The sequence below is a fragment of the Saccopteryx leptura genome, chromosome 9 (assembly GCF_036850995.1).
Source record: "Saccopteryx leptura isolate mSacLep1 chromosome 9, mSacLep1_pri_phased_curated, whole genome shotgun sequence".
Classification (NCBI taxonomy): domain Eukaryota; kingdom Metazoa; phylum Chordata; class Mammalia; order Chiroptera; family Emballonuridae; genus Saccopteryx; species Saccopteryx leptura.
In genome coordinates, this window is record NC_089511.1 from 59,756,394 (window position 1) to 59,867,422 (window position 111,029).

The 111,029-nt window shown below is 40.8% G+C and overlaps 1 protein-coding gene across 2 annotated transcripts; it reads right to left on the minus strand.

The window, feature by feature from the left end:
* Positions 1–33,136: 33,136 nt before the first annotated feature.
* On the minus strand, positions 33,137–107,605 carry SLC16A9 (solute carrier family 16 member 9). Of its 2 annotated transcripts, none has more exons than XM_066349140.1 (7): positions 107,243–107,605; positions 73,719–73,818; positions 73,195–73,426; positions 60,351–60,494; positions 44,184–44,279; positions 35,573–36,490; positions 33,137–35,173 (listed from the first exon to the last, which is right to left on the minus strand). In XM_066349140.1, exons 3-7 carry the CDS (start codon positions 73,388–73,390, stop codon positions 34,995–34,997), a joined length of 1,533 nt encoding a protein of 510 aa, XP_066205237.1. In that variant the 5' UTR covers positions 73,391–73,426; positions 73,719–73,818; positions 107,243–107,605; the 3' UTR covers positions 33,137–34,994. The 2 variants fall into 2 exon arrangements, with proteins under 2 accessions (XP_066205237.1, XP_066205238.1); XM_066349141.1 differs by lacking the exon at positions 107,243–107,605 and adding an exon at positions 106,898–106,921.
* Between the last annotated feature and the right edge of the window lie 3,424 nt (positions 107,606–111,029).

Sequence of the window (111,029 nt, forward strand, 5' to 3'; positions counted from 1 at the left end):
CTTGTTATTGTGTGGAAATGTGATGCCTGGAGTTATGACAACAATTTTGCTGCCATAGATGATAATATTTTTGAGGACAAAAGCCAACATCTGATGATGACAGAGCAAAAGGATAAACAGAACTGACTACCTGGCGAATCAATGAAATTACCAGTCTAGGAACTACCCAGGATCTCAACCTTTTGTTACATTAGATAGTAAATATCAAAAAACAAATTCTAATTAATACACCTAGGAGAATAAAGATTAAGAGTTTGAACCCTACTCATTGTATCTCCTGTGAAGACAAGACTTTCAACTCTCTATTTCTTCTGCTTTGTTTCTAGACCCTAGAATTCAAAGGCAACTCAGAGAACCCTGCCAAGTTCTACCTAGCTCCCTGCAAACATGTGGCCTGTCGACTCCCAGCCCTTCGCATATCTAAGGTCTTGCATTCTAATGGGTTGGTCTGTAACTTACTGGTGGATAGTGGCTCTAAGTCTTCCTCTCCATCAAGGTTTGAACATGCCCTTAGGACCCAGCTACAAGCACTAACCATTCTCTTTGTACTTGCAAGGGCCAACAGAAGAGCCCAGTGGCTCCCTGGCAGCCCAAGCTAAATAAATATGGACAAATAGTCTGTCTTCAGAACATGCAGCTTGTGCAGCAGTGCTTTCTTCTTGTAGACTCCTCATCTGTCCTACACCTATATTCTATCTATCTACTCTAAGTCACATATACATGGGGTCTGTGCCTGGGTGTGGGTGTGTGTGTATGTGTAATCATGCACAGGAATGTTCCTACCCTCTGAAGTATTGTACTTTGACGTTTTACTTCCGGGTATATACTACTTACCTCCATCAAAATTCACCTTGCACAAAATCCACGTAATACGTACTTTTATACTAAGATGAAAGTGGCAGGTAAAAACTTTAATTGCTTCCTCAACAGATCTGTACTTTTGAGGACTTCCAATGCTTTAACCCAAAGGAGAGATCCACGTAGAAACTACACGTACTGAGCTCACCTGGTAGAAAGAAATGTTCAATTCTGAGTTGTTATTTTTCTGTGCCACTTAGTCCCTTCCACAGACACAGATGTGACTGGTGTGGCAACCCAAGAGCCTAAGCAAAAGTTTGAACAGTGAGGCCAGAGCAGGCAGGACCCCACAGCGTCCTGCAGTGCAGGAGCTGTCTTTACTTAGTACTTGGAACTGCAGGTGCTTTGTGTCCCTGCTGGAGAGGGGGAACAACACGGAAAGGGATTAATTCGGGGGGCTGGGTGGAGAGGGCATAAATTGCTTTACCCAATTAATTTCTACCATTGTCCCTTGCCCCTGTTGGAAGGTGTCGTTAGAATCTTGTAAGCAGATGTGCATTTCGGGACACGGAAAGATCTCTGCTCAGAGTCATGGATCCCCAGTTCACTCGTCAGCCATGAAGGGGTCAGCAAAGCCATGCTCAGCCAAAAGCCATAAATCAGGCAAGCTTATGTCCAGGACTCTGCAATCACCCCTTTCCTGCTCACCCTCTCTCCTCTTCATTCCAAGCCTGTCTACCTACACAAGTCTCTTGCACTCTGTGTTTCTCTTCAGTAATCCTTATTAAAACATGCTGTCAGCTAACCCTCCCTCCACACTCTCTGCCATGACAAGATACAATGAGAAGACAGCTAATCACAAACCAGAGGGTCCTCACTGGACCCCAACCATTTTGGCACCCTGATCTCAGACTTCCAGCCCCCAGAGCATGAGGGGAGAAATTCTGTTGTTTATAAGCCACCCAGTCTATGGTACTTTGTTACCAGCCCAAACTGACTAAGGCAAACACCATGCAAGTGCTAGCTTCATCATCATCATCATCATCATCATCGGGGCCAGGACTAGAATGAAGCCAGTGAGGCACTCGCTTTCAGAGTCGTTTTGCACCCTCACTTAGTCCCAGCCCTGATTACCATCATCAGTGAACCCATAGCAGTTGGTAGGCCCTGTCTAAGGCCTTTACATGTATTTTTTTTTATTTATTTTTTTAAAGACTTTATTTATTCATTTTAGAGAGGAGAGAAGGAGGAGAGAGAGAGAGAGAGAGAGAGAGAGAAGAGGGGAGGAGCAGGAAGCATCAACTCCCATATGTGCCTTGACCAGGTAATCCCAGGGTTTTGAACCGGCGACCTCAGCATTCCAGGTCGACGCTTTATCCACTGCGCCACCACAGGTTAGGCTCTTTACATGTATTAATTCATTAACTCAAAAGAGGAAACAGAGGCACAGAAATGCTACCAATATGCATTCTGCCCAAGCTACACAGTTAATGAAGGGTAGAACTTAGATTTAAACTGGTGGCAATTATTAAACAGGTACTCTAAGGTCCTTTCCCCCAACTTAACTGAGATATAATTGACAAATAGAAACTATATATATTTAAGATCTAAAATGTGATGATTTGATATGTATATGCTTTATAATATAACTCCCACAATCAAGTTAAAGTTCTGATGTTGGGATCCTGGCAGCCTCGGGATATTGATTCTATTTATAGCTCTTAGCACAAGCATATCTCTGCAAAATTCTGACTGAAGTTTTAATAGGAAATTTGTGTGATGAAGCAATTGTTAAGAATGATAAGTTAGCCAGTAAGGTTCTACCAGTGACTAACAGTGTAACCACAGGCAAATCAACCAGCTTCTTTGGACCAGTAGGGAAACTGAGAGCTCATCCAACATTCCGGCAGAAGTAAAGGATAAAAGGATTATGGAGTATGATGCAATAGGAAATATATGAGGTTATGGATATCGGTAAAGGTTCTTCTCCATCTATCCATTTTCTAACGCTATTTATTGTCAGCCTATGCTGACCAAACCAACACGTTTGTTGGTGAAACTCAGCTGCAGGCTGGGTTGCAGAGCCATGAAGTGAATGCAGTTTCCAGGGTGCATCACAGATAGCCAGGAGCTGATTCCTAACTTGGAGCCGCTGAAAACATTAGCTCAACATTTTACAGTAACAGCAGACATTGTTGCCAAGCTCTCTGGCTGAGCCAAGTCATCTGTGAAATGTGGATACAATGCAATTTAAATGATAGAACAGTAGCCGCCTGGGAGTGTGTCTTTGCAGGACTCCCTGCTTAGTTCAAACTGGACTCACTACAACGCCCGACTTCTCAGCAGGCAGTTTAGCTTGTACGAGACATTCCATCTTCAGTAATAAATCTCATTTCCTCTCAGACTGAAACAGACAGCAAAAGACAGATGGCCCTTCAAGGCTGTTAACTAGGCTCAGTGATCTCAAGATAGATACAGCCTACTTCTGGGTTTTTCCTCGTAAACCACAAGGTGGTGCTAAAGCACAGAAAATACTTGCTAAGCTTGAAGGTGCCAACCGCTGCGAGGAGGAAAAGGGGCTGGCAAAGAACCGTTTATGTCAGGTGACAGACCACAAAAACGACAACCCAGGCCGCGAAAGGGCCTAGCAAGGCAGGCCTCAGCACACAGTGAATTCCCGCGTATCCTAGTCAACTCACAGGTGCCTGAGTTTCAGGAGTTCTGAGGATACAGGTAAATTGGATCTGAAAATTCAAAGGAGCTTAAAGAGCAATTAAGTCAGCCTTTGGCTTGGAAATAAGGCCAGCTTTGAGCAACGGGCCAGGTAATTAATGTAATTGAGCTCAGAGCTCAACAAGCCACCAGGTCTTTTTTGTAAATTCTACATCTGTTAAGGGCTGTGTGTGTTTACAGGTAGGTTAAGCAGGGAAGGAAATCCCAGGAAGATCCTGCAGGAAGTTCTAGGCAATTGAAAGGCCACCTCCCCCAAAAGCCAGAGACCAGAGAGAGAGAAAGAGGAAGCCTCTCATGATCTTTCTAGACCTGCACTATCCAATAGAGTATTCACAAGTGACTGCTGTGTACTTTCTGAATTGACATAGGATATAAATTTAAAATATACACTGGATTTCAAAAAATATAATCTATCTCATTAATTACATGTATATCAATTACATGTTGAAATGATAACAACTCAGATATATTGGGTAACATAAAATATTAAAGTTAATTTCCTGTTTCTTTTTGCTTTTTTTCCCTAGTATTATTATTAAGTGAGAAGCAGGGAGGTGGAGACAGACTCCCGCATGCGCTCCAGATCCACCCAGCAAGCCCACTAGGGGGCAATGCTCTGCCCATCTGGGGCTGCTGCTCCATTGCTTGTCAACTAAGCTATTTTAGAGCCTGAGGCAAGGCCACAGAGCCATCCTCAGCATTTGGGGCCAACTTGCTTAAACTGAACCATGGCTGTAGGAGGAGAGGAGAGAGAGAGATAAGTGAGAGGGGGAAGGGGGAAGAAGCAGATGGTCGCTTCTCCTGTGTACGCTGACTGGGAATCAAACCCAGGACTTCCACACGCCAAGCCAATGCTCTACCACTAGGCCAACTGGCCAGGGCCTCTTTTTGCCCTTTTTTTTTTTTTTTTTTTTTTTAGCGAGAGAAAAACAGATGGTAAGGAAGACAGATGAGAAGCATCAAATCCTAGTTATGGAACTTTAGTTGTTCATTGATTACTTTCTCATACATACCTTAACCAGGGGACTCCAATAGAGCCAGCCACCCCTTGCTCAAGCCATCGACCATGAGGTCAGACCTCTGATCCCACACTCAAGCCAGCAACCCCATATTCAAGCTAAATGAGCCCATGCTCAAGCCAGTGACCTCGGGGTTTCAACCAAGCATCCCAGGCCAATGCTTTGTCCACTGTGCCAGCACCTGTTCAGGCTGGTTCCTGTAAGAGCAGGGCACAAGATAGTTTGTAAAATATTGAAATACTTTGTTGGGCAAATAAGTTTGTAAAATTTGTGTTATTTGACTTTGCTCACTTTTATTGTTAAAAATGGCATTGGGCAACCACATGTGTGCTTGCCCTCAGAGCAGGGCAGTTGATTGTGGATTGCATTCCTGCTTGGGAAGGGCCATTGTTATTCTAATGTGTGCTGGAGGAGGGGTCTTTGTGGGCCCAGGAAGATTTTTAGAAGGAGGAAGAAGGAGAAGAAGAAGAAGAAAAAGCCCAGATGGGAGGGAAGGAGAGAGAAGCCAGTTTTGCAGAGTAAGAAGCCATGTTGGCAGATGGGGAACCAGAGTTGAGGGGTAAGGGACTTTTGTGAGCTCTACTGAGACTGGTGGGTGCTTTTGATTCTAGGAAAAACCGATGAGTCAGTGGCTTTGGGAGCCCTGAATGGAAAGGGAAGTGTTTTCCCGCTGTGTGTTTACTCGCCAGCCAGTTGCAAGGCTAGCATAAAGGAATGGCCCACCATTTTTTGGCTCCACTGTTTCTTTTTTTTTTTAAACATTTTTTTTTTAAGATTTTATTTATTTATTTTAGAGAAGAGGGGAGAGAGGGAGGGGAGGAGCAGGAAGCCTCAACTCCCACATGTGCCTTGACTGGGCAAGCCCAGGGTTCCGAACCTGGGGCCTCAGCGTTCCAGGTCGACACTTTATCCACTGCGCCACCACAGGTCAGGCCAGCTCCACTGTTTCTTTACTATCTGCCCAAATCTAATGGGACCCTGCACCTGCCTGGCGGCCATGATGGCCACAACTACTGGCCATACATATTTCAATACCAGTGGGATGATAACCGCACCCTAGTCCCCCAACTCCTCCTTGTGTCCCATGGCCTTGGCTGCTCTGTCCCTCAGCCCTAATTTGCCTGTCACCCAGCCAGCTCATGGTAAGCCCCTAACGTGTCCACCCTACCACTTCCAGAATGGGCCTGAACCCACAGGAGAGTTGGCATTTTGGCCTCAGTGCTGGCCCCCTGAAAATGACCTGTACCCGTCTGGCATCCAGTTAGTCACCAGGCCGTGGTTGTTGGTGACAAATGCAGCCTTTGCAGTGACTACCAGTGGTTCAATATTTTGCATCTCTCCCACTCCTATGAAGCTTGCACTTATCTCTGTCACAACATGTATCAAGTTGTGCTCTAACAATGTATGTCAGTTTTCCTAAGTAGACTATGAGCTCATGGGTAGCAGACAAATCTTTACCAGCCCTCTACTCCCTGCTCCTATTACTTTGAGCATATGAACAAGTACATGTTGCCCATATGTCCTTTGTATATATGATGGTTAAAGGTGAGAAATGGAAAGAACTCTTGGGCAGTGTGAAGAGGCCACTCAGGGACCCTGCTGGTCTGCCTCTCACATCAGAAAGGAGGCCAACTTCTCCCAAAGAGATTCTGAGGTCACTTTCCCCAGTGAATTAAGCTACTTGGGAAGAACAAAGAGTAGGAAATCTCCAAAGCATTTACACAGTGTAGAAAGTTAGAATCTAAAGTTTATCTATTTTTGCAGAAATCCCCATGGCATAAAGTGAAGAAGTCATTTCACTCTGTGCTTCATGGTCTCAATCTGATTTGGTTCTTCAAACTCCCATAAATTCCGTTTCTCATTTATAGATGTCCATGCCTCTTCAAGCTCTCATTTCAGTCAAAAATTCCAGGATACAGGATAACTAGGCTTTCTCCTTTTGGATTATAGCTCTTACATAATATTTGCAACAACAGGCCTTGAAAATAAAGCTATTTTTATTTAGATGACTGGAAAAAGAGATGCTATTGCAGCCCCGGCTCACCAGTGATGAGTCACTTACCAGCTTGAAAGAACAGGCATTGGATTACTTTGTACCCTGGGGAAGAGCTAAACAGATCTAAAAGAATCACACCTGTGGCTCAACACCTGTGCAACCACAGCCAGGCTTTCACTGATGTGAAAGAAAAGGGCTATCAGCTCCAGGGCTTTTTCTCAAGTCTCTAATCACAACTGAATGGAGCTGACAGATGCTGAAAGAATGACTTTCCCATCTGAATGCGTGGAGCTTCACGAGATTTCCCAGAGTCCCCGGTCCTTCCACTAAAAGAGGAGGAGGTTTCTACTTACAGGCATGGGCCAGACGAGTTGGGGGGGAAGAAAAAAGTATTGATTTGTGGCCAACTATATTCAGACACTGTACTAAATATAGCTCAGTGTATAAAGCAGACATCATCCCTACCAATTCTCAGCAAGGACCTGTCAGGAAAGCCACTCACCTAGACTTCTCCTTTTTCTTACCTTCTCACTGATGATGCATTAAGCAGCCTATTCAGTCAGACTCCTAAATCTCTCTATCGTCCTCTCCCCACCACAACTCAAGTGTCTAGCATCTTCACCTGGACTTTGAAAGGGACTTTTAGAGCCTCCCTGCCTCCAGTCTTGTCCCTGCCTTTGCCATCTCCTTGATATTGCTACCAGAGGGATACTTCTAAAATGCAAATTTGACCGCATCTCTTCTCTCCACGCAGCAATTCTGCCTCTAGGTATTTCTCTCCAAAGAAATAAAAGTGCATAGTCAAAAAAGACTTGTACAAGAATATTCATAGCAGCTTCATTTGTAATAATAAGAAACTACCTAAATATCCATTAAAGGGAGAAAAAAATTATCAAATTGTGGTACACTCATAAAATACTACTCAGCATGTTTTTGAATGGACTATTCAAAATGCAACAATATAGATTAGGCTTACCAGATTATCAAATAAAAATACAAACATTTCATGGAACATATGTTTACTAAAAATTATTTGCTATTTATCTGAAGTTCAAATTTAACTGAGCATACTATATTTTACCTGGCAAACTTAACATGGCTAAATCTCAAAAATATGATGTTCAGCAAATGAAGTCAGACACAAAGGAGTACATCCTAAATGATTTCATTTATATGAAGTCCATGAGCAGGCAAAATTAATATTTGATGATAGAAATTAGAACAGTGATTCACCCTGGGGAGTGTGGGTTGAGTGGAAGGAAGCCTAAGGAACATTTCTAAGGTGATGGAACTGTTGTTGGTCGGGATGGTAATTGCATAGGTACATATACATTTACCAAAACTCAGCAACTTCACACGTAATCTTACCTCTATTATAAAACCAAAAACTGTGGTGCATGGGTTCACAATACTTACATTCTTGATTATAGCATCCAAGTCCTTCCTTCTCTTGCCATTATGTATTCATTGTTCTCCCTTTGTCCTTAATGAGTCCTGCTGGCCAACTGAGATGAAACTGACTCATTTCAGTATCAGCTTTGGCTCTCTCCTATAAGTTGGAGACTTGCTAAGAGAGATTTAGACCCACTTTCCTCTCTCGTCCATTGTGGCTTGCAGTCCACCTCCGTTTATAGCACTGTCCCCATTGCATTATTGTCATCATCTGCACCACCCTAAACTGTAAGTTCCTGGAGAGGAAGGATCTTTTCTCTTTGTATTCATGTAACAGAATGCAAGCCGCCTAATAACTATCATAAATGAGGGAACTCATCATTCACTCCAACCTCTCTTCTTAATTCCCTACCTATAAGCTCAATACTTTCATTTTAACATTTTTCAAATATAATTTTTATTTTATTTTTTATTTTTTTATGTATTTTTCTGAAGCTGGAAATGGGGAGAGACAGTCAGACAGACTCCCGCATGCGCCCGACCAGGATCCACTCGGCACGCCCACCAGGGGGGCGACGCTCTGCCCACAAGGGGGCGATGCTCTGCCCCTCCGGGGCGTCGCTTCGTTGCTGACCAGAGCCACTCTAGCGCCTGGGGCAGAGGCCGAGGAGCCATCCCCAGCACCCGGGCCATCTTTGCTCCAGTGGAGCCTTGGCTGCAGGAGGGGAAGAGAGAGACAGAGAGGAAGGAGAGGGGGAGGGGTGGAGAAGCAGATGGGCGCCTCTCCTGTGTGCCCTGGCCGGGAATTGAACCCGGGACTTCTGCACGCCAGGCCGACGTTCTACCACTGAGCCAACCGGCCAAGGCCCAAATATAATTATTAAACACATGTGCACACATATAAAAGATATTGAAATAGAAGAAAATGAATGAAGGGCAAGTATCCTTCATTCTCTAGTTCCACAGGGCCCTAATCAGAAGCAACCATGTATTTAACTCTGCATCATTCCAGAAATGCTCTACGCATATTTTATGTGTGCTATGTGTATATATTTATATATTCTTCCTCTTCATGTAAGTGGAAGATACTGTATTTTACCTATTCTCCATTTTCCACTCTCATTCCCAATCCATTTTATACACTGTTCTTTGCTCCCAAGAAGTGGCCCCTGCATACTTCATTACCCAGATTTCCTTGCGGGCTACTTTCCAATTGGTTTGTCCAGCAAGAGACAATGGAAAGGGGTTGGAGAGTGGGAGGAGACAGAAGTATGGCTATCTCTTCTTGCTCTGCTCTGGCCTCATGTTCCTGGTGGCAGCTGCATCCCTGCACACCTATAGCTCCTGCATGCGGCCACTACTCCAGGCTTCGTCCTCTTCAGCCCCTGCAGTCCCAGGAATGTACTTTAGACTAGTCTACTTGGAAACAGACTGAGATGGAGTGGTACATGCAGATGGCTTATTGAGGAATGCTCTTGGAAGACACACCCATAAGGAAAGGAGCAAAACAGAATTGGCCAGAAGGAGAAGCTAACATGAAATACAGTTCAGTAAGGCCCAGCTGATGCTCCAGGGACCTTAAGTTAAGAAAAGGGGCTCAGCTTTTGTGTCCCTGCATCAGAGAGTCACTGGCCATGGCCATGGCCATGCCCGGGATGGAGTATAACCTGAATGAAGCTGTCATTGCTGAGGGCAACCCATGGAAATGCCAGTTGTGAGCCAACAACACGATATTTCCAGCCCCAGGGAATAGGTGCATCAGCCCTGAAAAGGAGACCTGATGGAGAACGAGTTTTCATTTCAGGACAGTAGTGGCTTCCCACTAGTGCTGGTGTCCCCGTGCCTCTGCTCCCGCTCTGCTCAGAGCCTATTCATTACAGTCTCAACATTTGAATCATCTGGGGCAAATTCTGTTACTGATGGGATTCTGACCACTACACATACAATACCTACAATATACAATACCTACATAGCACATACACACACACATTTTCACTTACTATGTCTTTCTTTTTTTTAATTAGTTTATTTATTTATTCATTTTAGAGAGGAGAGGGAGAGACAGAGGAGAGAGAGAGAGAGAGGAGAGACAGAGAGAGAGAAGGGGGGAGGAGCTGGAAGCATCAACTCCCATATGTGCCTTGACCAGGCAAGCCCAGGGTTTCGAACCGGCGACCTCAGCATTTCCAGGTCGATGTTTTATCCCACTGCGCCACCACAGGTCAGGCTACTTACTATGTCTTGAAACACATTTCATATCAGTGCACCTCAGCCTATCATTGTCTTCGATGGCTGCACAGTAATTCCCTATATCAATATAATATAATGCATTTATCAAGTCCCCTTCTTAGACATTGAAGTCATTTTCAGCTTTGTTCATACAAACAATGCTGTAATGGGCATTATGTACACCTTTATACACATCTACAAGACTACATGAGTTCTTAACACTGAAGTTGCTGGATCAAAGGCTATGTGCATTTCAATTTTCATAGATATTGCCAAATTGCCTATAAATAGTTTATTCCAATATCTGTCATCACGAGCACATGAGAATGGCTGTGTCAGCACTTCTTCATCAAATGTGTTCACTTCTATTAAGGAGCCCCAGGCTCCCAGGGGCATGAGGTTCTTGTAACCCTCTCTTCCAACCCCCTCTTTGCTTACATACATATTGTTATACTGCAAGAAAACCACTTAGTTTTTCCCATAGTACTTTTACCTTTCCTTCATTTAAACTGTCTTATGATACTTGGCTTTCAGGGCTATAATGCTAGGTATAGAAAGAATTTCCATCTGGGCTTTCTCCCTCCTGAGTTCAGGATGTCCTTAGTGATTCCACTAAGGGCTATAATGCTAGGTATAGAAAGAATTTCCATCTGGGCTTTCTCCCTCCTGAGTTCAGGATGTCCTTAGTGATTCCACTAAGGGCTATAATGCTAGGTATAGAAAGAATTTCCATCTGGGCTTTCTCCCTCCTGAGTTCAGGATGTCCTTAGTGATTCCACTAAGGGTCTAGAGCTGGAAAACTGGAAGTTAACCTGGAATAATGAAACCTGTCATATACAAATATACCCTCCTGTGTAATCAATAATCAGACCAGTGCCTTATATTCTGCGAACTCTCAGACACTCAATATGCATTTGTTTCTTGAGGATCCTAGTGGTTTCACCTTGAAGCCATTTTCTAGGCATTATCACATCTTTAAGGAGGGATAATCAGCTTTCAGAAAGAAATCAGCTTCATCAATCCCACCACCTCATTTCCAAATTTTCCCTTTCACGCCCTCCCATCCAAGCATTAACATATAGATGTATTTCATTGTTTTGACTAGGAATATCATTATGTTAATTACAAGCTACAAAAATAGTTCTGGAACATTCTTGGAAATATAAGTGAAGTTGTCAGAAATACAAAATGAAGGACTACCTGCTATTTCATTTAAGATGTGGTTTGATCTGATGCTTTAATCTCTTGGTTTTAAAAGGAGCTACATTTGATTTTAATAGAAGTGGATGTCATCCCGTACAACCAGATAGGCTTGTCCCCTCCCATCAAACTTTGAGACACAACCTGTGACAAACAATCTGAAAAGTCTCAAGTGATGAGAGCAGAGCGCAGGCCAGAGCAGATGACATTCAGACATGAAGGCGGAGCAGAGCAGTCTCAGGCTATTAAAGTACCACGGTAAGGGCTAACCTCTGTCCTTCCTCTCCTTCCTGTTAACCAGGAAGACATTAGCCAGGGAAGCAGATCTCGGTTGCTGCTCACTTGAGTGAAGCTCAGTGGGACTGAGTTAGCCAGTAGAATCTGACTAAATCCAAGGTGCTCATCCCAGCTCTGTGCCCTGCAGCAATTCCTCAGCCACTGGCATCCTCAGTTCCCTCCTCTGTTCAGTAGAGACCATCATTGTCCAGGCCTATATCACATGGTTATTATGAGGATCAGATGAGATACTGGAGAAGAAAGCTCTTTGTAAAGCAGATAGCGCTGCAGCATCAAAGGAGGGTATTACTTTCCACCTCATTCAGAGCACCTGCCAACCCAGCAGGCCCAACCAGAATGGCTTGTATTGGTTTATTTAACACAGTAGAGATAGCTGCCATAGAAAAGAAGCCTAGGGATCATCATCCATTAGCCAGACAAACGTTTTGAATTGTTTCCTGAGACTATGGATGAATTTGTAATGATCTGTCCACACTCCCTCAGGACACCCCCAGAGGTGATTAACACAGATGATCAAAGTCAGGAATTTGTTTTTGACCATGAGGCAAAGCAAAACTAACTGGCCCTGTATTTAAAACTCTAATAGGTATAGATAGAATAATTTGGGGCTAAATAATACCAGGTCTAAGTCTGATCAGCAGAGTTAACAACACTTTCCTCATACATAAGGATAAAACTCTTCAGGAGCTGTCTATGTTCACAGTCTCCCTTGAGTGCTGACTGCCCCTCCAAACTACTCATCAGGGTCACCAAATGATCCCCACACTGCTGAAGCCAGCTGTGCCAGCTGTGCGTGTGCAGTCCCCACCTGGCTTGATGCATTAGCATCACTTAACAGTGGATCACTCCCTTCTTTTTGAATGACTTTCTTCACTAGGCTTCAGGGACACTCTCTCTTTCATCTTGTCTTATTAACTTACTGCTTTTCAGCCTACTTTGTTGGTTCCACAATTTCTTCCACATTTCTAAGTGACAAAATGCCCAGAGCCAGTGCTTGCTCCTCTCCTCCCTTCCCTGCCCCTCCCCTCCCTTTTCCTCTCCTCTTCTCATCTATACTCACTCCCAAGTGATTTCATCCAGACTCGTAGCTTTAAATACTTCCTATTGTCAACATAAAAAACAAACCCAACAACTTCCAAACCTGTAAGAATTTTTATGAGTTTATTTGAGCCAAACTGTCGACAATTGCCGGGAAAAGCAAAGTCTCAACGGACTGAGAAAATGATCCGGCAAATGGCGGTTTCGCCACTTATTTCATACATTAGAATCAAAGGGAAAGACATAAGGGGGTTACATGAAATTGATTGGTGACAGATTAGGGAGGCGGGAGAAAGCAGAGCAGGGAAATCTCTGGGATTGGGGAAAAGTGAAAATGTATATGTTGTTGCAATGTTGACCTAGGCAGGAACAGAATGGGTTAACAGTTAATGGTTCACATAACAATAACAGTGAGGGGTCTATTGGCTTCTGCTCTGGTGGGATGTCTAGCCTGATGGAGAAGGAAGACCACCCTTACATTCCAAAGGCATGTAAACAGGGACATTATCATAGATGCAAAAGACAGCAGACAGGCTTGAGTGAAAGCAAGCATTGACTTGTGTTTAGAGAAAGTTCTTCCCTAGGACATGACTACCCACCATAAATTGCATTTAGTTAGAAATGTTTGATTTAGACTATGTTTGATTTAGACTATCCTGTGTTTACCTTAGTTCCCTGAATTCGCAAGGCCATTGTGAAGCCTTTCCCTGAGCTTGTCAGGTTCAGTTTGTGGCCACATCTTGATTTGGTAAAAAAAAAAAAAATTTTTTGTCCACACTATGTAACTTAAAACTCCCAAATGCATGAACAAAAACCCTGAACTTTATGCCTGTACATCCAGTGGCCTACTAAACATCTCTACTTGGGTGTAGACTAGGTATCTTAAGCTTAACACGTCCATAGCAGAACTCCTATTTTACAAGGTGCAAAATGTCTCTCATCTCAGCAAAGGACAACTCTACTTTCTGTTGCTAAAGCCATGAGCCCTGGAATCATCCTTGCCTCTCTCTCTCTCATACCCCATATCAAACCCATCAAAAGAACTTCTTGGCCTTACCTTCAAAGTATATCCAAAAGCTGGTTACTTCTCACTACCTCTAATTTGTTCCAAGTTTAGAAACTATCCCTACACAGCCCCTTAGAGGAATGGCTAATTCCAGATCTGAGGGTGAAAATGTAAGACGTGAGCCTAAAACAAATATCTTGTCATCTCAGGAAGTAAAGAAACAAACTTGTGTAGTTTAGGACCCAGGAATCAACCTGATGAGAAAATCTGAGCATCAAAAAAGAAACAAATGCAATTGCTGGAACCCCACCCCCACCATTCTACCCCTGTTGATCAAATAAGTTTGTAAAATATGATTTTTATGTTTACTCACTTATAGTTTGCTTTGGAGGTTGGACAGCACCAGGTTATGTGCTCTGTGAAATTGCAAATTACCTTTCTGCTTGGGAAGGACTATGGTTTTGCTAATGTTTGCACGCCAGAAAGTTTTGAAAAGAGAGAGCAGAAGGAGAAGAGAGATTCTGCCCCCGCCACTGAGAGGTGGGGTAGCATTTCTTTTTTCCTCCCTGATCCCTTGCCTTTCATGGGAAAAGCAGGTTTCTGCTTTACCCTTGGCTTTCTTATGGCTTGCCTGTCTTGGTAAGACACCAATAAACAGAATGGCCCACCATCCTCTGGCTCTGCTGTTTCTTTGCTGTCTGCCCGAATTCAATGAGAACCTGCATGTGAATGGCCGTGACAGCAGCGGCCCCTGGCCCTACACCTGGCGTAGTTTGCAGCAGGCTTCAGATCAGATTGGTATGGAGCCATCACCACCCTTGAGGGGTGGGGTAGAGGACTGGTTGCTGTTATGGTTCCCCATGGCTGTCCTTTTAGGGGCTGTGGGCTGGGTGTTTTTTACTCAAGAGGAAACCGGGAGTTCTGTGCGATTAGCTGCTTGAGGTCAAGGTTGAAAGCTGCAGGATGAATTCCAAACCAAGCAACAGAAACAACTTGAATTGGAGCGAGCACTGGAAAAGGAAGCTGACCCGGTTCAAGAGTTTCACCTGGAAATGGAGCAGTCTCTGGAAAAGGAATTACGGGTTCATGAGTTGCAGTTTGCCCTGGAAGCTGAACGTTGGCACCAGCAGTTGTTGGAGAAACAACTGTGGGTTTAAGAGCTCGAGTCTCAGCTTCTGGCCAGAGGCCAGCAGCCACAGGAGCCTAAATGGTCGCAAAAGGAGCAGCAGCATTCATGCCGGTGGACTGGCTTTGAGTCAGCGGGAACAGGCACTTCCAACTCCTCTTCTGAGGATGAGAAGGCTCAGGCTGTAGCTCCATACGCACACTCAGAGCCCAACTAGAGGTCACCAAGAAGGTAAAAACCCAGCAGCAAAAAGTCCCTCAGGGGCAGCCACAGCCTCTTCCCCAGGAAAGGAACACTCTGCGGTTTGGCCCAATACCCAGGCAGAGCTGATGGACTTGGGGGCACAATTTAGGCAGAAACCTACTGAGCCCCTGATAGTCTGATTGCTATGATTATGGAACATAGGGGTGGATGGCATCATGCCCTCCAGAACAGAAATGTAGAATTTGACTGCCATTACCACACATTTCTCCTTGAGGTGTTAAGCCTAATCCGGAGGGACCCGAAACATTGAAGACACAAAGAAAGTCCGTTGATTACACATCAAAGCTTTATTGTCTAGCTTGGCCACAAGGCAGCAACTCCGACAAAGGTCTGAGGGAGAGCGTGCGTTGGCCCTTTGTTCTACTTAGTTTTTATAGTTTTGTTTAGTGGGAAGTACAGAAGCAATAATTGTAATTAGGAGCCCCTTACCACTATTGGTTATAGTCATATGTCCTTTAACATGATAGGACCACGTTCAATTTGCAAGCCATACATTATTTTGGAGAAAACAAAATTTATAAGTCAACACAATGGCAGAAAGATATCTTTTTACATATTAAAAGGCATTCCCATATTATCTAGTGTTCATCTGCTATCTCTCTGTCCAGAGTCACATGTGTTAACCACACGCATTTACATAGGAGAGGTAGTTTCCATGGGGACAAATACCCGCAAATGGTTCATTGCTATAAGAAAAGGTTTATTTTGGCTTTTCTCTTCCTGCACCTGGCTAGCCATTCACCCCTTTCCCCACAGGTGTGGTGGAATGTCAGGGAATCTATGCTTTCCTTCCCTTTGCATTTAGAATACAATGCCAGGGGCCATCCTGGTTATGCCAATCACACAGTACAGAGACTATTCTCACAATTTCTCTGCACACCTTAACCCAAATTAATAAAATGTTCTCCAAGCCTCTTAAAATATTAATATTAATTCTGTAGTTTTTGGTACCTTACAACACCTGCGGGTGAGGTGGCTCAGTGGCTCCTCAGAGGCAGCATCTTCAGAACTGCCATGACAACCCAGGAAACCATACCCTATTAGAATGGGTGATGGCCGCCATTCAAATGGTCTGGCAGAATGCTGGAGAACTGCCAGGGGCAGTGAGTTGGTGGCAGTGCTACAGTGAGTTAGTCAAGGTCCTTTGGGAACTAGGTATGAAGAATGCTGTTTTCAACCCAGGGTCCCGTGGGCCAGACAAGGAAGTATTTACAGCAAAAATGAGGGTCTTTATCCTTGGTAGTGCCCCATCAGCCCTTTTTGGGTCACCAGTGGCTTCTTGGGACCCTATGTGGGGCAGCCCATCAGTGTGGTTACACAGATGGTAGCAGATTTGGGAGAGCTGGAGGCCGCTCAGGATCATAAAGCAGTGAGGGCTGCTGCCTATGTCCCCCCCCCCCCCCAACTAACAAGGGAAACAGGCCTGTAAATGTTACTCAAACACAGATGTGGGTAGATTTGATTGTGGTTGAAGCAAATAAGAAGAAATTAGATAGCCAATCTAATAAAGTTCTTTTAGAGCTTTGGCTGCAGCTTAAACCAGAAAAGAAGTTCCAGCCACTGAGACGAAAGGCCCCAGCAGCTACCAATAAAACATTTGGTGCGTGGGCAGCTGCTCCTATTCAGTGGTAGCTACGCACCAAGGACATTTACTCAAGCCAGGTTTTGGGTAGCCAGGCAACATGATCCTGCCTGCCTCAATAGTCCTCCTTAAAGGCCCACGGCGTCAATGGACATGGCCCTGGACTGTATAGGCCCCCCACCTGTGATGGGTGGCCTGGTTGACACCACGGGGAAAGAGGCTAGAAGTAGACCTCCAGTTAATTTCCTGGGCAACCAGTACCTGGCCACCTAAGGTAGAAGTGTATTATCCTTTGAGTGCTCAGGGGGACAGCATTATGAAGGGCACCTTTGTAATTTCTTTATGGCCAATAATGAGTTCTCCTATTTTACTACACATAGAACCAGCAGACCCTGGTGTATTGGCCAATAAGGTGTTGTATGCCCGCTCAGGGCGGCCTCTGGTAACTGTGCTGTCTGGCCTGTATTCTGCCAGAGGAAAAAGATTTGCTTCTCTTGGTGCCACTGACAACTCTCTCGTTTCATCCATAGCTTATGCTTTGGTAATTCTATTGCTGTAGTTTGTACTGTTTCTGTTTATGCAAGGGACCATCATGGAAGATACCTGTGGTGTAGATTGTAAAGCAAACAAAAGGGGTGGAAAGTTGGTCAAATAAGTTTGTAAAATATGTTTTTTATGTTTACTCACTTATAGTGTGCTTTGGGGGCTGGGCAGCGCTGGGTTATGTGGTCTGTGAAATTGCAAATTACCTTCCTGCTTGGGAAGGACTATTGTTTTGCTAATGTTTGCTGGAGGAGAGGTTTTCACGCCAGAAAGTTTTGAAAAGAGAGAGCAGAAGGAGAAGAGAGATTCTGCCCCCGCCACTGAGAGGTGGGGTAGCATTTCTTTTTTCCTCCCTGATCCCTTGTCCTCCATGGGAAAAGCAGGTTTCTGCTTTTAGCTTGGCTTTCTTGTGGCTTGCCTGTCTTGGTGAGACACCAATAAACAGAATGGCTCACCATCCTCTGGCTCTGCCATTTCTTTACTGTCTGCTCAAATTCAATGAGAATCTGCACTTGAATGGCCATGAGGCGGCAGCCCCTGGCCCCCAACTTAAAAGTCCATGAATTCATTTATAACGATGTCTTTCCCTGAGGGTGGGGGGCAGAACTCACTGGTGTAATTTGGAGGATACCAGGAAACCTGCTTATTTTCCTGAAACTGATAAAGAATCAAATATACATCTTGCTTTTCTTATATCCACTATTCCTTGAGGAAATTGAGAGTTGACAAAGGGAATCTTCTCTTTATAGAAGGATGTCAGCTAATAAATGGAAGAAAGATAAAATTAGAATTTTACCATTTTGTAACTTCTAATCATGGGCTTAGGCAATGCTCATAATGTTGTAAGGTACCAAAAAGCTACAGAATTAATATTAATATTTTAGAAAGCTTAAAGAACATTTTATTAATTTGGGCTCTGCATGCAGAGAGATTTTGTAGATGTGACTTCTATGCTTGTGTGATTGGCATCAAACCAGGATGGCCGATAGCATTGTATTGTAAATGCAGAGGGAAAGGAGATTTGGATTCTCTAACACTCCCCCCCCCCCCCCACACACACACACCTATAAGGAAGCCAGTGCATAGCTAGCCAGGTGCAGGGAGAGAAAAAGTAAATTAAACCTTTTCTTATATTAATGGGCCATTTACAGGCATTTGTCCCCATGGAAACTACCTTTTCGCTCCTGAAAGCATGTGGTTAATGTATGTATCTCTAGACAAAGGAATAGCAACTGAATACTAGAAAACATAGGAATGTTTTTTAATAATGTAAAGTGACATTTTTACCATTGTGTTGCCTTGTAAGTTTTAACGTGTAGAAGCATCTTTTATGAATCCTATAGACAGATGTTATAAACTTGCTAATGAATTGTGTCCCATCCCCCCCTTCATCCTTTTCCCAAACCTGTATAGGTGAAAACAAAGGTTATAAGCTTATGCCATGATGTCAGGTTTTTTTCCCCGCCCATGTATAATTAAGGGTATATAACCAGCCCCTAGAATATTATAGACGCACATGATTTGGGACTGCTGCCCCGTGTAAGCTATATATGGCCAGCATATTTAATAAATTTCCTCCTTTAATAAAGCTCTTCAAAATTCATCTGGACTTGGTGTTTCTACAAAAACTCGTGGAATTGTGGATTGGGTATTTTACAACATTTGGCACCCAATGCGTGGCTATGGTGTTTCACATCACCCGGTAGAGACACCCTGAATCAGCTGGTCTCTCCGGGAAGCTGCCCGGTCCCACTTGAATTTCAAGGAGAGGTCCCACCTGACATGTTTTCAGGGCTCCTGGTTTTCCTGTGGGGTCCGGACAGTTCTCTAGTAGATGCCTCCCGGTTCCCAAATTCAACAATTTGGATAATTCGGCAGAGAAATTGAGGAGGTAGGTAAAAGCAACTCTGTTTGCTTTACTGACTTTTTTGGCTTTCCTTTGAATTCTTTCTTTCGCTTTTCTGCTTGGGACTGGTACTGGTCAAATTTCTTTGGGACTAGAATGTAGGTAGGGTAGATTTAGGGGCTTAGCTGAGTTGTGACTCCAGAGACATGGAACTCCGGTGATGTCGGTAGGGCCTTCAGAGCTGCTTTGCTGAGCTGAAACTCCGAAATTTATAGGTGAGGTAGATCTTTTGTTTTGCTGAGTTATAACTCTGGAATTTTGTAGGTAAAGCAAATCTGTCACTTTTACTGAGTTGTAACTCCAGAGGTGTGTAGGTAAAACAGATCGTCTGCATCGCTGAGTTGAAACTTCGGAGGTATGTAGGTAGAGCCAGCTTTCCGGTATTACTGAGTTGAAACTAGTCTCACTGTGAATTCTCTAAAGACCAAGACGTAGGTAGGAGGTCTGTTAGTCCTGATTAGGATTCTCTGGGATGCACTTAGTTGTACTCTGGAAAGACAATTAGTAGGAGCTGAAGTGACCAGGTCCATCAGCTTCTATCGCGGTTTTGTGTTTGCACATTTAGTCGTACTCTGAAAAGACAATTGGGAGGAGCTGAAGTGACCAAGTCCATCAGTTCTGTCTCGAGTTTTCAGAGATGTCTGTTTGTGTTTGCACATTTGTACATTTCCCTAGAAAGATAATTAAAGGGGACTGAGTAGAGACCTCGATCTTCCAGAGGCAGCTAGTTGTATTATGCTCTCAAAAAAAAAACACAAACCTGAGTAGGGACACCTTTGTATTTGTTGAGATCTCATTCTTTGTTTTCCTTACTTTTGTCTAAACTTTCTGGGTTTAAGTCTAAAGTTCTTGCTGGAACGCAGCCTGCATACACCTGAGAGGCCATGAGGGGGAGCCCTTCCCTCGTCTATGAGAGTGAGCATTGTCTGTGTGTATAAGACTTTGTTTAATGTCTAAATGTGTTTGTTTTAAGGCCTGGCGTGAGTCTCTTGTGTCAAAATTGGAAGCTTCTGACTACAAAGCAATCTTAAGTGGCTTTCTTTGTTCTCAAATTCTAGCTTCAGGGCACCCTGTTAGGTTTCTCCTCTAAAGGAAGTTATTCTCTTCTGTTGGCTCCTTCACCTTGTCTTGTGTAATAATTAATACCTCTATAGTCAAACACCCTTTATTCTGGGTGCTGGTTAATTATTCGTCTTATCTTTCTTGCTTTTATTGGTGCACTAATTTCTGGATTTTCCTGAAGTAGTTTTAATTTTGTAATTAGTAACCTTAGCTTTTCAATATGCAAGGAGGGGCCAGTTCACAGAAGACCCCTTTAGGTTGTCTTCTAAAGCACTTTCAAGAAGCTTATGAAGATGGCCATGATTATGGAATTAAATGATCCAAGAAAAGGCTACGCTATCTCTGTGAATAAGAATGGCCTCTTTTCGGAATAGGACGACCGGCAATGGAAACCTTTAATCTTCAGCTAGTAAAGGAAGTCTGAAATATTGTAACTGAGGATCCAGGCTACCCTGATCAGTTTCCATACATTGATCAATGGCTAAATTTAACATTAGATCCGCCACAATGGCTAAAAGCTTGTTCAATACAGAAAGGGTGCTACGTCTTCCTAGTCTGGCCAGACTTATATCTAAGACAGAAAAGGGATTCAAGAGAAAGAATTAAAACTCAGGAAGAAACAATGTGTATATTGCAATAGGAAATATGCCCGGGAATGTGTTTCTCCAGCCTCTAGGGCAGGGGTCCCCAAACTTTTTACACAGGGGGCCAGTTCACTGTTCCTCAGACCGTTGGAGGGCCGGACTATAAAAAAACTATGCACAAATCCCTATGCACACTGCACATATCTTATTTTAAAGTAAAAAAACAAAATGGGAACAAATACAATATTTAAAATAAAGAACAAGTAAATTTAAATCAACAAACTGACCAGTATAGTATTTCAATGGGAACTATGCTCCTCTCACTGACCACCAATGAAAGAGGTGCCCCTTCCGGAAGTGCAGCGGGGCTGGATAAATGGCCTCAGGGGGCCGCATGTGGCCTGCGGGCCGTAGTTTGGGGACCCCTGCTCTAGGGGAAAGGGCTGGCAAGTAAACAATTTAGGTGAGAGAAGAAAGAAAAGCTGAGCCAGGATGCGTGGTGTGTGGAACAATGGAATGGGGGCACGAAGAGGTGAACATAGACATGCCCCTCCCCCCACTAGCTGCGCTCCTGCCCTCGCCACCACAGTGCACCCAAGCAGAAGGTCGAGCGCCAAGAGGCGAGCCCCACCACCGCCTCCAGACACACGGTTAGGCTCGAGTTCAGCCTGCTATCTGCGGAGCAACGGAGAAAGAGTAATAGAGAAAGGGTGGGGTGACTAAAATATAGAATAGAAACGAATTTCAAATATCCGCCTACTGACCAAAAGAAGTTTTGTCCATTTAGAAAATACAGGGTAGAAATATTATATTATTAGAAAAATCTTAGAGAAATGAAAAGAATTTAGAAATGAACAAACCTCAGAGGTGGACCTTGCTAGTTATCAGTTCCTTGAAATAAATTCCAGCTCCAGAAGGAGTAACAGAACCATAAGTAACAAAATTAAAAGAAAATAGAATTATCAGGGATAGGCCCTTTATGGAGTAGGGTGGGGGCTGGTAGCCCTCTACTAGTGTAAAAATTAGAGAAAAATTCCAACACTCTCCCGAGGGACCAAGGGGATGTTGGAGTCTCTCCAAGTCTCTCAGTTATGTAGGAGGTGTGAGGTTCGTAAGGGAGACCCACTGCTTTAGCCATAATAGTAAAAACTGTAAAAAAACTTTTCAGGGAATTGCAGGAAAATTGGAAACCTCATATACCCTAAAACAGCCCACTGTTAGGAAGGTAAATTTGTAAAAATTGTGTTTTTTTTGTTTGTTTGTTTGTTTTTTTGTATTTTTCTGAAGCTGGAAACGGGGAGAGACAGTCAGACAGACTCCCGCATGCGCCCGACCGGATCCACCCGGCACGCCCACCAGGGGCGATGCTCTGCCCACCAGGGGGCGATGCTCTGCCCCTCCCGGGGCGTCGCTCTGCCGGGACCCGAGCCACTCTAGCGCCTGGGGCAGAGGCCAAGGAGCCATCCCCAGCGCCCAGGCCATCTTTGCTCCAATGGAGCCTTGGCTGCGGGAGGGGAAGAGAGAGACAGAGAGGAAGGAGGGGGGGTGGAGAAGCAAATGGGTGCTTCTCCTATGTGCCCTGGCCGGGAATCGAACCCGGGTCCCCCGCACGCCAGGCCGACGCTCTACCGCTGAGCCAACTGGCCAGGGCCAAAATTGTGTTTTTATTTGCTGCTTTTATTATAAGAAATAAAGCTAAACAGCTGCCGGTGGAGGAAATGAAAGTTGGCTTGGTTTTTAGAAATGCTAGGTCCAAACACCCGCCCGGCCGCATCACCTCTCCAATGGCAACCATGTCCCTAATCCAGTGGTGAAGGAGAAGGGAATGGGAACCCTGAGAAGGATGAGTGCCACTTTGGGACTGAGCCTGAAGCCTCGTCGCTGCTGCCATCCTGCGCTTGGCCGGGCTCGGGTTCAGTCAGCCCTCGGGTTGTGCAAAGAGGCACAGGCACGGTGGATGCCTCTTCCTTTTCCCCCTTTTCCTAAGAACTCTGGTCAGCAAACTACCATTCGCAAACAGCTCACGGGCCACATAGGCCTTTTTGCCTTCTTAGGTATAGCTCTCCAACAAAGTGCCAAGTGTGGGCGCTGCCTCAACAAGGAAGGTGCCTACATATATAGTTTAAATTTAAAATTTGGCTCTTAAAGAAATTTCAGTTATTGTACTGTTAATAATTGTCTCTATTAACTAATAGGTTTTCCGACCACTGGGTTAGAAGTGGTGACTTATTGTTCCCCCACTGTTGTGTAAAAAAGTATTTTCCATGTTAGAAATATATATGTTATTTCAAAGGCCTTTTGTTAATTCTTTATTTGCTGTTTTATAGCTCTGTGATATTGAAATCTTAGTTTAAATATTAGGAATTGTTAATAATGTCTTTTATATAAGGTTTAGTTTATTATCATTTTGCAACAATATTGTTCAATGCTAGGTAATATACATTTTTAAATAAAATATGTATTTCCAATGGCTTTAAGCGACCCCTGTGTTTTGGTCATTCGACCCCCCGCCGGGGTCGCGACCCACAGGTTGAGAACCGCTGCCTTAAAGGCTCCAATGCCTCAAAGGGGCTTCATAGGATTCCATCAGGGCCCTGCTTCAAGAGTGGAAAGAAAGGTCATTGAGCTGAGGCCTGCCAGGCTTCTCAGCCCCAACCAGGGGACATGCCTTTGCTGTGGGAAAGAGAGACATGAGAAGGTAAGCTGCCCCCTTGCTCCGGGAAAGAGGGTTCAGTCTCTTCCAACCCTTTCCAGTACCTGTGACTTTACTTTGCCTGCCTGCTGGGACTTGCCACTGAAAAATTAAAGGTGCCCAAGGCCATTGGCCCCATCTCACGACACCATTTATGAGCCTAGGGAATTTCTTCCAAGTAACAGGTAAATTGATCTTATTTCTTATAATCATGAGGGCAATTTACTATGCCTTGCCTGAATATTTAAGTTTTATTTATTCCTCAAAGGTCTCTACTGTGGGTATTAACAGTCTAATTTCTGTAACTTTTTTTAATGTATAGTATCTCCTTTATTCCTCTTGTCTCAATGCCCCTATGCCTATTATAGGCTAGGACCTGCTCCTCATTCCAATTAAAAGCAAGTATCATTAGGACTTAGACTCTAGCTGCAAAGTGTAGAAATGTGACCACAGTTCCAGTGCCTCGTAGACTTTTCCTGAATATGTATGACTCATGCTCTTTAGGACATTTCTCAGACTGAAATAGAAATTGGGTTACATTTGTAAATAATATAAAGCAACAATAGTGTCAACATAGACTTAGTGAAATTATGTTAACATGTTAAGAACATTTGTGACTATAAGAATTTTATTTTGGATCCTGTTATATTAGTTAGAACTTTGTTTCATTTAATAATCTAATAGACTTTAGTCATTTTATTGTATTAAGATGCTTGTTATAGTATTTGTTAACATTAGCTATTTAAATTTTATTGTTTATTTTATATTTTCCAGTCTGCATCAAAATCAGGACATAGGAATTCAAATAGATAGAAAGATGCCACCCCAAACCAGTGGGGGTTTGGGACCCTTATTGCCAAAGGTTTATTCAAAACCAATTAGAAAAAGATTTTACCAACAAAAAAGAATTTTCCCAGGTAAACATTTAGAAATAGACTTTAATAAATTAATTGACAATTGTTAGGAAATTGCTATATATGGTTCTTTCCAGGTTTAGCTTGCCCATTCTAGTATTGGACCTGGATTTGTGTCCACAGTCTCAAAGCTAGTAGGAAAGGAACCCAATATTAATTAGAAACTAATTTGAAGTTACATTGTGCCCACAGGCCCCAAAGGTTCAGGGCAAGTAAAATGCATAAATCAAATAATAATGAAGATAAAATCACTCCTTTCTTAGTAAGTACGTGCAGAATTTACAGGTTACACAGCAAACTGTTCAAAAGACTATCCAAGAGACGCTTCCAACATTACTAGGAGATCCAGTGCATCACCCAGAAACTGGCTCCCACATGGACGGGTCCACACACTGTGATTCTGACTCCCACTGCTACCAAAATAGAAAGACGGCGTGCCTTACTCCAACTACAAACCAGAAGCTGGTTGGTCTATGTACAGAGAATGTATGAAGAAGCTCACTAAGGACTCCCTTTTTACTCAGACTTTAGGAAAAGGGAAGCTAGGGTAAAAAAAAAAATTCAACTTAATTGTCATTAAAGGTTAAAGATTTTAAAATTAAGAGTTCTGACTAAAAGTAAATTGTTATAAAAGCCAGTTAATTTTATGTAAGTTGCAAAAGGTTTGTGCAGTTTATGGGAAATTAATCAGTAATATTTGTTTCTTTAGTGAACTATATTGCTATTAACGCTGTTTGTTAAATATCTATTACATGTTATAAGTTAATATTTTCTACACAACAGCTTGATGCTCTCCAATAAACTAAGTCAAGGATTTGACTTTGGAAATAAAATTAGTGGGGATTGTTGTAAGGTACCAAAAAGCTACAGAATTAATATTAATATTTTAGAAAGCTTAAAAAACATTTTATTAATTTGGGCTAGGTGTGCAGAGAGACTTTGTAGATGTGACTTCTATGCTTGTGTGATTGGCATCAAATCAGGATGGCCAATAGCATTGTATTGTAAATGAAGAGGGGAAGGAGATTTGGATTCTCTGACCTCCTCCCCCTCCCCTGGAAGCTATAAGGAAATAGGTGAATAGTTAGCTAGGAGTGGGAAGAGAAAGATTAAAATAAACCTTTTCTTATATTGATGGGCCATTTACAGGCATTTGTCCCCATGGAAACTACCTCTCCCCTCCTGAAAGCGTGTAGTTAATGTATGTATCTCTAAACAAAGGAATAGCAAATGAACACTAGAAAATATAGGAATATCTTTTAATATGTAAAGCGACATTTTTACCATTGTGTTACCTTGTACGTTTTAATGTGTTTGAAACGTTGTTTATAAATCCTATAGACAAATGTTATAAACTTGCTAATGAATTGTGTCCCATTCCCCCCTTCATCCTTTTCCCAAACCTGTATAGGTGAAAACAAAGGTTATAAACTTATGCCATGATGTCAGGCTTTTCCCCGCCCATGTATAATTAAGGGTATATAACCAGCCCCTAGAATATTATAGACACACACGATTTGGGACTGCTGCCCTGTGTAAGCTATATGCAGCTGGCATATTTAATAAATTTCCTCCTTTAATAAAACTCTTCATAATTCATCTGGACTTGGTGTCTCTACGAAAACTCGCGGAATTGTGGATTGGGTACTTTACAACAATAAAGAGACACAAAAGTCATTAGGCAAAGGAAATATTATAATATTATAAGAAAACATATAGTGAACGATCATACTGGACCCACCATGCAATCTTAACACCAAAAATAACTAGATACTGATATTTAGTGCATAAGGATAGAAGTACACACCCACCAATGAATTTTCCTTACCGAAATAATCAAACCTGAATGTGATCAAACCTCTAGACAACTACCAGTTTTCCGGTAATACAAGCTACAGAGGAATATATTAAATAACATGGAGGACAAGGGGTACAAGCAGCAAAATTCAGAATGTGGGAAAATCTACAGGATAAATCTGATTTCTTGAACTAATAAATCAATGGGAAATCTTTAAAATAAATTTAAGATTTCTAGCAACCAAATATAATAAGTGGTAAGCATTTTTAAATATGATTCTAGGTGGCAATATCTAGAACAGTGGTGCCCAATAAGTACATAATAGGAGCCATATGTATAATATTACATTTTCTCATAGCTACATTAAAAAAGTAAAAAAATGATATTTCAATAATTTTAACCTAATATATTCAACATATTATCATCTAGTCATAAAATACTCATTAGACATATAATCAATATTTAAATTAATAGGTATTTACTTTTTTTGTATGAAGTATTTGAAATCCACTGTATATTTTATACCTACAACATTCTCAATTTAGAAAAGTCACATTTTAAATGCTCGATAACCACATTAGTGGCTACTACCTGTATACTGGATAACGCAAAAGGTCTTTGCTAATATTAAAGTTCTGATTACATAGCCTGACCAGGTGGTGATGCAGTGGATAGAGCATAAGACTGGGATGCGGAGGACCCAGGTTTGAAACCTGAGGTTGCCTTCTTGAGCGCAGGCACATCCGGCTTGAGCACGGGGTCACTGGCTTGAGCAAGGGGTCACTCAGTCTGCTGTAGTCTCCCGGTCAAGGCACAGATGAGAAAGCAATCAATGAACAACTAAGGTGTCGCAACAAAGAATTGATGCTTATCTCTCTCCCTTCCTGTCTGTCTGTCCCTATCTATCCCTCTCTCTGACTCTCTCTGTCTCTGTCAAAAAAAAACAAACAAAAACCATCTACTTGTTTTGAAAGGGCAGAGTGGTGTTTTAAATTTCTAGGCATGAGTACTGAGGCAGGAGGGTTATTTTCTGGACACTGCTTCTGGCCCACAGTGTTACCTTCTGTGAGGTCATGGGGTTGGATCAGATCATTTCTATATTCACATTCACCTCTCAATCTCCATAAATAGACAAGATCTGGGCCTGGGCCTGAGACACTAGAGGGTATAATCTGGAGCATACTACTTGACTCATTTGATTCCTCAGTTTCCTCATCTGCCCCATGATGATAGTAGCTCCCTCAGCAAAAGTTAGAAACAGCCCAAGTAGATTGCCTTCTGAGCAATATAACAAAATCAAGCATATTTTCCCCAAGCACACATATATACAGTGGCTCTGACCAGTAACACTTGGCTGTGACTTGATTAAAAATATCAACATATCGGGGAAGAAAACATGGGTTGGTCAGCCATAGTACATTTATATTAGGATTGCCATGCAGGCAAATATTGTCTGTGCCCAACTACACAATGTCCAGAGGTGGTTCTTTAGAGTGGCAAAGGTTGAACCAGGCTGTCTTCTCATGATGCTCTTAAACACATCACTCAGTGAGCCACCATGGTCCTGATCCAGTACCTCCAACAAGTTTTGATTACTATTTGGCTTCTTGTTGGCTTTATACAGAAAAAGGGAAACTACCAAGCAAACTCAAAGGTCCAGTCCTCCAGGCCATTTTTACTCAACCAAATGAACAAATTGGCATTTTGGTCCCTAATCTGCTCTTCCGAGGATCTTAACTCAATTGAGACAATTCACAAGGGCCTTCCCAGCTGCAGAGCTTCTCATAAGAGCTGAGGCTTCTGGGTAGCTAGCTCCGGGACCCTGACAAGGTCAAAGGAAACAGGAGCTTGTCTATCTTGTTCACAGCTACACCTATGTACCTGGAAGAGTGCCTGACACATGTGAGGGGTCAGTTAACATGTGTTGAATGAATGAGAAATGAAGGACCTGAACCTGTCACAAGAGAACCAAACTGTAAATATACCAAGAGAAAAGGCATCTCTGATATCTTGACAGTCAAGCAGCCAGGCCTGCCTAACAACACCCAGTCTTTGCCAAAGCCTTTGCAACTTCAGCAGGGTAAGATATGGTTGTGAAGTAGCTGGAATGATACTTGGCACATAAAAGCCCTCAAGAAAGATGTCTCCCATTCCTCTCTGCCCTGATGACCCTGTGTGCAGGTGTTATCCCACAGTATTGAGATTATAGGCATCTTTAGTCAAGTTTCCTGGTGAAAAACAGACTGCAACAAAGTTTGCATGCAGGACGATTATTGGGGAGTGCTTTCCAGAAGAAAAAAAAACACCTGTAAGGGAATGGGGGGATACAGAATTGGATAGAGAGAAAAGTTGAGCTGTGATGCAATTGCAACAGAGTCCTCAGTTGCTACAGGAAGCTCTAGAGCTGGGCTGGCAATTCAGAGTTGTCCCAATTGAGTCAAGGAGGCCATTCATCAGTCACTGAGGCCAGGGTTATTGAGTTCTGGCTTTTTCTGGGAAATGTAGTCTCTTTAGCTGAAGTCTGTTCCCAGAGCCAAGGCTCAAGTGAGCCTCAACAGCCAATCCCAGCTCCTGGAGGAATCTGGGTGGCACACCATGACATCCACTACAACCATAAATAGATTTATATATATAATTTCTCCCCCAGGACAATCTCAGAAAAAAAATTGACCTTAAAGTACAAATACTAATTATAGGACCACAGGATTCTACTTTTTGATTTAAGAAATCATTGTGAACACAAGGACCACATCTGTCTTGCTCATCATCATTACCTCAGTGCTCACATACCTACCACATGGTGAATGCTAAACAAAAATTTGTTGAATGACTATATAAATTAACAAGGGAAATTTTTTAAGTGGTTTCTGTATTTTATACTTAATTGGGTATCAGTTGCTCCTACTGAACCATGACTCCTCAGGGCAAAAGCCTTTCTTATTTATTCTTATTTCTAGCATCTAGGACATCCCCTGGGAACAATACATTGTCCTCTATCATTACTACCACATAATTTTCAGGTCTTTCTGGAAAGACTGGGATCCTCAGGTCCTGAAACAAGGTCTTCCTGGGATGTTCCATAGCTCTTGACTTTGTGGGTTGTGGCTGAGGTAATAAAGACCTCTCTTTCTCTCATACACTCTCTCTCTCATACACATACTCTCTCTCTCTCTCTTCCAGTTTCTTGGAGAGATCTATTCCCAGTTCCACCAGAGCTAGCTTCTAGGGTTCCTGGATGCTTCTGTTGTTACCTTTTCTTCATTCATACTACTTCCCAGAGCTTTGAGAACTAAGCAGAGACACAGAGCTCTTATCTAGTCTCCTGCCTCTCAGCCACTGACTGCTAAAATGCCCCTTGGCAGTTATAGGTGTTTCCAGTCTTGAGCAGAGGAAGGTCCCATATATTATCAATTTCAATCAGATAAACCAATACTTTCCAGTTCTATCCAGGTACTTGAGTTCATCCTGACTGTGTAGTATGGCACTCTCATTCGCCTCAAATGATTCTTCCACCCAGCCCTTTACACTTGACCTTCAAGCAGATACAGTTCCTTCAGGGGGGCATCCTGCTCAGATGGTCTCAAAATGTTGCCCTCCCAGCAGCCTTAAAGACTATGTGCAAATGGGTGCTGATCCCGGCCCATCATCTTTTAGGGGTTGATATAACCTATGCAACCTGGTCTTCTTTATTATTAAGGTCCTAGAGTCATTTGAGCTACTCTTAAAAAACGCCTTATAGCCCTGGCCGGTTGGCTCAGCGGTAGAGCGTCGGCCTGGCGTGCGGGGGACCGGGGTTCGATTCCCGGCCAGGGCATATAGGAGAAGCGCCCATTTGCTTCTCCACCCCCCCCTTCCTCTCTGTCTCTCTCTTCCCCTCCCGCAGCCGAGGCTCCATTGGAGCAAAGATGGCCCGGGCGCTGGGGATGGCTCCTTGGCCTCTGCCCCAGGCGCAGCAGAGCGACGCCCCGGAGGGGCAGAGCATCGCCCCCTGGTGGGCGTGCCGGGTGGATCCCGGTAGGGTGCATGCGGGAGTCTGACTGTCTCTCCCCGTTTCCAGCTTCAGAAAAATACAAAACAAAAAAAACCACAATAAAACAAAAAACAAACAAAAAAAGAACGCCTCATAAAAGCTGTAGATATTTAAGAGTTTACAGATCTCAGCTGGAGAAATAAGGACTTGCCTTATCACATTAGGAGCTTCTCCTGAAAAAACAAAACAAAAACCAGGCATATCTCTATGGCTATGTAGTTTCAAGGTGACCAACAGCAGGAAAGCACCTTAATCATGCTTAGTAGTTCATTATTGAAAACAGCTGTTTACGAAAGGTTTTAAGCCCATCACTCAGAAAAAAAGCTGATTAAACTTTTAAAAATATATAATTTTTTTTTTATTTTGCAAGGAGGCAGAATAAAAGTAAATGACTCTTTAGGACTATGAATGTATGTAGGAAAAAGCAACTAATGTTATTGAGACCTGCTAGGAATAGAATCCCAGAAGACCTGGTGAGGGATTATACTCCTTCAAGAGTAAATCCCAAAGGCATGCTGGGAAGACAGTGAAGTGAGGGCCCAGAGCTGAAACCAATTAGTGCTCAATATATTAGTGCCAACTGGAAGCATTTTGTTTTCTGCCCAACTTCAGGCCTGCCTTCCACATAGTTTGGATGATGAGTTCCTAAGGAAAATAATAAAAGTTCAAATTCTCATAGCAATTTAATTTACAAAGTGGATTCTATTTGGTTTGTAGAAGAACAGCATGTGTTTTGTTTTGTGTCAGAATTTCTGAATGGCAATTCCATTAAAAATGTGCTGAGTCATGAATCCCTAAGAATAAAAGATTTTGACAAGAACATGGTTGGGGAGGGCAAGAACTGTGACTGTTATACAGGTTAGGGATAACAGAGGCTCATTATTCTTCTTCTAAATGAGGCCCTTCAATGCAAACATTTACCCCACACCTGTTCCCAGAACACTTGATACCTCCCTCAGGTATTAAGGAGCCACACACTAAAGAATAATAACACCTATTTACTGAGTGTGAGTTAGGCATATATATGCGTTATCTTACTTAATTCTCACAGTGTTCCTATGATAGGTTTGACAAATGAGGACGTTGAGGCTTTGACAAGCTAAACAATTTACTCATAATCAGCCACTGGGCTACAGTTGAAACCCAGGAATCACAGCCTTAATGAGTATGTATACTGCATCTCTAAATATTATCCTTGTATTAATAGAGTTCTGGTCATTTTATCCAGTTGTGGTTAAATTCTTTATTTAAAGAGACAACTTAATTGGTATCCTTGAGTCACAAATGACTGTAGAGCAAAATGCCCCAAGATTGCTATTTATGAAAGAGAAATTATTTGGCACTGTTCTGTTATGTACAGTGTGTTCAATATACTAGGCCTTCTAAGTAAAGAAAAAAATGAAACATTATTTCCTTAACATTAGAGCTCTCATTCATTTTCTGGAATGTCCTGGGTTAAGATAATCCTATATTGATTGTTAGAAGTTGAGGCTCTCTGAGCTCATGGGACTTTCCAGCCAGTAAAACAGGACTGACATACTATTCGGTCATGACCTCCCAACTCTGGAACTCCTAGTTCTTAGGAATTGTTCCTCATGGGGCCTTTAAAAGTTGGTGGCTGAACCTTTCCCCCTGATGACATGGTCACCCTAGAGCAGCGGTTCTTAACCTGTGGGTCGCAACCCCGACGGGGTTGCCTAAAGCCATCGGAAAATACATAATGCATATCAGGTATTTACATTCCGAATCATAACTGTAGCAAAATTACAGTTATGAAGTAGCCACCAAAATTATTTTTTGGTTTGGGGTCACCGCAACATGAGGAACTGTATTGCGGGGTCACGGCATTAGAAAGGTTGAGAACCACTGCCCTAGAGAAAATTAGATCACTAACTGAGTCCTAGGAGAGGAGAGAGAGAGAAAGAAAAAGAAAGAGAGAGAGAGAGAGAGAAAGGGAGAGACTGAAAAAAGTGCGAAAGTATTAAAGTTAGGGGAAAGGGTCCCTTACAAACTTTTTAGTTCACACCTTTCCCCAGTCAGCCCCAGGTTCTTAGAATATCAAGGAATACCTTCTCAGTCACAAAAGAGTGTATCAATATAACTTTATTATTAAGTATGTTATTTTAAAGGCTAATTCTTAAGAAATTGGCAAATGATAATTATCTCACAAACATGGCATAGACTAAAATGGCATCTCTATACACTAAAACAGAGGTCTCAAACTCACAGCCCGTGGGCCGCATGCGGCCCGCCGAACAATTTTTTGCGGCCCGCAGACTAATCCACGAACTACAGTTTCTGGTCGTTTTGTGACACTGAAAAGTGTTGCGTAACAGTTGCCTTTTGTAGACCTAGTGCGGCCCGCCAAACGGCTGTGATCTTGCTCTGCGGCTCACATGCTGAGTTGAGTTTGAGACCCCTGCTAAAAGCTTTGCTTTAGTAGCAACCCTCCCAGCTAGGCCCCACTCCCTAGCCATGTTAGGAATCAAACCTTTCTCATCTTGCTTTTGGAAATGACTTATATTGTATATGTTGTCCATATCATATGTATGTTTTGAACTATACAATGAGGATCATAATCCCTTCTCATAGGATTGTTAGTAGGGATAAATAACATACTGGTAATGTGCTTAGAATTTAAAAATCCATTATTAAGACTGATGAGGTCATCATTAAGAATCTTGAAGAAGAGTCTGTCCCCTTTTCCTCAAAAGGGTTCTGCAGGACTGACGTATTTGCTTTTTGGAAGGCAATGGTCAAAATAATTTAGCAAGCTGAATTTTGCATATCCTGATATTCAAACATCAAATTCTGGAGACTCAAGTAGACATCAGGTAATTTATGTTTTTATATGCAAGTGAAGTGTCACTGTGTGTAATTTGGGGTTGAGGAGAAGGATTGACTAAGAAGAGAAAAAGCAACCAAACTGATGCAAAACAAACAAAAAGTATTTTATTGTATCTTAAAATTCATTCCCTAGACAATGGATAATGCACACATTGGATGACAATAGTAGACACAGTAAAGATGTATTTGGACAATTATCAACATTGATGAATGTGGGACATCATAAAAGTTAAACTTTATCAGGTTATTGGATTTCCTGAATATTGGCAAAAAGGAATCTTCAATGCAAAAACATTTAGTTTTTTTAAAATGTCACTCATTTTATTTACTAACCTTGACAGTGACTAAAAAATGAGGTACAGAAAACTTTCCGCAAGTCTGAGTATGGAGAAGGCCAAGGCACTTCGGAGCCCTATTGTTTCCTTATTGAGTAGGATTAACTCAGTTATGAAATTCCCCATACTCCAAGTGTACCGCATAGAAAGCACTATTCACCCACCTCCATGAGGTGTTGTGGGGATGCATGTTTATAAAGTGCTTCGGGTGCCTTAGAAGAAAGGCAACAGAGAAGTATGAAATAATCGTACATATTTCTAGAGAAATGAAAAAACAATTTTGGCACAATGGGAAGAGTGCCCCCTATTTAACGAATCACATCTGGCTATTTATACAAAAGCCATTACCTCATGGTTTCTCATATTTTGTTTTCGTGAAGAGAATGTTTATGTGTTGCCAGTTTTTTTAACAGTCATTGTCAACCCAGGCTGTGTTTCCAGAATCACTTGAAGAGTGAACCTTGACTCACAGTCTAGACCTACAGAATTAGTCTCTAAGAGTGATACATTTTTTAAAGGATCTATAGAGGATTCTGATGCATATGAAAAAATTTTAAATACTCTTTGGAAAAATGTCAAATTGATTAAACCTGTTTTTCTTCCTAAAACATTTTTCTTAAGAATGAATGAAGTTGGATGAGGATCAAATTCTTACTGCCTTTCCCCCTTCCCATGCCCCACACAGACTCAGAACATCACACACACACACACACACACACACACACACACACACTTTTATTTCTGCCCTTGAATTAAAATGTCATAGTGGTAAACACCTGATAGTAGCAAATAAATCTAGAAGGTATGCAAGGACTTGCTCTTGTCCCCACTCTCCCCACAGCAAATGGATGTTTCCCATTTGCCAGAATGGAATGGTTTAAATATGCATTTCCAATTTGGAAATAGGTAAAATCAGCACTTCCTGGGAAACTTCAGCTAAATTAATGCAAACAGACAAAAGTGAGGGAGGTTATAGCAGCCAACCATGAAGAAAGGCTGCGGTGACTACACCTCTGTTTTGGGACTGCCTGCATCTCAGCAAACACCTTATGCTCAATGGGCACCAAGCACATGGGTGCTTAATCAAGGTAAATAAAATAGAATAATGAAAACTGGTGACTGTAATTTAAATTATCCTTTCTTTTTAATAATCAGCTTGCTCCACTGCAATTCTTAATGCTATCTTAGTAACCACTTTCATTTCTTGACTGGCTCAAAGTCTTCTATTTACTAGCTAGTCAAACAGAAAGAAGAGAGTGTTTAGTCCCTAGCAGCCATTACACATATCGCATCATGCCACCTGAAGTTTTAAAAACAGAAAAATTTCCTCTGGGTGCTTTGCAATGGAACTAATGGAGGCTGCAGAGAAATTATTTCTTTACACACCAGAAGTCTCTGAAGCTGGCCAAAATTTTTACAATGTCAAGAACTCATGAATTACAGCAACACAGCATAGTTCCACTTGTTGGGGAAAGAAAAAAAGAGGAAAAATATTATAGGAGTTAGAGGCTATATAAAGAATAAGATATGTTTTTTAAAAAAATTCATTGCCACAGTGAAATTTTGTTATGAAAAAAGTCCTGTAGTGCCTCCCAATATTCCTCTAAACATGAGAGGCAACTTTGTACAGAAAGGTTGCTGGAGCCGGCTTGGGGAGCTGCTTGTTGCACATTTCCCAGGGCGGCAAGGATGCTAGCAGCAGAATGAAACCTCCCAGCAGGACGCAGAAGCCACTAAAATAAAATGCAATGTCATAGGTCCGGGTCCAGTCATAAAACCAACCTGGAAAGAGAGCAAGAAAAAAGCGAGTTTGATATAAATATTGTGAATAAGAAGCTCATACTCTAATTCATCAATTTTATATGTAGTTAGTATTAGAATATATATTTCATCTACTCTCCAAGTGACCTACTTGGAATTAGAGAAGAATTTCTCAAAAGTTTGGACAAGAATAAGCAGGCATTTGGGGTTTATCCCAAACAAAGAATAAACACAAATCCCTGAGCAGAATATTTGCTTTGCAACTATAGTAAAGTGATTTTGAATAAATCATTATCATGACACATTCCATATAGATTGATTTTGTGCAAATCTGTACTATTATTACAATCTCAATTTCTATATCTGGAGAAGTCACAAAGAAGAACAGCAAAATGGTTGACTTTAAGACAAATATCTTACCAACAATTGGTGGTCCGAGGCTATTTCCAAGTCCAGCAAAGAACATTAATATCCCATAGGCATGGGCTAATTTTTCAATCCCCACAGTCTTCGTGGTCACGTACGGGAAAATGGACCAATTACCAGTTAGAAATCCTAGGACCCCAGAAAGTATTGCCAACATGACATAACTTTTGGCAAATGGAATTGCACACAAGGCCAGGCCCATGACTATTAAAGTAGCTATGTAAAGATATAAGGTATTAATCCACTTGAAGTCAGCCAGTATCCCCAAAAGGAGTTTCCCAACTGCTGTCATAAAGCCGATAATGGAAATAAGGGGCATAATAAACTCTTCTTCTTTCACATTTGAACTTCTTGCTACATCTTCCATAAGTAACGAGGGCGGAAACCCTCCGATGTCAAAAAGAAAGATAGCGATGAAGAGTGCTGAAAATACTTTGTTTTTAAAAAGAGCCACCGTTTCTCCACAGTAGTTTTTGTATAATTGCCACTTCCTTTTGGCAAGCTGTTTGCACAAATATGTCTGTTCTGCAACTTTTTTTTTGTACGTTTCAGTCTCTTTCGTGTGTGCCGTTGCTGTTTGGTTTTTACGAAGCAGACTGTCCTGTTTCCAGTCCCCATTAGCTAAAGTGCTCTTGTACGTCTCTTCACTGCCGTAACTTTTTTCGAGAATGTTTATGTTTTCTTCTAGGTTCTTTTCTTTCTCATTGTAAATGGAGTATCTGTCTGGTAAATTTTCCAGAGCTGTTTTTTCAGGTAAAGGGCAACCGGAGGACTGGAGGGGTCTCATCAAACTGCCACAGGCTAATATATTTAGAGCCAAAGCACCTACAATCAGCAGGCACCCATCCAGTCCATAGAACTCAATCAGCAGCCTCTGCAGAGCAGCGTATATAAAAAGTCCAACACTTGAACCTAAAAAAGGAAATGGGAGCTGTTCAATCTTAATCTCTTATAATGCGAGGCTCTCAGGACAAGTATTATCCGTATCACAGTTCAGTTTTTTTTTTCCACTGGCTCTCATGTGTGCCTTCACATGAAAATCACAGCAAGAATACTAAAGGTAACAATAACAACAATAAGAGTAATACTGATATTTATTTTAAGAATTAGCACTTGAAGTTCAATGGTAAGCAGTTGACATTGCATAACCTTGTTTTATCCTGATAATGATCATTTTGCGTAGGTTCTATTTTTATTCCCAATCTGCACATGAAGTGTAATTTGCCACAGGTCACAAAGCTGTAAATGGCGTAAGTAGGAGTCACAATTATTCTGACTCCTGGAGCCCGTATTCTTAAAAAATACCTTATGCAACTACTTTATTTTTGCATTTATTATGTGTCAGGCCCCATGTTATATGTTTATTCCCTTTGAAAGAGCATATGTATATATATATATATATAATGTATATATGTATAATGTATAATATATAATATTATATATTATATATAAATGTATAATATATATTATAATGTATAATAAATATAATATATATTATATATATATACATGTATTCTTTTTAGTGAGAGGAGGGGAGATAGTGAAACTGACTCCTGCATGCACCCTGACCAGGATCCACCCAGCAACCCCGTCTTGAGCCGATGTTCAAATCAACTGAGCTATTTCTAGCTCCTGAGGCTTATGCTCAGACCAGCTGAGCTATCTTCAGTGCCCGGGACCAAGCTCAAACCAATCGAGACACTGGCTGCCAGAGGGGAAGAGGGAGAGATGGGGGAGAGGGAGAGGAAGAAAAACACATGGCTGCGTCTTACGTGTGTCCCGACCAGGGATCAAACCCATGACATCTCCACATCAGGCTAATGCTCTCTCCACTGAGTCAACTGGCCAGGGCCAGTGTATTTTATTTTTTGAGATGAAGAATATATTTTAATTTTTAAGGGCTATTCGTAATGATGTGGATACTTCAAATCCCTTGCTAAATCACCGGAATACATGATTCACATTACTAAACTATGAAAAGAGTAAAAGTGGAATTTGATAGGGTATTTAAATTGCAAATTATGCCTGGTTTGCACATCCTTGCAACACTGTAGATTCTCCGGTAATTTTTAGCATCGATCACACTAAACACACTGAACTGGCATGTTGCATCAGCCCAGTTCATTCGCAGTGTTATGTGATTCTGATTATAACTTTTTAAAAATTGAGCATTTTAAAATTTAAATATCATTTTAAAATGTCACGTGAAAAAGCAGGAGAGAAATAAATAGATCTGTTTTTAAAAATAGGTCAATAGTATGGATTCTTATAGTTCTTAGTTTTTCTGATTTACTTATTTCACTCCGTGTAATGTTATCAAGGTCCATCCATGTTATTGTAAATGATCCGATGTCATCATTTCTTATGGCTGAGTAGTATTCCATAGTATATATGTACATAAAAATGAGACTCAGAGACATGAACAAGAATGTGCTGGCAACAGGGGTGGGGGGTGGAGGGTGGGGGGGAGGGGGCGAGGAAGGAGAGGGGGGTGGGGGAGGGGAGGGGCACAAAGAAAACCAGATAGAAGGTGACAGAAGACAATTTGACTTTGGGTGAGGGGTATACAGCATAATCAAATGTCAAAATAATCTGGAGATGTTTTCTCTCAACATATGTACCCTGATTTATCAATGTCACTGCATTAAATTTAATAAAAAAAAATGCAAAATAAAAAAAAGGTCAATAGTTTGACCATACCTTTAAAATGATCTATACCAAATTACTTCACAACCCCAACAGGAAGTCTTGCTTGCAGCAAAAATGCATCTAGCCAAAAATTCTTATTAAGTAATCAAATGACTCTCTTAGATTTGTAAGAAAATATTTTTTGGGGGACCACAGTTGTCCCTTTCTAACATTTTTAAAGTTAGCTTTTTAATACCCCCTTCCAATTTCTTTGCATGAGAATGTTAATAGCTCACGTTAGTGTAATGCCAGCTAAAATAATGTTATATTATGACTAGTAAGATAGTATCTTCTTTGCTGACTATTGAAAAACAATAAGTTGACAAATTCAATCCTTCCCTTATTTTTCTAAAAGTGGCACACCGTTCAAAAGTTCAAAGCACTTCAAAAAACAAAATGAAAGAATAGAAAATAGCACTATTTCATGTACTTCTGCACTGCATTAATATCCATTCACTGTTACTTCACATTTTTGTCTAACAGCATTTCTTTGCATACATTCTAACAAAGTTGCCATACCACTAGATACTTGCATTGGGTTATTGGGAATATTAAAGGAAATGCTTTGGCATTTTGGCAGGTTTTATATTTTGACCATCAATTGAAACAAATAAGCAACTTCTCCATTCGTTGCTCAACCAACTTTAGCTCTCAACATCAGGAAACATAAGGAAAACTACATTAAATGAAATTCATTGAATACTTATGATGTGCTAAGTACATGACAGGTCGGCATGATCAAATTACACATTAGACACTAGTTTCCTCAGCCTACCTCCCACAAGAATGCAGCTAAAGCTTGGATAGATGCAGGAATTCTTTCAGGACATAAGGGTAATTCAGAGCTTTCATGGGAAACTGTGTAAACTAAAAACTGTAATATTTATTTTTCAAAAAGAAAACCCTAATTTAAAAATCATCAGTGTAAAGGATAATATGAAATAAAGAATAAATTATACTCCCATGCATGTCTATGATATATTATCATAAAGAGGGAAAATATTCATTGATGTTCAGAGTACCTGAAATAGTAAGAGATACATTCATGCTTTGATTAACTACTAATACCAGGCATCAATCATCTTTTTCTAGAAAGGGCCAGAAAGTACATGTCTAAGCTACAGCAGGCTGTACAGTCTCCGTTGCAAATGCTCAGTTGTGCCGCTGAAGCAGGAAAGCAGCCAGAGAAGGCTTATAAGGATCGAGCGTGATTGTAACGCAATACAACCTTAATTACGAGCACTGAAATGCAAATTTCACATAATGTTCCCACACCATAAAATAGTCTGTTTGTTTTTAAACTATACAAATATGCAAAAATCTTTCTTAGCTTGTGAGCTGTACAAAAAACAGACCATAAACCAGACATGGTCCACGGGCATTCGTTCACCAACCCCCGTTCACCACAGAGCAAGATCGAGTCCCTAAAACCTTCATTTCATGCCCATGTTCCTTTCTTTGAACTAGGTCACAATATTTCAAATACTTTCACTATTGGCTTCTTTTCAATTAAAAAAAAGGTATAGTTTTCTTTTCAATTAAAAAAGTTATAGTTTGCTTGTCATCTCTTTCATTGAAGTTGGATGTTACAGACTAAATGTTTGTGTCCCCCAAAATTTATATCCTGAAACCTAGTCCCCAAGGTGATGGTATGAGGAGGTGGGGCCTTTGGGAAGTGATGAGGTCATGTTGGCAGAGCTCTCATGAATGGGATTAGTGTGTTTATAAAGAGACCTTAGAGAGCTTCCTCTCCTCTTCTGCCAGGTGAGGACACAGTGGAATGATGGCCATCTCTCAACTAGAAAACGGGCCTTCACCAGACGTTGAATTTGCTGATGCCTTGTTCTTGAACCTGCCAACCTCTAGAATGATGAGAAATACATTTCTACTGTTTATAAGCTACCCACTCTGTGGTGCTTTGTTATAGCAGCCCAACAATGACTAAGACAGTGGATTCATGCTACTCCCTAATCTTGCCTCACCTAGCTCCCTGTGAGTTGAAACTGAACACTCCTTAAAATTCTGCCAAATCTTGACTGTCCATGGTAGCTCCATTTTTGATTCAAGTGTGCCATGGCCCAAGCCCTCATGCCCTCCTCCCCAGACTGAGTGAAAAGCAAGAGCAGCTCTCCCAGCATACAGTTTTTGACGCCTTCAACACAAACAAATTTGGACATTCTAAGTTACAATTATAATGGCTAATACTTTTAAAGCCCTTGCCATATGCCTTACACAAAAACTCCTTTAATATTCCCAATAACTCAATGCAATAAGGACTATTTTATTTCCATTTCACAGTTCATAAAACTGAGGCTGAACAGTTAGAACAGTTAACTTGTCCATCATCAGACAGCTAGTGGGCCACACAGGCAGGATTCAAAACCAGGTCTGGGCCCTGGCCGGTTGGCTCAGTGGTAGAGCGTCGGCCTGGCGTGCGGGGGACCCGGGTTCGATTCCCGGCCAGGGCACATAGGAGAAGCGCCCATTTGCTTCTCCACCCCCACCCCCTCCTTCCTCTCTGTCTCTCTCTTCCCCTCCCGCAGCCAAAGCTCCATTGGAGCAAAGATGGCCCCGGTGCTGGGGATGGCTCCTTGGGCTCTGCCCCAGGCGCTAGAGTGGCTCTGGTCGCGGCAGAGCGATGCCCCGGAGGGGCAGAGCATCGCCCCCTGGTGGGCAGAGCATCGCCCCTGGTGGGCGTGCCGGGTGGATCCCGGTCGGGCGCATGCGGGCGTCTGTCTGACTGTCTCTCCCCGTTTCCAGCTTCAGAAAAATACAAAAAAAAGAAAACAACAACAACAAAAAAAACCAGGTCTGGCTCCAGGGTCTGTGCTTGTTGGTACATGATAGTGCCTCTACTAAAAAGATATAGTAAAGAGCAGGGGTTGGGAACCTATGGCTCATAAGCCAGACATGGCTCTTTTCATGGCTGCATCTGGCTCACAGACAAATCTTTAATTAAAAAAAAAACGTTAAAAATATAAAACATTCTCATGTATTACAATTCATTCATTTCCTACCACTCATGTTCATGGTTGCAGGTGGCTGGAGCCAATCGCAGCTGTCCTCCGGGACAACACCAAATTTTTATTGGATAATGCGTAATGTACACGGGTCGTTGTATGGCTCTCATGGAATTACATTTTAAAATATGTGGCGTTCATGGCTCTTTCAGCCAAAAAGACTCCCGACCCCTGGTGTAGATCATACCCATTGTCCTTTAAGCTGCCCGCCACGCCTACTCACACAATTCTTTCCACATTTGTGGGAGATGCTGTCAGGTTCCTGATATTGCATTCCAACTGCTCTGGATTCTCCACCTTGTTTTTTTCTATTTCTTCTCCCATTTCTACCTTGGCCATGCCCTCAGGTTCTGACCTCTCTCCTCCTGGGCCAGGATTCACACTTCTCACATGGCCATGCTTCCTTAAACTACCTTGTGTAAATAGCAAGCTAGAAGTAATTCCATCTGGAATCACTTTGTTGCCACCAGGTTGGCCTCAGGAATGAAACATTAAGTTGGATGCTGTTGCCAGATAAACTGAATACGAATGTTATTCAGTTTATCTGAAAGCCTGGCTTCCCAGGAATACCCACCCATTAACAAGTAGCACATGTACAACTTTTAGTAAACTTGGCAGCTTCATCTCCTAAGCAAACTCATAAAATATTGGCTACAGAAATATGGATAAGTTCCCCAAACAGCTTAGGAAAAAAATTCATCTGCAAAGCAAACCACCACTTTGAAATATCAGGGAGCGTCCAGAAATATTTATATTGACATTTCTCCCACTACCTCAGTGGTCATCTCTTGACTATTAAAGGAATAGCGAGAATAGAGACCTGTCTTTCGGATTTACAAATAGGTCAGTAAGAGGTATTCATAAATTGGTCCTTTTTTTCTCTTTCTTTTTTTATTGTTTTGTTTCTTATTGTTAAATAGGTCCTTTCTACTTTTTTGTGGAAATTGTAAGTTTCACAATAAATGGAGGTTGAGGCCTATTAGCAGCAGTCCTTCTGACAGTGACCTTAGGAGTCTTCAATTCCCTCTGTGGACAGAAAAGGGGCCCCATGCTGAACCTGACAAGCTCTGGGAAAGCCTGCATGGTGGCCTTGCAGACTCAGAGACCTAAAGTAAACACACAGGATGGTCTGAAATGAAAACTATCTAACTAAAAGCAACTGCGGTGGGTAGATATGTCTTAAGGCAGCGGTTCTCAACCTTAAGACAGCGGTTCTCAACCTGTGGGTCGCGACCCCGCGGGGTCCCGACCCACAGGTTGAGAACCGCTGTCTTAAGGTGTTATTTTTCTCTAACAAAGGTCAATATTTACCTTAAGGGAGCCTGTCTCTTGTCTTTTGCATCTACAATAACATACCTGATAACATGTCATTGAAATGGAAGGGTAATCTTGTTTTTCCTACCCTGCTCAGGGCAGGTATCCCACCAGAGCAGGGACCAAAAACCCCCTCATTATTATTGTTATCATGTTAATTGTTAACTGTCAATTATCTTATTCCTGACTATGTAAAAGAAGTTTCAGTATATACATTTTTACTTTTTATTCGATCCCAGCTATTTCCCCACTTTGCTTTCTTGCACCTCCCTAATCTATCACCAATTTCATGTAACCTCTTTATGTCCTCCCCTTTTATTCTAATGTATAAAATAAGCAGTAAAACCACCCTTTTCTAGGGCATTTTCTCAATCCATTGAGACTTTGCTTTCTGGCAATTGTCAACAGTTTGGCTCAAATAAATTCATAAAAAAATTCATACAGCCTGACCAGGTGGTGGCGCAGTGGATAGAGCATCAGACTGGGACACAGAGGACCCAGGTTCAAGACCCCGAGGTCGCCAACTTGAGCGCAGGCCCATCTGGTTTGAGCAGAGCTCACTAGCTTGGACCCAAGGTCGCTGGCTCGAGCAAGGGGTCACTTGGTCTGCTATAGCCCCACAGTCAAGGCACATGAGAGATCAATCAATGAACAACTAAGGAACCGCAACGAAGAATTGATGTTTCTCATCTCTCTCCCTTCCTGTCTGTCTGTCCCCATCTGTCCCTCTCTCTGACTCTTTCTGTCTCTGCCACACACACACACACAAAAATAAAATAAAATAAAATAAAATTTGTACAGGTTTGGAAATTTCTTATGTTGACACTCATTTCTCCTATGTTTCTCAGGGATAATGTGCTCTCTGCTTCTTTGGGTTCTCACCAGCATGTGACTCTCAATTTACTGGACCCATCAGCTTTCTTTTCCTATATTATATTTGTGGATGAAGAAAAAGGCTTCCACAGAAAGTAACCTCACAGGGTGATCTGATCATAAATTCCTAACTGGGCAAGTCATGGTGGGTAATCACACCCCAAGCATATAACGTTTTAGTAAAAAGTTTATATTTTCCTTAAACGAGCCCTGTCCACTGTGGCTGTGCATCTAGGTTAACACACCTTTAAAATAATCACCCTCCCAAGAGCATATTATCTCAATTAATGATCCTGTGATCCAATCCCCACCCTATTTTTTTCTCCAATTCCATGTAATCTTCCTTATGTTTCCTCATTAATTTAAATGAATAAAAGAAGTTGCAAAAAAAAAAGGAGCTTCCCAGAATATGTCATCAGTTTGGTTCAAATGAACTCTTACAGAAATTCTCTACAGGTTTGGAGGTTTCCTACATCAACATATTAGACATCTAAGATCCAGATTTTTCATGTGCGTACCTTAGGCTTTTCTGAAAGTCACACCAGATGTACAGTAGAAAATTAAATTTCCTTCTAGGACTAGAGGAAAAACATAGCGCTACCTGAGTGGTAGCTGGGGAATGGCTGGTTAAACATATCTGAGTTTGATAACTTTTAACTTTGACTAGAAGGCTACACAGTAACAAGGCTGGGCTTATGTTGAAAATGTACCTGTTGAAATCAGGCCAAGCGCAAGGCCTCGGCGGCTGTCAAAGTACTGGCACGTAATAGTCACTGTTGCTGTGTATAATAAACCACATCCAAGACCTAAACATAAGAAGACATTACATATATTAAGACAGACTATAGTACTTCAATGCAAAAAACAAAAAAGGCATAATTCCAATAGGACATTGTGTTACTGACTGGCTAAAACTCTTCTGAGTATGAATTCCCAGATCCCTTTAATGTTAGTTGGGCAGCTTCAATGGACACATTTATGCAGGCTCAGTTTTCACTCTACATACATCCAAAGGTCAGGGTCAAATTAAAAAAAAAATAATCAAATTTATAAAGCAAAAATGAATAATGAAAATTTTAATTAAGACATTATGGGAAAACAGAGAAAATGATTAAACCACACACCTAATAGCAAAATTTAATCAAAAGTGCCCATTCTATATCTGTCTCTCTTTCAAATTCCTGTCCTTAGCTCAATGTTCTTCCTCCTCTAAGTTCTCTAAACAATTTTATAAAATCCCTTTCATCATCCCAACCTATTTTGCTAGAGCTCATAGTTTGTACACTTCAGTTTGCAAAACAAAAACCCTCGGCAGGTCCTCAGCTGTCTTCAGATGAACACATCACAGTAAAATGTACACCTGTAAGTTTTTATCTTTTAGAGCTGCAAACTACTTGAATGAAAAAGGAGCTATTAATAAATCTGATAAGCTCAGTGACTGAGAGTAACCTCACAAGGGAATGAGATCACAAATTTCTATTTGGGCAGGTCACGCTAAGCCCCACACCTATAACTTCCTTAGTAAAATGTTTATCTTTGTCTGAAGCAAGCCTTGTCCACTGTTCTTGTGCATCTAGGTTAATACACCTTCGAAATACCAGAAGTCATCCTCTTTTCCAGACCCCTTAGATGTGTAATCACTCTCAAGGGAGCACATGATCTTGTTGCCTGTATATCATCCCTATTTACTATAGCTGTTAAATGTTAACTGTCCTCTACCCACCAATGTAAGATGAGTATTTATTTCCCCACTTTTCCATCCAATCTTGGAGATTTTCCTGACTGGCTTTCCCCCACCTCCTTAATCTACCACTAACGGACTTCATGTCATCTTCCTTATGTTCCCTCCTTTGACTCCAAGTGCATGACGAGAACTGCAGAACTGCCCTTCTCAGGAGCACTGTCTCAGTCTACTGAGATCTTACTTCCAGGCATGTCCTCAGTTTGGCTCAAATAAACCCTTCTATCAATTTGGACATTCTTACATTATAACACTACCTTATTTAGAAGTAAAATGTCATGATGTTTTAATTTAATTTAAAGTACCTTCACAAAAAAAGATAAAATATTAACAACTGTTAAATTTAAGTAGTGAGCATATGTGATAATTGTTTGCTATACTGCAGTGGTCCCCAACCCCCGGGCCCCGGACTGGTACCGGTCCATGGGCCATTTAGTACCGGTCTGCAGAGAAAGAATAAATAACTTACATTATTTCTGTTTTATTTATATTTAAGTCTGAACGATGTTTTATTTTTAAAAAATGACCAGATTCCCTCTGTAACATCTGTCTAAGACTCACTCTTGACGCTTGTCTCAGTCACGAGATACATTTATCTGTCCCACCCTAAAGGCCCATCCGTGAAAATATTTTCTGACATTAAACCGGTCCATGGCCCAAAAAAGGTTGGGGACCACTGCTTTACAGTTCTCTACTTTTCTGTAAATTTGAACTTCCCTCTCTTGAGAACCAAGGGCAATGTTTATCTCTAGAACTTCTCTAAGGCTCCTGTTTCTTAGTTTACACTTTTCATCCCTATTAAGTACCTGATAACCCCAGTTCATTTTCATAAAATTTTCCTCTGGCTTCTAAGTCATAACTATTCTTTTTCTTTGGCAACATCATCTGTTCTTGAGAATCACTCTATAAACAATGCATGAGCTGCAGTCTAAAAACTGTTTTTAACCATCTATTAGATGAGTTAGTAACATAATTTTCATTATTTTTAATTGCTACCTGGACTATAATTTGAAAGAATACATGGGCTTAACAAATATATTGCAGAAACATTCTAGGAAATTAGTTTTTTAAATAACGCAGGAGGTCCTGGTCGGTTGGCTCAGAGGTAGAGCACTGGCCCAGTGTGTGGATATCCTGAGTTCAATTCCCAGTCAGGGCACACAGAAGTGATCATCGGCTTTTCCACCCCTCCTCCTCCCCTTCTCTCTCTCTTTCTCTCTCTCTCTCTTCTCCTCCTGCAGCCATAGCTCTGTTGGTTCAAGTGCATCGGCCCTGGGTGCTAAGGATGGTGCTGTGGAGCCTCTGACTCAGGTGCTAAAAATAGCTTGATTGCAAGCATGGCCCCAGATAGGCAGAACATCAGCCGCAGATAGGGGTTGCCAGATGGATCCCAGTTGGAGCACATATGAGAGTCTGTCTCTCTATCTCCCCTCCTCTCACTTGGAAAAGAAGGGGGAAAAAAATAACCCAGGACTCAGATCATATCTAATTGCATAAAAAGTCTTCTTTTAAAAATGAGATAAATTAAAACAATTATACTTAAATAAACCTTCTAAAATAAAGCACTCATTTGTATGAGTTAAGGAAAGCAATACTATCCCATTAACTAAACAGAAGTTGGATTGATTTATACAGTTGTCATTACTACATATAGAACATTTTAAGACATGAAATAAGACTTGTTTCTGAACAATCAATTTTGTGAAGTAAAAATAAGTCACTCTTTACTAAGGACTATCTCAGAAAACCTTTGCAGGAAGAATGAATTTACTTTCCTGTGATTTGGCTATTAGGGTTCTTATAAATGTTAAGCATTTAGAGATATGAGAAACAGACATATCCAATTACTAAATGCTAGTCTAGAAAAAGTTGAAGCAGCAACTTTTAAACTTTTAATTTTAGACTAAAAGGAAAGCAGTTTTAAAAAATTATTTTAAGGCAATGGATTTCAGATAAGATTATCTCACTTTTTTAATGTAGCATAAATTTGAAATGCATTTTCTCTAAACTGTTCAAAAAGTAGCAGGTGGAATAAGGCCTCTCCACATCTGTATCAGGATGATCCTCATCAGCGGCTGTTAAAGGGAGGTCTCGAGTCCCAAAGATCTCTCATGAAGTCTGTAAAGTCAAAACTGTTTTCATAATAATTCTAAGATGTTCTCTGTTGTTTTTTTTATTGTATTCACATTTATGCTGAGGGTACAGAAGAGAGAATGAGTAGAAGTAGAAGAGCCTTAGGATCGATCATGGTATTGGTATCAAATTTGACTTCATAGACGTGTCACTATTATACACTAACAGTAAAAACAAACAAAAAGTTTTAAAATGCTTCATCTGAATTATAACAATTGTTGCAAGGAAAATCATTTATGGAATTATTTTAGTAGTGAGCTAAAATAGCCACATTTTCATTGAACCCTGCTTACATTTGAAATAATTGACATAAACAAACACCCATGAAAAGACTGCTTCCTATTTCATGCCCCTGAACATTGAGTCTTGGAATGTCTTCTTCCTACCACTCTCATTCTCCTTTCAACTCATATCCCCCCGATCACATCGTACTGTCCTTCAAAGACTCAACTCAACCATAACTTCTTACATGAAGTTCCTTTCTCCCCCACACAGACACACTACACCAGCACTGAACCTTGGTTTCATTTTATTATTGCATTTTTTTCTGTGTTATAAGTTATATATTTACAAGTCTATTCTCCTGATTAGACAGAGAGCTACCTGATGGCAGGCTGTGTCTTACTTATATGAGTATCCTGGTTCCAGGTCTGATTCTGGCATGAAGTGAATGTTTTAAAAAATGTCTATTGAAGTTGCCATAAAAAATGATGTTGCAGAAGTATAATTATTGAAAGAAAAGATGTCTATGACAAGTTTTCAAAAAATATAAGCAGAATATATAGAACAATCATTTTATTTGATGTATGTATACATACATACATACATAGTATTTATATGGTATATAAATAAACACTCACACACACATAGTTTTTAATTGAGAAGCAGGGAGACAGAGAGACAGACTCCCGCATGCACCCAACCAGGATCCACCTGGCAAGCCCACTAGGGGGTGATGCGCTGCCCATCTGGGCCATTGTTCCATTGCAACTGGAGCCATTTTTAAGCACCTGAGGCATAGGTTATGGAGCCATCCTCAGCGCTCAGGGTCAACTCACTCTAATTGAGCCATGGTTGCAGGAGGGGAAGAGAAGAGAGAGAGAGAAGTGGGAGGAGGAGGAGTAGAGAAGCAGATGGTTGCTTTTCCTGTGTACCCTGACTTGGAATTGAACCTGGGACATCCACATGCCGGGCCAATGCTCTACCATTGAGCCAACCAGCCAGGGTTACACATATTTTTTTTTTAATTGGAAAAAAAAATTCTGTTAAAGATGGTGAAGAAGATAAACACTGTACTCACCTCCTCCCAGAACTACATAAAAAATACAACTAAACTTCATCACAACCATCATTGAGAACTGCCTAAAGTCTAGTTGAACAGAGTCCTATAAATAAGAAGATACAGAAACAGCCATGTGAAGACTGGTATGAGGGGCAGAGACAAGGAACTGACTGGTCTCACACCAACATGTGGAGGTTAAAAATTGGGAGAAATTATCTTGGCTGCAGAGGTTCCCCTGAGGAACAAGATGTCCCAACTGCACACCTGGCCCCTCAGCCCAGGGCTCTGGTGCCAGAAAGAGAAGCCCCCGCAACACCTGGCTGTGAAAACCAGAGAGGACTTTGGCCGGATGAGACAAGGGCTGCTGGAGTCCCGGGAGTTTCTCTTAGAGGGCTAACCCAGAGATTTACTTGCTAATGGACTCACTCACTCTGAGCTCCAGCACTGGGACAACAGCTAGAACGGAGCCAGAGAATATAGGGAGAAACTGAATTGTCTGGCTTCAGATCAGTTGCTAGAGGTGCAGCTTTCTCCCAGATAGAAGTACTGGCAGAAGCCACTGTTCTTTTGCTGAGCCCTCCAAGTGCAGGCGCCATGTCTGAGGCTCTTGGCTAACCTCCTCCACCCCGATGATTCCCTAAGACCATACCCCACCCAACTTTGGGCTCACTCAAGCTGCTTCCTCTGCCTTTCCCATACAAATGGCCTGTCTCAGCTTGTGCTATGGACTAGCTTAAAACCTCACAAAGGTTCACAAACCCCAAACAAGCAGCATCTGGCCTCTGTGTGCCACATATCTCTTGCTAAGCAGCCCCAAACCCAGCCCTACTGGCAGCTGTCCTCAATTTGCAGCTTAGCTTTTCCCAGGCACCAAGCCCAGTACAAGTAGCAACCATCTGCAGATCACTTTGTAGCTCATTACCAAGTGGCCCCAGGCAGGGCACAGGCAGTGGATAACCTTGATCTGCACCTCCCAAGAGGCCCCAAAACCAACATACCCAGTGGCCAGCTTCAGAGCACACCAGAGAACCACCCAACCATCTCCACAAATGATACACAAAGGGCAAACACAGCGGGCACCTGAGCCCTGCTAAAGAGAATCCTGCTTCATAGAGTCAGCCCCTGTACAGCTCCTCCACTGTGGTCACAGCCACTCATCACACCCAATTAACCTGAGGGTCAATTCCTCTAATCGACATGCCAACAGCAATCAAAGCTCAACTACAATAGGAGGGCACCCAGAACTCACGAAAGGACATTCCTGGAGCACCTGGCTCAGGTGACCAGGAAGACTGAACCACTGGGCCCCACAAGACACGAACCACACAAGGCCACTCTAACAAGACTGGCAGGCATAGTAGCACTACGTAATACATAGAAACACAGGAAGGCAGCCAAAATGAGAAGACAATGAAATATGTCTTAAATGAAAGAATAATCTTCAGAAAAAGAACTAAACAAAATGAAGGCAAGCAAAATACCAGATGCAGAATTCAAAACACTGGTTATGTTCAATGATCTCAGTGAGAACATTAACAAGGAGATAGGAAACATAAAAGTGAAGATAAGAAACAAAAAAGAACCAGTCAGAAATAAAGACTACAGTAACTGAAGTGAAGAATACATTAGAGGGAATCTACAATAGAATAGTTGAAGCAGAGAATCAAATCAGTGATTTGGACAATAGGTAGCAGAAAACATCCAAACAGAACAACAAAAATTAAAAAAAAGAATAGTTTAAGGGGCCTCTGGGACAACATCAAGCATACCAACATTCACATCATGGAGGTGTCAGAAAAAGAAGAGAGAGAGCAAGGAATTGAAAACCTATTTAAAAAAAGAATGAATGGGAAAATTTCCCTAACCTGATGAAAGAAATAAACATACAAATCCAGGAACCCCAGAGAGTCTCAAACAAGATGATCTCAAAGAGGCCCATACCAAGTTACCTCATAATTAAAAGGCCAAAGGTTAAAGACAAAATAAAAAAAAATTTTTAAGCTGCAAAAGAAAAGCAGTTATTTATCTACAAACAGAGCTCCCATAAGGCTATCAGTTAATTTCTCAACAGAAACTTTACAGATCAGAAGAGATTGCACAAAATATTCGGTGATGAAAAGCAAGGAAATACAACCGAGATTACTCTACCCAGCAAAGCTGTCATTTACAATTGAAGGACATAGAAATAGCTTCCCACATAAGAAAAAGGTAATGGAGTTCATCACCACCAAACCGGCATTATGGGAAATGTTAAAGGGTCTTCTTTTAGAAGAAGAAAAATAATAAAATATGAATAATAAAATGGCAATAACCACATACCTATCAATACTTACTTTAAATGTAAATGGATTAAATGCTCCAATCAAAAGACATAGGGTGGCTGAATGGAAAACAAGACCCTTAGATATGCTGTTTAAAAGAGACCCACTTCAGGTAAAAAGATATTTTATGCAAATGGAACCAACAAATGAAAGCTGGGGTAGCAATACTCACATCAGACAAAATAGACTTTAATACAAAGGCTGTAACAAGACAAAGAAGAAACCAGCAATTCAACTTCTGGGGATTCAACTGAAGAGACCCAAAACACTAATTCAGAAAGACATATACATTCCTGTGTTCATTGAAGCATTATTTATAAACCTACATATCCGCTGATAGATAAATGGTAAAGAAGAGATAAATATATAATGGAATATTAGTCATGAAAAAGAATGGGAATCTTGCCATCTGCAACAACATGGATGGACCTAAAGGTATTATGCTGAGTGAAATAAGTCAAACAGAGAAAGACAGATGCCATATAATTTCATTTACATGTGGAAACTAAAAATCAATATCAGTGAACAAACAAAATAGAAACAAACTCATAAATAAACAGAACGTAGTGATGGTTGCCAGATGGGAGGGATGTTCTGGAAATGGGTGAAAAGGGGTAGTGAATAAGAAGTAAAAATTGGTAGTTACATAATAGTCATGAGGATATAAAGTATAGTATACAGAACATACTCAATAGTATTGTAATACACGTAACTATGTATGATGTCACATGGCTACTATATTTATTAGGCTGATATCTTTGTACGTCATATAAATGTATATTCACTATGTTGTACACCTAAAGCTATATAATATTATATGTCAACTGTAATTGAAAATCATCTAAAAAATGTCTGTTCAATGAACCTCTCCACAAAAGTTATTATACTACTTTTTTTCCATAAATCTCATTTAAGTCTGCCAATTTTAAGTCACACCAGCTAATTTCAACCATTTCTATTTTTACTGTCACTCTTTTTTGCATTTTCCTCTTCATCTCTACCTCTCATTTTTTTTCTAACATATAACAAATATACACTCTATGCATGTATATGTGTGTATATGTTTTTATATTTTGTTTTTCAATTAAATTATGCTGATTTTTAAATTAGAAGAGCCAAAAATTAAATCATAGTTTAAAAATATTAAAGATTTTTTATTTCACAGTAATTCATGTGAATGGATAGCATCATTAGAGATACAGAATTAGAATCATATGGTTTAAAGGAAGGGTATGACAAACTTAAAACTACTATGCATTATAGGATAGTGCTTTATGCAAATCACACTACACCACCTCATTTACTCATTTTTCTCAATCCTTACCAATAAACTGTAAAACAACTAGATCAATTAAACTAATTAGAGAGTTATAAGGTGAAAATATAATTGAAATAAAACACTGTAATAGTAAAAAATACTCAGAATATATAAAGCAAGCACCTGTAAGGAACTAAACTAGCACGTGAATAAAATCATGCAAATAAAATTTTGGTTCATTTTCAGGAGAGAGCAATAAAACACCTGAAATTGTGTACATATTTTTAAAAATGTCTATAAATTTTAAAAACTTTTAAAAAATTGATTTGAGAAAAAGAAAGAGAGAGAAATATCGATTTGTTGTTTCACTTATTTATGCATTAATTGGTTGATTCTTTTATGTGTACTGACTGGGGATCAAACCCTCAAACTTGGCATATCGAACAATGCTCTAACCAACTACCGTATTTCCCCATGTATAAGATGCATCTTAATTTTAGGGCCCTAAATTTGAAAAAAATGTATTACATAAAGTTATTGAATTCAAGTTTATTCATCATAAAATTCATACAACTCATCACCATCAAAACTCCCATTCATTAGCTTGTCCTCATCTGTGTCTGATGACAAATCACTGTCTTCAGCAATAAGCGCAAAAACAAGCACAAAAAGTGGGAAATGCAAGTAAAAACACCTACAATCACTGTATAAGACGCACCCAGTTTTTAGATCCCAAATTTTTTGAAAACTATGTGTCTTATACAGGGGAAATACGGTAAGTTGCTCAACCATGGTGTCTATGAACTATTTTTAAATATGCTGTCATTTTATACATATTTGGTGTGTGTGTAACTGAACTATCTCAAGAGTCCCTGCATTTATAATACAAACCTTTCTCCCTGCAGTATTATTTTTATGTAAACAAAAATTTTAGTAACTGCTTTCTAATATGGCAGTGTTAAAAAATGCTGAGGTTGGAGCTCCACAATTCAGACTATATGTGTGGGGGAGGGGAATTAACTCATTCTGATTTGCCCAGGACTTCCCCTGTTTGACCACTAGAGGTCTCACATCCAGGAGAAGCCCTTATTCCTGAGCAAACTGGGACAGTTGCTCACTGTGGTGTGGGGACCTGTCTCTTGGTCCTTTGGGCAAATCCTTGTTCTGTATATTCTGAAACAAGTATTTCAACAACCTCTTTGACTATCTGAGCCAATATGGCTTATATTCCTGTTCAAAGGTTAGGGTAGGCAATTGCAAATAGTAATGCAGAAATATCTACTACTAGAAATGAAATTGTGAGAATGTATCTTAAGACGCTGAAAAAGATAAATAAGGTAAGAGTATCCAAATGTAGCTAAATGTAGGTACTGTTATGATTCTATACTAAAACATCTGCATAGAAAGTTATAAAATCCAAGTCATTGGCTAGTTTTTTTATTGATGTGGCTCTAAACTTTATATACTTAGCTGAGTACCCTGAACATGGCATTGACTGGTTAAGTGTACAGGATTTGAATCCCAGCTCTAATACTAATTGGCTTTGTGACTTGGGGAATTTGAGAGTTTATTTAAATTCTATAATTCTTAGTTTCCTTATCATTAAAAACAATCTCACAAGATAACTATAAGGATTAAGAGATAAAGCAATGTAGAAGATTTAGTATCTGTACTTGGAAAATAATAAATGTACTGAAAAATAGCCATTCTATTGGTATATTTTTTCACCTTTATCTGAGTATTATGGCATTATGTGGATACAGCCTGAGACTAATTAGAAAATCATAGTCCTTTATTATAATTGAACATCCATAAGAGACAAAAGACTGTCTTTAAAGATATAACAATTAAAAACCAAAAAAGCTTATAAGACTCTAATTGCTAAAGTAAATATAAGAGAAATAACCTTTACCTCATATGCTAGAACTAGATTAGGAGAATTGGATTTTCTATGAATGTAGTTTTTCCTCTCCCCAAGCTTAATGGCCTACCTATGCAGATGTTACCAAGAAAATGAAGGAAAAGAAAAAATTTCCCCCCAAATCAAGATCAGAATATTGAGAAAATAGTAACTGGGTAGCTAAATAACAATGTTATGAAGGAACAGAATGCAAGAAATTGATTTTGAGTTTGCTTTTTAGAAAAGCAAAGAGAAATATTACTGGGAAGAAGCTTGAGCAATTCATTTAGGGCATATTTCCTGTGTCCCCTGTTCTCATCCCATTCCCAGTATCCCACCATACTTTTCTTTTTCTGATTTAGGAAAATTATTGAGAAAATAGGAGCCTGAATCACAGTTTGGCAGCATGGTTTATAGTAAGGTGACCACTTTTTTACAATGAAAAGGAGGATAAAAATAAATTGAAAATAATATTGTAAATAAAAGAAACATTTTATTCACTGCAACAATAATATACTATAATATGATAAATGCATAATAAAACATTTGTAATATTTTATATTGTAGTTATGCAATACTATTAATTTTTACATGCCTATTAATTTTTAATAATAATTGTAAAAAAAGTACTCATTTAGATACAAATACATCACATCACACTCAATGGATCGACTCTGCATCGATCAAATACGGACATTTACAGATTTGTCTTCCAATATCAAAAAGGAGGACATGTAGGACACTTTTCGAGGGAGGACGGAACTTACAAAAGAAGTACTGTCCTTCCTAAAGGAGGACGATTGGTCACCTTATTTATAGTCATTTCAAAAACTGGCAAGCTGCCATTTATTTTAGCTACACAAATTGAACAGATAATGTATGTTCAAGATGCTATTTTTTAAATATTGATTAAATGGCAGAACAGAATTATGCCAATTAACACACTTCAGTGTTCTTTCGGTTTTTTGTACCATAATTTAACAAAATATAAGTTTATTTTTCTATATTCTTTAATCTGTTCAAAAATACATTTGCTTTCATAGAGCTTCTTTAGTAGGGAAAAACTGCTGCTATGGTCTTGAACTAACAAGTCAAATAATTGAAGGAAAAGAAAACAAATATATATTAAAAAACTTTTGTGTGCTTTGCTATATATAGTATCTCATGACTAGTCACAATATCTCTGAGCTTATATTAGTCCCATTAAAAAAAAAAAGAATAGAGACCCTGGCCGGTTGGCTCAGTGGTAGAGCATCAGCCTGGTGTGCAGGAGTCCCGGGTTCGATTCCTAGCCAGGGCACACAGGAGAAGCACCCATCTGCTTCTCCACCCCTCCCCCTCTCCTTCCTCTCTGTCTCTCTGTTCCCCTCCTGCAGCCAAGGCTCCACTGGAGCAAAGTTTGCCCGGGCACTGAGGATGGCTCTGTGGCCTCTGTCTCAGGCGCTAGAATGGCTCTGATCATGGCAGAGCGACGCCCCAAGATGGGCAGAATATCGCCCCTTGGTGGGCGTGCTGGGTGGATCCCGGTGGGGCGCATGCGGGAGTCTGACTGCCTCCCCGTGTCCAACTTCAGAGAAATACAAAAAAGAAAAAAGAATAGAAACCAGAGAGATTAAATAATTTTCCACTTTACAAAACTTATAATAATGGTTATGCTAGTGAATATTTATTGCATTATCTCATCAATCCACAAAACCTGTAGGTTGGATGCTATTATTACAATGGTACCTTGAGATATGAATTTAATTCATTTTGTAACCGAGCTCATAAGTCAGTCAACTCGTGTATCGAACTACCAATACTGGACCCGTGCACCAATGTGCCAACTAGCGGCAGCTTCTCGAATCACAACTCGTATCTCGGAATTTCGCTGGGATCTCGAACAAAAACACAGACCGAGTCACAGCTCGTATCTTTAAAAATTCATATGTTGGTTTGTTCATATCTCAAGGTACCACTGTATGCTCAGTTTTAAAACTGGGAAAGCAAGAAAGCAAGTTGTCTGGAGTCACACAGCTGACAAGTTCTAATAAGGTTAATCCCCACTGTCTGACCCCAGAGCCCACCTATTAGTGCTTCCTCCTTCCCTATGCCATTCTGTCTAACTTAAGAGCCCATTTAATTCATTCCCGACAAATGAAAATGCTTAGAACACTGTGGGTGGAGTGCAGAGCACATTCCTAGCAGCTGCGGCTGATGCAATGCTGTGAGAATACTCCAGCTCCCAGAACCCTCCTGGGCATACCCAGGAAGGAAGCTCACCCGCTATAAGGAAGTGACTCAGCGCCAACCATGCTGCTCCCTGATCTTTTCAGCCATTGGCTATGAAGGACACACTGTAACATCCTATTGGCTGAACCCATGTATATAAACTAGCTTACTTCCTGAATAAAGCGGATCGGCGTCACTGAACTTGGTCCCCGGAGTCGGGTCTTTGCGTCTCCGTCATCCTCACCCTCGGCAGGACTTGTCCACAAGAACACAATGCTAAACGAAGCTGGTGCTCAATGAATGTTATCATTAGATTGAATCTTTCTTTTTTCTTTTTCTACGGAACTCATAATATGGAAAGGAGAATGAGTTATATACTCTGTGTAATAATTTCCTGTCACTTCCTTTTCAATGGGATACTCTACTTCAAATAATGAAAGAATGGAAGTGTCATTATTCATTATTATCCCATTTATTTATCCCCAAAACATTCTATGAGCTCTATATTATGAGCCTGCTGATGGAATAAAACCACAAGGAAGACAACCATGGAATTAGTGTTAACAATATGCGAACAAATAGTAGCTCACAGGCCCTAAGAATTACTAGAGTGAGTGATATTTTTTAAGTTAATTTAAATGTAACTCAAATCTTTTCTTTATTTTATGTTTATCTATATTTTGCTTGGTTTCATGTAGTCCCCACAAGACCTATATGGCTAGGTTGCTAAGCCAGCCTTCACAGATAAGGGGACAGTTACTTGTAGAAATCAAGGTCCTTGCTCAAGTTCACAGAACTTACATCTCCTGACATGAAGCCCATTAGTCTCTCCATGAGCTGACAACTTCCTTCTGGTTACATGAATTCATACCATGTTGCCAAATCAGAGTCATGTACATTCACCAGACCTGAGCCTGTTTCTGACCCCAAATCCACTCATTAAAAGGGAAGCTGGGATTCCAGGAGGAAGAACACTACAACAAACACTATGACAAGTAGATAATTAGATCTTGAAACCTTACCCAAAAAGAACCACAGCAGTATTTAGGTAATCACACAAAGGGGTAAAGGGAATATGTTTTAAGCATTGTTGGAGACTGGGTACAAGCTGATATTGTTAACTAGGAAACGAGAGCATTTATAGGGTCTCCCCTCATAGTGGGGTCATATAGTGGGAAGGCAGGTAATATATGGGATCATGGCCCAGGTCTGGCTCACAGTGGGTCTGCTGAGTCCATGGACCCATCGAGAACTCATTTCCCCAGTTGCTGATATTTATTTGGAGCACACATACATTTTAGTATACTTCCATACATGTTGTTCCTTGGCCAGTGCAGTAAGAGTTACCATAGTGGGTAAAGCCAAGTAGAAGCTCTGTAAACCCACCATCACCAACAGCAGCCGCCAAAAGAGAAAATCAAGACCAATATCTAATTAAGTGAAGACCATGCGTTCACAGGGGAGGGAGAACAGGATTAGCTATTGAAATCTTCCAATAACATGAGCCAAATCAAAATCAATTTCATAAATTGGTAAAATGCTCTCCATTGCTACAGAAATTTTGAAATTTAATTATAGGAGTGAGTTAATTTTGTCTTTTTCTTTCTCTATATCCTTAGATATTCTTCTGACACAATCAAATGTATATAAGTCTTAATGTCAACTCATTTTTTCTTTTCAAAAATTCAATTTTATTTATAGGTAATGCAAATGTGATGCTATCACTCACTTTCAATTAGTTATTAGGTCAGTGAGAACTTAGGATATAGACTCACAAAGGCTTTATCTAGAAATGATGACTAGGAATAAAACCCTGTGAAATTTTAAATGGTTAGTCCAGAGTTTGAGGAAAATACTCAAATCAAATCAAAGGCATCATGAGTCAACTTTCTATGTAAAAAGAACAATCTAAAGAAATTCTGTCCTAAAGAAATGATTTGTTCTTTTTTGTCTTATGTTCTGAAAGGAATAATCCCATTCATACATAACACAGATATCTACATTTTTATTATTTTAGACAAGAGTACAAAATGATTATTCAGTATATTTGTAGCTACAGGTTCAAAATGGTTTTAAGCTTTATAAGGAATATAAAATATCTAATATATACTGTTTTCTCAAAGAACTAACAAGTGTTCTGCTTGTTTAGATTAATATCTAAGTAGTATTAGGGTCCATAATTAAAGTTAAAATAAATTTTGAGTGCTAAAAGAACTAAAAATAATTATAAAAATGTACAAGAGTCAAGATGTGTGTCACACTGAGTGGCTCTACCACTAGTGCCCTCGCCATGTTGCTTTCATTAGTCTTTCACTTTGCGAGCTTCACCTTCCCTCTGGGTAAAATAGTTCTTGGGAAGTTTAAATGAGATCAGTTAAAGCACTTAGTGCAGACCCTGGTACACAGTGTGTACTCAGTGAATACTGGCTGCTGTTTTTCCTATTATGTATTACTGAGGAAATAGTCTCAAGTAAAAGAGGGGAGTAGTGGTTTTCAACAAAATAGGTTCTTCCAGACACCAAGAAAAAACATTGAAAGCTGGTGTCTTTTCAAATTCCCTACCAGCAGCTCCTACAAACATTGAGTCTGGTGACATTTAACATTGGACACAATTAGTAGAATACAACACAAAAGCACTCCCCGCCAAAAAATAACCTCTCCAGCCCCAAATCCTGTACTTGTCCTCTGCTGTATCCAAATCATCATTAATCATCCCCACTATTCAGTTTTCTTTAATTATGTCTTTTTTTTAAGTGAGAGGAAGGGAGATAGAAAAGCAGACTTCTGCATGCACCCTGACCAGGATCCACCTGGCAATCCCCATCTGGGGCCAATGCTTGAATCAACCAAGCTATCCTCAGTACCTGAGGCTGACACTTGGACCAACTGAGCTATCCTCAGCACCTGGGGCTAAAGGTCGAACCAGTTGAGCCACTGGCTGTGATAAAGGAAGAGAGAGAGAAGTAGGGAGAGAGAGGGGATGAGAAGCAGATGGTCACTTCTCATGTGTGCCCTGACCAGGATCAAACCCAAGACTTCCACAAGCGAGGCCAACAGTTCATTCACTGGACCAATGCTCTATCCACTGAGCCAACTTACCAGGGCCAATCATGCCTTATTTTTTTTTTAAAGAAAATTTTAAACTCTGTGCTTTGCAATCTACTATTTACTTCTGCTGTGACTTTGTGATTGGGGTCCTGGAGACAGATGGTATGATTAAGAAAAATTCAACAGAGCCCTTTTTAACCGACTAACATGAAAGGGATAACTTCCTAAGTCAGGGAAAAGCTACAGATGTCAGACACATGAAAGTCTTAGACGCCCCCTCCCTTTCTTCCTTTATGTGCTTTAGAGACAAGTGCTGAAATGAAAAATCTTCCTCAAAAGAGGACAATGTGCATTGTTAAAACACATTCATCCTTTCAAATATTTTGATTCGCTGGTGGACATTTTACTAAAGCAACCATTTTTAGTGAGGTGGCCATTGAAAGTAAATTACTGCCCTGGCCGGTTGGCTCAGCGGTAGAGCGTCGGCCTAGCGTGCGGAGGACCCGGGTTCGATTCCCAGCCAGGGCACACAGGAGAGGCGCGCATTTGCTTCTCCACCTCTCCGCCGCGCTTTCCTCTCTGTCTCTCTCTTCCCCTCCCGCAGCCAAGGCTCCATTGGAGCAAAGATGGCCCGGGCGCTGGGGATGGCTCTGTGGCCTCTGCCTCAGGCGCTAGAGTGGCTCTGGTTGCAACATGGCGACGCCCAGGATGGGCAGATCATCGCCCCCTGGTGGGCAGAGCGTCGCCCCTGGTGGGCGTGCCGGGTGGATCCCGGTCGGGCGCATGCGGGAATCTGTCTGACTGTCTCTCCCTGTTTCCAGCTTCAGAAAAATAAAAAAAAAAAAAAAAAAAAAAAAAAAAAAGAAAGTAAATTACTACTGAACATTTTCACTTTTTATATGAACTAAATAATAAAGCTGACACTGGTAAAATTATGATCAATTCCTGAAGCTTAGAAAAGTCAGAGTGATCAGGTTTCTTACCTACAACAATGCCATAGGAAAAAAACAGAAAGTAGATATTAGGAGCAAAACCACTCAACATTAGGCCTCCAGCCACCATGAAGCCACTGAAGATCGTCACGGGTCTTGCTCCAAAGGATGAGACACAGAGGCTGCAGATAGGACCTAAAAATAAATAAATGAAACCTTCATTTATTTCACAATCATTTTACACACCCCAATATAAGTTTGAAATGATTCTCACATAAAATAACAGCACTAAAATAATAATGAACATCTATGTATTTACTATGTATTAGAAGTGCTGGACACTATTTGAGGATTTCACATAAAATACTTCATTTTAATGTTACTGCAACCATGGAACACAGATATTTGTTTTTGAATAGGAAATTAAAGTTTCAGGATGGTAAAGTCACACAGTTAAGAAATAGGGGCTCTGGAATCAGACTCTCTTCAAATTTGAGCTTTACTACTTGCTGGCTCTTTGATTTCGGGCATTATTTGATCTCTTTGGGTTTCACTTTTTTCATCTAAAAAAGTGTATTACTAATAGCAAACCCCTCATAATTTTACTGGAAGGACAGATAAGAGCACAGATATAAAGCTGGTCACAGGGCCTGGCCCAAGTAAGTGTCCAATCAGTTCTCATTCTTCAGTGATGTGAGTGGCGGCCGCAGCTGCCACCAAAAGTGGAATAGAGAGTAAAAGCCCAGTTAGGCCGACTCCAGAGGCCATGGTCGTAACCCTCATATTCTGAGGATTTCTGTCTCCTGCATGTGCCAGGCCCTTTCCTATTCAGATCTCCTTCCCAGCACAAGGCCAGTCATGTAATTGGTGCTGAAAACAGATGTGTTAATTGATTGGATACAAACAATAGTGATCCTATAGAGGGAAGAGGTGAGGGTGAGGTAGTTTTTCTCTTCCTAGATGTTAATCCTAATCCGGAGGGACCTGAAACATCGAAGACACAACAAAGTCCGTCGATTATACACCAAAGCTTTATTGTCTAGCTTGGCCAAGCGGCAACTCCAACAGAAATCTGAAGGAGAGCACGCCGGCCCTTTGTTCTACTTAGTTTTTATAGTTTTGTTTAGTGGGAAGTACAGAAGCAAAAATTGTAATTAGGAGCCCCTTACCACTATTGGTTATAGTTATATGTCCATTAACATGATAAGACCATGTTCAATTTGCAAGCCATACATCCTTTTGGAGAAAACAAAATTTACAAGCCAACACAATGGTAGAAAGATGTTTCTTTACATATTAAAAGGCATTCCTATATTATCTAGTGTTTATCTGCCATCTCTCTGTCCAGAGTCAGACGTGTTAACCACATGCATTTACATAGGAGAGGTAGTTTCTGTGGGGACAAATGCCCGCAAATGGCTCATTGCTATAAGAAAAAGGTTTATTTTGGCTTTTCTCTCCCTGTACCTGGCTAGCCATTCACCCCTTTCCCCACAGGTGTGGTGGAATGTCTGGGGATCCATGTTTTCCTCCCCTTTGCATTTAGAATACAATGCCAAGGGCCATCCTGACTATGCCAATCACACAGTACAGAGACTATTCTCACAATTTCTCTGCACACCTTAACCCAAATTAATAAAATGTTCTCCAAGCCTCTTAAAATATTAATATTAATTCTGTAGTTTTTGGTACCTTACAACACCTGCGGGTGAAGTGGCTCAGTGGCTCCTCACTAGAGAATAATATTCTGTCATGTGGGGCCAGCTGGAAAAGCACCCTACCTGTTCAAGTATGGGTCTGTCTGTACCACTGACCTACATTTTATGTGTAACCTGGAATCTGGGAAAGGAAGCTCACTGTTGACTCACAAACAAAACTGACCATTACCTGGACCTGTTCTATGCATAAGTGAGCAACTTCCCATGTCATAGCATTTAAATGCTAGTGACATTCTGTTCCACTTGCACTGTACCTGGAAAACACAACTACAGAGCCTAGCATATTAGAAGTAAAAGGATTTTAACAGTTATTCAGTCCAATAGTCTCATTTACATGGAAGGAAACTGAAACTCAGAGATGATGTCCAAGCCCACGGTGGAAGAAAGAGCTCAGGATTTGGAAGCAAAGAAAAGTAGATCTTAATTGAGTTGACAACAACCTTCCAACAAGAAGGTAAAGAATTATTATCTCCAATTTTTAAAATGGCTAATGAAAGACAATGTTAGTAATGTAAATGTTAGTAGGGATGTAGAACAAGCAGAACTTTTATAAACTGCTGACAGTATACTGTGTAATCCAGAAGGTACACCTCTATGTATATATCAAACAGAAACCAATAGATACACCCAATAGAAATACCAACATCAAAAGTTATATACATAAATGCTTATAGCAGAACCATAACAGCCAGAGCCCAGAAATCCAGATATTCATCAGCAGTAGAATGTATAAGTAAATTCTGGGATATTCATACAATGGAATATGAAAAATGGAGTATGGCAATGAAAAAGAAGGACTTACAACTACATACAGCAATATAGACACAAAAAGTACACATCGTGTGATTCCAATTACAAAATGTACCCCCCAAAAGACAGACTAATCTACAATGAGAAGTCAGAATAGTGGTTATCTTTGGTAGGGGGTGGGGAGTTATAACCAGAAGGGAGGACAGCTCAACTTTCAGGGCACTGCTAGTGTTCTGTTCTTGATGTAAATGTGCTCATTTCATGGGTGTATCTGGTTTGGGAAATTTTTACTGGGCTATGCTCCTATGATAGATACACTTTTCTATGTCTATCTTTTACTTCAATTTAAAAAAAATGTTTTAAGAAAGTTCAAATGAAGAAGTGATGTAATCTACCCATAGTCTCATTGTTAATAAGTGATACAACCAGAATCCAATAACCCCAAGCCCAGCATTCTTGCCAATTACAGTAGTCGCCCTTATCCATGGTTTCCCTTTCCACAGTTTCAGTCATTAGAACATTAAATGGAAAATTTCATAAGTTTTACAGTAACATACTGAAATCTCTTGCCATCCTACTTTGTCCCGCCCAGGAGCTGAAGTACCTTTTGTCCAGCGTATCCATGCTGCATATGCTATTGGCCAATTAGTTATTTAATCGTCCTTTTGGTTTGCAGACTGACTGTCTCAGTATGGCAATACCTGAACACTAACCCTTGTTTCTTAATAATGGCCCAAAGTCATTCACATAACTTTTATTACAGTATATTGTTACAATTGCTCTATTTTATTATTATTTTTTACTGTGCCTAATTTATAAATTAAACTTTATCATAGGTATGGATATATAGAAAGAAAACATAGTATCATATATACAGGGTTCAATACTAACCGTGGTTTCAGGCAACCAGTGGGAGGGAGTGTAGGAACACATTTATCACAGATAAAGGGAACCACTGTGTCAGAGAATGTCTGTAGTGCGTATTTAAGACCACTATGACTAAGATAACACATAGCTCTCAATGCCTGTGGCTTCCTCACATTCCTCCCTGGTCATGAACTGGTCCCTGCCATCTGACGTCCTCTCTGGTGTAAGCCAGTACAGAAGAATATGTATATATTGTATAAATACTGATAGAGGTATATGACAAGCACAAGGAAATATCCTGTGCCAGTGTTTTACAAGGAAAACCCATTTGAAATACCAAACTTTTCTAACAGTTGAGCTGTCTGTATACCCAATGCAAAATATGTAGATACTTCAAAGACGGAAATGACTTTAAGATTCAAATCTCATAAATGGTTGCCTGAACACCATAAAGGCACGACCTTTCTCTGTTATTTACCAAACTGCATTGACACTGAAAGTCAAGGTTTACAAATTTAGCACCACAATGGAATTGAAACACAGATTATTGCTGGCATACTTGAAAAGTTTCCAGTTTCATCCTCAAAGTAGGACTTCAAATCTATGCTCCTTTAACGCATGTTATTAATAACATAAGGAAATCCAGAGATTGGGAAGCTGGGGTTGGGGATGTAAGATAATAATCTTCATAGCATTTACAATCAACTCCAGTTTTATAAATACATAATTTATTATCAATTATGTAATAGATTTTTAAATCATTTCTGCCTAATATACAAATTTTGGGAGAAAAAAAAAGCTTTAGCCAAAAATCAATTAAAGTTCATTGACAGATGAAAACTGTTCTTTAAAAATTCTCTACTTTCACACTGCCCCTGTGTTTACTTAGAGAAAAACTGACATATTTTGGTTTTGTTGTTGTTTTTGTTTGTTTTGTTTTGTTTGGTGCCGAAACCCGGGACATATTTTTTAAATGTTATTTTTATTTATGTGTAGTTGGTAAGCAATCTTATATTGGTTATATTACTTTATATTGGTTATATTAGAGTGTGTGTGTGTGTGTGTGTGTGTATACACACACCGCTCACAAATTAGGGGGTCAGGGAACGTGCAAATACTCCAGTACTTTCAGCCTTTTGTATAGTGCATTTTCACCAATAAAATAAAAGTTGGTTTTGCATCTCATTTGCATAATCAAACAACTTTCTTTGACTTGTCATTTGCTTTTCTGATGTTCTTGTTTAATAAAAAAAATCAAATGCTTCTTTTTTTATTGCTTGATAGTCATTTTGAAATATCCCGTAATTATTGTGAGCAGTATATATATGTATATATCTCTCACATATTCTTTATCCATTCATCTATCAATGGACACCTGGATTACTTCCATATCTTGGCTATTGTAAATAATGCTACAATGAACATAGGGGTGCATATATCTTTTCAAATTACTGTTTTCAATTTTTTTGGATAAATATCCTAAAGTGGAATTTCTGGGTCATATCTATTTTTAGTTTTCGAGGAATCACCATACTGTTTTTCACACTGATTGCACCAGTTTGTAGTCCTACCAACATGCACAAGAGTTCTCCATCCTTGTCAATACTTGTTATTTGTTGACTATTTGATAATAGCCATTCTGACTAGTATGAAGTGGTATCTCATTGTGGTTTTAAATGGCATGTTCCTGATGATTAATGATATTGAGCAACTTTTCATATGTCTATTGGCCATATGTATATGTTCTTCAGAGAAATGACTTTTCATGTCTTCTGCCCAATTATTATTTTTTTTTATTTTTTCTGAAGTGAGAAGCAGAAAGGCAGAGAGACAGACTCCCATATGTGTCTGACCGGCATCCACCCAGCAAGCCCACCAGGAGGTGGTGCTTTGCCCATCTGAGGCATTGCTCCATTGCAATCGCAGTCATTCCAGCCCGTGAGGCAGAGACCATGGAGCTATCCTCAGCGCCCGGGCCAACTTTGCTCCAATGGAGCCTTAGCTGTGAGGGAAGGGGAAGAGAGAGATAGAGAGGAAGGAGAGGAGGAAGGTTGGAGAAACAGATGGGCACTTCTCCTGTGTGCTCTGGCCAGGAATCAAACCCAGGACTTCCACACGCTGGGCCAATGCTCTCCCACTGAGCCAGCCGGCCAGGGCTTCTTCTGCCCATTTTTTGATCAGATTGTTTATTTTTTTGTTACTGAGTTGTATGAGTTTCTTATAAATTTTGGCTATCAACCCCTTATCAGATATATATAATTTGTGAGTATATTATCCCAGTCAGTAAGGTTGCCTTTTTGTTTTGTTGAAGGTTTCCTTCACTGTATATAAGCTTTTTAGTTTGATGTAGTTCCATTTGTTTATTTTTTCTTTTGCTTCCCTTGATGAAAGAGACATGTCTAAAAAGATTTCGGTTTCATCCTGATGATATTAAATAGTTTACTTCCTATTTTATATAGGAGTTTTATGGTTTCAAACCTTACATTTCATACTTTAACACATTCTGAGTTTATTTTTGTATATGATGTAAAAGAGTGGTCCAGTTTTTTTGTTGTTGTTATTTTTGCATGTACCTGTCAAGGTTTCCCAACACCATTTGTTGAAGAGACTGTCATTTCTCGAGTGTATATTTTTACCTCCTCTGTTACAGATTAGTTAACCATATATACAAGGATTTATTTCTGGGCTCACTATTCTGTTCCATTGATCTATATGTCTGTTTTTGTGCCAGTAATATACTATTTTGATTATTGTGACTTTGTAGTATAGTTTGAGATCAGAGTGCATGATACCTCCAATTTTATTCTTTTTCAAGATTGCTTTACCTATTTAGAGTCTTTTTATGGTTCCCTATAAACTTTAGGGTTATTTGTTGTAGTTCTGAGATGAATGACATTGGTGGTTTGATAGGAATTGCATCGAATCTGTAAACTGCTTTGAGTAGTATGGTCATTTTAACATTAATCATTTTAACATTTAACATTAATCTGTGAGCATGATATGATCTTCCATTTATCTGTGGCCTCTTCAATTTCTTCAATGTCTTATAGTTTTCAGAGTAGAGGTCTTTCCCCTCATTGGCTAAGCTTGTTAATAGGCTTTTTATTCTTTTTGATGCAATTGTAAACGAGATTTTTTTTTCATTTGTTCTGATTGTTTATTATTAGTGTTCAGGATAACCTGACATCCTTTGTCTAATCCAGGACTTACATCAGAAGATAAATGCATAACAAGCCTAATTCCATGAGCAGTAAGACCAAAACAAAGGTCCAGATCATGTGTTTTCAAATTTCAGTAAAGGAAGATCACAATGAGCCAAGGTACTGAGCCTTTGAACTGGGCCATGAAGTATGGTTATGTCAACAAAAGGGGAGAAAATACATTCTCATGGAGGAAACAAAACTCTAATGTGGTTTTCCAATTTGTAATTACTATTAGATAACTTTGGAGAATAAATTATTTCCTTCAGGAAATAAATTGACTTCCATGCCTGACTCTTTCAAACATTGGTGTCAGAGTCCCAAATGTGGTAGGATGGCCAGGACTGCTGCACTGAACCCATAACTAGACTGATAGTATAGTGAGAAATAAAATTCTCACAGAACAAGGAATTCCTAGCATAGTAGACTAGGCCCATGAGGTTCCTACTCCTCCTCCACCTATAATTCAGGAAGTCCAAAAAAAGGGCAAGTTCTTCATTTCTTCTCCTGCTGAGACCAGAAATATTTATTTTTTAATTTATTTTTGACAGAGAGAGGGACAGGTGCAGATAGGAACAGACAGACAGGAAGGGAGAGAGATGAGAAGCATCAATTTTTTGTTGTAGCACTTTAGATGTTCATTGATTGTTTTCTCATATGTGCCTTGACTGGGGCTACAGCAGACCGAGTGACCTCTTGCTCAAGCCAGCGACCTTGGGCTTCAAGCCAGCGACCTTTGGGCTTGTGACCATGGGGTCATGTCTATGATCCCATGCTCATGCCAGCAACCCCATGTTCAAGCCAACAACCCCATGCTCAAGCTGGGGAGCCCACACTCAAGCTAGATGAACCCATGCTCACGCCAGCGACTTTGGAGTTTCAAATCTGGGTCTTCTGGACACCCAGAATTTTAAATTCATCTCCCCAAGGAAGAGAAAAGTACTAAGGATCTGCACCCACTCAAATCTTTAATTCTTGTTTAGTATTGACTGCTTTGCTTGTTGGTTGGCTTAACAATACTATACAGAGATGGAGAAAAGCTTAACTCAAACCTGTCATTGTTCTCACAAATTCTGGAACTGCCTAGCAAACTGTGGACTAGCCACTGTAAACAAAATCCTTGTAGAAGGCAGAATCTCAGTCCTGCTTAAAAGAGGTAACAGCGATCGGGCATAAAATCTACAGATATGATCACACCCACCTCTGCCAATAATCATGACTCATTCAGCAAGTCCACTGGCCATATTGACTCACTAGATTAATCTAGGGATAGATTTATTGACTCATTAGTAATATGAGGTCCTATAGAGAAACAAAAGATCTTCCTGCTATTTCAGCATCTCTGTTGTCTGAAAAATGGTCCCACCCTTCTTGATCAAGTTCAGTTACCTTTCATTCCTTCTGTATCATTCAGGTTTCAGCCAAGAAACAGAATCAAAAGAAGACATACATATATGAAGAGATTTATGGCAAGGAACTGGCTTATGAAATTGTGGGATCTGGCAAGGTAAATATAGCATCCACAGTGCAGATGTCAGAAAGGGCAGGTCAGAACTTTTTGGCACAGGCTGAAGCTCCAGTTCAAGGGCAGAATTTCTTCTTCTTTAAAAGTTCATGTCTTTTCTTAAGGCCTTCCAACAGATTGAATCAGCTCCACCCAGATTATCTAGAATAATTGTCCCTTCTTAAAGTCAACTGATTATGGAGTTTGAGTACCCCTAAAAAATACCATCACAGCAACACCTACTTTGGTATTTGACTAACCGGAGAATGTAGCCTAGCCGAGTTGACAATGACCATCACACTTCCCAATAATAACAATCTCTCCTTCTCCAGAGAAATTGACTCTACCAGAATGCAGCTGCTGCAGTGCAGGCCTTTGCAGACAAGGACTCTGAATGGCCTGCCCTCTTCATGACAGTCCACCTTCCACAGCCCCCACCCTCTTATGTGGTCCACTTATCTTTATACAACTCCAAAGATTATCCTGTGCTTGTCATTCTCCTTGGTATTTGGGATGTCTCAAATTATCAGTAACTTTTTTTTCTGTTTCTTCCCTGAGATGACAAATTCCTTAAAAGCACAACTGATGTCCTCTATTTTGGCATCATTACCACAGAGGAGAGGAGACTCACTGCTCACAGGAATTAGGGAATCGGGGAACGGGCAGGTACTCCAGTACTTTCAGCCTTTTGTACAGCGCATTTTCACCAATTAAATAAAAGTTGGTTTTGTGTCTCATTTGCATAATCAGATAACTTTCTTTGACTTGTCATTTGCTTTTCTGATGTTCTTGTTTAATAAAAAAAAATCAAATGCCTCTTTTTTTTTATCACTTCATAATCATTTTGAAATATCCCCTAATTTTTGTGAGCAGTATAATAATGGTGGGCTTATTCTCAGTATATAACCCAGAGAGGTAGGCTCCTTGATACTCAGCTTTCCGCCTTCCCAGGTTATCAGCACAAACAAATAATTCAGGCCAGAGGAAGAAGTATTTTCTCCATAATTATTGGTTTCAAAGAGAAAGGAATAAGAGTATGAAGAATGTAAAGAATTGCATGTCTTTTTGTAGTTCTAATACGCCACCTTGAGCTACTATCCAAATCTAGGTTTGTCAGAGACAAGTGATGGCCTTTAAACTAGATGTTTAGACATAATCTTGACAAAGTTCCAACTCTCCCTCCTGCTCATCCCCTTTCTTCATCTTTCACCCCGAGGAGATCTCTTTTTTGGTAGATTCCTTGGAACTACGTAGGAAAGTAATTTTACTTGTGGATTGTACTGGTTCTCTAATAACCAATACTTGTTGAGCATTTACCATATGCCAAGCACCATCTCAACTGTTCTATACAACAACCATAGAAGGTAGGTACTGTTATGATCTCCAATTTAAAGACGAAGAAACCAGACTTAACAGGTTAGAAAAATGGTAACTCAGGTACCACTTCCTCTTAGAGAACGGGCTTCAGATTGGGTAGGTCACTAAACCTTGAGGACAATTATGTCCGTCTTGGTAAATTGCCTTTAGGATCAACTAAGATCAAGTAGGTGAAAGTGGTTGGATTGAGACAGGCGCGCAAAGTGGCACTTTGCAACCTTAAGGGACAAGTACCTGAAAAACAGGAATGATAATTTGCTTGACCATTGTATTTACTCTGCCAGGCCTTGCTTAATTATAAAGTTCCAGCAGTCACGTCACAGAACTAGTCAAAGACGATACCTACCATGCCTTCTCTGGACAAAACTGAGGAAAGAAAATAACTCCTTTTTCTCAGATATGATATGGCCTGCCTGGATCAGACTCATCTGGGCAACTAGTGGAAAGAAGACTCCTGGGCCCACGCCCTACAAAAAATTGGCTTTTTAGACAAGCTCAAGTAATGTACACATATACCTGAATTTAAGAGCAAATGTATATATTTTACATATACATGTAAATCCCATATTTTATCTAAAATATATATGCATACATATGTGTAAATTATCTTATTCAAAAAGGATGCAAAGATGCCCATTTATGTGTGTTTTTCACTAAAGCCCCACCAGAACCAGAACCATTGGACACTAATTTTCATGACTTACATGGCATAAGCAGTGTCATACCCACGCAGAAACATACAAGAGTTCTCTTTATAAATAAGTAAATCATACATGAAGAAATTGTCAAGAAGCACAAATTAAAATCTAAACAGAGAGGGCTTAAACCAGTCATTCCCAGCTGAAAATCACTTCTGGGGCTTTTTAAAAATTCACATATCTGGGTCTCATCATACATTGACTCACTTAGAATGCCTAAGGTTCAAATCCGACAATTATATGCTGAAGCTTTTCTACAGATTATTCTAATTATCCCCCTGATTAAGAAACACTCACAAGCACTTGAGTCACCAACATGAGATATACTGTTCCTATTTCCAAGGTAGTGATCTGTTTGTTTCTCTGAAGAACAAAGTTATCAACACAGTCAAGGATTAATGTGGTTCACACACTTGTAGACACCTCTTCCTAATACTGCATTACCATAGCTTTTAGGATTTGGCCTTTAAATTATGCTATGAAGCGCCGAGGGAAGCCAACATCACATATGTTGGGTAGACACCAACCAAGTGTCCACACACACATCCATAAGTGGTAGCTTTTCAGCCATCATTTCCCTCCCACCATTTCCTTATTCGTGAACCCTTTGGTGTTCTTAATCTAGGCTCATCTTCAAAATTTTGATTAGTTGATTCAAGTGCTTCCTCATCTAGCCGATGACAGAAAAGCTATGTGACTTGCACAAAGTCCCTCAGCTAAACAGTGGTTGAGCCAGGACTGGAATTAGTCTCTGGCTTAAGACCAGCACTCCTCCCCCCGTTCTTGTTATCTGCTCTAAACTTCAGTGGGATACCCTATATCTCCACCTCAAGCAAGGCTGACTTAATGGGCTTGCAACCAATGCAGGTGCACAGGGCTTAGCTCTTAGTAGGGCCACACACTTGATTTACTCTTCTGCTGTTACTGTCTTGAATTCTTTTTTTATTTTTAACAAGGGGCTCTGCATTTTCATTTTGCACTGGGGACTGCAAATTATGCCGCTGATATTGCCTACAAGTAAAGGGTGATGCTCCTGGCCTTTGAGACAGAGTGAACTGAGAGAAAGTATAGAGTGAGTTCAGTTTTCAGAGTCTCAGACTCAGCTCTGACCACCAAGGCAATTATATTTCTGTTTAACTTATTATTTGCTAATAGAAAAGGTGACTAATTGGAGAACATTTAAAAATCCTCTCCCCTTTACATTAGATCATTTTCTCAAAATCAATACTTTGACCCCCTTTTATTAACATATCAGTTATAATCCACTTGTACTTTGCAGGTTTACAAACCACATTCTGAAAAATTCAGATGAGATTGGGTGCATTCAGGGTGGTCACAACCCTTTCAAACAAATATTGGCCAAACTTTTACTGTTCTCCTTGAGTTCATTACGATAGTGTCACTTCCATTTGTTTGGTCATGTTTAGTTATCTCATCTAACACAGCCGGATGATACAGCATTGTTTTTCAAGTCTTGTTTCGGTTTTAGTTTTCAGTTGGATGTATTTTTTTTACTTTATTTTTAATTATAGATGACATGCAATATTATATTAGTTTCAGGTGTACAACATAGTGATTCCATATTTACATACCTTACAAAGTGATCATCACAATAAATCTAGTAACCATCTTATCACTCACTCTACATAGTCATTAGGATTAAGTCTTGGTTTTAATTTAACTTCAATTGGAAGCAACTGTTTTATTTTGTTTTAAGAAGACCTCTCTAGGATTCAGGAAAGACAAAAATTTAAAAAATGAGTGGCTAATGTATTTGGTTTTCCTGAAACTACTTTAGAGCTGAAAAATACCTTAGAAATTTCCACATTCAATATCCTTATATTTCTCATAGGAACAGAGCTTATGATTTGTTTAACAAATCATGACAACTTTAGAGCACACAGGGAGAAACTCTGGGCTAATAACCCAACCTAGATCACCATTTTAGCATACACCTATAAGTAAGTCACGCCAACAGACTTAAGAGTGACCATCGCTAAACATCACTGCAGAGTTTAAACTATTATTTGAGAAATTGAAGTGTCATATGATTTTAAGTTTTAAAAGGAAAATAAAAACCTTTTTGTTGTTCTTTGTAAAGATGATAGGAATCACTATTACATAAGACAGAAACATTTATCAAGAATATTACTTTTGGAGACATCACATGAAGGTCACATATATCTTATACATAACACTATATTAAAATCCTTAATAGCATGATCATTGTGAGATGGGACTACTCTTTGCCATCTAAACTTTTTCTTAGAAAGGTGACACACATGTAGATTGTGTGATTTGACCACAATGTATCTAAATTGGAGAGGCATAATTATGAATCACGTAAGAATTTTTTATAGGACTGCTGCATATCATTTGGTCCTTTGGTCTCCAGCATTCATTGGACATACTTGAGTCACTGCCTTCATTTCCCTGTATTATTTTTACTCATGGAAGTGTGTTTCTCCCTAGACTGTGAGTCTCTTAAGGACAGGAAGGATGCGTTTACTATTCATCTTGTCATATTCAGCATCTAGCACACTGCCTATCACATAGTAGCAAATAAGTGAATAGAGAAATTAGTGAACGAATATCTCATGGAATTTCTGTGTTTTCACACAAATTTATTACAGTGAAAGAATGGTTCTATAACCTCAATAAAGGTAAGAAAATATGTGTTATACTTGAAAAACAAATAGCCTATACTATGGCTTGCACGGTGTTCATGATACAGCAAATGATTATTAATAAGTGAGGAGAAACATAAATTTACCCACTTACTTGCAAGCAAGCCAACTCCACTTGCCAGGGATCCGACCCAGGCTGTTTTTCCTTTTCCTTCACCAAAGGCATCCAGCCATTCGATGTACAAGACTCCAACTGCTACCGGGGATCCGTAACACAGAAACTGAGTAAAGAAGGAAACAAGGACAATCACCCAGCCCCATCCGCCATCGGGTGACGTTTTCTTTTCCATTGTAAAGTGAGAGCAAGGAGGTGTTTCTCTGGAGGTCTTAAACAAAAACAAACAGACGAGAAGAGCATATTTAGAGTGTACTGGGACACAGTATCTTGGATTTAAAAATTTCTTCTAAATTAGAACATAAAAGATGTTTTCAAAAAAATACGTATGGAAAAGCATAAAATATCCATGGCATTTCAAGTTAACTTTAAATTTTTGAATTTATGATTTAAATAAGCAATACATTCATGTGGCTCAGAAATTTGTTTTTAATTATAAAAAGGCACAGAGTGCAAAGTCCCTTTTCCAATCTTGCCCCCATCCACCACATCCTCAGCCTTACCCAGCCACCGAAATCACTGATTTTGGTTTCTTGTTACACTTTGGGTTCCCCAGGAAGCAGACTCTTAGCAACAAGAAGATTTATTGGAAGTATTCTCTTCCTATGAAAGGGAAAAGACAGCAGAAGGAGGTCAACAGACATGCGGCATGGAGGGAGGATATTTCTAAAACTGGGATGACCCTTTCGAGTTGCCCCACTTGGGAGCCGGGCCATGCTGATCACTCCCTGGATCAAGACCATCCAGGAGAGGGGCACACACAACTCTAGGTGAGGTGGCTTTCCTCAGTAGAGGCAAGCCGTCCCCATAGGGCAGGGGTCCCCAAACTTTTTACACAGGGGGCCAGTTCACTGTCCCTCAGACCGTTGGAGGGCCAGACTATAAAAAAAACTATGAACAAATCCCTATGCACACTGCACATATCTTATTTTAAAGTAAAAAAACAAAACGGGAATAAATACAATATTTAAAATAAAGAACAAGTAAATTTAAATCAACAAACTGACCAGTATTTCAATGAGAACTATGCTCCTCTCACTGACCACCAATGAAAGAGATGCCTCTTCTGGGAATGCGGTGGGGGCCGGATAAATGGCCTCAGGGGGCCGCATGCCGCCCGCAGGCCGTAGTTTGGGGACCCCTGCCATAGGGGCTGTCAGCTGAAGGCCTTAGGCCAGCGGCCCTCTCATCAGCTGGAGAGAGAACTCTTTCCTTGTTGAAGTGGATTTGGAGAACTCACAGAACATAACAATGTTCGCGAACTCGCTTGTCCTTCCCGAGCTCTTTATGCATGTATGAACCAAACAAGCTAATTGCCTTACATTTCCCTCTTTTTTGACAAAAACAATACTGTATATTGCATTCCATACCTTGTTTTAGTCGTTAAACACATTTAGAGATTTTCCCCTATCAATCCTAGAGAGCATCCTTACTCTTTAGGTAGTCTTTTATTCTTTTATATATAAAGAATATACATATTCCTTACAAATAATGTATTCTTTATATATATACACACATGCATATATGTTCTTTACACATAGTACATCACCATATGACTATACACTTATTTACTTATTAAATAGGCAAAAAATGCACATGGTTCAAAACTAAAAAAAATAAAAGTATACAGTTTCATCTACCTATTTCCTGTCTAACTCCCATATATTCCATGGGTAATCAATGCTTTTGTTTCTTTTATATCCTAATAGAACTTATGCATACATAAGTAACTCAAAAATAGATTTCCTCTATTATTTTACACAAAAAAGCATGTTATATATATTTGTATGTCATGCCTTTTTTATACTTGACAAATATCTTTTCTTAATTACTAAACATTTTTAAAATATTTCACTTGACAAATATCTCGAAGACCCTTCATGTCAATCCATAGTGACCTTTCTTATTCTCTTTCTGCTGCATTGTGTCCCAACATACGGTGTTCCCTGAACTCCTGAACCAGTCCTCCATGGTGAACGATAAAAAACACTGCTGCAGTAAATAACCTTATATGTACATGTAGCTTTCTTGCATATATACATATCTGTTAGGTAACACCCAAAAAAAAGAAATTGCTGAGTCAAAAGGTATGTACATTTGTAATTATAATTAGCATTACCAAATCAGCTTCAAGTGATTGAATCAATCTATAATAACTCCAGAGATTTTGGGTGTATTGTTAAAATTTTAGATTTTTGTTAATTTGTTGGCTTTAAAAGAGTAGTTTATTATAGTTTTAATGTGAATTTTCTGAATGTTATGTGTTGTTTCATAAGTGAAATGCAATTTGTAATTTCTAATTCTTGGGTATATGTGGGTACATTTCTGGACTTTCTGGTCTGTTCCATTGATCTATCTATTCACTCACCATTACCACATTAGTTTAATTCTAAAGTCTTTTAAAAAGTCTTTTAAATGTAAGTTCTAGTGGGGCTAAATTTCTTCTCTCTCTCTCCATCATTGCATAGCTTTTCAGATTTTTGTTTGTTTGTTTGTATGGCAGGGGCCACCACCACCGTGGCCATGCAAGTTCTCAGTGGATTCAGGCAGACAGTAAAGAAACAGTGGAGCCAAAAAATGGTGGGCCATTCCTTTATTAAAGTCTTGCACTGGCAGAGGAGCAAACACACAAGGAAACACTTCCCTTTCATTCAGGGCTCCCAAAGCCCTGATGCATTCTCTGGTTCCACAACCAGAAGAATCTTCTCTGGTTCCTCCTAGAATCAAAGGCTCCACCAGTCTCAGAGGAGCTTACAAAGCTCCTCAGCTCTGGTTCCCCAAAAGCATACCTTCTCTCTCTCTGCAAAACTGGCTTCTTCTTCAACACTCTGCATTTTCTCTCCATCCTGCAAAACTGGTTGGGGTCCACAAAGACCCAGCAAACATTAGCAAAATAACGGCCCCTCTCAAGCAGGACTGCAATTCACAATTTGCAATCAACTGCCCTGCTCTGAGGGCAAGCACACACGTGGCTGCCCAGCACCATTTTTTAGCAATAAAAGTGAGCAAACTCAAAAATACAAATCTTACAAACTCACTTGCCCAACAGCTTTTCATGTTTATTTACTTTTTTGTTTTTTTGTTTTTTTCATTTTTCTGAAGCAGGAAACGGGGAGAGACAGTCAGACAGACTCCCGCATGCGCCCGACCGGGATCCACCCGGCACGCCCACCATGGGGCGAAGCTCTGCCCACCAGGGGGCGATGCTCTGCCCATCCTGGGCGTCGCCATATTGCGACCAGAGCCACTCTAGCGCCTGGGGCAGAGGCCACAGAGCCATCCCCAGCGCCCGGGCCATCTTTGCTCCAATGGAGCCTTGGCTGCGGGAGGGGATGAGAGAGACAGGGAGGAAAGTGCGGCGGAGGGGTGGAGAAGCAAATGGGCGCTTCTCCTGTGTGCCCTGGCCGGGAATCGAACCCGGGTCCTCCGCACGCTAGGCCGACGCTCTACCGCTGAGCCAACCGGCCAGGGCTACTTTTTTGTTTTCAAGAGAGACAGAGAGGGAGAGAGAGAGAGAGACAGAGAGAGAGAAAGACAGGGACAGACAGGAAGGGAGAGAGAGAGAAGCATCAACTCTTTGTTGCAGCACCTTAGTTGTTCATTGATGGCTTTCTCATTCGTGCTTGATGGTGGTAGGCAGGGAGCTGGACTACTGACCACTTACTCTAGCTAGCGACCTTTGGGCTCAAGACAGTCTCCAGCTGGACTACTGACCACTTACTCTAGCTAGCGACCTTTGGGCTCAGGTCAGTGACTGTGGGGTCATGTCTATGATCTCATGCTCCAGCCAGCAACCCTGCACTCAATTTGGTGAGCCCTCACTCAAGCGGGCAACCTCAGGGTTTTGAATCTGGGTCCTCAGTGTCCCAGTCTGATGCTCTATCTCTGTGCCACTGTCTGGTCAGGTTATTTATTTTTTTATATAAATTTCAGAATCAGATTGGCTCTAAAAAATCTGATGGTGTTTTCATGAGGACTGAATTAAATTTATACATTGTGTAAGGAAAGGTAATATACTTTTTTATTTTTTAAGGTAATACTTTTAAGATGTTCAGTCCAGCTAAGAACATGGAGTTTCTTTCCTATTATTCATCTTCTTTTGTGTTCTTAGTGCTTAAAGTTTTCCCGAGTATTTCTTTTTAGTTTATCTCTAGCTATTTTATCCTTTTTTCTAACATTATATTGGGGTTATTTCTTTCTTATGTCTGTATGTTAATTTTGGACCCCACTACCTTACTAAAGTCTCTCTTTGAAGTAGATCTTTGGGTGATTCTCTTAGGTATATAAAATATACAATATAATATAGTTATATAATCATCTTCAAATGGAAAGTTTTACCTCATTTTGAACTTTTACACTCCCACTTTCCTTTTTTGCCTTTGCATTGAACATGACACTCAGAATAATGTTAAATAATGACAGTGTACATCTTTGTCTAGCTCCTAACTTTAGTGGGAATACCTTCAAATGCCATGGTGCTGCCTCTGAGGCTTAGATAGGTTTATTTCACAAAGTTAAGAGAGCACTACATTTTTATATTTTCGAGTGTTATAAAGAATGCTATCACATTTTATCAAATGCATTTCCAGTACACCAGGAGAAAATTGTGATTTTTCTCCATATAACTTTCAATGTAATAAAATTTGTATTTTCAACTATTAAACTATCCTTGAGTTATTGGGTTAAATCTTCCTTGGTTAATATACTACTTTGATTATGTCAGTATACTTGGGGAATTTTTAAATTAATAAGTGTAATTTGTCTTTTTACTTTTAAGTTTTACTATGCTTTGGTGTTAAAATAATATTTTTAAAATTTTTGAAAATGTTTCTTCATGTCTAAGTTCTGAGACAGTATACTTGGCAATGTATTTAAAAGTCCAAGTCCTGACCTTCCTGCTCCCAACAGGGTTCCCCACTTATTCTTTGCCTCCTGTGTCTCTTTACCATGCCAGGTTTATAATTAAGTTCAACAGCGTCTTCTTTGCTCAAAGATTTTGCCAAGCCATTGCGTTGGCTGTGGTTTAATCAGATTATTAAAGGCATTAAGATTATCCATCCATTCATGCACATCCCTAATGAGATGGTGAGACATTTGGCTACCTAAAAGAGTCCTAGTTACACCCATCAATTTTCCTAAGCTTCAGTAAATACCTTCGCTTTGACATTTAGAGCACTGAGCAAAAATCATGTTCCCACCTGCCACAGGCCTTTGCATAAGTAACTTGAATATTTAGTAAATATTTTAATATTTAATATTTCAGTATCAATAACTGAAATCTAACCAATGTTACAATTTGTACACAAAACTGTAGAGTCAAAATCTAGTCCCTCAGATACACAATTGTGTTAGCAGACAGAATACTCCAAATTTCCAAATGTTAAAATCCTTTGAAGTAATTTTTTATGTCCCTTCATTGGACATTTACTCTTTCTAATACTTAAACAATTATAAAAGTAAACAATATAATTCTGGTCCTTCTCATTAATTTAGTATCTTGTAATTTTTTTAATTAAAATTTTATAATATTTTTTTAAAGACTTTATTCAGTTTTAGAGAGGGGAGAGCAAGAAAGAGAGAGAGAGAAAAGGGAGGTAGGAGGAGGAAGCATCAACTCTCATATGTGCCTTGACCAGGCAAGTCCAGGGTTTTGAACCAGCGACCTCAGCATTCCAGGTTGACACTTGATCCATTGCACCACCACAGGCCAGGCATATTTTGCGATTTTTGTTCAGAATCCCTTTTAAAGAAAATTAAGACTATTTCCTAAACTAGATATTATATAATAGCAACAGCAAAACATCTATTGAGACTAACAGGTTATGTAAAAAAACAATGCATATGAGATTCTCCTTCATTTAAATCTTCAAGTTACAGCACATTCAGAAAAGTACACATTTACATAGGCAAAGAAAAAACAAACAAACCCAGAATCATGAAAAAGTCAATATAATCTGGAGCGGGGAGAGTGAAAGGGTGAGGAAGAGTAACTTCCTGTCCAGATTTCAGACCTACGTAGACAGAAATGCCTTTATACACCAAATACCTTTTCCTTGCCTTGCCTTGGGTGACATTTCGACACGTAGGACAGGAGCCAGATAAATTCTTCTCACAGTAAATAGTTGGGAGAACAAACCTTTGAAATACAAAGCTCCCATGTGTATCAGCTTTGGCTAGAAAGACAAGTTTTTATGAAGAGTTGGTTAACAGCTTCTGACATTCAATTGTTTCACAGTTTAGGATACACGTAGTATCAATAGAACATGGTAAAAATAATATTTTGTGATTTATTATTTTCTGTCAGGATAATACCTTTCTCCTGCAGTTTTCTCTATTCCTCAAATGTCTCTCCCTTGCTATTTCTCTGATATTCTATATTCTGTAAGGTGATTTCACAAATAGATTAGTTTCCATTTTCTCCCTTTTGTAATGGTATCAGTTTCCTTTGGAGAATTGGGTTTTCCGTATGGGTTAACAGTTGGTGGGACTATTAATCAAGGTTCCTTGATCTTGAACTATAGAGTGGTACCTGACCTAAGCAAGGCCAGTAGGAGCTCTCTTCTAGGACCCTGAATCTTGATGAAATGCTATATATATTTATAATAAAAGAAAAATAGTTGGAGCTTATTGATCCCAATAATAGTGCATTGAAGAGACCTTTTGTTAGTTCCTTCTACCTTGAGTCCCTATGGTTACCCAAGCCTAGTTTCTCCAGCCTTCATTTCATTCTGTATGTTAACTCATTAAATTATTTTATTAACTTAGCTGCTATCCATCTATTTTATATGCAGTAGAATAAATAAATTGTGAGTATACAGTAATCCAAGTTGTAAGTTTACTCATCCATAACCCAATTGGCCCCAACAAGTTAACTTGGGCCAAAAGTTAAGTTTCTGAGTAGAGTCTATGATGACAAAATATAAGAACTATAGTTATATCTTTTTATTTTCCTGAAAAGTTCATCTTATTAGCCCTCCATATCTTATGATCTAATATGATAAAAATCTCTTTTCTGGCATTATTTTAAATAAAAACTCTTAAGTTAACTAAAATTTCCACTAACTCCACTTATCTTAATACTTACAGAAATGCAGCATTATAAAAGCAAAGGTTATTCAAAAAGTTCTTCGGTCACTTACAATTTCAGTTATATTGCACTAGACACCAAGGGAAATCAGAAGAAATATATATAAGACACGGATGGCCCTTGCCTTCTAGGTTATAACCCAGTTAGAAAGGTGAAAGATGTCCATAAGAGAGTATATGATTGAGTGCTAAAGAGGTGGATTAATATTACATGTTTAGGAATCAGAGGGAAATGAAAGTAATCCAGATAGGAGCAGGAGTGGAGGCCTCATGAAGTAGGTGAGTTCTAAAGAACAATAGACTCATGCAAGGGTGGCTCTGGCAAGTGAAACATGAACATGAGTGTGGAATCAGGGTTGGCTTCGCAGGTTTAGTGAAGAGTGAAGAAGTCAGGTCTTAGAAGACTCGCAGAGAAACACAAGAATAGAAAGGTGTCACTCTCACTTGAAATTAACAAAGAAGGCGCTTGAGTTTATAACCTCCAAATAGAATTCACAGTATTAATAACTTTATATTATCTACATGATGGATATTTTCATAAAAAAATAATAAGATATGTAAGTACAAGTATGTATTGTTTTATTTGGACTAGTGTTCCCTGAGTAGATTCAAAATTCAGGGCTTTTATTCATATAACTGTATGAAAATATGCTTCCAGAAAACACATACATTGTATGATAGTATATTCCAGTACACTCTGTGGGAATTTGGAATCTGATAACCAGAGGGTTAACAAATCTGGACTCTTTATGATAAGACATCTTATTTATAAAACTCAAAACTAGAAACTATTTTGAGAGACCATTGTAATTTAGGGGTAATTTTGTCACACCACAGGGTCTGATGGGATATCACAAAATGTTAACTTATAATTTAAGTGTACTTCTTATCTTTTAACTTAAAAAATAAATATACTCTACATATTATAAACCTCCCTTGGAGAAAAGAGGAGAGCATAAAATAAAAATAACCATAATAAGATAGTATTTTTTTACTTTATTTTTATTTATTTATTTATTTCATTTTATTTTTTGACAGAGACAGAGAGAGGGTTGGAGGGACAGAAAGGGACAGACAGACAGGAAGGGAGAGAGATGAGAAGCATCAGTTCTTGGTTGCAGCACCTTAGTTGTTCATTGATTGCTTTCTCATATGTGCCTTGATCGGGGGGCTACAGCAGACCGAGTGACTCCTTGCTCAAGTCAGTGACCTTGGATACAAGTTGGTGAGCTGTGCTCAAACCAGGTGAGCCCAGCTCAAGCTGGCAACCTCAGGGTTTTGAACCTGGGTCCTCTGCATCCCAGGCCAATGCTCTATCCACTGTGCCACTGCCTGGTCAGGCTGAAGCACTTTAATTAAGAGGCTTAGGGGGAAAAGTGTGACTACATCTTAAGGGAAAATATGGTTGATTCCAGGTTGATTTTGTCTTAATCAGGTCATCTGTGGAGTGTGTCAAAAGTCTATATCATACTGGGGTTCCTGACTTTCCTTCAGTTACATTTAGGTGCTTTTTATACTTTTTATACAGGGGGTCCTTGGTTACAACAGTCTCGACATATGACGTTTTGACTTTATGATGCTCACTCCCATAAAAACTTTAAAACATAGAAATGTATGTTTTGGCTTATGCTGTTAGCGTCGTACTTACAGACAGACTAGGTGGGCAAACTAGTTTGGTTGTGCACAGCGAAAGAATACACAGTACAGTGTACAGTACATTTATGCCTTTTTTCTTTTCTGTGGCTCTCTTGTGTTTTTATATTCTAGATTATGATTTTGCAACTGTGTTAGGATAGGTAAGTGACTTAGGCTAGGGTGTGTTTCAACTTACACCAAAATTCGAGTTATTTCACTGTTGTAGGAGCGGAACTGTGTGATAACCTGAGGACCCTCTGTAGGGAAGTCTCTAAACATAGGCCAGGACACAGAGAGTTGAAACACTCCTATTTTGCTGATGGGGATAAAAAGGCTGCCTGAGCCTTAGGAATGGGAAATGTCTGTTGAAGGGCATAAAGTTTCTTTTTGGGATAATAAACATGTTTTAAAATCATTTTAAGTGTTTTAAGAGTAAATTTAATAACCCTGGCCAGGTAGCTCAATTAGTTAGGGTGTTGTCCTCATACACCAAGGTTGCAGGTTCAATCCCCAGTCAGGGCATAATCAAAAATCTACCAGTGAATGCATAAATAAAGTGGAACAACAAATGCATGGCTTTTTTTGTGTGTTGTTGTTGTTGTTGTGACAAAGACAAAGAGAGGGACAGATAGGGACCGACAGACAGGAAGAGAGAGATGAGAAACATCAATTCTTTGTTGCGGTACCTTAGTTGTTCATAGACTGCTTTCTCATATGTGCCTTAACTGGGGGGCTACAGCAGAGCGAGTGACCCCTTGCTCAAACTAGTGACCTTGGGTTCAAGCTGGTGAGCCTTGCTCAAACCAGATGAGCCCGTGCTCAAGCCAGCGACCTCGGGGGTTTTGAACTTGAGTCCTCTGAGTCTCAGTCCAATACTCTATCCACTGCGCCACCGCCTGATCAGGCACAAATGCATGTTTCTCTCTCTCTTTCCTCTCTCTCTTTCTCTCTCTCTAAAATCAATCAATAAAAAAAAATTTAGGTCGATTGTGTTTATACAACTCAAATAAAATCCACTAAACTGAATACATTAAATGGATGAATTTTATCATATGTGAATTATAGTACAATAAAGCTGTTAAAACATTCAAAAGCTACTGAAAATTATATTTTGATTCTGACTGCAATACAGGTAATAAGTTTCATAAACTAAAAGGCACATTGACCTGTGGTGGCACAGTGGATAGAGTATCGATCTGGAACGCTGAGGTTGCTGGTTTGAAACTCGGGCTTACTTGGTCAAGGTACACATGGAAGTTGATTCTTCCTGCTCCTCCCCTCTCTCTTCCCTCTCTAAAATAAAGTCTTATAAAAAATAAAAAATAAAAATAAAAAACAACTAAAAGGTCCACATGTTCAGCCAGAAGCAGTTTCTGTATTGGCACTGCTCTTTCTCTGCCATGTCTTTTGTTCCTTCAAGCATCTAACGCAGGGATCAGGAACCTATGGCTCACGAGCCAGATGTGGCTCTTTTGATGGCTGCATCTGGCTCGCAGACAAATCTTTAATAAAAAAATAATAACGTTAAAAATATAAAACATTCTCATGTGTTACAATCCATTCATTTCCTACTGCTCATGTTCATGATTGCAGGTAGCTGGAGCCAATCACAGCTGTCCTCTGGGACAACACCAAATTTTTATTGGACAATGCGTAAAGTACACGGGTCATTGTATGGCTCTCACGGAATTACATTTTAAAATATGTGGCGTTCATGGCTCTCTCAGCCAAAAAAGTTCCCGACCCCGATAACATATGTTTCCCATCACCACAGTTTGGGGAAAGGGATGCTGGGAATTGAGAAAAAATTATTTGGGAATCATAAAAAGTGTTCTTTGTATCTTCTAATAATAATGAAGATAAGCAATTCTTTGGGAATTCTCATAAAACATGGGCAAAAAAATATATTTAGTATATACTGAAGCTCAGAATTCAAATATAAATTAATCTTATTTTCTTTCATGGGAGACAAGCATAAGAGAGATAGTTAAGTTGTTAAGGTGCAGGTACGACTACACATCATAATGGGAAAAGGTCAGCAATAAAAACAAAACATAATTTCAGGGTTTCTAACGTAAACATCAGTGACTTTTAGCTGCTTTATGTACATATAGAAGAAAGATGTAAAAAAAATGACATGAAGAAAATTAACAATGTTTCAATTGCTTGATGGCTTGCCTTTACTCTTCTTAGTTTTAGCATGCAGGTGGGGTAGAGAGAAAAAGAAAATTTTTCAAGTATTGGTTCTAGAATGGTAGGCACTGAGTAATGGTTAATATTATGAGCTTTGTTATTAGATGTGTATCTGGGTACACATCGAGCCTATGATCCTCACCATATGTTTTTGAACCAATCATTTAATGTCTCTGAGCCTCAGTATTCTCGTCTATAAAATGGAATTACAGTGAAGTTAAAGAGCAATGCTCAGTGCCTACCACACAGTTAAAAATGTGAATGAATGTTAGCAATTACTTTAATAGCCATTAGGGATTTTTAATAACTTGATAGCCACTTTCTAAGGAGTAGTTACTAGTTACTCACACCAGAGATCTATATAGCAACCAGTGACTGGAACATTTATAAATCTCGGGCTCCTAAGACTTTTTAATCTTTAGTTCTTAACATTTAAACTAAGATCTGAATATCGGCCAGTCACAATTTGGAATAATTCAAAAGAGGTGTTTACTACTAGGATTTGTTTTCAAGTTTCTGGCTCAAGGCCCAAGCATTTATAAGGTGTTAGGATTCTCAGAATTTGCATTTTTAGAGTCACCCTGTGATTCTGACTCACGCTATCCACAAACGCACTCTGAAAAACACTGCCTAAGCACAGCAGTTCTCAATCCTGACTGCATGGAACCACCTGGGGAGACTGCAGACCTCTCTGATGCCAGGTTCCACCATCACACTGCTCTGGGATAGAGGCTGAGCCTTCCTGCCATTCTAATGTGTAGCCAGGGCTGAGAATCCCTGTCCTATAGGATAAAAGAGCAACTTCTGACCAAACGCCAGCTCTTTTGTCCCAGGGGAGGAAGGGCACAGGGAAGGGAGGAAAGAGGACAAAAGGCAGTTGGGGGTCAAGTTGGTGAGGGGCATTGGAGCAAGTGGAAATTTCTGCTCTCTGAACGCACCCACCCCAACACTGCAGCCAGTACTTGGCTGTTCTTTTAACTGTACCCTGTCATATATGCTGTCAAGAACAAAGCTTATCTATCCCCTAAAACCTCTACCCATCTAGATTTTAAATAAAAACAAAAGAAAAAATTCTTAAAGGAGTGATGACCACGGCAAAAGTTACTTTCTGGATTTTCTATAAAATGGGACAACACAGAGGAGATCATTGTCTATAATACAAAATTTAAAAGATGATTGCATCCATTTATCTGCAGATTTGCAAAAGTTTTTTTAATAAAAATAGAAGAAAGTGCTATAAGAAAGTATCAAACAACTAAAAAAAAAAAAAAGAAAAAGAAAAAACCCAACTTCTAACATGCTAATGCACCTAAGCAAATTGGAAGGTGATAAAAAAGTGTCTCTCTCCAAAAAAATCAAACTTTTACAATACAAGAGAGCAGAATAATTGGCCCTTCTCCAGAGAGCGTGACTTGCTTTTCCCAAGCAGCCTGGAGTGCCGAGAGAGAGCACAGGGATGGAGAGTCCCGGGCTCCCTCTTTGCTCTAACACTTGGCTCCATTCTCACCAGTGGTGGCAATGCTATTAACCGCACACTCACTCTGATGTGGCAAAGCCCCAAAGTATCTAACTGGCCTGGTTTGAGAATGACCTCACTTTCTTCTGTGGCTCCAGAGAGAACAAAGACACACCACTGCCAGCCAGAAGAAGAAAAGGTATTTTCCTGTCTCTTTCCTATTGTCCCAAATGGCCAGGCCTGGGTATACTACCTGTAGAGAATCCCTCAACCACCTGCAATGCCATCCTTCTGCTGCACAGCAGCCCAGGAAAAGGTGTGAGGAGAAGCAGCTCCAAGAATCTCCAGGCAGCCAGTGTCAAAACAGTCATCCCACCGCTCTGGGTCCAAGCCATGTTCCTCAGCCAGCCGCTGCAGTCTCCAGGAAAGCAGGCATGGGGGAGGTAGATAAAACTCAGAAGATTCAGGCCCTGGCCGGTTGGCTCAGTGTAGAGCGTCGGCCTGGCGTGTGGAGGTCCCGGTTAGATTCCCGGCCGGGCACATAGGAGAAGCGTCCATTTGCTTCTCCACCCCCCCCCCCCTTCCTCTCTGTCTCTCTCTTCCCCTCCCGCAGCCGAGGCTCCATTGGAGCAAAAGATGGCCTGGGCACTGGGGATGGCTCCTTGACCTCTGCCCCAGGCGCTGGAGTGGCTCTGGTTGCGACAGAGCGACACCCCGGATGGGCAGAGCGTCGCCCCCTGGTGGGCGTGCCGGGTGGATCCCGGTCGGGCGCATGCGGGAGTCTGTCTGACTGCCTCCCCGTTTCCAGCTTCAGAAAAATACAAAAAAAAACAAAAAAAAAACTCAGAAGATTCAGATGATAATGTTGATGAGAGTGGTGATAATTATAATAAAGCTGTCAACACGATGATGGAGTCACCTACTAATTTGTTCAAATTAGCAAAACAAGCTCTCAGTTTAGGCAAGAGTAGTGGGAGAGAAGCCGGGACCTTTGGGTGACAGTATTATGTGGTCTGAAAGAATAGAACAATTTCCACTTTTGTGTCGTCAATAGCTCGTTTCATACAAGTACACGTACAGATATTTATTTCTACCAATACGCGAAGACATATATTTTAAAAAGTCAGCAGAAGAGATATGAACCTGGGTTTGAGTCCCAGATAACTTGAGTGAACATCCCATCACTGCTACTAGCCAAGAATGTGACCTTCATTGAGTCACTTAAATATCACTATGCCCTACTTTCTTCATCGATGAACTGGGGGGGGGGGGTGATAGTACCTCAGCAGACTGTTGTGACAGTAAATAAGTTAGTTTAGGTAAAGCAGTTAGCACAGTGCCTGGCACACAGTGATCTCAGCATAAACCATCATTACTTTTATCCTTTAAAACATAATAGATTATTATAAAATTAGGCCTTTCTTATCTGACCTAGAAAGTACTATCCCTGTGACGCCCCTGCTTCCCTGCCCCGATAGTGCTCACACCTACAAGCACACACACCATTTTTACCGAATTCCTCCCTGGGGGGAAAAAAAGATATGGAAATGGCATTTTCAGCATCTTGGATAATTTCCTGACTGTAAGAAAAAGTCAGCAAATGGAAAGAGGGAAGTTTCAGGGAGGAAAGCCCACAATGAGAGTCAGTCAGCTCTTAAGTCACCAAGAACATCAGGTCACCAACAGCCAAGAGAAGACAAAACAGAGAAACTGAGTCCAAACGAGGTTAGTTTTCATTCCTTTCTTTCATTGTCTTTCTTCCTTTGATTTCCTTGTTCTTTTTTATCTGAATGCAGGAAGCCATCCGGCTTCCCAGCACCCCTCTCCCCTACCCAGCACCCCTCTCCCCGGTGCCACTGTATGGTTACTGGGGTATTTGTTGGTGGAATGCAGGTGAGAATTAATCATCAAAGTTGACAAGGGCTACAAATGACTTTTTCAAATCAGCTACTTTGTCTCTGATGCCCTGCAGGAAGTCAGGTTTGCCTCTACACTCTTCCTACCCCAGTTTTGTACTCTTTCAAGGAGATCCCTTCCTTACTCCAAGGACTTTTTAAGCTCTTCCTTTCTGAACTAGTTCTCAAGAAAAGGTGGTAACGCTGTGTGCATCAAAAAAGCACACGGAGGATCCCATTTGAAAGTTGCATCGCTACACAAGTGTGTTTCTAATCATCAAAGTACATATTAAGACCTGCCAGGGATTTCAAACCTGATGCACAGTACAATCACCTTAGCAGCTGAAAAATGACCAATGCCTGGGCCCACACTAGGACACCGAAAACAGGATCTCTGGGGTGGAGGCCGAGTTGTTAAAGGACTGGAGGTGATCTCAATACGTTGTTACTGAGCAGAAGGACTGTGTTACAGCACTACAGACCATCTTAAATCATTGCACATCCTAGTGTACAAGCATAAAATGAAAAACTTGACAGCTTTTAGTTGTTTCTCTTCTTGCCCACTTCAATCGTGGCTATAGAAAATATTTCAAATTGAATCCCAATAATGGTATCATTCTTTCTTAGGAATTCCCTAAGCAGTAGGATTAGGAACATTTTTTAAGATGAAATGAACTATGACTTACTCATATCTTGGGAATAATTTTTTAAAAGACTTTATTTATTCATTTTAGACAGGAGAGAGAGAGAGAGAAGGGAGGAGCAGGAAGCATCAACTCCCATATGTGCCTTGACCAGGCAAGCCCAGGGTTTTGAACCGGCGACCTCAGCATTCCAGGTCGACGCTTTATCCACTGCGCCACCACAGGTCAGGCGGGAATAATTTTTAGTACCATATTCTATTAACAGTTTCTAAGTATCAGACACAGTACCAAAAACTTTCAGATAGTATCTTCTTAAAATACATAAAACGCTATTCGGGTAAACACTAATACTCCTCATTCTACCTCAGTGCCATAGGCTCTTAGCTAGATTCTATTTAAGGCTCTCTCTATTTAATCCTAGGAGATATCAGCTAATGCAGGTTCATAAATGGTCCCTATGGTTGCATTCTTTTATTTTGGAAAATTGACTGTAAACTTCTTTTAATGAATACTCCTTGATTTTAAAATTTTTAAATGGGTATTTTTTAATACAACTGAACTTGCTGACATCATTCAGGGGTTCATACTGGACATACTGATATCTAATCATGTTACTTTGACCACTCCTTTAAAAATAGCACAGAGGATATTATGGTCTTCAAATCTCCCTTGGCCCTTATTCTTAAAAGTTTTTTCCAAAGGAATTTATATTAAAAGTCTTTTAATGTTCTTGCAGTGCAAAAAACATTAAACAGTACAGTCAAGTCAAGTCAACATATATGAGTGCCATTATTAAGCACTGCTTCCTCTATGGGCTGCTTATACCCCTCTCTTTTAATTATGTTTTTGCATGCATTCCAATTACTCACTTCTTTCTGTTCCTCCTTTTCTATTCACTGCACTGAAAATCCTATGGAGTCAGGTCATATCTTACATTCTCTATGTTCTTCCCACCTCTATGCATAGAGTAGGCTCTCAGTAAATGTTGAATTGAACAGAAAAGAGTATTCAGCTATAGCTTGGGAGCTATGCAAAGTGGCGGTCGACAGCAATAGTTTGAACCGTGCCATGTGTCATAGGTCCTAAAATCAATCATGTACCATAAGCAGCATTTTTAAAAATTGAATTTTAAAGTAGAATAAAGATGAGAATAAAAAAATAAGAGCACCTCCTGCATGGTGATAAAGGTTTAGTACTATTTAGTGAAACTTGCCTCCCATGTTTACATGTGCTCACACATGTGTGCAGGGCCAGGCTATAAAATACATGTCACTGTAAATCACAGTTGAAACACTGGAAGTCTCTGGTCTGGAACATGAACCACGGAGTCATTTCTCCTGAGGTGATACTGAGGCTCTGCCATTAGCCCTGCGACTAAGCAAATTAACAACCTTCTCAATTTTTCATCTAAAGCCTGGGAATAGAAAGAACTTATTCTTTTTAGGATTTTTATGAAAACTATAAGAAATAATCTGTACGAAGCACCAGGCATGGTGCCTGGCACAGAATAAATGTTTATAGATGCTGTTAGTATTGATTCATCCTTTAAAGGTTTTCTTAAAAATACTTGAAATAGTACTGTCCCTGCTTCCACTTCTTCACCTCCTAACCATTCCTAAACTCAGTGCTTTCTGGCTTCCATGTATCCAAATAAGACAAATGTTCTTACAATGGCGCCCTCACCTCCTTATCACTGAGCCAGTACACTCCCTCAGTACAGGTCTTTCTTATTCTTTGCAAATCACTGCTCTCTTAGCTTCCCTGAGCCCACTCCAACACAACCCCCACCATCAGCTGTCTTCATCATCACCAAAGGTTGATAGATACATAAAGTAAAAAATCTCCAACCTCAGGCCTGACCTCTCTTCAGAGCCCCAGATCCCCATTTCTAACCAATTTCTCACCATTTTTTGTATCAAGGTCTCACCTGGAGGTGTTCAAGGCCCCTCTCACTCAACACATCCATAATTCCTCCTCCTGAATTTCATCTGGAAAACTACCATCATACTTCAATTTCATTTGCCCAAGCAGAAAGCCTTCTCTTCAGCCCCTCCCCACACCCCCTCCTAATGTCCCAGGTCAACCAGAAACAGAGTTGCAGGCAAAGAGCTCTGTGATCAGGCATTTCCTCTGCAAACGTCTGTCCTGCCACAGCTACCTGTGCACACTCGCCCCTTGCCGCAGCCCACCTGTCAGGCTGCTGCCAGAGCCAACCTTCCAAACCGTGCTCCAGATCAGCTTAAATTCTGCTTCCGACCTTTCCAATCTTTCCATGGCTCCTCACTACCCACAGTTTACTCACTAGCCAGACACAAGCTTTTGTTTAATTTATTATAAGCTAACAAGAAAATCAAAGATGATTGTTCCTATCTTCATGGAGCTTATAGCCCTCCATCTATAAGTAACGTTACTCAAAAATTATTAATTAAAATGAAAAAAAAAATTGGTTTTACAAATCCATGTTTGGTCCATATAATATTAGGTATTTAGAGCTTTAAATACCCAGTTATTTTGCTAATTATTTTGGTTTTCCTCTGACAATTTGTAATGATCCAGCCCCAACCACACTTCGGCAGGATGCCCCACACACCTGCGCTCCCCACGCCATGGTCACAGTCCAGCTCTCACGCCACGCCTTCCCCCTTTACTGTGCCTTTGACTCTGCCCCCACCAGCTGCTAGAAAGGGCTGTAATAATCATTCTTCACTTGCCTACTGACAAACACCTGTTTTTCCTTCAGGACAACTTGACTGTCTCGTCATACTTGATGCCACCCTAACTCTCCAACAGTTAGTCATCCCTCCTCTAAGGCTTCATACCAGTTTGGGTGATCTTGCCATTATAACATTTATTATAATTGGAAAAGACTATAAAACTAAGCAACCTGAGTGGGAAGCATACTTTAATTGGCATTTTGAGGCCTCCAAACAAAAATTTCTTTTCCCCAAAATACAAATTTTAAATGAACCAAAACAAATTCCAAGTTATCTCAGAGGCTTAGTAAAGTTCAGTAAATTTCTAAATGTTCTTCTTTCTGCTCCTCTGCTGCCTGCCTCTCCTCCCCTTTACTCTTTACTGACTGAACTCCTACTTTATAATGAGGAACCTGAAGCCCCATTTGACCCCCCTGCTCTTTCCACTCCATTTAAAGTTAAGCCATTGAATGCAACTGGCTTGCGTTGACAACCCCTTCTTTCTTTCTTCTTTTTGTTTTTATTTATTTATTTATTTATTAGCAATAGAGAGAGAGAGGGTGGAAGGAAGAAGATGAGAAGCATATGCTTGAAGTTGTATCACTTTAGTTATTGATTTTAATACGTGCCTTGACCGCGGAGCTCAGCTGAGTCAGTGACCCCTTGCTCAAGTCAGTGACTTTGGGCTCAAGCTAGTGACCATGGGATCATGTCAATGATCCCATACTCAAGCTGATGAGCCTACACTCAAGCTGGATGAGCCTGCTCTCAAAGCAGCAACCTTGGAGACAATCCCTTATATTTACACCCCATGACTAAAGCTGAGCTTCATACCGTTATTAAAGATGTTCCTAATCTGACAGAGGACCCCATTGGGTTTGTTGGAGAACTTCTGCTCACTATCCAGACATATGAGCCAGGATTCTCTGACCTCTCTCAGCTTGTCCATATCCTCGTAGAAAAACCATCATGCCAGAAAGTGACTAAACAAGGTGGGATAGCAAAACCCTAAGACTTTTCCCACTGAAGACAAGAAGCCACGAACAAAGCCTCAAAGCTGGCTAACAGCTTTATTAAAAGATACCCAAGGCTTTTATTCAAGTTATTAATTGTATTAAAATTCAAAAATGCGCCTGACCAGGTGGTGGCACAGTGGATAGAGTGTCAGACTGGGATGCGGAGGACCCAGGTTCGAGACCCCGAGGTCACCAGCTTGAGCACGGGTTCATCTGGTTTGAGCAAGGCTCACCAGCTTGGGCCCAAGGTTGCTGGCTTAAGCAAGGGGTTTCTCAGTCTGCTGTAGCCCCATGGTCAAGGCACATATGAGAAAGCAATCAAGGAACAACTAAGGTGTCGCAACAAAAAACTAATGATTGATGCTTCTCATCTCTCTCTATTCCTGTCTGTCTGTCCCTATCTATCCCTCTCTCTGACTCTCTGTCTCTGTAAATAAATAAATAAATAAATAAATAAATAAAATTCAAAAACGTGTTCAAACCCCCCATTTTTGATTACTATATTAGATTTGAAACATTTCAAAACAGTAATTCAGCATAGATGAAGTCAATAATGATGTCAATATTTTTTTCTTTTTCTTTTTTTTTTTTTTTTAGTGAGAGAGAGAGACACACACACACAAAGAGAGAGAGGGAGAGGAACAGACAGGGACAGGAAAGGAGAGAAATGAGAAGCATCAACTCATAGTTGCAGCACCTTTGCTCAAACCAGCGACTTTGGGCTTCAAGCTAGCAACCTTTGGGCTCAAGCTGGCGAGCCCATGCTCAAAGTGGTGAACCCACCCTCAAGGTGGTAACCTCGGTGTTTCAAGCCTAGGTCCTTAGTGTCCTAAGCCGACTCTCTATTCACTGTGCCACCATCTGTCCAGGCACACCTCTATGTTTATTAACTCAGCCTTTTTTGAGGGTCTCAAGACGAACTTGAACAACAGATTTAAAAATTACAACTTAACTGGCCACCATGCAAACCCATGATTTAGTAAACTACACTGAGCAGCAACCCCAAGCTATTCAAAAAGATACCCAGAGAAAAACACACAAGCTCCAAATGCCTAAATTCAGGCAAGTTAAGTACAATTACAATAGTTGATGGGTAAATACATTTTTCAGAGTTCTCAAGGCAAACCACCACTCAAAAGGGCCTGTAATTATTACAAAAATCCTGGACATTGGGGAAAAAATATCATTTTTTCTATTTTTCCAAAGTTAGTAGCGAGGAGGCAGACAGACTCCGCATGTGTGGAATAGGGATCCACCGGCATGCCCACCAGGGGGCAATGCTCAGCCCATTTGGGGCAATGCTCCATTGTGGCTGGAGCCATTTTAGCACCTGAGGCGGAGGCCATGGAGCTGTTCTCAGCACGGGGCCAACTTTGCTCCAATGGAGCCTTGGCTGCAGGAGGGGAAGAGAGAGGTAGAGAGGAACGAGAGGGGAAGGGTGGAAAAGCAGATGGGTGCTTCTCCTGTGTGCTCTGACCAGGAATCGAACTGGGGCTTCCAGACATGGGGCCAATGCTCCACCGCTGAGCCATCTGACCAGGGCCGGGGAAAATTTTCTTAAAGCTAAGAAGACAATTATAAGGCCAACCAATACCATGAATAAAAGCGAATAAAATTTGTGAGTCCTCTTCAACAATTCCAACTTAAGTTTTCTCATCAATAAGGTTGCTCAGAGGATCAAATGCAGAATTTTACCATGCTCCTAATTCTTTAGGAGAAATTCATCTAACTAATGGGAATGATGTATGGTCCTGGTAGAAACCAGAGCCGCCTTATTAATTCTTAACCCCACCAGTTTCTCTATTCCCTTTCCTCAGAGTACTGAAACCATACAAATGGAAGTTTCCAATCAACCCATGACTGTCTCCAAAGCCTTTCCAATTGCTTTTTAAATTGAACCTGTTCAAGAAACACATCGATTTCTTTTGATTTCCTCTGCTCCTATTCATCTCTTAGGATGAGACTTTCTCCAAGCTCACAAAACCCAAATATTCTCCCCTCAAAAGGAGGAAATTGTCGCATATCTTGAACTTCTAACTAATGACCCTCAAAAAACCTCACCCATGAATTTACCTCTTTTCCAGGTCACTTTAACCAAACCAAACCCTCTTTTAGATTCCAGTCCAAATCAACTTTAGTCAAAAAATGCCACTGGCATTGGCTGCATTCAATTTCTGCACCAGTGATGAAAATTCAAATTGACAAAAATCAACCTCTGCCTAACATCTGTCAATACTCTCTGAATGAACAGGCCATTCAAGGAATCAAACTTCTCATTGAGGAATATCATACACATGGCCTCATTATTTCTTGCATGATCCTTTGTAATACTCCTATCCCGCCTGTTAAATGGCAATTTAATCAATATCTAAGAATCATAAATAATGTAATACCCCAGCACTCAGGAGTGCCTAACCTTCCTACCTCATTCCCAGTCATACCATCAGAAATTCCATTCTTTTCAGTTACAGATCTTTGTAGTACTTTCTTTAACAACCCTGTTGATGCGAAATTCAATCCTTATTTGCTTTCATATGGGAAGAAAAAACATATACTTGGACAGTAGTTCTTCAGAGCTGCACTGAAAGTCCAACCTACTTTTCCAAAAATTTAAAAGAAGATATTGACAATATCGAATTTCCTTACCATCCTTCCTTTTACAACACATGGATGCCTTCTCCTCTGCTCACCCTCTGAGGAAACAAAATGGAAGACAGACTCCCATCTGCTTCACGAAGCGAGCTTGGAGACAGAGAGAATTCTCGACTTCTTTTAGACCAGTGGTCCCCAATCTCCGGGCCACGGACCGGTAGCGGTCCGTGGGCCATTTGGTACCGGTCCTCAGAGAAAGAATAAATAACTTACATTATTTCTGTTTTATTTATATTTAAGTCTGAACGATGTTTTATTTTTTTTAAATGACCAGATTCCCTCTGTTACATCCGTCTAAGACTCATTCTTGACGCTTTTCTCGTAAGTTCGATAATTATATTTAAAAATACCACAGTTTTTATGCCGGTCGCATAATTTTATTTTGTGCATTTATCCATCCCACCCTAAAGGCTGGTCCGTGAAAATATTTTCTGACATTAAAGCGGTCTGTGGCCCAAAAAAGTTTGGGGACCACTGTTTTAGACCAAAGAGAAAAACAGTTCTTATGTTTCAGAGCACTTAGAGGTTATCCAATTATCCAAGTCTTTAGTAATTATAAAAATCCCTGAATGTTCAATGGCAAACCCAGAAGAAAGCCAAGGTCATCTTTTGGCTGACCCTGCTGCTAAGTTAGCAGCATTCAAACAATCTCAGCCCCTAATGGAAACATCTGTGCTGCCAACTGAAGCAATTAGAGTTTTAAAAGATAACATTATGGAAGTACATCATTTGGCTTTTCCACAAATTTTTTTAAAAAGTCTTTAGAACAATGCTGTAAATTTGACCCTACAAGAAACTTATGGGTAGGTCAGAACTACCAACCACTTCTCCCTGATATATGATCCCCCTGTAAAATAGCCCCTAATTTTTGTGAGCACTATATGAGGTTATCTGCAGTCATATATTATATACAACATTATATATTGCAATCAATATGACTATACATCAATATAACTACATACAACATCATATATTACAACTTGTAATATATGTAGCTTACTCTCTAAAACACTGACAAACACAGTTTTATGGGGAAAAATATATTACTGGGAGCCATCTCCAAAGATAGCTTCTCACATATACCAAAAATGCCAAATCCTCCCTAAATACAACCTGGAAAAACCCATCCCTCAATAGGGCATTTCCTGTTTTTAGGGCCCTTTGAGTTCTTGCAAACAGACTTTATTTCCCTGTCCTCTTCTCAAGGATATACATCTGTGTTAGTAATGATTTGTATGTTTCTCTTTTTTTCAATAGGAGGAAGCATTCCCATGCCGCAGAGGCATAGCATCAGCAGTGAGTAAAATACCCCTGGAGAAGTACCTTCCTACTTGAGGAACTGCCTCAGAGCTCCATGGGAATTTATTTCACACGACAAATTATACAGTCTGTAAGGTCTGGCTGATTTTACAAGTTGTGCTTATTATCCCCAGTCCTCTGGTATTGTAAAATGGACTAACGGAGTAATCAAAACTCAACTGGCGGCCCTGGCCGGTTGGCTCAGTGGTAGAGCGTCGGCCTGGTGTGCAGGAGTCCCGGGTTCGATTCCCAGCCAGGGCACACAGGAGAAGCACCCATCTGCTTCTCCACCCTTCCCCTCTCCTTCCTCTCTCTCTCTCTCTTCCCCTCCTGCAGCCGAGGCTCCACTGGAGCAAAGTTGGCCCAGGCACAGAGGATGGCTCTGTGGCCTCTGCCTCAGGCGCTAGAATGGCTCTGGTTGCAACAGCATCGCCCCCTGGTGGGCGTGCCGGGTGGATCCCGGTCGGGCGCATGCGGGAGTCTGTCTGACTGCCTCCCCGTTGCCAACTTCAGAAAAATACAAAAAAAAAAACAAAACAAACAAACAAAAAAAACTCTGACTCGCAAAAGCCATCATTTTCAATCTGCTTTGGCCTAAGGTTCTTTAATATTGCTCAACCTAAGATCTACTCCCTTTGGCAAACATAGACTGTCTCCTTTTCAAATTATTACCTGCAGACCCATGAGATATGATCAAGAACTTGCTCTTCTGAAAGGCTACCTCCTGATTCAATATAAATAACTTATATGAGCCCTTAGGCTAACTCACAGTTCATAAAGCAATCTTTCCATAATGTGTTCCTGGGAGACAACATTATAATCTCCAGTCTGCAGGTTATGTCTATTGAAAACGCCATCTCAATAAACATGCTCTTCAGCCATGAAGGAAAGGACTATAATCATGAGTTACTACTAACCCCTGTGCTGCTAAACTTACGGGTATTGACTCAAGAATGAACATTTCTCGTTTAAAAAGGACACCCACACCTGAGTGGTCATCTCAGCCTACTAGAAATCTTAAACTGAAAGTCTCTAAATAATCCAAGACCACTGCTAGAATTATTATTTGAGGATTGAAGCAGATGGCACCTGAATGCAGATGGTTCTCCCAATACCTTGGACCAGGCCAGTCATGCAGGATTCCATCCCTTATACTTGGTCTTCCTTTTGGCCACCTTTTGTTCATTTACTGATTATATTGCTACCATAAACCAATTTTTGTATGAATAAAACTCTTAAGAAAACATTCTTCCTGCCCTGGCCGGTTGGCTCAGCGGTAGAGTGTCGGCCTGGCGTGTGGGGGACCCGGGTTCGATTCCCGGCCAGGGCACATAGGAGAAGCGCCCATTTGCTTCTCCACCCCTCCCCCCCTCCTTCCTCTCTGTCTCTCTCTTCCCCTCCCACAGCCAAGGCTCCATTGGAGCAAAGATGGCCCGGGCGCTGGGGATGGCTCCTTGGCCTCTGCCCCAGGCGCTAGAGTGGCTCTGGTCGTGGCAGAGCGATGCCCCAGAGGGGCAGAGCATCGCCCCCTGGTGGGCGTGCCGGGTGGATCCCGGTCGGGCGCATGCGGGAGTCTGTCTGACTGTCTCTCCCCGTTTCCAGCTTAAAAAAAAAATAAAAGAAGGAAAAAAAAAAAAAAAAGAAAACATTCTTCCTTTCCCTAGATCTTTAGTCTAATTTCAAGATGAACATACTCAGATTGTTATGTCTGCTTACTGCAATGACTGCCCTATTTGCTCTCCAATAGGCTTTTGCTCCCACTCTCCGACAGTTACCCAACAGTGCCAACCTAAATGACTATTGGATATACACACTGGAGCTAGCTAGACTCATGATGAATTAGAGTTAAGTGGCTTGGCCCTTAAGCCTTGAAAACTTACAAAACCTAATTTGACATAACATTGGATTTAAAGTCCTTTTCTATTCTCAAACCTCAAAAAAATGTTGCTGGAACATGTGACCTTTCAATCATAAGATCTCCTCAAACCACAAGAGGATTACCCATTAATACAATCTGGACTCCTATCGATAACTTGTCTATCTGGTTTGAAGTTATAGAAGGTTTAGGCAGAATCTTGGGTTTTATCCCTTTATTTTAATTTTAATTTTTTTTTAGCAAGAGAGAGAGAGAGACTGGCAGACAGGAAGGGAGAGGAGATAAGAAGCATCAACTTTCCCTTTCTAGTAGTTGTGGCACTTTTACTTGTTCATTGATTGCTTTCTCATACATGTCTTGACTGGGGGGGGGGGGACTCCAGCTGAGCCAGTGAGACCTGGCTCAAGCCACCAACTTTTGGGCTTAAGCCAGTGACCATGGGTCATGTCTATGATCCCATGTCAAGCCAACAACCCTGTGCTCAAGCTGGTAAGCCCACACTCAAGCTGGCGACCTTGGGGCCTTAAACCTGGGTCCTCAGCATCCCAGGTCAACACTCTCTCCACTGCGCCACCACCTGGTCAGGTGGGGTTTGTCTCTTTAAACATGTGTAACTACACTCTTTCCTATGATTCAGACCAGCATTTCACACCTCAGTGGGCCTTAAGTGACTACAATGTTACCTTTTACAATATCTTTCTGGTGTGGAGAAATTCCAGAAATAATGCCACTCAATCATGGAAAGCAGATATTCTTCCACTCTAGAATACTACTAAGGGACTAGATCTAAAGACTTTGGGTGATGGACACAAACATAATCATCAGTTCAAATGCTATAGAAATGTTTACCTGAAACCTGTGTACTCTTATTGATCAGTGTCACCTGATTAAATTTAATTTGCTAAATAAAAAAAAAGTCTGCTGTTTTGTGGAAAACAAATGAAATCTATCTCTTAGGGAATCCCAGCCCAAAAAGTTGGAATAATCAAATGCTAATCTTCCAATCCTGATTCAATATATAGAAACCTCAGGTGCTCTTTTAATCACTCTCATGCTAAATCAGGTGATGATTTTAATGTCTCTTCATTGGCATGCTCATCCCACCTATGGCAAAGACAAAGTCTCTGCTCCAGATATAGGACTTAATATTTCCCTCAAGTTTGGGTTAAAGGGCCTAATTACACACTCTCACTTGAGAGCACCAGATGTTTCCTCTTATGTGTGACCCCAAATATATGTCACCTTACCAACCCAATGGTGAGGCAGATGCGGCACTGTTATGTTAGCACCTGATGCTGTCACCAGAAAGACTCTCCCTTCCTCTGCTATTATCCCCAATCTAAGCTCTTTTGTCTATACACTTCAACCAACATGAATCAAACATAATTGGAGTTTTGAGTATGGTCATTTTGGTGCTCTCTCTACTCAAAACCCCGTAATAGATAGAGGCTTTAGACACACCTTTGCTAGAGCTTTCTTCCCTTGGTATAGAATAACTAAATTTAAAAGGCCTGTCAGGCCTGACCAGGTGGTGATGCAGTAGATAGAGCATCAGACTGGGATGTGGAGGACCCAGGTTTGAGACCCCGAGGTCGCCAGCTTGAATGTGGGCTCATCTGATTTGAGCAAAGCTCACCAGCTTGAACCCAAGGTCACTGGCTCGAGCAAGGGGTTACTCAGTCTGCTGAAGGCCCTCATGGTCAAGGCACATATGAGAAAGCAATCAATGAACAACTAAGGAGTTGCAACGAAAAACTGATGATTGATGCTTCTCATCTCTCTTCGTTCCTGTCTGTCTGTCCCTATCTATCCCTCTCTCTTACTCTCTCTCTGTCTCTGTAAAAAAAAAAGCCTGTCAGAAATCTTTCTATTCTTCTAGCAAAAGTATTGAACTCTACTGCAACTGGTCTTGAAGAACAACAAAGAATGATTGACAATTTGGGTGAGGTAATATTATAAAAATGTTGGGACTCTAGATGTGTTAGCTGGACAACAAGGTTATACTTGTGCCCTTTTGGAAGATGAATCTTGTTTCTCTGTCAACAAATCAGGTCAAGTGATACAATAGCTTGAGGTTCTAAAACAAAATGGTAAAATCCTTTAACAGAAATAACATTACCCTATAAATTGGGATGGTACATACTTATTTAGCTGGCTGTCTACAAGACTAGGGACCTGGCTTTTTTTTTCTACATTACAGGCTTTAACCATATTGGGTTTTGTGATTATACTGTCTACTACCTTTAATATACTGCTCACAAAAATTAGAGGATATATCGAAATGAATATGAAGCTATAAATATCTCCTAATTTTTGTGAGCAGTGTAAGTGTCTTACCAAGTGCATCGAACAACAACCACTATCAGAATAATGTAGTCTAATGCCCAGAGACATTACAACAAATAAAGCCAACTGAGGCCACCTCTTAAAAAGAACTTTCAATTTGAGGAATTGGCTCTCTCTACTCCAACAAGCCTCCTTGTTGCTTAGATGGGACCATAAGCCATTCTATGGTCCACTTGGGAAGCTGCTTTTGCCTCCTATTCGGGACACAAGATCCCGGGAATGAGTCTTCCTTGAAGAGGGATCGATGCTGCTTTTACAATGATGGACCAACAATACTTCCTCACGGTTCATCATCCGTGCTTTCTATGAAAAAAAAAATCTAGTTCAAAAAGAGAAAATGTGAGAAAAACCCAGCCAAATGAAGTTGATTTGTCACGAGAGCAATCTAAAATGGATCTGGGAGGTGTTCAGGAAACGGAACTAATCCACTCCCCCCTCATGAAGCTGAGTTTTTAAACTTTGGGGTTAAACCCAAACAGGTACATCCCAATATGGTTCCTGGAATGCGCTTTGCATCACAGAAATCCTTATTTTAAACAATATCTTTTCCCCTAGCCATAGATGCAAGCAATTCATCACAGATAGCATAAAGGAAGTGGTCTTGCTAGCACCAAGCACAGCGCTTTCAAAGCACCTTGTGTAATCTCTTTGGGTTTCCATCCAAATGTGTTTCCAGAATTGCAAGTCCAAAAATGTCCCCCAAACAAAGCTTTTGTTTGCCTGGCAGTTTTCTATCTAATTGATTGACATCTCTCATTCTCTGGAACTTATAACCTGGTTTTATCATCAGATCTGAAGGGCTAGCCAAGTAATTGTGTAAAAATAAACTGATGTTTTGAATCCCAATTTCTTACCAATGTAACACTAGATGGTATATCCAGATGGTTTGATCAAATAATTACCCGATTCTTTCAGAAATGGTTTTTTACATGTTAAACATTCAGAGGTGATTAACACACTCTCTGAAGTGCAAGGGAGGGTTGACTCATCACTTCATCACTGGAGCAAGGACAAGAACAAACTGTGGCTCAGAGCTGTCACTCAGAGCCTTCTGTTTGTCCTCCTGCAGTCCACTTAATTCAGTAAAGTATGTGATTTCTCTGAACAGCACACTTGTTTTATTAACTCAGATGCTTCCTTCTCATTGTCAATATCTGCCTTGAGGTTTTTTTTTTGTTTGTTTGTTTGTTGTTGTTTTTTTTTTGTATTTTTCTGAAGCTGGAAACAGGGAGGCGGTCAGACAGACTCCCGCAAGTGCCCGACCGGGATCCACCCGGCATGCCCACCAGGGAGCGATGCTCTGCCCATCCGGGTGTCGCTCTGTTGTGACCAGAGCCATTCTAGCACCTGAGGAAGAGGCCATAGGGCCATCCCCAGCACCCGGGCCATCTTTGCTCCAATGGGGCCTTGGCTGCGGGAGGGGAAGAGAAAGACAGAGAGGAAGGAGAGGGGGAGGGGTGGAGAAGCAGATGGGTGCTTCTCCTGTGTGCCCTGGCCAGGAATCGAACCTGGGACTTCCACACACCAGGCCGACGCTCTACAACTGAGCCAACCGGCCAGGGCCTCTGCCTTGAGTTTTTCAGTTAGAGTCAGGTCCACTTGTTTGTAAAATAGCTCATTGATGTAAAGAACACATCTTAGCCAGTCAAATCCAAAAATTCTAGCTTTAACACATTTTTATTAAAGAATTTCATTGCCTAGTTTTCTTAGGAGCCAAGGTTAGTAAAAATAATTTGAGATTGGAATCTTAAGAAAATCATTACTTTTGTTTCAATATTTATTTTGGGATCCATAGAATATGCTTTAAACAAACAAACAAACACCTAAACTGCTGTATTAACACGACTCATAAAAGCCAAACTCTTATCTTATTCACCTAGTTGCAATTCGAGGACATCTCCAGATAGCTCTATGTTTAAGAAGAGAAACAGGCTGGGTAGTGAAATCTTGCCAGGGTGAAGATGATGAAGATTTCTTTGTCAGCACGATGAGTCAAGACTATAATACACCTTGTCCAGGAGGAAACCAGCTCTGGGTTCTGGAGTTAAAACATACTAATTGTTCCTAAAAGGAATAATTCATGCAAGTAATGAACTGCAGGGGCCTTTGAATTATGCCAATAGCATGATCATCTATAAAATGCATCTTTTGACGTTAAAGGCCTTAAAGATTTATCATACATACTCCAGCACATGACAGAGAGTGCCTCTACAGTTTTCATAATTTAGGTATGGTGAGCATAGAAATATGTTCTAGTAAAGGGGAAGAAATGGGTTAGAGATAAAATGGAGTAAGGGTAGGAACATGGAAGTCTGATGCCAAAAGGAAACAGGAACGATCTGGAAAATGGCAGTGCTCGGGCCAAATCTGATCTCTACATCTCTAGAGGTGTTTTGCTTGGCCTGCCCAATTTTTACTTTATTGTAATTTAACTTAATTTTTAGCAATTTTGAATAAATTGTCAGTGTTTGAAAACTGGAAGACTTTGCATAAAAATTTAAATTTCCAGGTTCTCTTGAAAAATCAGGTCTGGCAACATTGGGCCCTCATCTTAGGTAACAACTGTCTAGAACTGAGTAACTTTGGTCTCCATTGAACAGGCATGTTCTCGCTGGCTCCTTCCACTCCCTCATGTCTCCATGACACAGGACCAAGACTTACTTGTGTTTAGAGTGTCCCCTGTGCTCTCCTGATATCCCCCCACCCCAATCTGCTTTGCTCATTTATGGTGCTTATCTCCCCTGGGTGACACTTGGGAACTTGCTGCCACTGATCTTATCAACTTTTCATTTCCCCATCTGTATGAGGAAACTGAGGTTGAGAGATGTCATGCTAGGGCAGAAACCAGAGCAAGATCCCTTGCTGACCAATCTAGTGAAGAGTCACCTATTTCCAAGTATTGCTCTCAGGTTCAGAGAGAAAATGGAAGTATTTTTAAATCACTCAGAATCTGAAAATTGATGAAAAGATCTAGAGATTTAACAGAGAGAAGTATAGGCAAAATGAGGGCCGGACATCTAGATACAAGTTGATTATATATAACACCCCCTATATCTCAAACCTTTTTTTTTTTTAATAGAGATAGAGAGAGAGTAAGAGAGAGTGATAGATAGGGACAGACAGGAACGTAGAGAGATGAGAAGCATCAATCATTAGTTTTTCATTGTGACACCTCAATTGTTCATTGATTGCTTTTTCATATGTGCCTTGACTGGGTGCCTTAAGCAGACTGAGTAACCCCCTTGCTTGAGCCAGAGACCTTGGGTCCAAGCTGGTGAGCTTTGCTCAAACCAAATGAGCCCGCACTCAAGCTGGCGACCTCGGGGTCTCGAACCTGGGTCCTCTGCATCCCAGTCCGACGCTCTATCCACTGCACCACTGCCTGGTCAGGCTATCTCAAACTCTTAAATTAACCATGCTCCCTATACTGCCAGGTTCTTGTTGCATCGTATCTCTGCTTCACACAACCCATATCCAGAAAGCTTGGCCCCAATAGTAGTGTTCTAGTAAATAAATCTATGATAATGCTATCTAAACTGATGTGTTCTTTTGCTTAACATGATTTGCATAATGTGTACATTATGGAGTCCAGTCAGTTTTCAGAATACATACTTTAGTATGCTGTATACAAACTAGTATATTTGCTCTATCACTTTCAGAATAAAAATGGAGACATAGCAACATATATGGTATGAAAAATACAAAAAGATCTAGTACAATGTGGGGGTTCACTGAATAATGAGAAGAATAGTTAATATTGACACTCTTCCAGAGATTCTGGCAGGTCTTGTCTTTGTATTCAATGCTATCACATTCATTAATGTTACTCTTATCCCATATCCTATCTTTTCTCAAAGAGCTTAAGGGTTTCTTTTGAATGGGTCATAAATGTACAAGATCACATAATAGTTTGAAGATGTGTTAAAATACTGAAATATGTGATTGTGAAAATTAAAATTAACCAGAATGATGTGTGAGGTAAAGCATGGTGACTACAGTTAATGTACTGTATCATATATATGAAATTGCTAAAAGAATAAATATTAAAAGTTTTTGTCAATAACAAATTTGTATATGTGGTGATGAATGTGAAGTAATACACTATTGTATATCAATTATATCTCAATTTAAAAAATAGAATGATGGGAATGAGGAGTCAAAGGAAAACAAAGAGAAACACTTCTCCAACAGGTAGCAGGCCCAATCTCTCACTACCATTAATAACAGTTACTATGTATTAGGACCTTGTAAGTGATAGCACAGTTGATCCAAGAATACACTCTCAAGACTGACTTCTTGGGTTCAAATACTGGTCCCATCATTTACTTAGCTAAATAACCTTATTAAATCTCAGACTAAGGTAAAAGCCATAAGGAGTGTTGGCTCACTTGACATATCATGTTTAATAAACATTAATAATAACAACTATTATTATTGTTGTTATGATTGGCAATTAAAACAGAAAATAGAAGCTGTATTTACTCTGTATATTGGGAGAGAAGAGGTATTTTCCTATCTGAAGTTTTCATCAAACTAATTGCTATACAATAAGATCGCAGATTTTGGGGGGGTTAGGGAGACACTAGATTTAAATAAAAATTAGATTTAAATAATGGGACACTTCTTCTGAAAAACTAGCAGCACCATATGATCATTTCTAGAGATCAGATTTGTCCTGAGCACTCTCAAAAATTGAAGGTTATTCAGAACACATTCTTCTTTTATAGTAACATTTATGGGAACCAAATATCACCACAATTTTTTCATTTACTTATTTTAGGGAGAGCTCACAAAAAAATGAACTTTAAGGTATGAATTACAGTCAACACTAACACTATTAATGTAAATATAATAATAACATTTTAATTTCTTAGTATGGCTTGTCATGTTCTCCATAATCTAGCCCCATCCTACTTCCAAGCCTATGTACCTTAAACTCCAGGCTCCAGTCATGCCAATCTGCTCTTCTACCTGTGAACACACCAGACCTCCAGACCTCTGTACTATCCATTCCATTGAGGAAAGCCTCCTCCTTCCCCAGGTCCCAGCTCAAATGCTACACCCACCACAGAACTTCTAAGTTCTTAACTTTACACAAACCTCTCCTTTTTTCTGCCATTTTAAATCATACTATTGATATTGCTGCCCTACAAGTCCAATCACATGCTCTGGTATTGAAGAATATCTATAAACATGTCTGGCTTTGCCCATAGGCTAAACTTCTTGAAGGCAAGAACCATGCGTTCTTCCCATGAATTTAGTGTTAAGTTATAGTTGTCTCACAATCTACAGGAAATACTTTGATATTTATAAAGAAACTCCCAAAGAAAAAGCCAGCTAGTACAAAATATATACATTCTTCCAATTTTTAATTAAAGTCACTGGGTGATTCTTGGAAAGCTATAGCTTGATATGCATGACACTTTCTTTTGCACTTTCCCACTGTTGTTCTATACACAATTGCATTCTATTAATTAAGTTCAAGAAATATCTCAAGAAAAAGTTGGGTGTTCAAAAGACTGGGAGGGGGATAAGGAAATAAAGCTAGCAAACGTGACCAAATCTGTTTAATTGTCATCCTCTAGCTCAGGTTTCATGACCAGATCCACCCTCAAAGCACCATGATCTACCCTGATACTGATTCAGACACCAATCAATGCACACACCATCAGCACCATCTTTTTCAAAGTCACAGTTAAAAGTCAGAAGTTGAAAGAGATCTCCTAGTGTCGTGATCGACCTCCCCATATCTCTTCTTTCCTTAGATTTATCCTGTTGATATGAAGGATCCTTGTTATCCCACTTGCTTACACACAAAAGAAACAGAGAAGGATGTTCTTAGGCAGTCAGTGATGCTAAAAGTGTGAGTTGTTGCAAAATTGCAGGTTAAATTATTTCGTTATGTAATTTCCACTTCTCTGGACCTTAAAAAAACACAATATTGGCCATGATATGGGTACTAAAACCTCTTCTTTGCATTCACATGTTATTTAAAAGAAGGTGTAATTGTATAATGAATAATCAGTGCTTTCACTTCAGAATCTTGCCTGGTTTCTTCAGTCCTCCACCTGAACCAGCCAGAACAATTCCTCACAGGTGAGGCCAACCCAAATCTAAGAAATGATAAGGACATACCAAATTAACAGAATTTATGGAATGTGTGACTACTCTGGAGGGGTGTGTGTTTAAATTCACCTACAATCAGAATTACTATCCAGGTTAATTCAAGATTAATACACACACACCCAAGCTAACTGTAACACCAAAAATTGGTCAAACAATGTTATATTGAATAACATATTATGTAAGTAATATATTTAGTGTAAATCTTGTCCTAACTTCTGAAATGGAACAACCTGTGCTGGATTAGACCTGGCATCCCAATAATTGTTGATTTGTTTTTGATGACCAACTTTTAAGTGGTTATCAGTTGTTTCCAAAGCTCTGGGCGCTGTTGAAGCCGGAGTGGATTATCTAGGGCGAGCCACAGATGTAGTCTTCAGCACGAAGTCCTCCCAGGTTCCCGCTGGTGTGCAGGAGGCCCAGGTGCCGCTGTCTTTCCTAGCAGCAGCGGGGGCAGGGCTCCTGCGTCCGCTGGGGCTGCCCCGGTTGATCTAATGGTGCTGGATTTGGTTTTACGGTGCAATTATCTGCCTGCTATGCGAGCCGCTTTCCTGACAGCCCAAGAGAACGCGGGACGTCCTAACCCCGACCCCTTCCGGGGGGCACCTACTCCCAACCCAGGCACTCGGAGGCCTTGATGCCCCCTGGGAACTAGAGGCGTCCTGACCCCCTCCCCCCCCCCCCCCCCCCCCCCACACACACACACCGCCCGCTCTGTCACCAGCAGCTCCAGATGCTGTCTCCGGAGTCCTGGGACAGATCTCTCACCATGAACCCAATCCGAGGACACCGTCCTCCCTCCAGGACCTCATTTGTCTCCCGCTCTCTTTCAACCCTGTTCAGAACGCCGCCCTCAGATTCCTGAGAAAACTTGCCCTCCGTGGAGATCCAGCCCATCAGAAAAGGCTGTCGCGGGCACACCGAGTTCAGGGCAGCCCCCGGCACGCAGCCCAAACCAGAAACCAGTTCCGAGCTGTTTGGCCTCGGTGACAGCGCCTCCGCCGCCGCTTCCTCCCGCTCCAAGTCGGCGGAGTTACTTCTCGCCGCCGGGAGGCTCGACTGCACGGCGGCCGCCCACCCTCGGGACCCTCCCCACCAGCTGCAGCCCCTTACCTGTGCGCCCGCCTCGCTGGGGGGCTCCGGGGCGCAGCGCGGGGCAGGGCGCTCGGGGTGGGCCGGGCGGGTGGTGCAGTGGGGACCTCGGCCGCCGCTGTCCCCTGTCGCTCCGGGCCTGCCGGTCGCCTATTTATCCAGGGGCCCAGCCCCAGCCCCGGCCCCGGCCCCGGCCCGAGTATTGGGCAATCCGTGCCGCTATGCGCTGCCCCGGGAGCCGCCGCCCTCTGCCCCCGCCGAGCTCCGCAGCGGCGGCGGCCACATGGAGGGAGGGAGCCGGCTCTCTCCTCGGGGCTCCACCTTCTCTTTCTCCGCCTCCTCCCGGGAAGTTTTTTCCTGTATCCTCGCTCCCCACCTCCAATACACACCACACACCCCTCTCTTTTTTGCGGGGCACCCTGGCCAGTCTGAACCGGTTATAGCTGCGCGGGTTGCTGGGGGAAGGAGGAGCAGGGAGGAGGCGGCCGAGGAGATGGAGGCGAAAAAGCGGGCGGTAGGGGCGCTGCTCCAGCTATTGCGGCCCCGAGACGTGCCGGGCCAAGCCGGCCAGACGCAGGGAGGGCACTGCCAGGGCCCGGGCCCGGGCCGAGAGCCACCAAGGCGGCGGAGCGTGCCACCACCCGCCGGGCGCCCTCTCCGTGCACACACGAGCGCGCCCAGCCTCGCACCGCTCCGGCCCTCCAACGACCCGTGCGCCTTTGAGGGGATCCCAGGTACAGACAGCAGAGCAAGTCGCCCCGGGTCTCCCAGCCTCTTGGGGCCGCCGGGCGCCCTTCTGGCCGGAGCCGTATACCCGGCTGGCAGTGATCCCAGAGAAACGGGCACCAGAACTCTGTGGAGTTCGTGCTCCTGGGGTTGAGAAGTGGGGATGCCAAGTGCTGTCCTTTGTGACAGCTCCACGGAGAGGAGGGAGTCCCCGAAGTGCACACGGCGTGCTGAGGGGGAGAGGCTGCATCTGAGGACATTCTGTCTGCCCTGCAGGTGGATCGCACTGACAGTACACTCACCTTTGGAAAGATAATGGGCTGTATGGTGGATACGGGCTGTATCCCCACAATCACTGCAGCTGACGGGGACGGTTCATAGGTGCCAGGGGCTCACCTGGTATAGGAGCCCTCTAAAGGAACATGTGCCTTCTAGTTTCCTGTGCATGTACATATTTCCTGACAAGGGACACCATACCTTCTAGAAGCCTTTTTTGTTTGTTTGTTTTTTAACTAGGAAGAGTGGTGATTGGGAAGAGAAAGCAACATCGATCTGCAGTTCCACTTGTTTATGCTTTCATTAGTTGATTCGTTATGTGCCTTGACCAGTGGCAATCTAACCCTTAACCTTGGTGTATCCGGAGGGTGCTCTAACCCAGTGGTCCCAACCTTTTTTGGGCCACGGACCGGTTTAATGTCAGAAAATATTTTCACGAACCGGCCTTTAGGGAGGGACGGATAAATGCACAAAATAAAATTATGCAACTGGAGTAAAAACTGTGGTATTTTAAAATTATTTTTATTTTATTTTTCCATTTCAGAGGAAAGAGAGAGAGAGAGAGAGAGAAGGTAGGGAGGAGCAGGAAGCATCAATTTTTATTTTTTTTTAATTATTATTTTTTTTCCTTTTTGTATTTTTCTGAAGCTGGAAATGGGGAGGCAGTCAGACAGACTCCGGCATGCGCCCGACTGGGATCCACTCAGCATGCCCACCAGGGGGCAATGCTCTGCCCATCCAGGGCATCGCTCTGCTGCAACCAGAGCCATTCTAGCGCCTGAGGCAGAGGCCACAGAGCCATCCTCAGCGCCCGGGCCAACTTTGCTCCAATGGAGCCTTGGCTGCGGAAGGGGAAGAGAGAGACAGAGAGGAAGGAGAGGGGGAGGGGTGGAGAAGCAGATGGGCACTTCTCCTGTGTGCCCTGGCCAGGAATCAAACCCGGGACTCCCGCACGTCAGGCCGACGCTCCACCACTGAGTCAACCAGCCAGGGCAATTTTTAAATATAATTGTCGAACTTACGAGACAAGCGTCAAGAGTGAGTCTTAGACGGATGTAACAGAGGGAATCTGGTCATTTTTTAAAAATAAAACATCATTCAGACTTAAATATAAATAAAACGGAAATAATGTAAGTTATTTATTCTTTCTCTGTGAACCAGTACCAAATGGACCGGTACCGGTCCGCAGCCCCAGGGGTTGGGGAACCACTGCTCTAACCAACTGAGCTGTCGGCCAAGGCCCTCTACTAGCTTTTCAAAAGAAGGTTTGGGCCACCCATCATCAGGATGGGAAATTCCCTTATACAGGGATGTACTGAACACTCTGGTTTTGACTTAGACAAAGACTCTACACCTTGCAAAGGGTTGGTTTCTGAAGTCCAGATTAAGTTGCCTACTTTCCTGAGCCTTGGTTTCCTCATCTTGCCTGTGAGATGACAATTTAAAAAATAACAACAAAAGAAACCCCATGTGGACCACATACCATTCCTTTCTACCCAATTTGCTGACTTTCAGATTATGGGGAAGAAAATGACCAGTGCTAGCTGGTGTTATTTGGCTTTGTCCTAGGAGGGGAAAAGGTTAGGGGGCAAAAATTAAGTAATAGTAAGATAAGAGAGAGGTGGTCCTAGGAATAGTTTCTGTAAAGAAAAATGAAAAGGTGATGCTGTCCACCTAAAATGTATTTCTTAGGAGAAGGAATATAGGACCTTTTCATCATGATCTATTTTTTAGCTTAATAGTTACTCACTTGTATTCACTTTGTCTAAATGCATTGACCTATACATTGATACTTTGGGTTCTTTTCAATATATGTTTCAATAAAAAATATTTTTTACTTTTTTCTTTGATTCAAAACCCTCCTTACCACCAGAGCAAATGTCCTCTTGGTCAAACCAGTTAGTGTATGTGTAGTTATACTGGGGGGACAAAGAATTCCTGCTTGAAAATACTGGTTTTCAATATTTCAATCCACAAGTTGGTTTCTGAAGTTGCCATGTACCTGTTCTCATATCCACCTAGTTTCCCCAGATATTTTTAAAGAGAGTAAGTAGATGACCAGCACTCCACATCTGCTCAGACTAATTCACACCTATCAATTAAGAACTGGAAATGAGCTTATGCTAACACACAACATGGACCAACTTTTCAGCATAAGACTGGATCCCAGAGGTCAAAGACTCAAATGCCTGTAGGTCCAGACTCAGTGTGATGAATGAAGTGGGCAGAGGGAAGCCTGAAGAACTTAGGGAGAACGGAAGCTGGCTCTGGGGCCATTGGCAACCTGGCTTAGAGAATTACTGCCAGTCTGGAATGTGAAAATTGCCCTCATCCCCTTCTGAAGGTTCATTGTTCAGTCACACTTCAGCAGAGCATTTAGACATGCAAGAGAACACAGAAGTCTAATCAAACCCTGCCGTTTTACCTATGAATGGAATTTGACCCAGAGAAGCTAGGGGTGTACTTCTGATCACCCCTCCCCCTGGGGTGGAGTAGGGATGGGGAGCAGGTTGGGAGAGACAAGACTAAAACCATCTCCTTACTATCTAGTTTTTGCCACCAGTGACATGAGGATGCAAGATTTGCTTGCAAGGTGAGGGTCAAATAAATTCAATATTATCAGCTTTATGGCTCTGTGCTGTCCCTGGCCTTACAGTCTCTCTTGAGCCCAGAAGTTAATGTACTTTCAACAGGATGAAGTGAGAGAAAAAGGCAGGTCATTTAAATGGTCTGGTTTAAATGAACCTCCGTTGGGAAGAAAGAAACCCAAAGGAAAGTATTTAAAGAAAACACAAAGAAGTTTGTC

What these genes read in the sequence shown, in the direction of transcription:
- SLC16A9 (XM_066349140.1), bottom strand. Translation starts at nt 73,390, where the DNA reads ATGGAAAAGAAAACGTCACCCGATGGCGGATGGGGCTGGGTGATTGTC. An exon ending in TGGAGTTGGCTTGCTTGCAA is followed by an intron (nt 60,495 to 73,194) that starts GTAAGTGGGTAA and finishes ATTTATTTTTAG; the next exon opens with GTCCTATCTGCAGCCTCTGT. An exon ending in GCTTGGCCTGATTTCAACAG is followed by an intron (nt 36,491 to 44,183) that starts GTACATTTTCAA and finishes TTCCTTTTTTAG; the next exon opens with GTTCAAGTGTTGGACTTTTT.